The 131,997-nt window shown below is 30.2% G+C and overlaps 15 protein-coding genes and 1 long non-coding RNA gene across 19 annotated transcripts; 6 read left to right on the top strand and 10 right to left on the bottom strand.

The window, feature by feature from the left end:
• Window positions 1–7,427: 7,427 nt before the first annotated feature.
• Window positions 7,428–9,432, bottom strand: LOC128280551 (uncharacterized). The gene is made up of 2 exons (XR_008270645.1): window positions 9,345–9,432; window positions 7,428–7,722 (listed from the first exon to the last, which is right to left on the bottom strand). It is a non-coding gene; the product is annotated as an uncharacterized LOC128280551 (long non-coding RNA).
• Window positions 9,433–30,337: 20,905 nt separating this feature from the next.
• Window positions 30,338–32,155, bottom strand: LOC108456260 (1-aminocyclopropane-1-carboxylate oxidase homolog 1-like). 2 transcript variants are annotated; one of them, XM_017754857.2, is made up of 3 exons: window positions 31,509–32,155; window positions 30,881–31,192; window positions 30,338–30,766 (listed from the first exon to the last, which is right to left on the bottom strand). In XM_017754857.2, exons 1-3 carry the CDS (start codon window positions 32,027–32,029, stop codon window positions 30,505–30,507), a joined length of 1,095 nt encoding a protein of 364 aa, XP_017610346.1. In that variant the 5' UTR covers window positions 32,030–32,155; the 3' UTR covers window positions 30,338–30,504. The 2 variants fall into 2 exon arrangements, with proteins under 2 accessions (XP_017610346.1, XP_052875305.1); XM_053019345.1 differs by having other exon boundaries at window positions 30,338–30,756.
• Window positions 32,096–33,703, bottom strand: LOC108455276 (1-aminocyclopropane-1-carboxylate oxidase homolog 3-like). The gene is made up of 3 exons (XM_017753857.2): window positions 32,963–33,703; window positions 32,565–32,886; window positions 32,096–32,471 (listed from the first exon to the last, which is right to left on the bottom strand). Exons 1-3 carry the CDS (start codon window positions 33,493–33,495, stop codon window positions 32,196–32,198), a joined length of 1,131 nt encoding a protein of 376 aa, XP_017609346.1. The 5' UTR covers window positions 33,496–33,703; the 3' UTR covers window positions 32,096–32,195.
• Window positions 33,704–34,526: 823 nt separating this feature from the next.
• Window positions 34,527–40,080, top strand: LOC108457391 (actin-related protein 9). Of its 2 annotated transcripts, XR_001867090.2 has the most exons (21): window positions 34,527–34,682; window positions 34,787–34,859; window positions 34,948–35,057; window positions 35,173–35,232; window positions 35,341–35,406; window positions 35,505–35,607; window positions 35,794–36,002; window positions 36,233–36,353; window positions 36,528–36,592; window positions 36,849–36,938; window positions 37,143–37,193; window positions 37,323–37,454; window positions 37,545–37,634; window positions 37,707–37,777; window positions 37,856–38,055; window positions 38,142–38,185; window positions 38,270–38,319; window positions 38,712–38,757; window positions 39,173–39,223; window positions 39,523–39,723; window positions 39,827–40,080. XR_001867090.2 is itself a non-coding variant. In XM_017756424.2 (20 exons), exons 1-20 carry the CDS (start codon window positions 34,680–34,682, stop codon window positions 39,664–39,666), a joined length of 1,779 nt encoding a protein of 592 aa, XP_017611913.1. In that variant the 5' UTR covers window positions 34,527–34,679; the 3' UTR covers window positions 39,667–40,080. The 2 variants fall into 2 exon arrangements, 1 of the variants encoding a protein (XP_017611913.1); XM_017756424.2 differs by having other exon boundaries at window positions 39,523–40,080.
• Window positions 40,081–42,054: 1,974 nt separating this feature from the next.
• LOC108455275 (uncharacterized) lies at window positions 42,055–44,028 on the bottom strand. Its single transcript, XM_017753855.1, has one exon. The coding sequence runs from the start codon at window positions 44,026–44,028 to the stop codon at window positions 42,055–42,057; it is 1,974 nt and encodes a 657-aa protein (XP_017609344.1).
• An 802-nt stretch (window positions 44,029–44,830) lies between these two features.
• LOC108455931 (DNA repair protein RAD5B) lies at window positions 44,831–50,246 on the top strand. Its single transcript, XM_017754509.2, has 17 exons — window positions 44,831–45,775; window positions 45,871–46,004; window positions 46,100–46,235; window positions 46,328–46,384; window positions 46,723–46,863; window positions 46,948–47,099; window positions 47,192–47,276; window positions 47,387–47,608; window positions 47,702–47,845; window positions 47,978–48,130; window positions 48,215–48,282; window positions 48,367–48,589; window positions 48,680–48,792; window positions 48,876–49,452; window positions 49,519–49,590; window positions 49,664–49,762; window positions 49,967–50,246. Exons 1-17 carry the CDS (start codon window positions 44,936–44,938, stop codon window positions 50,087–50,089), a joined length of 3,339 nt encoding a protein of 1,112 aa, XP_017609998.1. The 5' UTR covers window positions 44,831–44,935; the 3' UTR covers window positions 50,090–50,246.
• Window positions 50,247–51,887: 1,641 nt separating this feature from the next.
• LOC108455912 (uncharacterized protein At4g14450, chloroplastic-like) lies at window positions 51,888–52,461 on the top strand. The gene has a single exon (XM_017754489.2). The coding sequence runs from the start codon at window positions 51,962–51,964 to the stop codon at window positions 52,295–52,297; it is 336 nt and encodes a 111-aa protein (XP_017609978.1). The 5' UTR covers window positions 51,888–51,961; the 3' UTR covers window positions 52,298–52,461.
• Window positions 52,462–63,179: 10,718 nt separating this feature from the next.
• On the top strand, window positions 63,180–65,677 carry LOC108454798 (uncharacterized). The gene has a single exon (XM_017753375.2). It carries the CDS (start codon window positions 63,459–63,461, stop codon window positions 65,238–65,240), a length of 1,782 nt encoding a protein of 593 aa, XP_017608864.1. The 5' UTR covers window positions 63,180–63,458; the 3' UTR covers window positions 65,241–65,677.
• A 792-nt stretch (window positions 65,678–66,469) lies between these two features.
• On the bottom strand, window positions 66,470–67,099 carry LOC108455274 (uncharacterized). Its single transcript, XM_017753854.1, has one exon. The coding sequence runs from the start codon at window positions 67,097–67,099 to the stop codon at window positions 66,470–66,472; it is 630 nt and encodes a 209-aa protein (XP_017609343.1).
• Window positions 67,100–67,502: 403 nt separating this feature from the next.
• LOC108455273 (uncharacterized) lies at window positions 67,503–68,054 on the bottom strand. Its single transcript, XM_017753853.1, has one exon. The coding sequence runs from the start codon at window positions 68,052–68,054 to the stop codon at window positions 67,503–67,505; it is 552 nt and encodes a 183-aa protein (XP_017609342.1).
• A 3,327-nt stretch (window positions 68,055–71,381) lies between these two features.
• Window positions 71,382–72,002, bottom strand: LOC108455271 (uncharacterized). The gene has a single exon (XM_017753852.1). It carries the CDS (start codon window positions 72,000–72,002, stop codon window positions 71,382–71,384), a length of 621 nt encoding a protein of 206 aa, XP_017609341.1.
• Window positions 72,003–72,823: 821 nt separating this feature from the next.
• On the top strand, window positions 72,824–75,751 carry LOC108455893 (bet1-like SNARE 1-2). The gene is made up of 6 exons (XM_017754467.2): window positions 72,824–72,959; window positions 73,871–74,027; window positions 74,467–74,523; window positions 74,614–74,673; window positions 74,773–74,858; window positions 75,307–75,751. The coding sequence occupies exons 1-6, from the start codon at window positions 72,946–72,948 to the stop codon at window positions 75,329–75,331; spliced, it is 399 nt and encodes a 132-aa protein (XP_017609956.1). The 5' UTR covers window positions 72,824–72,945; the 3' UTR covers window positions 75,332–75,751.
• Window positions 75,752–78,711: 2,960 nt separating this feature from the next.
• LOC108455980 (AT-hook motif nuclear-localized protein 20-like) lies at window positions 78,712–80,162 on the top strand. The gene has a single exon (XM_017754565.2). The coding sequence runs from the start codon at window positions 79,079–79,081 to the stop codon at window positions 79,910–79,912; it is 834 nt and encodes a 277-aa protein (XP_017610054.1). The 5' UTR covers window positions 78,712–79,078; the 3' UTR covers window positions 79,913–80,162.
• A 22,211-nt stretch (window positions 80,163–102,373) lies between these two features.
• LOC108457272 (ethylene receptor 2-like) lies at window positions 102,374–106,221 on the bottom strand. Of its 2 annotated transcripts, XM_017756245.2 has the most exons (3): window positions 105,670–106,221; window positions 103,395–105,287; window positions 102,374–103,195 (listed from the first exon to the last, which is right to left on the bottom strand). In XM_017756245.2, exons 2-3 carry the CDS (start codon window positions 105,147–105,149, stop codon window positions 102,656–102,658), a joined length of 2,295 nt encoding a protein of 764 aa, XP_017611734.1. In that variant the 5' UTR covers window positions 105,150–105,287; window positions 105,670–106,221; the 3' UTR covers window positions 102,374–102,655.
• Window positions 106,222–125,124: 18,903 nt separating this feature from the next.
• On the bottom strand, window positions 125,125–125,700 carry LOC108455270 (transcriptional regulator SUPERMAN-like). The gene has a single exon (XM_017753851.1). The coding sequence runs from the start codon at window positions 125,698–125,700 to the stop codon at window positions 125,125–125,127; it is 576 nt and encodes a 191-aa protein (XP_017609340.1).
• Window positions 125,701–129,878: 4,178 nt separating this feature from the next.
• On the bottom strand, window positions 129,879–131,727 carry LOC108456348 (serine/threonine-protein kinase BLUS1). The gene has a single exon (XM_017754944.2). The coding sequence runs from the start codon at window positions 131,634–131,636 to the stop codon at window positions 130,071–130,073; it is 1,566 nt and encodes a 521-aa protein (XP_017610433.1). The 5' UTR covers window positions 131,637–131,727; the 3' UTR covers window positions 129,879–130,070.
• Window positions 131,728–131,997: the final 270 nt, after the last annotated feature.

The following is a 131,997-nucleotide window of genomic DNA, read 5'->3' as shown; positions in this document are numbered from 1 at the left end:
GATCTTGAACTAGTTCAGCTTGATGTGAAGACCGCGTTTTTACACGGTGATTTGGAAGAGGAAATCTATATGACTCAGCCAGATGGATTCAAGGTTGCTGGAAAAGAAAATTGGGTTTGCAAACTGACAAAGTCGCTTTATGGATTGAAGCAATCTCCGAGGCAGTGGTACAAGCGATTTGATCAGTTCATGAAAGGGCAAAGGTACACAAGAAGTAAATTTGATCATTGCGTGTATTTTCAGAAGCTACAGGAAGGAACTTTCATATACTTGCTCTTATATGTTGATGATATGCTAATAGCATCTAAGAGCAAAGTTGAGATTGAAAGATTGAAGACTCAACTCAATCTCGAGTTTGAGATGAAAGATCTAGGAGAAGCTAAAAAGATTCTCGGCATGGAAATATGGAGAGATAGAGCTCATAATAGAGTTAGCTTGTCTCAGAAGCAGTATTTGAAAAAGGTACTACAGCAGTTTGGCATGAACGAACAGACAAAACCTGTAAGTACCCCGTTGGCTTCTCATTTCAAGCTTTCTGCACAACTATCTCCTTCGACGAATACGGAACGAGAATACATGTTGCAAGTTCCGTATTCTAATGCAGTGGGTAGCTTGATGTATGCAATGGTGTGTACAATACCCGACATTTCACAGGCAGTTAGTATAGTGAACAGTATATGCATAATCACGAAAAGGACATTGGCAAGTGTGAAATGGATTCTACAGTATATTCGAAGACCGTGGATGTTGGATTACTATTCAAGCGAGGATAATACACTTGGTAAAGGTGTTATTGGATACGTTGATTTCGATTATGCGGTGATTTGGACAAGCGAAGATCAACCACGGTTATGTGTTTACACTTTCGGAGGACCAATAAGTTGGAAGTCTACATTACGATCTCTGATTGCGTTGTTAACCACAGAAGCCGAGTACATGGCTGTAACAGAGGCTGTAAAGGAGGCTATTTGGTTACAAGGTATGGCTAAAACCTTGGGGTTGGTTCAGGAGCATATTAACGTGTATTGTGATAGTCAAAGTGCTATTCATTTAGCAAAGAATCAAGTCTATTATGCACGTACAAAGCATATCGACGTACGATTCCATTTTGTGCGGGAAATTATTGAAGAGGGAAAAATTTGTCTTCAGAAGATCAAGACTGCAGATAATCCCGCAGATATGATGACGAAGGTGGTAACAGCAACCAAGTTCGAACATTGTTTGAACTTGATCAATATCCTGCAAGTTTAACAGTTGAAGAAGGCACTATCAAGTATTATTGTCAAAGGCAGAAAGAATTGTGTGAAGATAATATTATCCTAATCAAATCTTCAAGGTGGAGATTATTAGAATATACCGCATACCTTGCCCATACCTTTCCCATACCTACCCATACCTTGGAAAGGTCAAAGTTATGGGCACCAAATATTTATTTAGTGTTGGGCATGGGATAATAGCAATTTTTGGTCCCTAAGTGAATAGGGACTTTGCAAGGTGGCCCTTTAACCTCAACTATAAATAGGCCAACCATTGCTCATTCTCATCATCCCACATTTGCCATTCTCTACTTAAGGCATTGTTCTCTCTCCCTATTTGTAAAGTTTCACTTGTATTTTAGAGTGAAATATATTTGGTAATGCCCGAGGACGTAGGCAAGATTTGCCGAACCTTGTTAAAATTCTGGTGTTCTTTACTATTTATTGTTCATATTTTGTGAGTGTGATTGTAGTGATTTATTGTGCTATTAAATTACGATAAAGGGATATTCTGGCTAGGAAAGACTTGGTACTTAAGTGATCCTCTTGATCCACCTCTCTTTCCTGGGAATTGAACTTAGTGTGATTTTTTAGTACAATAATTTTACTCTTTCACACGCTTCCGCACAACACTTTAATTATTAAATAAAGTATGGGTCAAATATGTGTAAATGCTCTAGTAATTAAGTTCTAATCAAATTCTAATTAGCGCTAGAATTTGATTAGAACTAATATGCTAATGTTATAAATATTAGGGTTATGGTCTCTAAATTACGGACAAGATGTCTTTTCTAATATCTCATCATTAGGAAAGAGAGAGCAGATATTCTATGAATTTCTTGTGTGCTAATTTGGAAGATCAAATCTCCAAGATCGGGTAAAACTTCAAGACATTCATGGATTCAGGTACGCTTCCGCATCTAGTTTTGTTCTTGATTTATTCTTGATGATTAGACATGATAGTTCCTGGTTTACAGTTCCTATTTTATATTAGATATTATTTAAAATTCTAACAAGTGACATCCGAGCTTTGTCATGTTGAATCATTGAGAATGAATTGATTCTTTATTAATTTTGGATTGATTCGTTTTTCTTTTTTAATTTTATGGATTTGATATTTTAATTATATATTATGTTGAATCTTTGAGATTCTTGATAAATTTTGGGTTTTGATTCTTTAAATAAAGCTTTAAGGTTTTATAAATATAATCTAGTCTAATATTTGCATATGTTATTCGAAAGATGAAGGTTTATTTATTTATTTATAATCAATTGATAAAAATTGATTTGTGAGATTTCTTTCTCTTCTCTTCACACAATTATTTTATAAATTTTGGTTAAAGTCATTATTAAATTAAAATTACAGACTTACAACTTTTTACAATTGAAGAATTCCAATTGGGTTGTATAATTGTTTTTGAAAGATAGTTCACTTGATAATCGAATAAATGAATGTTGGTAGGATATATTTTTTCGCACTATTTGTTTTAAATTTTTGTTTGTAGTTGAATATATATAGAATCATCATCCTTTATCTTTATTTATAATGAATTATATTCACCATTGAATTCAATTTATATATATGAATGATTACTTTTGGTTTCTTTTATAATTATTTTATGTAAGTTTTAGTCTTTATGGAATCGACTAAAATTAAAATATTTGGTATTATTTTTTTAAATATGGTGGCTATGAATTTTCATAGTTATAAAGAGTTTTATATAATTTGGGATTCTTTTTATATTTTGTGGTTATGGATTTTTTTCTAGTATTTGTGCGTATAAAGAAGTTTTATGATAATGTCTTTAGTCATGAATATAAATTTGAGTTTACATGAAATATGTAAGGCAAGCCATATTAGTTTTATATTTGTGTACGTGTATATATATTATATGCATATCAATGATTTTGAGGATTAATGCATAATTATAGTTTGTGTGAACATGTGTTTATAACCATTATTCAATAAGATATCTTTTATAGTTTAATTGGTGAAATTAAGTTTTGATGTATATCATTGAAGTTAATTTTTTTTGTTATGGTTATATATTCAATTTTATGGGTGCTTTGGTGCAAATTCATGTCAACTATATACAAATTTTAATATTTTGGTTTTAAATTTGGTTATATAATCGTAGGTTTTGGCATCTTATGGTTCCAAATATTTGGCTAAATTATGATGATATGGTTTATTGTATGAATTATGGGATATGCCAACTATTATGATTTTGTTTTTTGAGATTTATTGGCTTGAAAATATTTTTCAAGTATTTATGTGAATATCTGTTTAATCATAAATACAACTTTGGATTTACATGGTAAATTCAGAGTAAGTTTTTCTATTTGATTATGAATACATGTATATGCGTGAATTGCTTTGGTGTTTTTATCCATGCCAAAATTATGAATACATGTGCTTGTTAATTATTTGGCTTTGAACCATTACATTATTTCTGTTTGGTTTTGATATATATGATTTTAGAACAAAAAGAAGAAGAAATAGTCCAAAAATTAAGGTTTCAGCTTTTTATTGCATTGTTAAGACAACCTTATTTTGGGTTATTTTTGAGTCTATAAAGTAATAAAAAATAGTTTTGACATTTGACTATTAGGAAATTTAAATTTGAATATTGGTATGTTTATATATATTTTAAAATAATTTAATTGAAGTAAAAAGTCACCAAAGTGATTTCTTTGTATAAATTATTTTGTTTTAAAATATAAAAGTTTGTGTGCATGTAACTTAAGTTATGTTGATATTGATCGGCCCAAATGAAGGTTAATAATATTACATGTATAACTATGGTGATAAACATGTGACGATTATTCGATTTTACATGTGAATAATAAATTGGCCCAAAGGAAGATTTATTGTTCAACATGTTTTTATTGTCAATGTTTGATTACTACAACAAGATATCACTTATATGTTAATATTTTTTCCAAAGATGAAATATTAATGAAGTGTCTGATATCTTAAGATGAGGTTTACCTTTATTCAAATTATTTTGGTTTAAATTTAAAGTCTTATGTGAGGTTGTTTATGGTTTAAGATTTATTCAACTATTATTATATTTGCCAACATCATTGTATGTTGTTTTGGGATAAATATATATACATATATATACTATTATCTTTTAATTTGATTGAAAGATGAACTTAAAAGAAATATTTTGAAACAAATAAATTCAGATTTTGACTTTAGGTTTTAATTAAGGATGTCTAATATTTTTAAATAAATTAGTTGAAACAAAATGCCGCCAAAGTGACCTCTTTTGTGTAGATTAGTTTATTTAAAATATCAAGATGGTTATATGTTTTTTGTGATTCATGCGTTTATTAATTGACCCAAAGGTAAGTTAATATTTGACAGAATTACAACGACATCTGTGATGATAAATGTGTGGCAATTATAAGGTATTTTATGTGAGCAATAAGTTAGTCCAAAGATTAATTAATTGTTTGACATAGTTTATTGTCAATGTTTGATTGCTACAACAAGAGTACTGCTTACTGTTAATATTACTGTCCAAAGACTTGATATTAATGTAGTGTTTGGTATATTGAGATGAGATTAGCTATTATCTTGAATTTATTGTTTACTTATGAATATTGATGTGAGCTTATGTTTTGTTCTATATTCAACTAATTCATCTTCTATTGCCACAATATCTACTAATATAAATTCTATACACATGCTTAATAGGACTAATTTCAATGAATGGAAAATGCACTTATTTATAGTGTTTGGCTGTATGAACATAGACCTTACACTAAGGGAAGAACTACTCATACCTCTCATTGCGGAAAGCACCCTATGTTAAAAGGGATTTTGAGAGGTGAGATCGTTAAAATTGCATGAGTCTAATGATCATGAAGTACAACATTTTAGAAGCCTTTAGGGGCAAAGAATCTAAAAAGATTACTCAGGCCAAAGTTTCCTTGACGAAATTGAGAAACATGTTGCTAAAAACGATAATGTTGAAATGACATCACTTCTGACTTCTTTGATGTCTATAAAGTATAAGGGTCAAGGAAATTTTGAGCGATCTAAGGGCTATGAGTTTTATGATTCTACAATTAAGAATATTTTTAGAAGAGAATTGCAACATTCTTTGAGGATGTTGAGTTTTGGGGGGAGAAATAAGGTTAGAGACATTACTTTTGAGGAGGAATTAGATTCTAACTCAGTTCTTATTATCACTTTTGATGATGTTAGATTCTCATGTCTATTATTGATTAAGAAGTGAATCTAGAATCTCAATAAGACAATGTTGAACAACTCCTTATTCAAGATGAGGTAATTGTTCCAGAAGAACAAACTCAACAACCTCAAGAATGAATGTCATTAAAAAGGTCCACTAGAGAAATGGTTATAATGGCTTTAGTGGAATATTTTGACATAAAGCTACATCAGATGAATATTAAGTTAATGGTTTCTCAATGGTAACATTGATCATACATTTATATGGTGCAATTAGAAAGCTTTGTGTCTAATGATGCAAAGTTAATGATTTGTAAAGAACTTCATCTATGTGCTTAAGCAAACTTCTCGTCAATAATATTACAAATTTTACCAAATGATTATCTTATTCGGTTTAGAGATGAATTTTATTGATAATCATATATGCCATAAGTTTAGTAGGAGTAAGGTTCTATATTTGGGTTTATATGTTAATGACATACTGCTTGTCAATAATAAGTATAGCCTCAATCAATGCCCTAAGAATGATTTTGAAATTACAAAAAAAAATGCATTAGATTTTTTACATTTTAGCAACAGAAAGTCTAATGTATGTTCATGTTTGTATACATTAGAATATTATGTACACTATTGGGATGTTAGGCAGATATTTTAAGCAACCCTGGTTTGGACCATTGAATAACATCCAAGAGGGTTATAAGGTATTTTCAGAGAACAAAAGATTACATGCTCACATATCGGAGATCTAATCAGTTAGAGATCATCAGGTATACAGACTCTTATTTTGATGGAATATGGATACAAGATTTTGTAACTAAGGTGCAAATTGTAAAAACAAATTGCATCTTTTATTCCAATAGCAACAGGAGCACATCAAAGTCAAAACACGTAGACTTTAAGTTCCTTGTTGTTAAAGTAAAAGTTCAGAGTGGTTAGGTGCCTATAAAGCATATTAGGACAAACTCCATAATTGCGGATCCGCTTACTAAGAAACTACACCTAAGGTTTTATAAGAGCACACTACTCATATGGGTGTAATGTCATTTAAAGGATATTTGGTTTTAGTGTGAGTTTGTATTTTTTAAATGCTTTTATGTTATAGACACATTTTCAGTTCAAAGATATTAAGTTTATTTTCTGCAGAAATAAAGTTTATTTGGTTTATTCACATTCTGATTTTGGTAAAGTTTGATCTCACTAAGGAGGACCAGTTGGAAATAGACATGTTTAGATCATATTGTATGTAATTTCCATGATACACATCTATACTTGATCTATGTCATTTGGTTGTGTTAATATACGTAATCATGGATGGATTTAGTTACGATATATGTAATGAAAGTCGCCTTGGTTCTATGTTAACATAATTAATGGAAGAGATTGTTCGGAATACTTTTTGGATATGACAGTAAAATTTTGAGCTCATAAGGTTATATAATGACATGTAATTATAGAGTAATTAGTATATATATGTGGTCCAAGTGGGAGATTGTTGGAAAATATGGACATCACATATATAATAAGTGTAACACCCCTCGCCCGCATCCGACGTTAGGATGGGGTTCGAGGTGCTACCTGACTTTTACTAACACTTCCATACTAAACAGGGCCATGAAATCTCAAATAATTAAAAACTTTTATTTTCATATACAATCTGTCCCATATACGGGCTTACGAGGCCCAAAACATACATCCGGAGTGGTTCGGGACCTAACTGAGAACTCATGAAAAACTTAGAAAATCTCTTGCATCAAGGCTTTATACGCCCGTGTGGGTATAGAGCACACGCCCGTGTGCTAGGGACACGCCCATGTCCCAAACCCGTGTCCAAAAACCTGGACAAATACAAGGCTATTTTCCAAGCCATTTTGTCACACTGACAATAGGTACACGCATACTTATACAATAACATACAACATGGCAAAATTAGGTACTTAAACATTCCTAACATGTCATGATTATGGCAATTTCACATGCAATAGATATCATAGATTTTACTCACATCTTTACCACGTTCATACTATAATCATTATAAACTCATCACATAATACCATAGCACATGCATGCATAATTAAAATAGATTTACAACCTCATAATCAAAATAGGCCAACACATATGGTTAAAGCCATATCACATACTCTAATATTTAAACTCCTATACATGCCATAGGCTCAAAGTACTTGAAATCACTACACCAATAGAGTTAGCTTGACAGTGTGATAATATCTCTGACGGCCTCCAACCCGAGCTAACCTGGAAACTCTAGAAAACATGGAAAAGAAGTGGGAGGTAAGCTTTCGCTTAGTAAGTTCATATGAAAATAATAAGCAACTCATTAACTTGTTTTATCAATGTTTACAACATATTCTCAAGTTCACTACAAGCTGTCTTTCTGAGCAATGGTCACTAAATTATTTATATTTGGAGCTATAAAACTCCGAATTAAGTTCCGTTAATTTTCCCTGAAACTAGACTTATTTTCCTTTCTTCCATAAAATTTCCAGAATTTTGGTTAAGCCAAATAGTACAGTTTATTCCTCAAAGTTACCCTTTATTCACTGTCTGACAGTTCCGACCCTTTTGTACTAAAGTTCGATTATCTCATAGTATAAGACTCAAATAATGTTCTTGTCTATTTCTCTTAAAACTAGACTCATATGTCTACTTACTAATTTTTTTCTAGAATTTTTGGTTGGGCCAATTAGTACAGTTTATTAGTTAAAATCTCCCCTATTTCAGGGTATGACCACTCTAACCCCTGTGCACTACAAACCGAATTTCTCCATGTACAAAATTCCAAAGACTATTCCGTTATTTCCCCTAAAAATAGACTCAATAAGGAATCCATGCATGTAAGGTATGACTCTTAATAATTTTTGTACAATTTTTGGTGAATTTCTAAAGTCAGAACAGGGGATCTCGAATTCATTCAGACCCTGTTTCACAAGAATTCAAATATCACACAATATGGAATTCTTTTTCTTCCCTTGTTTCTTTCATGTGAAAATAGACTCATTAAGCTTTAATCCCATATTTTATTCTGCCTCTAACTCATTTTCCACTATTTTTAGTGTATTTTCAAAGTTACACTATTGCAGTAACTTAAATCTGTCAAGGCTAAATTACTCATTCATGATCATTGTTCACAAAATTAATACAGCATCGTTTGTATAATCATCACCGAGACATTCATATCACATTTTCATTTACCATCTTACCATATTGTTGTTATGTCGAGTTTTCAACCCGAGGGTTACGTACATACCTGTTCAAAGTATCCATTTTATAACATTTACCAATACGTCCCTTTCATCTCGAGTATTCCTCCATTTGAGTGGAATTTTACCCGTTGAACACATCGGAATATAATTCGGATACATGGAAAGTTTGCGCATAAGTGCCACATATGTAGCCAAGCTACCATGTAACCCGCCCATAAGTGAACTCGGATTCAACTCAACGAGCTCGGGCGTTCGCATCCATAAGTGAACTCAGACTCAACTCAACGAGCTCGGATGCCTAGTTACATCTCACGAACTCAGACTCAACTCAACGAGTTCGAACATTCGCATCCATAAGTGAACTCGGACTCAACTCAACGAGTTCGGATGCTCAACCATCCTAGTGACTTGGCACTTGTATCCTAATCTATTCCTAAGGTTCAAACGGGATTTTCCTCGAACACATATCCTTTCCATCTTCCGTAAAATACCGAAACCAATACTCGGTAGCACTTTATATTCAACAGATAATACACATAACTTGCATTTTATTCGAAAATAACCACAAAACATATATTTCATGATAAAAATCAGCATATCATATATTTAACATCAATAACTTAAAAATAAAAATTATGCTACATTATTTACACATGAACTTACCTCGATACCACAAAGGTGAAAAAAAAAGACGTAATTATCCCTTAATCGATTTCTTTCCGTTCTAGGTCCAAATGTCGATTTTCATCATCTAAAATATCACATTCAACTTATTAAAACAATGTACTGATCAAATTAGTCCATTAACACACTTGGGCAATTTTTACAATTTTGCCCCTATATTTTGCCAAAATTACCAAATTACCCCTAGGCTCGTAAAATAATTTTTATCACTTTTCTTTACTCCTTGAGTCTAGATGAACCATTTTCATAACTATAGCAATTCATAATTTCAACTATTTCACACATTTACAACTCATTTTACAACTTAGCAATCTAGCCATTTTTAAGGTGTTTTCATGCAATTTCTTTCACAAAAGTTGTTTATTAGACAACTAGGACTCATAATCTTCCATAAAAACACAGAAAACAACACATTTAATCTCATGGCAAAACCCTGGACTCTTCATCATTTTGCAAAATAGTCCCCTCTTATGAAAGCTCATGCTTTAGGGATTCCAAAAATGTAAAAATCATCAAGCAAAGACATTAAAATCACTTACAAGCAAGGGAAATATGTTGCTGAAATTTTCCAGCTTCAAATCCCTTTCTTTGCTGCATATTTCGGTGAAGGAGTAGAGAAAAATGATAGCTTTTTCTTTTTGACTTGTTAATAATAAAACTAGTCAAAATTGGTGACCAAATTTCACATAATTTTGACTTTTCAACAATTTTGTCTCCCATGGCCGGCCATCACACTTTCAATGGCCTAATTTCACTTTAAATACCCTAAATTTAAGATACAAGGCAATTTAAATACCCCCAATTTAAGATACAAGGCAATTTAACACCTTTAGGTATTAAAACACAACTTTTACCTTTTACGCGATTTAGTCCTTTTTCGAAATTGGACTAGAAATTGCTAAAATTAACTTACCAAAATTTACATGCACTTATAAAATTATATTATAACACATAAAATAATACTAAAATAATTTTCTCTGGCCTCGGAATAATGGTCTCGAAACTACTGTTCCGACTAGGCCCAAAATCGGGTTGTTACAATAAGGGTAATTACATGTTATTATTTACTATCATGATAGGCTAGCCCCAATTAAAAGTGATCTAATTTGGTTAAAATTTTATTGGGCTTTAATTATTAAATAAAGTATGGGTCAAATATGTGTAGATACTCTAGTAATTAAGTTCTAATCAAATTCTAATTAATGATGGGCTAATTAGAATTTGATTAGAACTAATATGCCAATGTTATAAATATTAGGGTTATGGTCCTCAAATTAAAGACAATATATCTTTTCTAATATCCCATCATTAGGAAAGAAAGAGCTGATATTCTCTGAATTTCTTATGTGCTAATTTGGAAGATCAAATCCTCAAGATCGTGTAAAACTTCAAGAAATTCATGGATTCAGGTATGCTTCCGCATCTAGTTTTGTTCTTGATTTATTCTTGATGATTAGACATGATAGATCCTAGTTTACAGTTCTAATTTTATATTAGATATTATTTAAAATTCTAACACACAAGGTACAATAAAGATCGGTTCATCTAAAGGGATTGAGAGCCGAAATATGAATAAGAGGACAAGTTGATCAAGAAGACAATTGCCTGGAGTTACTTTAGAGTGCTAAAAGATCAACCATTTCTTCATCGTTTATTATGGTATTTATAAGAGATGTCCTATTGTCTGTTAGTATGACATGACACGATATTCATTCAACGCCTCCTAAATGTGTAAAGAATAATCATGTCCTTATATCATGAGACTTTATCAGTACGAGGAAGTTATGCCTAAATGGATTCATTATTGTCTTGTAAGTGTATTCACACAATGCTTCAAAGGGAGCCAACACATAAATCAACAATGTGTTTAGTGCTGACACGTGTCTAAGTGATAGAATAATATAACAATATGTTATATGATAAATACTAAAATATTTAGATGAGGTATTCCTAGATTATTGCTTTATTCTATATATTAATTGCACATTGAAATTAAATAAATGAATAATAATATCCAATGGGATGGAGTTTGATATATGGATGCATCAAACATTTATAAAAATCCACAGTTTTATTCAAATTTTAACATTCACAACAAAGTGAGGTAAAGATCACGACAGAGCATATCAATAATGTTGATGGAGAAATGATAAATTTGATAATATTTACCTTCGCTCAATTCCATTGCATTCCTAAGTTAACTAGATGAGAACATATAGATATCATTTAAGTTTTAACATCCATCCTTAATTTTAATTTTTAAAATTTTATAAATTTTAAAATTATACTTAAATTTTATTTAATATATAAAATAATAATTAAAAAATGTTGGTAGGAAGAAAATATTTAAGAAAAAGTTTCACATCAAAGAAAAATAAAATCCATAAACAAAGTATTTCCAAGTATACGTACGGTTGGCGAAATTTTCAAAGGCTGGAGCTTTCTTTGTGGTTGTTTTTGGTATAATTAAATTGGAATTTTGGTAAGTAAAGTTGTGTCATTTGGGAAAAAAAAATGTCAACTTGGAATTTTGTACTTGATTTTTCGTGTAAAAACAAAATTGAAAAGAGATTACTTTATCTATGAAGTGAAATTATTAGAATTCGTGGTACACATTTCTTAGAACATAAACAAACAAATTAATTAAATTAATGAGATTCGTGACAATACGTAACCCAACATTCTAGATTTAAAAATAATAGTATTGGTGATGGGTAAACCGTGAATGAGCTGGTAATTTTGTTTAAGTTTGTTTAAAATTATACAATTATCTCTTGATTGTTTTTTGAATTTAAACACATTTTATTATTAATTTTAATTTTATCATTATAATAATCAATCTCATTATTATTATTATTTTTAATCTCACTAAAATTAATTTTATCATCCATCTAAAATAAACCTCACTTATAATGTATCGAATTACAAAATATTTGAAAGAGACAAAAGAAATTAAATCATTTGTCTACCTCCTTAAATTCGCTTTTAAAGCATTTGAAACAAAATGTTAGTAAATGCGAAGGGTCTAACCTCAACTACTTCCATCATCACGTGTTTTTCTTGTTGAATAAAACTGAAACTTCATGAATGGATCAAAACAAAAAAGCTAATTACAAAAACATAACCCGACCACGTGTCTATCAATCACGTTTAACATTAAAGATATGTTGACAAGTCACCTAATTTTGGTATGTGATTCTGACAAGTTCTGCGTCCTTAATGAATTCACCAATTTGGTACAAATAAGAGAACAAATTTACGGACTAAAAATAAATACCATTTATCATTATGGGACAAAAGTTACTGTCTCCCTGTCGCCACGTAACTCCAGTCTTAAAAGGAATTAAAAAAAAAAGAAGAAGCATATACTTTGAAATTTTAATTTTAGATTTTATTTCTTACATTAATAAAAATTGCATATATTATTAAAAATAAAAATTATGATGTCGTTGAAAATAAAATAGAAGCTTATGGTTGTGAATTTTTTAAAATAGACTGCAGATTTTGATTTTTATCAAGAGATAAAGAAAATGTCCAGAATATTAATAAAGACTTAAAACGTAAAAATATACGATGGTTAATTTACTAGTTTTATCTTCTAAATAAATGCATTAAAACATAAATAAATTGGTGTTAAAAACTAGTAAAATTTTAAGTTCTAATCTCCCAAATCCTCTCTTTAAGATTATAAATTAATTTAATGAATTTTAAAAGGCACCATCACTCCTTGGATTGATTATTTATTTATATAAAATAATAGAGTAATTTTTAAAAATTATAATATACTCTAAGTAAGATTTTTAGAACTGAACCAATAGTTAAACTGATTAAGTCATTTGTTCGTATGGTTCGATTGAATAAATCATTAATAAATAAATAAAATTGATTTAATCAGTTTTTAGCTTGGTTCGACTAGTTTACAGATCAACTAGACTGATGCATCTCTTCAAACTGATACTCCGATTGATTTAAACAACTATGATTTTATGTCTCTACACTTAGTATATTTGGAATTTAGCCCTCATACTTTTATTTTTAAAAATTTAATCATTTTACTTTTTAGATTTATAAATTTACCTTCAAATTATATATAACTATGAAACATTTTAATTAAAAATTAAGTATACTAACTATTTAAACTAATTAGTAATATTATAAAAATATAAAGAACCAATTATATTAAAAATTAAAATATAATGAAAAATCTCAAATTTAAAATAAAAATAATAACTTTTATAAAATATAAAAGAAAAAGAAAAGAAAAGAAGGATGGTGGAGGTGTGTTATGAGTCAGCATAGAGAAGGTCTTTTGAAGTTTACTTTAATATATATTTAATATACAGGTGTAGAATTTATTTCAATAATTTAATACCAAAGTAACATGAATAACTTGTTAGAAGAGACTCTAACCAACGTGAAAACATAAATAATCAATTAAAAATAACTTGCAATTCTATTTTATTCATTATTCAATTAAACTAATACTTAATTAATTTGTGACACTAATTTAATTATTGATTTGTCATAGTATTATTTTACTAAAAATATTATCGTATTAATATTTATTATTTTATAAAATAAAAATATTTTAATAATATTACTATTGAATTGATATTCGATTAACTCCCAACTTCATCTTAATTAGAGTTTTAATATAAATATCGGTATACTTTAATATGTAATTATTCATTACTTGCTTGTATTGAACTGAATTTTATTTATCATTTTCACTACTCCCATTTTAATTTGTTTATACTTTTATTGAATCTAAACGTTAAGGAATAAATCTCAAATTTATAAATGAACTTTAATTTGATGTACAATTTGTTACATGAATTTTGATTTACGCAATTATACACATGAAACTTTAATTGATTTAATCATACACATTTAAAGAAATAAATATATCAATTTATTTTTGTATTGGATAGATATAATTATGTGTATGTAATATATAAATATAAAATGATGTTATATAAATAATTGTGTTAATAATTAGTGAGAATTAGATCAAATTAAAATTTCATATATAAAATTGCACAAAATCAAATTTCATGTATAAAATTACACATTAAATCAATTTTGTCCCATGAAAATAAAAATCTTAAAAATTTATTTGGCCCTTGAATTGATTTTTTTTTTTTCAAATCACCTCAAAATGGATGAAAAAGTTAACATTTTTTTACTTTGCTAATGTGGCATGCACATTGATTATCACATGGATAACATGTCATCATTTAATTAATTTTTTAATTCTAATAGTTTGATCAAGATAAAATGGATGTCCATCATGATCTAAGATAAAGTTTTGGCATATTTTAAATTCTAATAGTTATTAAATTCTAATAAGATGTTAATCCACTATGATCATGTCCATATTATTAAGTGGACGTCCATCATGATCAAGATAAAGTTTTGGTGTACTTTAAATTCTAACTATACTTCTTATGCCTATAAGTAGAAACTATGAATTGTAATTACCCATTTTGATCAATAAATTACATTCTCTGTTGCTTTTATATTTTCTTTGTTCTTTATTATCTCCATCTCTATTTATTTTGTATTACGTTATCAGCACAATGATTCTCTATTTTTTTTCAAAATCTTTCAAAGTCGTCTCACAAATCAAATTCATTTTCACATTAAACTTCCACCCTTACAACTTCATCTTAGGATGTTGAAAGATTAAATCTCAGAATGGATGCTCGTGATAATAGTCAAGGTGATGATGATGATGATGATGTTAAAGATCTTCAGGTATATTTTACTATATTTTATTTATTATATCATGTTTATTATAATTGAAGACTAATCATGACAACATTAATTAGATAGATTTTGATTTGAAATCCAAGCATGTTTTGCAATGGTGATTATGAAATAAAGAATCAATGGAGGCGTTTAGAAGTCTATCTTACTAAATTTATTGCATTCCCGAAGTGAATGTAAACATAAAGAAAATAAAAGATATAATTATGGACCACTAAAAGTGGGAAAATAGTAATAAATAAGGGAACAATATGAGAGTTCTCAAGATAACTCTTCAAAGGGTAAAGATAACTTATGTTATCAATGTGATATGAACGATTATTGGCCACATGTGGCATATGCCCAAATATTTTGTTTCTGTTAATATTCTTTGAGGAAGAATATGAGAATGTAGTAATAAATTCTATTATTATAGATAGAAAGTATTTATCTAATTTTATACTAAAACAAACAAATATTATTTCAATATTTGATAGTACAAAATTAGTCGAAAAGCTCTAAAAGAGCTAATATATTAATATTTTGTGATGGTTAATCTATTGGTTTTAAAATATATTTATAATGGATCTCATATTAAGATTGTGAATGAGGAATATATTATATTTCATGTGAATAAATAAAGGGATTGAGTTACTAATTTATAATCTTTGTGATATTCTTTTGTCATCATCTCTATTAAAGGATTGAAAGCAAAATATTTGATTGTGGAAGATCTACTCATGAGCAATAGAATACAATAATTCTGTCTACAGCTTATTATGGTTTGATGCACCTAAAGTTGTAAGTTTTTTTTAAAAAACTGTAAGTATAACTCTACAATATTTAGAATAAGTTCTCAACTAAAATTACATGGTAAAATATTGCTGATGAAAATTTGCAAGAGAGAAAACTTATGTATAAAAAGTTATTGGTTATGTACCTGTAGTACACTTGGAAAATAAGATCCACTCTCAAAGTTTTCTATTAATAGATTTTTGGACATTTGAAGATTTTTGCATATTCCTTGAAGCGAATATTGCATATAATTATTTGGAAATTATATTTATTAACTTGGTGGCATTATAGATTTCACATTGATTTGACATTTTCAGTAATAATGTAACAGCCTAATTTTCAGTGGTGTCGGAATAGTGATTCGAGATCACTAAATCCGACAAATGAGTAGGAAATATTATTAATTTAGTGAGTATAAGTTAAATGTGAAGTTAGGAAAAATTTTGAAATAGTGAAATGTATTAAAAAATATATATATTAAAATAATTAGAATTGAAAACGAGGTATCGAGACCTCAGAAATTTTAAATCGAGCCATAAATATTTTTATAAATATTTATGGAGTGTTAATAAGTTAGTATTAAAGTTTCGTCAAGAAATTTTAAAGTACTGATAGCTAATTGAACAAAAAGGACTAAATTGTATCAAATGCAAAATTGTGGGAAATGATTAAATAGCTTAAATGATAAAAGAAAGAGGGTTTAAAAGGAAAATAGACCCAAGGTCTATTTGGGCTGGACGGCAAGAGCATGAAATCACCAAGAAAATAAGGGGAATTAAGGGAAAAATTGGAAAATTGCAAAATTTACTTAATAAAGCTAGGACTAAAGTGGAATTATTTAGATTTCTCTTTATTTTTCTGCATTCTCATCAGAAAAAACACCATGGAAGAGTTCCCTTAAGCTGGTTTTTCATATTTTTACTGCAAGTAAGTTCAATTCTTGATTATTTCTTGAAATTTTTGTGTTTTTGTGACTTTTACAGCTAGGTCCATTTGTTGAATTCGTTAGTTCTTGATTCTATGAAAGAAATTGAAAGTCTCTATGAATATTTGCTGGAAGTATATGATGATTTGATATAGAATTAGAGCTTTAAATTGTTTATATGCTGATTTTATTGAAATAATTGAATAGAAAGTGAATGTTTGGGACCTAAATTGTAAAAGAGTTTGAATTTAGAGTTTTATGTGAAAATTCTGAATTTCAATAGTTATGAAATAACTTATAATGTCTAGGAAAAGTATTAATTGAGAAAATTAGTTTAATTGAGGGGTTAATTAAGTAAGGACTGAATTGTATGAACTGTGAAATTTGGGGCAAAATGAAAATCAACATTTTGCACTAAAACAGTTTTGGACAGCAGCAATAGTCTAACTTTGAAAAATCTCCAAAAATTTTATAAATCTAATTAGAGGATGAATAAAATATGAAATTAAATCTTATTGAGTCTAGTTTCTTATAGAAGAAACGGTGTAAGCAATGAAATTGTAAATCATGAGATATAATAAGTTTTGTGAGACAATGTCAGAATGATTTCCGGTTCCCTTGTTTTGACTTTGAAAAATCATCAAAAATTGGAGAAAAAAAATTAAGGAATTAAATTTATATGTTTAAAATCCTTAAAGAGTCTATTTTCAATAGGAATAAGCAGGAACATCATCCGAATCTCGTACAATGAGATAATTAATTCTTAGTGAAGAAGGGTCAGAACTGTCAGATAGCAGAACAGGGGCAACTTTAAATAATAAACTGTGTTTATTGGCTGGACCAAAAATTCTGAAAATTTTATGATAATAAGATAAGTAAGTCTAGTTTTAGGGAAAATTAGCGGATCTTAATTTCGAGTTCTGTAGCTTAAGATATAAATAATTTAGTGACTATGACGCAAATGGACAGTTTTGAATATACATAAGTAAATAGTGAAATTATTGATAATGTTACTTGTTGCATGTTATATAAATTAAGGATGTGGAATGGAGAGGAGGAGGAGGAAAATATGTATGAATATTCAGCTAGCATGGCTAATTTGTATGTTTTAGGCTCATGGACTAAATTGAATAAAAGTAAAATTTTATGGGCAATTTTGTAAAAAAATGTTAAAAATGACCAATTTGCATGAAATGGATTATTTTATTATTTAAATTACAAAATTGAATGAAATTATTAATTTAGCTCAAGATTAGGGAAAAACATGTTTTAAGGATTAAATTGAAAAGTGTTGAAATTATGAAAAATTCTGACATTTTATAGAATTCATAGGTTGTTATCAATTTGTGTGAGAATAACGGCTGGAAATAAGTATTAAATTGCAATAATTTTATTCTATTTTAACCTAAGGATGAAATCGTCATTAATTAAAAGTTTAGGGGTAAAATGATAATTTTGTTTAGAGCATTAGTTGAATGTATTATAACATGAAATAAATGAAAACGACGATCAAATTTCTTTATAAAGATCCGGATGACTTGAATACGAGACTTGAACGTGGAAAAGAAAAGATATCGGATTAATGAAATATCTGATAAATGAATCGGTAACTCCGGTAATGCTCTGTAACTCTATTCCGGTGACGGATTCAGGTTAGGGGCGTTACATTTATTGGTATCAGAGCTAAGGTTTAGTCGGTTCTCGGACCGAACGTAGCATATGTGAAGTCTAGAAATACATGCCATTATATAACTTGTGATAAGATAATTTAATATCTTCCAACTCTGATGAGATTTATTTTAATTAAAGATAGAGATACTTTCCCAACCGAGCTAATTACGATAATGTTGAAAGCGATACTCAAATATATAAGCAAAAGTAGATTATGATGAGTCGGAACTCATAAAGGTATGAATAAATGTTATATCTAAATTTATGTGTATAGTAAGTAAAATTTTAAGGTAAGTATCAATATTGAATTAAATTTGTATGGATATATATGATTGATGTGGAAATAGAATTTTGGATATATGTTATATTTGAAAATTTTATTGATTGGGAATGTGATGAAATTGATATGAATATGTGATTAATTGAAATGTGTATTGATTGGAAACTAGAAAGTGAATTGAATACCCTATTAACTGTACCGGACTGAGTCGGATATAATTGGCATGCCATAGGATTTTGAGAAGGGATTTGGAGTTGAGATTTGGATATGCTGATGTTTATATCCTTCGGATTTATCCGAAGAGGCACTTTGTGCTATTCTGGTGTGTTTTGGATGGATTATATTATTCTGGTGTGTTTGGGAGGATTATATGATACTGGTGTGTTTTGGAGGATTATACTGGTGTATTTTGGTTGAACATTTTGGTGTGTTTGGATGGAATCCGTGTATCCGCCAAAGTCCGAGTCTTGTTAATAGGGGTAAATATGAATATTAAGTGAAATTGAAATGAGAATTGAATTCCGTATTAACTTGTCGGACTAGTCGGATATAATTGGCATGCCATAAGAACTAGAAGTGTACGGGATTTGTAAACTTCTTGATCGGGCACTTTATGTGTCGTATTTCAGCACCTTGTGTGTCGCAGCAGCACCTCGTGTGTCGCTTCGTGCACTTATGTGTCGATTCGATCGTGTACTATGTACCGTTTTAGGCACAATGTGCCTTCTTGGTGTGTTTGGTTGGATCCGTATCCGCTCGAGTCCGAGTTATGTTAATAGGGTTGAGTAAATGAAATGAGAAAATCGAATGAATTTGATCGATTAAACTATTGAAAGTGTGAAAAGTGGAATTATGAAAAGAAATGTGAATTGTGAATTGAAATAGAGATATGAGATTGAAAGCTTGAACCAAAGGTTCATGAATTGATTAAAGATAACATAGATGATATATGGTGCCATTTGATGAAAGACTATTGCGAGATATGAAATTAAAGCATAATTAACACATATGACTTATATTGTTACATGTTTGATGTCTATTATTTATTATAGTATTTATAATTTGAATTATGGTAATACCACTGAGTACAAACATACTCAACGTACGGTTGTATTACTATAATTCAAATTATTTATTATTAAATGTTAAATTTAAATTATGTATATGGTAAGAGAAGTATGAGTTAGTGATATTGAGATATTTGAAATGTGTTTATGATGAGAAGGAACTTAGAAATGTAAGAATAGAAGTTCATGATATGTATGTGACAATGTACGAAATGAGATAATCAAAAGTTGAGAAATGATGAAACGTGAATGAAATGAAAGTTTATATTGTGATAAACTTATCTATGTTTGTGTGGCATTCATATGATATTATGTGTCTGACTTGTTTGGTTAAGTAAATGCTATGAGTAAATTTACTCAAAATTCATGGAATGTATGTTTAAGTACACTAGTTTGAAATGGATAATTGAAAAGTTCGTGTAACATAATCATGTATGTTAATTTGTTTGAAGTGAATTATGTAATTGTGATGATATGATGTTGATGATAAACGCTAAGTTATATGTGTGTATTTATGAGAACTCAGTTAGGGGCTTTACGACCTCACCCTCTTACCAATGTAGTATTTTATAATGAAAATTTACAAAAAAAAAATGTTGAATAAGTTCACAAATGTGAAACTAATGAGTACAGTAATGGAATAATTAATAATGCAGACGGAGTTGAAAATAGTTTGACAAGTGAATACAGTTTAAAAAAAAAAAGATATCAGATTATTCTAAAGATCATTCAGATTACGTAATGTCACGGTTAAAGAAAAAGTTAACATCGGCTAGTCGACTTATTCAGATACGATGTCTGAAGTATGTGTTTGCTGAAATTTTTTCCCAATTGGTTTTCGTTAGTGAATGGAATGATGTGGGGTTCAATATGACAGAATTAGTAAAAAAAAAATGATAATTGAGTAGTAAAGATGTCTGTGTGTGATAGTTACAGTTGAAACGAATATGATCATCTTTTCTGGGTATTCTATATATTCTTTTAACCTCAGAGATATGTGTGTGGTTGTTCAGTCTCTGGTAGAGTTTTAATGTTTTGAGAATGCTAGTGAATTATGATGTTAGACGAAAGCCCTATTGGTCTGGTCGGTTTATGATCGTCATTTCTTCATCTTCTTGGAATTCTATTTTAATATGTTGGAAATGAAGTTAATGGTAAAAATTTATGTGAGACTATTCTTATGTTTCTACTGATTATGATTTTGTTTTATACATACGGGATGGAAGTCCAGAGTCGGTAAGCAGTGTTTTTCTTCTGGCTTTCTTTGAGAAATTATCAAGATCTTTATTATCTTCTTGTGAGTTAGATGTACTAGTGATTGCACGAGCGTTACATAATATCTTTGAGTTCATGTTCAGATGTCTATTTGTTAGCAAGTAAGCCAAACATTAAGAACATTTAGGATTATTGCAGTAATGATAATACTAGTGTGTTATGAGATAGAATGACTATAGATTTCGAATTGGGATTGTCATTAACATCGGAAAGGAAAATGTTATTTAGTTTATGGTTGTTCATTTGACAAAGAAAGATCTGTAGGATCATTTCAGTAGGTACAGAGTTTTCATTTGACAGATCAGCTGAGTATATGTATCCCTAAGAGGGTAATTTAGAATTTTGATAGTATGTTCCAACATTGTGTTCTAGAGTTCAAAGGTGAATGGAAAAAGATATTCGAGGTTAAATCAAATTGTGATTCTGAGAAGTTAGTAAAGGTGTTTTATGAGTGTTGAAAGCAACTTCTTCCGATAAGATTTTGGGACGAAAATCCCTAAAGGGGGAGAGTTGTAATGACCTAATTTTCAAGTGGTGTCGAACGTTGATTCGAGATCACTAAATCCGACAAATGAGTAGGAAATATTATTAATTTAGTGAGTATAAGTTAAATGTGAAGTTAGGAAAAATTTTGAAATAGTGAAATGTACTAAAATATATATATATATTAAAATAATTAGAATTGAAAACGAGGTATCGAGACCTCAGAAATTTTAAATCGAGCCATAAATATTTTTATAAATATTTATGGAGTGTTAATAAGTTAGTATTAAAGTTTCGTCAAGAAATTTTAAAGTACTGATAGCTAATTGAACAAAAAAGGACTAAATTGTATCAAATGCAAAATTGTGGAAAATGATTAAATAGCTTAAATGATAAAAGAAAGAGGGTTTAAAAGGAAAATAGACCCAAGGTCTATTTGGGCTGGACGGCAAGAGCATGAAATCACCAAAAAAATAAGGGGAATTAAGGGCAAAATTAGAAAATTGAAAAATTTACTTAATAAAGCTAGGACTAAAGTGAAATTATCTAGATTTCTCTTTATTTTTCTGCATTCTCATCAGCAAAAACACCATGGAAGAGTTCCCTTAAGCTGGTTTTTCATATTTTTACTGCAAGTAAGTTCAATTCTTGATTATTTCTTGAAATTTTTGTGTTTTTGTGACTTTTACAACTAGGTCCATTTGTTGAATTCGTTAGTTTTTAATTCTATGAAAGAAATTGAAAGTTTATATGAATATGTGCTGGAAGTATACGATGATTTGATATAGAATTAGAGCTTTAAATTGTTTATATGCTGATTTTATTGAAAGAATTGAATAGAAAGTGAATGTTTGGGACCTAAATTGTAAAAGAGTTTGAAGTTAGAGTTTTATGTGGAAATTCTGAATTTCAATAGTTATGAAATAACTTATAATGTCTAGGAAAAATATTACTTGAGAAAATTAGTTTAATTGAGGGGTTAATTAAGTAAGGACTGAATTGTATGAACTGTGAAATTTGGGGCAAAATGAAAATCAACATTTTGCACTAAAACAGTTTTGGACAGCAGCAATAGTCTAAATTTGAAAAATCTCCAAAAATTATATAAATCTAATTATAGGATGAATAAAATATGAAATTAAAGCTTATTGAGTCTAGTTTCTTATAGAAGAAACGGTGTAAGCAATGAAATTGTAAATCATGAGATATTATAAGTTTTGTGAGACAATGTCAGAATGATTTCGGGTTCCCCTATTTTGACTTTGGAAAATCATAAAAAATTGGAGAAAAATAATTAATGGATTAAATTTATATTTTTAAAATCCTTAAAGAGTCTATTTTCAATAGAAATAAGCGGGAACATCATCCGAATCTCGTACGATGAGATAATTAATTCTTAGTGAAGAAGGGTCGGAACTGTCAGACAGCAGAACAAGGGCAACTTTAAAGAATAAACTGTACTTATTGGCTAAACCAAAAATTCTGAAAATTTTATGGTAATGAGATAAGTAAGTCTAGTTTCAGGGAAAATTAGCGAATCTTAATTTCGAGTTCTGTAGCTTAAGATATAAATAATTTAGTGACTATGACGTAAATGGACAGTTTTGAATATACATAAGTAAATAGTGAAATTATTGATAATGTTACTTGTTGCATGTTATATAAATTAAGGATGTGGAATGGAAAGGAGGAGGAGGAAAATATGTATGAATATTCAGCTAGCATGGCTAATTTGTATGTTTTAGGCTCATGGACTAAATTGAATAAAAGTAAAATTTTATGGGCAATTTTGTAAAAAAATGTTAAAAATGACCAATTTGCATGAAATGGATTATTTTATTATTTAAATTACAAAATTGAATGAAATTATTAATTTAGCTCAAGATCAGGGAAAAACATGTTTTAAGGATTAAATTGAAAAGTGTTGAAATTATGAAAAATTCTGACATTTTATAGAATTCATAGGTTGTTATCAATTTATGTGAGAATAACGGCTGGAAATAAGTATTAAATTGCAATAATTTTATTTTATTTTAACCTAAGGATGAAATCGTCATTAATTAAAAGTTTAGGGGTAAAATGATAATTTTGTTTAGAGCATTAGTTGAATGTATTATAACATGAAATAAACGAAAACGACGATCAAATTTCTTTATAAAGATCCGGATGACTTGAATACGAGACTTGAACGTGGAAAAGAAAAGATATCGGATTAATGAAATATCTGATAAATGAATCGGTAACTCCGGTAATGCTCCGTAACTCTATTCCGGTGACGGATTCGGGTTAGGGGCGTTACAAATAAATGTCACAATAGTACTTATATGTGGATACAACTTAAAAGGAATGATAATAAAATTATCAGTTTGTTACAATTTAGTACAATTGAAACACATGTTAAAGTAAACTAGAAGTTTACTAATACTAATATGTTCACTCCTTGGCGTGACTAGTTAGACCATCCTGAATCATATATGATGCAAAAATTAATTGAGAATTCATATGGACATCCATTAAAGAACCAGAAGATTCTTTAATTTAAATAATTTTCATTTGTTGCTTGTTCTTAATAAAATTTGGTTATTAGAAACTCACTAGCTAAAGTTGAGACTTAATGTCTTGCATTTCTGAAATGAATATGGGCTCATTCATCCACCATGGGGATGGTTTTATATGATTTTGGTAGATGCATCAACAAAATAATCACGTATGTATTATCAACTTGCAACTTGTCGTTTGCAAGATTACTTATTTAAATAATTAATTTCAAATCATGCAATAAATACAATTCATCTTGCTAATACTGATGAGTTTATATCTCAATCTTTTATTGATTGAGTTTGAAAAACTTTTGTAAAAGTTTGCGCATAATGGTTTGGAGAAATTATTGATTGAACACCTCTGATTAATGTCAAAATCATTACTTAAGAGAATTAAACTTCCTATTTCAACATGAGATTATGTTGATTTACGTTTTGTATGCATCAAGTCAATAAGTTATAAAACTCCCCATTATAATTAGTTTTTTATTAAGAGCTAAATATTTCTCATCTTTGAATTTTTGTATGTACGTATATGTTCCAATTGCTCCACCACAAAGCACAAAAATGAGTGAATCCTCAAAGAAAGTTGGGAATATATATATTAATTACAAGTTTCTTTATATTATTAGATGTTTGGAACATATTCGAGATTCAATTATGATATGGATTACAATTTTGATTCGATAGTTTTCCTGACATTAGGAGGAGAGAAATAATAAATTGTAATAAGTTAGGGGGAGAGTAATTTGAACCAGAAGTTCAATAAAGATAAATCATTACAAGTTAATTGTTAGATGTATTTACAAAGTTAATTGTTAGATGTATTTACAAACTTAATAAGAATAGCCAAGTGTTATATATCATCTAGTATTTTTATTTGAATCAAAGTCCTAATAGGACAATCAATTGGAATAAAATAATAGATTGATCAGTTCCAAATATGAAAATTCTTCTAGATGGTCAAATTGTGGAGGTGGGTGCTCCAGAAGAAACCCAAGACATAACTAATAAGCAAAACTTCAAAAGAGATTCAGGTACCTAAAACTAAATTTTAAAATAATGAAAATAAAAGATCTCGATAAGTTATTTCAATTCAAAAAAATGTGGAACCGAATAATTAAAGTGGTCGACAATGATTTTACATGCAATATTATTATTGAAATAATGAAATAAAAGGAAGATCTTGAAAAAATCTATTGAGAAATATAGATACGAAATAAATTGATAAAAATACAAAGACGCAACTCAAGTACAACTAAATTCTTAGAATTTCTAGACCAATAGTCCAAATATCTAAATGTATAAAACTAGTGAGGATGCAAATGAAGTAGTTTTGCAAAAACGAAATAAAAATATGAAATTTTTCGCTAAGTATTGGTATTGATTATGAAAAGATATAATATTCTTTTGTGATGGATACAATAACCTTTAAATATTCTTTTGTGATGGATGCAATAACCTTTAGACATATTATTTTGACAATTTATAAAAGATTTAACTTGCGTCTAATGGTGGTTGTTACAACATTTATAAATCATTATATAGCAAAGTTTATATTTGAATCCTTGAAAGATTTAGAATGCTAGAAGCATATTGAAATTCTCGGGAAATTATTTATTTATATGAATTGAAATAATTGAACATATGTGGTAAATTTGACTTAGTCAATAGTAGTTGAAAGATGATTATAAAATGATCCAAAATACCTATTTGTATTTTTATAGAGGGATCATGATTAAAGTTTGCTATGATTATTGTTGAAACTCCTGAAGAGATCAAAATATGTTTCCCCAAAATTTTCTCTCTCATGATTTCCAAAAAAATGGTTATATAAATGTTTAGCAATACATTCAAATAGTCATTTGAAAAAATTAGTATTTAAAATTGAATACGTAGAATATGAAAAAGTATGTTGTTTTTATAGGGTTTTTCCTAATAAGGTTTTAACGAGGCACATTATCTAACAATGGACATCAATAGGGGAATGTTATGAATATCTTATTAAATGGATGTCCATAATGATCAAGATAAAGTTTTGGTGTACTTTAAATTCTAATAGTTATTAGAATTAGATATCTACTTCTTCTTTACTTTTTATGCCTATAAAAGAAAATATGATGAAGCATTGTAATCATCTCTTTTGATCAATAAATTACATTCTCTATTACTTTCATATTTTCTTTATTATTTATTCTCTCTAACTCTCTTTTTTTGTAACAATTTAAAATTATTTTAAAAGTATAAAAATATTAAAAATATTTTTAAAATTTTTAAAACTAATTAAATGTTGACATGTTATTTGTCGTAACCATTTTTTTGTAAAACGGGAATTGACTTAGATTTTTGAAAATGAAAAATGAATAGAGGAGTCGCCACCAATCTTTTTTGATGAGGTGTGATCGGATCACCTTAAATTAATCATTTTAATAAAAGTGAAGATTTACTAAAACGATAATTTTTGGTCTACGAAAATCAGAAAATGAGTTCGGGAGTCGGTTATGCACGAGGAAGGATTAGCACCCTCGATACGCCCAAAATTGGTACCTAGTTGATTAATTAGTGTCTTAGTGTCGAGAATTTGAATACCTGAAAGAATTTAAAATACAATCTCTCTTTGTATTAATGCTTAAAAATGATTGAATAAATTAAAATGGATATCGAAAACTTGCTTATCCCGAGGTAATAAAAAACCATGCCCAGTAAGTTAGGGCACGACATCTCATACTTTTAGATCGAGCTTGCCTTATATTTTAACTTCTTCAAAAAGGATATTCGGTTAGTTAGGGTGAACGAGGAAAATCGAAACCCAGTAAGTTAGGGCACGCTTCCTTGTATTTCCGAACACCGAACATTGCCTTTATTTGCAAAAGATCTTATTTCGGGGTATCAATGATGTCATACCCGGTAAGTTAGGGCATCACACCTCGTATCTCCGAAAATAAGCATTTTTAAGACTCAGACAGATTAAAAGAGTATTTCAGATTTAGGTTAAATGAGAAAATCGGAACCCAAGAAGTTAGGCACGATTGTCTCAATTACAAAATACGGAATATCACTTTATGAAAGGATTATTTTAAAGTATCGAAAAAACATTATGTGATTTATAGTAAAATACGGAAGCAAATTATGATGCTTATACGTAATAATAACGAAATTATGAGTGAATAAGAAACGTAAATAACTAAGTAATAAGAAAATAAGTAAAAGGTAATAATAATACAACGATAGTAAGAAAGAAAAAAAGTGATAACAATAATACGTCAAATAATAAAAATTAATAATAATAATAAAAGTAATGATAATAATGAGAATATATAATATATAGTATTAAAGGTAAATACATAATACGTATATTAGAAATAATCATAATGTTGAAAACAACTATTAACAACTATATAAGTAGATATATAATTGTAGTATATACATGGTATAGTTTAGAAATGATGCATGAAATTGTATATATGTACAGGTATAAATAAATAACATATGATGTGAGTGAGGAAAGAATAAAATAAGTATATTTAAAGGTGATAGGTGAAAATGTAGGAATAATAATGATATAAATAATAATATTTGAATAAAATAATAAGTAAATGAAAATATTATGTACCATAATATATGATATATATATAAAATAATATTACTATATAAAGGGTATATATACATGTATAAAATATAATAGGGTGAAGATAGATATAACAATAATATGATATAAAAGCATATATATATTTATATTATGATATTAAAAGACGATATGTATATTAGGAATAATAATAATAATAATAATACTATATAGATATGGTAATGTATAATACGCTTATTAAAAATATATACGTAACATATAGAAGAACACAATATTAAAAGGATATGTATATGTTACACATATTAAATGATAATAATGTTAGAAAACAATTATTAAAGGTATTATCTAAAATACATACGAACATATATGTTAGAAATAAATATATGGTGATATTAACAGTATGTGCAGAATATATATTTGGATATTATACGTAATATATAAAAGAATATATATATAGTATTAAAAGGAGAAATATACATAATATATATGTACAGATGTATAAAAATATAGACATAGTATAATATTAACACATATATACATAACATGGAGCATAACACATATATATTAAAAGAATACCTAGGTGACATACAAATATATTAATAAGAATTATAGTATTAAAACTATTAATAATACTTTTATAACATATATTTATAAGTATTAAATAAAACGATAATAGTGAGCCATTAATAAAGATACAACCATAATAAAATACAATAAATAATATTACAATTAAATTAGCATAGTGAGGAAAAATAAAAGAAAGGACGAAATCAAATTAAAAAATGGAATCTTGACGCGAATTTAAAATAAATGAAGGAAAAGGGGATCAATTTGGACACGCGAGCAAACAGGAGGGACCAAAGGGGAAAATATCCCCTCCCCCCAAAACACAACGTTTTATATAGGACTAAAATGAAATAGAAGTAAAGTTATAGGGGTAAAATTAAAGAAAAAGGAAACAGCGCGAGACCCTATTGAACTAAGCCTCAAAAGCGGAAGGACTGAGGGCGCAAATAATCCCTCAGTCCAAAACACGCGGACCACAGGCATAGGCGGTCGGGTGCTCGGTCATTGTCGAAACGACGCTGCTTTTGGCGCTTGAAATCAAGGCCCAAAACGACGTCGTATGGTCCCTTTATAAATACCAAAATCTTAGCAAAAAAAAATCATTCTTTCAGCCTCTTTAAAAAAAAAATCTCTTCTCTCCTTCTGGGCTAAACCCAGAAACCGGCAAGAGGGCCATCGACGGTCGACCGTCAAGCCACCGTGGCTCTGCCGCGCCGGCCACCGTACACGTTGGCCGAAAATCGCCTTTGGGGTAATTTTTCTCCTCTTTTTTTTTTATTTTTTTATGTTTTTTATTTATATGTATAAATGAGGGAATGGGTCTAAAAACAAAACGAAATTGAAGTTAAATCACCTTAGATTCGCTACTCTCGTTCTCCGATCTCTGATATTGGGCTCTTTTCCTGCTTTTGATATTGCTAGAGTCTATGCTTGTATGTTTGAAATCTAATATTGTTTTTATTTCACAAGTGCCAATGCTTACAATGGTTTTTGGATTTGGCTTTTAAATAGCCATTACATTTCCCTTTTTTTTTTAATATCTGTCTTTTCTTTATTAATTTTTGCAGGTGTTTGTGGTGTGGATTCGATCTGTCGATAGGAGCAGAGGCGGTGGTGGATGGGACAGGGGCAAGTGGCTGAACGGCTAGGGTTTTAGGTTTTCCTTTATTTTTCTTTAATGTATTGGGCTAGGGTTTCCTTTGAAATTGGGTTTTGGGTAGGTTATTTGGGTTTTAGGCTTAGTGGGTTCAGTGGGTTTTGGGTCTAAAATTGGGCTTGTACATTATCTATGTGGCAATTTACGTATATACCACGTTAGCAAAGTAAAAAATAAATAATTTTTTATCTATTTTGGGATGATTTGACAAAAAATACAAGTTCAATAATTAAAAAGATGAAAAATTAAATAGAAAGCTAAAATAAATATTTTTTTGCAAAGTTAGGGAGAAAAATCATTATATCTTAATATTTTAATAATTTCATTATTATATTTCATGTGTTATTTACTTAAATTATATTGAGATTTAAGGTGAGTTTGAATAGGCAGTGCGTTTACCTGCAGTTAGTGTAAAAACAGTGGTGGCAGTGAGATTAAATACTGTAGCGATACTGTAGTGTGAGACAAAAAGTAAGCTAAACGCACCGCACCGTACCGCAATCCCAAACCCACCCTTAAGTGGATATAAAATGTTTATTTATTTGTTGGATATAAAAGGTTTTAAACCATTGATCATGTACGGATAAACTCCATATTATTAACGATATTATAATTTAAATATCGATTGATTTGAAACTTTGAAGCACAACTAATTTAATCATATAATTAAATTATTAAAAAAATTTATAATTACATATTAAATTAAATTTTTATTTTAGCTACTACTAATTAAGTTTTAAAGATAACACAATTTAATTAATTTAATAGTTATTATTTAGTTAAAACTAAAATTTTAAAAATATAAAGGCTAAAATAATCAAATTTAAACACAAATATTAAATCTACAAAATACATAAAGTATGAGATTTAATAGCAAAATTTAACCATCGTAACATATCATGTTATTATTCACCAATAAGAAATCATAAACAACTATAGCTTTAGCACCCAAAGAACACTGGAAACAACACACATGGTATCGATAATGCTTATGCTATATAAAGGGTTCATAAGTTCTGTAAGTAATGGAAACTCCATGGCCATGTTTAGAGCTTGAAATGCAGCATGGCAGAGGTACCATGAAGGTCTTTTGCATTGTAATAACCAGCATATTCCCTCATGGTGACTTCCCTGTATTTTGGAGGATTTTCCTCTGATATTAACTCCTTAATAGGTCCATAAGTTCTTAAATCTGGCAAAAAAAAAGTACTGAAAAAGCAGGCCACTGATACTCTTGGTCCTACACAATTTGCCACTACCCTATGCTCCACACTTCTAAAACCATCATTTGATATTAGCTGCAAAAAAAGAAAAAAAAGAAAAAGAAAAAGAAAAAACATCATTAGAATGTCGAATTAGTTGCAAAACCGAAGTTTATCCTAATTGGTTCATGCAGTTATTCTTAAAAGATAAAAGCTTTGCCTGTAAATGTTAACGACTAGTGCACCGGGAGTTGGGGGTACGTCAACCCATTGGTTTTGGTGAAGGACTTGGAGTCCACCAATATGGTCTTGTAGGAGCACGGTGAGGAAGTCGTTGTCGGAGTGCTTGGTTGTACCGAGAGTGAGTTCTGGTTGTGGACAAGCAGGGAAATAATGCGATAGCATGCCGAGACCTTGAGTGCAACCCATGTCTTTTAGGTGATCAGGCTGCAATCCCAGAGCTTCTGAGAGTAACTCAAATAGCAAGCAGCCCAATTGCATTACTTGCTTTGAGTACTCTATCATTATATCCCTACATATGTACATATACACACTTGAATATACATACATACATACATACATACATACATACATACATACATACACCACTAGATATTATGAGGTTTCCAACTTGGGCACGTAAATAAGTATGGCTCTAATTTATCACTTGATTGTGGATAAAAAACCAATTGAATAAAAGTCTAGGTAGGACCACTGTGATGTGGACTCTTTTGTATGGACTCTTCTGTATCATGTTCCGGTTATTCGATTCGGAAGGGTGGTAACCGGAGTTCTGTAACTTTGTCATCATAAACACGACAAAACACTTCACATATGTAATAAGATACCTGGACACCTCCGGCAACTCATGTGGCACGGGAGGTTTAAGAGCCATAAGGCAGAACAGTGTCTCTCTCCAGTTAGCTGCTGGTGAACTATAAAGATCGAAATTGCTGTTGTAGGCCACGTTTTTTGTACTATAATCCCGAGTGAAGAACTTCTTTTTCGCCTCCAAATCTTGCTCGAAAAACTGGACAACACCATCCTTCATATCTTGCAGGACACTCAATGGAATCCCATGGTTCTCAACTTGGAAGAAGCCCCATGATTTTGACGCATTTCGAACTTTGTCGATGATGTTCCGAAGAGTCCCTGGATCTTCCTTCACTCCTGCGAGGTCAATAACCGGAATACTAACATGGATACCATTAGAAACAGATGAGTTCTTGTCTAACTTATCTGGTCTGTAATGGAACATCCGAGGAACATTTTTAATTCCAGAATCAAAAAGTCCTTTAACACCAGCTTTTGTTTCATCAAAAGCTTTCAGTTCACTAATTCGGTCATATTCGGGCTTTGGTTTTGCCATTAGAACGCTCTTCCTCAGACCAATTATCAGCAAATGGAAAAAGTCAAAAAATAAAGCATTCAGTGATTGATGAAAATTCAACTTTATAGTAAACCCATCATTTCAACATTCACATAAATTATTGCACACATAGCTTAGGTTTATAAAATAAGATTACAATTAAACATCATTTATCTCCATGGCTAGGTTTAGAGAGCTTGAAATGTGGTAATGGTGAAGTACCACTAAGACCTTTTGAGTTGAAGTATGTAATAAAGTCTTTAACAGTAGTTTCCTTGTATTTTGGAGGGTTGTTTTGTGATAGCAGCTCCTTAATAGGTCCATATAATCTTGTATCTGGTACAAGAGCAGTAGTGAAAAAGCTTGCCACTGATACTCTTGGACTTACTGAATTTGTTACTACTCTATGGTCCACACTTGTAAATCTGTCATTTGATATAAGCTGAAGGACAAAAAGAGGGGACGGGATGGCGTCACGGTGTTGAATGTGAACACGTTTTAAGAAAAATGAAGAGTCAGAACGAGATTGACTTGCCTGTAAAAGATCTCCAATGTTAATGACTAGTGCCCCAGGAGTTGGGGGTACATTAATCCATTGATTTTGATGAAGTACTTGGAGACCGCCAACGTTGTCTTGTAGGAGAATAGTGAGGAAGCCATTGTCTGCATGCTTGCTTGAACCGAGAGTCAGTTCTGGTTGCGGACAGATCGGATAGTAATGGGATAACATGACCAGTCCCTTAGCACAATCTATGTCTTTTAGGTAATTAGGGTTCAGACCAAGAGCTTCAGACAGTAATTCAAAGAGAAAATACCCCAAATTCATTACTTGTTTCGAGTATTCAAGCATTATATCGCTGCAAATTGAATACAATCATGTTATGTCATGTCCGTTTAAGAAAAATGACGAGTCATAGTAACATTTCCATGTACCTGAAAACTGCAGGCAATTCTTCTGGTTTGGGAGGATCCGGAGCCATGGAACACACAACTGTATCTCTCCATTTAGCTGCCGGTGCGCTATAAAGATCAAAATTCGAATTGTAAACCACTCGTTTCGTGTAATCCCGAGAGAAGAACCGGCTTTTAGACTCGACGTCTTGCTCGAAGAACCTACGTGCACCGTCCTTCATTTCCTCCATGACATTCATTGGTATCCCATGGTTAAGTACCTGAAAGAATCCCCATGTCTTGGACGCGTTTCGAACTTTCCCGACGATCTCCTCACGAGTAGTTCGATTTTGCTTCACTTTTTCGAGGTCTATAATGGGAATACTAACCTGTATGCCACATGAAACCGGGTTATTCTCGAATTGATGATGAAACATCCTTGGAACATGTTTGATTCCAGAATCAACAAGTCCTTTTACACCAGCTCTTGTTTCATCGAAAGCTTTCAATTTGCTTAGTCGATCGTATTCGGGTTTTCGAGTGGTGGGATCTTCTTCATCGGTACACTTGGACATGGTTATCAGTGAGTAATCCGTGTAGACAACTCAAATCTTATGCTCACAAGCTCATCTTAATATGAATATATAATGGTAAACCATCACAGTTATGATATTTTTCTATAGCCAATGGGAAATTGATACAAATTTCATGAAGTAGATGATTAGGTAGCTTGAAAAATCAAAGTTTTTAATGGTGTAGCAAATACACAAATAATGGACCATTAACCCCAAGGCATGGGACACATAAATAGTCACTAATCATTATAGTGGGAAATATGATTTCGCTTTCCATCTTTTTCCACATAAACCTCTTATCATGCAAGGTGATAATGTTTAAAATATGTGTTGTTGGCAAATTTCAATTTAGTTTTGTAAATTTAATTTTAGCAAATTTAATTTTTTACTTTTAAAATTTAAAATTTAGGTTTAACTATTAGCATTGTTTAAATTATTTTGTTAATTTCATATTTATTATAATATCTTTTTTTAATTACATGATTATTAGGTGAATTTTATTTATTTATTTATTTTATAATATCACATTGACAAATTTAATAAAAAATTTAACTTTCTTAAAAAATAATATAAAGATTAAATTTTAAATTTATAAAATGCATAAATTTATAATATATTTTAACTGGATCCCACATGTTTAATGGTAGGAATTGTTTTTGAGCCTCTAGACCATTTAGATATTGGAGATGCAATTTGAAGGGGAAAAACTAAATTTTGAAATAATCGAATTGGATTAGATTAAATAAATAATTAGAAATTTATAAAAATAAATATGATGTAATCATTGAATTTAATTAATTTGTATCAATTTAATACTTTTTTAAAATTCGATTTAATAGTCTGATTTAATTCATATTTTCGAGTTTTATAAAATATAATTTTTTTAAATTAGAAAAATAGTGGATTATTATTAAAATAAATTTTTTAAAAAACTACATTTCAAATGTATAAAAATTAAAATTTGGTATATTTTAAAATTATATGTTTTAATATCAAATGAAAGAAAGAACATTCACAACGTAAAACGTCATCGTTTCCAGGTCCTTTACACTTCGAAATAAAACACTGGGAAAATCGCAGTGGGTTTCAAGGTGAAACAGAAAACAAAGTGAATGAAGAAATAATATTAAGCTGAAAACTTCTTCAAATTCAAGAGAAGGAAAGCTCATTCTTTCAATTTTGTCATGGTACTTGAAACCAAGAAACCCTAATCATATTCCCAAAAAGAAATTTCATAATTTTTTCGAAAATTTCCATCTTTTGTGACACTAATCGTTTTGGGTTTTTGCAGGATTATTTGAAAACAGTGGTTCCTTCTCAACTCCTCGCTGAACGTGGCTCTAATCTCGTCGTCATCAACCCAGGTAACTCCCTTTTTTTAACGATTTTCCTCCAAATTTGGAAATTACAGAACTCGGGTAATGGATTAATTTGCTTATTAATTTTGCTTAGGTTCTGCAAATATTAGAGTAGGGTTAGCTAAGCAAGACTCTCCTTTTAGCATTCCTCATTGCATTGCTCGTCGCAGCAACCAGTTACCCAAGTTAAATGTTCAAGATCAGGTTCCCCCCTCTTTTTCAACTATATCTCACCCCTTTTTTTTTTCACTTGTTTTTCATTTGGGATTTGTTTGGATGAAATTTTGGATTCTTCTTCTTCTTTTTTTTTTTCTTTCAGTTGCTTAATTCTCAAGTTACCACAGCGCAGCATATGGAGCGCGAAAAGGCATATGATGTGGTGAGTCATGAGTGTGTTCATGTTGGCTTTCATTTTTTTTTTTTAATGTTAACTTGTTTTATATAGTAATCCAAGTTGGAATTCAATGTTTGTTTGTTTGTTTGAAAGATTGCGTCGTTGTTGAAGATACCTTTCCTTGATGAAGAGGTTGCCAATAATTCTATTCCCCGAAAGGTAAGGATTTTAAGCTGAAGTTAAGTATGGCCACGAATGGTAGTTATCTATTGACTTATTGGAGCTTGTAGTGCTAAATCTCTTAAGCTAATAAGCAGATGGGACGTGTTGATGGGTATAATCCTCAGAATCCAAGGAAGGATGGAGCCTTCACTTGGACTGATACACATGCGAAGGACCTAGATTCATCAGTGCCACAAGGTGATTGGAAATTCCAATTTTTTTGCCTTGTGCCTAATTATCAAGTTTTACTTGTGTTTGAGTGGATCTATGAAGTATTGTGTTGCACCTTTATTGCTTCTTATTCTAGGCAGATTCTTTGGATATATGAGTTCAATTTCTCTAGTTTCACTTTGAGCTTCTTATACATGGATATTGGTTGTGCAGAAAGTTCATCGGATAAAAGTGTCATAGCTGAGTCCTTGGCTCAAAATGAAGGTACTGAATCGAAGGAACCTACTTTGGCTGAACGCAAGTTCAGGGAGGTCATATTTGGTGAGGAAGCACTAAGGATATCTCCCACTGAGCCATACTCCTTAAGGCGTCTTATTCGTAGAGGTCATCTAAATATTTCGCAACATTACCCCATGCAGCAGGTCCTGTCAATATTTTTGTCAACATTTGTATATTGAAGCAATATGCTTGTTATTTCTCCTTTTAGGGTCTAACAAATCACATCACTGTGATTAAATATTGAATTATCTTGATCCTGCTCAGTATGTTGTTTACACTGAGATAATACAACTTAAATATTGAGATAGTTGCATTGTTATTTAAAAACAGGACAATTAATCTACTCTCTTAAACTTACTTTATCATTTTGCAGGTCCTTGAAGATCTGCATGCTCTATGGGACTGGATTTTGTTAGAGAAATTGCATATCCCTCACCAAGAAAGGAGCTTATATTCTGCTATTCTTGTTGTTCCGGAGACATTTGATAATCGTGGTATGTAAAAATTGATTATTGTTTTCTAATTGTAGCAAGTCTCGTCCCTTTGATTCTGTACTATGTATTTGTGGTAAAAGTTCTAGATCCAGTTTATATGTGTGTAAGATCATTCCTCACTCTTACTATATGGAATGTTTTGTAACAATCAAATTTTATGGGTTTTGCAAGCAGAGATAAAGGAAATCTTATCTATTTTACTGCGAGATTTGCGCTTTAGCTCAGCAGTGGTACACCAGGTGAGAAGTTCATCTCATATTTTTTAGATGCAAATGTGGATCAAGTTACGATACCAGCATTACTTTTGTGTCTATGTCATATAATACTCAAATTTATAAGCAAAAAAACCTTCTTGATGACAGGTATCCTGTCTTGATATTGTATTTTTTCCGTCTTTCTGATTATCTCATTAGATCCTTTTTCCAGCTTTACCAGTAGAAACTAAGTAGAAAATCACTCATTCTGTAATATTTGCTTCAAATATGATTATCTCAGGAAGGCCTGGCAGCAGTTTTTGGGAATGGATTATCAACGGCGTGTGTTGTAAATTTGGGTGCTCAAGTATCATCAGTTATTTGCATTGAGGTAACTGATTCAAAATTCAAATAGATCTCTATTATAATTTGTGTACATTCATTCTTTTTCTTCTGTTGAAGGAAATACTCTACTCGCAAATTAGTCTTTTTCTATTTATTTCATGCTTGGTTCTATTATTTGTGGCATAACTGGGAAATGACTAATTTGAGTGTGTTGTGGTCTTACTCTATTAAGAACTCTTATTATGTGCAGGATGGAGTGGCTCTACCTAATACAGAGAAGACTTTACCATTTGGTGGAGAGGTTTGAATTCTCATCATTCTTTCTGCATCTCAGCTTTCTTCATGCAGAGGAAGAAGCTTCATTATTGAATGTTTGTCAATGAACGTTTCTTTTTGTTGGCTATTTTATCATTTGTATTTACTCTTCCAGGATATATCAAGATGTCTACTTTGGACCCAGAGGCACCATCAGACATGGCCACAAATTCGTACTGATATTTTGACAAAGCCTATAGATCTATTGATGCTGAACAGGTTAAAAGAGTCCTACTGTGAAATCAAGGTGAATCATTTGGCTCCTGGACCTGGTATTCTTAGGTTTATTTGCTGTGGAAATAATCTTATTGTACTTTCTCAATGCACTGTTGCACAGGAGGGTGAACTTGATGCTATTGCTGTAGTTCATTCTTATGAGGATGCCATGCCTGCAGGATCTCATAAGACGAGGCTAACTGCTCTGAATGTATGTTTTAACTTAGATATCATTTCCTTTCTTCTCTTGAAGGATTTACTATTGATGGTTCATTTTAAATAGGTTCCTCCTATGGGTTTGTTCTACCCAACGCTTTTGATTCCTGATTTATATCCTCCACCACCCCGTTCTTGGTTAGTAATACTTGTTCAAGTTTGGGAGTAGTTTTAAATTATTTCCTGTAGGGTTATTTTGATGGTGTGCTTCACCAGGTTTCATGACTATGAAGATATGCTGGAGGAAACATGGCATATTGAATTCCCAAGAAGGTCTGACATGCCAGACGGTCTTTATCCTGGCAATAATGTTGGTTTACAAATGTGGGATAACTATCCATTTGTCTCAATGAAACCTAAGAAAGAAGAGAAGGTTGGCCTAGCAGAAGCCATAACCAGCAGTATTCTTTCAACTGGTACGTTTGCACACTGCTAATTTTGCACATTCCAATAAGCTATAGTACCATTCAAATCTAACTTATTAGCTTTGTTCAATTGACAGGTCGCATAGACTTGCAAAGAAAATTGTTTTGTAGCATACAATTGGTGAGATTCTTAAGAAGGGTAGATCACAACATTATACTTTCATTTATTAAAAACTGTAACTTTTAACATTGTTTTGTGCTTCAGATTGGTGGAGTGGCTTTAACTGGTGGGCTAATTCCTGCCGTGGAAGAGAGGTTGGTATCTCTCCTTTCCCCCTTTGTTGTCCTCCTACTTTATGCAAATAGTAGTTAATATATGCATTAATTGCTAATCCAGCATTATAGCTAACTACGAGGATCATTGCCTGCAAAAGTTGTTGTATAAGGCTTCAATAGCACTTACATGGGTTAGGGCAAAGACCCTAGTTCTCTATAGGCAGTGTTGACTAAGAATGCATTAAGTGCATTCATTGACTGTCAAGAAATTGGTAATAATTCTTCTAGATTAGTGGGTAACTTGCAAGTTAATATTGAGATCCAATTTTTTCTGGTCTCCATAATGGTGAACATTTTCTTAGTGTTTTTTAAAGTGCTGTGCAATCATTTCACCAGACCATCGTTGTTTCTTCTTTTTTATATGTTTGCAGAGTCTTACATACCATTCCTTCAAATGAAGCAATTCATACTGTTGAGGTAAGTCTTGCCTAATTTTAATATTCGTTAAAATTTTGCTACATCTGTCTTCTGCACTAGATTGTGGCCACTTTAATATGGTTAGAATTCGAGTATATTTTCTAATCTTGATGTTTAGATGAACTTAATTTTAATATTCCTGTTCAGTGAGTTATGTTGCTCCGGACATATCAATTGGTGCAAAAGGAATATGTGGGGTCGAAAGACATTTAGATTTAACTCTTTGTATTGTAACTCAAAGAAAAAAAAAATTATTCTTTTATGTCTAACGTATCTCATGATCAGTTGAAGTTAGCTTTATACTTGAATTAGGTTCAAGGTTGTTGCGGCTTCCTTTCGCTTACGTATGGTTAGTTTTTTTTTTTTCAATTACGGATGATGGTTTTGGTATTCTTGTATCTCACCTGTGAAATAGGTTTTGCAATCAAGAACGAATCCAACATTTGTGTCCTGGAAAGGTGGAGCTGTAAGTCATCTTCCATCCTTTTTCTTCTTTAATGTTCGGGTTTCTTTTGTTTTTGGTACAATGCAAATGCATTTGTTCACTGAATTTGCTTATGCAATATCTTCATAAGGGTGAGGTTTTTTAATATTTACATCGATAAGTACAGGACCAGAATTACTGTATTTATATGTAACTAGCATAGAGATTAGATTAGCTGTTGTGTTAGCTTTATATGCTAGTTCCTTGTGTTGTGTTAGCTAGTCTAGACTCTAGATTAAGATTACTTGAAATGTTTGCTTATACCATGATGATTATTACAGATCCTTGGAGTCCTAGATTTTGGGCGGGATGCATGGGTACATCGAGAGGACTGGATCCGGAATGGGATTCATATCGGGAGTGGCAGGAAATACAAGGATTCTTATTTTCTTCAGGCACAGGCAATGTGTTACATAAATTCGTAGAAGCTGGTGGATAGGTGAAAACTTCTCTAAAACCAGTGGTCATCTACAAGGTTGAAGGTGATATTTCTCTTGGAAAGTAAACAAGGCATTAAGTTCCTAATCCACACACTGTAGCTGTCTAGAAACTACTGAGACATGCCAATGGTTCTTCATTTTGTAGTTTTCAGGAGCAAGTGACTAGTTGACTGCAGTTTGGGATTAGCAAAGCACTTGTCTATTAGAACACATACTGCTGCTCCATGGCGGGGTTCGTTTTTGTGTTAAGAAACTTGTATATTCATGGTAGTTTGCAGTCCAGAATCTTCAGCATAATCAATACAAACTAGAATGCGATGCATCATCAACTTTTTATAGCATGTATCACTAATTTTTATTGTTAATGGGGATAACTTTTGTTGTCCTGTTCCCCCAAAACCCCTTTCTTTCTCTTCATAGTTTTCAGCTGCCATGGCTGTTAATGAGATGGTAATATGAGTGACATAGCTTCATAATGCGAAAGCTCCCAGGTGGAGTAAAGAGCCCAATAGTAGAAAAGGGTCGGTCGGCTAAATATGCCACGACCACCCTCGTTTGGGTGCAATATTAAAATAGTTTATAAAAAAATATTAAAGGCAATAGTTTATAAAAAAATATTAAAGGCAACGCAAACTAGAGATCAACATCAATATTACATATTAAACAAATACAACACTTGTCACATTTAAGGGATGTGACTTATTATTTTGAAAATGAAACAACCCATACATTTTGTTTATTTGTTTCACAAATATGGTAACAAACCGGCAATCCTCAAACATAAATTGCAACCCCAATCATGTCCTTGCAGTCCAATCATCCATTTTGTTCCATTCTCATTGAACCTTGCGAACAATGTAATAGAAAAAAAAAAGTGCATCTATAAGATCATGAATATCGAAGCTAATGGGCATTGAAATCTCCCGTGGCAGCATTGGTTTTAAATATCATTGATGAACCATGATTCAAGCTGCTGCTCAATCCATACTAAAAAATAACATATAGGTTTTATATGGATAGAATCATTTTGTGATGGGCAATTTGGACTCGAAAAAAATCAAAGCTAAATCATGAAAATAGAAGTAACATATATATATATTGAAATAGAGAATTAGTGAAGCAACACATCATACCTTGCTTTTGATATTGATTGAAACGTTTGTTGTTCAACAGTCATGAGTGATAGCATCTGCTTGAGTCTTATAAAGTTCAACCGGTCTCGTAAAACCGAAGCTAGGAGGTCTCACACATTTCCAGTGGACAATATAATTACATGTAGGCTCTGCACATTCAAGAACCAAATCTTTACAGGGTTTACTGCATTTACAGCATACAATGTAACGATAAGGCTTCCATACGAAAGTGAGAGGATGTGGGTGGCCTTTTCCTTTGTCCATGCTTCTAGGCTTGATGAACATGTACGATACGAGTAACTCAGCCCAATTCAAAGGCCATAATAGAGATGAGTTTAGTTTCCCTCAAGGTCCAATTACGAGATCCAAATCCAAACAGATAAAGTCAAAACTCAACTTAGTGGTTCAAGACTTTATCACGAAAAAAATTCGAGAAGAAGAGTTGAAGTTTTAAGACAATAAATTCTGGAGTAATGATGAATTAGAAGAGATTAATTATGTTCGTGGGTCTAAACTCTCAATCTATGACGACAAACCCATGTGGAAAATGCTAACAAGCTTAAGCATTTCACTTCAATAACCCCAATTGATCTTACAAGCTTAGACGTTTCATATTGGGTTTAAGTTTTAGGCTTAATTTTTATTATATATGAGCACAATATTTTATTTATTAGCTCTTATATGTTAGCAAGAAAGTTTAGTTTAAAACTACTTTTTGTTTAGATTAGAATTCTAGTATACTTAGGAGTTTTATTTAGATTTATTTATCTAGCCTATATATAGGCCTTTGCATTGTACACAAGGAGACACTTCATTATTATTCTATTTCTCTTTTGAGTTAATAAATTCTCTCTGAGTTTTTCTTTTCAAGAATTTCTCTTGAGTTTCTTTTAGAAGAGTTTTAACAATCTTTTTAGATTGTGGTGATTATCTTCAAACTTTTTCTTACCAAGGTTTTTATATTGGAGGGGAAATTAGAGCCACTTGAAGGAGGTTGTGGATTCTTCGTGTTTCCAAGGCTTCTTAGGACTTCTACACGCCACGTTCTATCTTTCCATTTATCTTCTTTATTCACTTTCTTAATCTTTAATTTATTATTTGTTTAATTATTTTATCTAACTTGAATTTAATTTCGTTTCAGGTTGTGTCAAAAATCCAAGTTTCTTTCCGAACGTCTAGAGCTTTAAGTCAAATCCGCGACTTCGACAAACTTTACAATCCGCTTTCGCGTTCATCCTTCTCACCCTTTATCAATGTAGATTGCAAGAACACAGTTGGGATGAGCAGAAAACTCGCAAATTGCACAATGATAAAACCAGAGATTTGGATCTCTTTCTTTCTCACAGAGGTCACAGTAATGATATTTTGGATAATCATTACCTTCATGATAAGCGAGTGCTAGTGGATGTTCATGGCGCTTGTGTCGAGTTGTAAGTGGTAGCCTTGAGCAATCAAAATCCAAATTAAAATCGCAATGCTTACAACTAAATTGACTTCTCCAAGTTTCACCACAACCATTACACCTTCCATGCTGATTACGATTATAAAGGATAGGGTGCTGGTGTCCTGGATGTTTGGTCCTATAATCAATAACCGAGCATTGAAGACAAATATGAACATTAAATTTATTACATTTATAGGAAAACCCGCCACAATCATATTCGCAAATACTACATTTGAATAGGTAGCCGACGACAAGGATGTGGAGTTCTTGACAGCCATGAAACCACAGGTGTTTCTTCCTCGGTGATTTAGCACAAACTTTGTGAAGAAAGAAATTACACTGTAATGTACAACAGTAAAATGAATCCAAAATTAGCAACATGCAACCATCACAAGTTATATCATTCTCCACGACATTGTCACTTAATATTAGGTCATGTGCATGACTGAAGTGTTTTATTCTTGTCATTTCTCCACTTTCATTTTGTTCGATGACACAAGTGATGGGATTAACACCCAAATCATCATCATGATTCCCAGCTATGTCCTTTGCTTCAATTATATAGTAACGATCTCTGTATTTTGTTGCACATTTCACATGGGCAATGAAATTGCAGCGTAAGCAATAGTAACTCCCATAATCTATGTTCACTTCAACATCACAAAAGCTACAATCCCGAATTTTTGACTCGTTTTCTGAAATGAAATAGTTGTGGTATATAGGATGGTAATGTCGTCTGACTCCGATGATAAGTGGTATTGAAATACATTTTGTATGGATCATAAGGTTGCATGTAGAACATATGTAGGCAATATAATTTCCCTCGAGACCACATGCATTACAAACGAACGAAGGTTGTCCCTGAAACAAAGTGAATGGGTGTTGGTGATTTTTATCTTTCACAATAGGTGGTAGGAATGCACACTCAGTATGAAGAGAAAAGTTGCAAGTTGAACAACAATAGACAAACTTTTCATGTTGGGTTTCTTGACATGTCTTGCTAAGAAGATTTCCACTGTTCAATTGTAGAACAAGAGGATGTCTACGATGGGAGAGATGATTGATTTTAGTAGGTTGCTGGGCACATTTAATGTGAAGGGCAAACGAGCAAGCTGAACAACAATAAAGAAATCCCCTAGGCCGAGTTTCTCCACATATTTTGCAAGAGAAACGTTTAATGTTGAACTGCAGAACAAGAGGATGTTCTTTGTGAAATGGATGGTTGATTTCATGAGGTAGTTCAGCACATTTAATGTGCAGGTTGAACCCACAAGCAACAGAAAAGTATCTAGACTCTCCTAACGGTAACCAACACCCAAAACACTTAGCATTTTCAAGTTCTTTGTTACCTTCTTCTAGGAAGACGGATGGATCTTTCGTGGCTATGTGGTTAAGCTCTTGAAGCTTTTGTTCAGCAATGCTGAGGGTAAATAAAGCACATTTGATATGGAAGTCTAATCCACAAGAACAGTGATAAACAAAGAAGTCACATTTTTTATAGCAGAAATCACAATAACAGCTTCCAACGTATGGTGATTCTGGTAAAAGAACAAGAGGGTGATGGTGATGATAAGGATGATCAATCTTTGAAGGTGCCTCGGCGCATTTCTTGTGGAGAGAAAATTCACACTCCCCACAACTGAAACTTGGATCGGACACCACCTCTCCACACCTTGAGCATTTAGCTTTTTTCGTTTCATTGCTCTGCTCTTCATTGAACACCAATGGATGTATGTGCTCCAAGTTTTGAGACTCCATCTCCATATCCATGTTCTTCTTTTTCTCTTTGTTTCGACTCTCAGAAGTGATAACGTGCCAAAGATTAGCAGAAAATGATTTTGAAATTCAACACCAATGGCTTAAACTCATATAATAATAATCCAAATTTAAACTAATTTGCAAGTTTAGTATCAATTCTTACGATTATCAAACAAACAAACAAAATGAATAATCCAAATTTAAACTAATTTGCAAGTTTAGTATCTAAATGTTTGTGAAAAGGTAAAGCAACCAATATAATATTAAACTTTTGGAAAATGAATAATCTTAAAGCAAATGTGTTTGATTGAATTTTTAAAAATAATTTTAGAAAACAAAAACAAAAATATGTGATAATTAGAAAATAAAATATATATTTTTTACATTGTTATTACTAAAATTGTTTAGTAAAACTAAAATGATGAAAGTAAGGATTCAAACCCATGTAACTATATAAATATATATATTTTCAACAATTTTTAGATATTTAATTTGATACCCTAATTTAAATTCGTATAAATGTAGTTTTTTATTCGATTTCTTATGTTGATATTATAAAAAGGTAACACTATATTATAAAAAAATACCTTTTCATTTTTAAAATTTTACCAAAAAAAAAGTTACTTTCTATATAAATCCGTCTTAGTCGACGCTATCAGGTAAAGTTAAGCTCCATTTGGCAAGAGCATAAAGTAAAATTTTCTTGCCCTTTTTAACCCACCCTTTTGGCGCCTAAAACTTCCTAAAAAAAATTAACCGCGAATATCCCAACGCGGTAAAAAAGTTTCGCGCCAAACTTATTTTCAATACATACCAAAACCCTCCCAAATCCCCCCCTCCATTTTTTCATTTCCATTTCTCAGTTATTTCTTCTTCTTCTTCTTCTTCTTCTTCTTCTTCTGTGTTAAGTTAATCAGATATGAAAGCCATGGATATAGACACAGTAGAAGATAAGAAGATTCAAGAAATCCAATCATCCATGGATAGCAACGTTGTTTCCGTCGTTAAGTTGCTCCCTAAAGATCCTGATTCAAACCTTCATGCAAATACCGCTGGTCGAATTGTAACTGCGACCGGGTTTCGTGTTTCTACCCTGATAGGCTCAGGTGATCAGTTTGGAGAATCTGAACCAGTTCAGGCCATAGTAAAGGAGGAGCCTCTTTTGAGAGTGAAGGAAGAGCCTGATTTGGGGTTTGACAATGACGCTTCCATGAAAGAAGATAAGGTGATTAAAGTGAAAGAGGAGCCTCGTTTGGGGTTTGGGAATGGAGTTCGAGTGAAGGAAGAAATGGGTTTTAATCAGACAGAGGAAGCAGTAGCCCAGAAGGAAGCTTCATGGCCAATGGATACTTTTGAAGAGTTTCTCCTGTTACAAAACTCAAAGGTTCAATCTCTTAATGAGTCTCACAATACCCAGATAAAAAAAAAGGCCAGTGAAACTGCTGAGTTAAAATCTAACAATCAAAACCCTCCATGCGTGAAAAAGGAACCTGATTTTGAGTGTTCACAAAAACGGGTCGATGTAAAGAAAGAGGTTTCTCAAGAGAGGAAAGTGAATGGTGCTTTAGTAGAAGATGAGGATTTTCCTGAAGACCCAGATTGGTATTTAGTTGGAAGAACAATAGTTAATGCTGTTTCAACAACTAAAGGGAAGAACAAATTGTTGGACAATGAGATTGTTTACTTCACTTTCCCTTCTCCAGTAGCCAGTTACAAGCTTCAATCCATTGTTCGATTCTCCACTAAACGTTGTGGAGAGGTTAGTTTATTCAAGTTGAACTTAATTTGTACCTTATTCGATTAAAAAGAACGATGTTTATTTAGTCTTTTTTTTTTTTTGTTATTGAATAATAGATTGGTCGGCTTCCAATGGATTGGGCAAAATGGGTGAATCCTCTTGTATATTCTAACAAGGTTAAAGTTCTTGGTCGGTGTATAGCTGCTCCTACAACACTTAGTATCATGCAAGAAGTCATGTTATTTGTAAGGTAAAGCTTTGGTTTTTCTTTTGCTTATTGATTGCAAGATGTTGCTTTAAATAAAGGGGGATGATTAAATTTTCTTGTTTTGTTATGTTTGTCAGCTTTTACATTCACAGTTCAGTATTTACAATGGGTGATAAATCTTCCTTGATGTTTGATGCACCTTGGAACATGGAGTCTATGCTTAGTCCTTTGCTTAATCTATTTAGATACCTTAAAATAAAACCATATCAGAAGGTATCCCTCTATGATGATACTTTATAGTTCTTGCTATAATGTTGTTTTGTGGTTCTTATTTCATTTCTGTTGTTTTTGTTGCTCCATATCAGGCCGACTTCACTCCGGAAGAACTTAATTCTGGGAAACGTGTTCTCCATATCCAAGAAGTATGTGTAATTTCTCTGTAACTTTGAATGTTAGTTGTTAAAGCTTTAACTTCATAATGCAGTAGGTTTTGCTTGGATGTTCATGGATAATTAGTTGTCCTCTAGTGAGTTTTATGTATTGTTCATACTTCAAGTTATGCTGCAAATGGCATCCTTCACCATTGATTCAAGTTTCATTGCTCAACCAATGTACTGTGAGCCTTTAAGGTTGAGTAGTTATTATGTTGTTTTAGATACCAATGCATACCGATTAACCATAGTTGCACATTGGCTTTGTTCACTGGTGTTTGAGCTTGACAAACATGTAAAAAGTTGACAACTTTTGTTGATTATAGCAGGATGGTTACAGTGAAGTTACAGCGGCTTTGCCTGCAGCAAAACGAAGAAGGGGTTGTCAGGAGCAGAATAAAGATGAACAAGATATTTCAGAGGCATCTTTGAATAAGATTGTTGGCGCTGCAGACACATACGATTTGGAGGTAAGGGATTTCTTTAAGCATCTAGTTTGAGAATTTATTAACAAAGTCTTCTCTATGTTTCCTCATTCTTTTGCATACTTTTAGGAAATGGAGCCCCCACATACACTCATGTGCAAGTTGAGGCCGTATCAGAAGCAAGCTCTTTACTGGATGTCCGGGTGGGAGAAAGGAATTGATGCTGAGAAAGCTGCACAAACTCTTCATCCATGCTGGTCTGCATATCGCATATGCGATGAGTATGTATATTTGTTATAATAGTGAAATTTGATCAAGCATTTAGCCAATTAGTGAAGTAGTTTGGAACTTGACCACACATTCTTTCTAGCAGAAGGGCTTCCACAATCTATGTAAATGTCTTCTCTGGAGAAGCTACAATTCAATTTCCAAGTGCTAGGCAAATGGCAAGAGGAGGAGTCAGTATTTGTTCTCAGATTATATATATTTTCAAATTCTTTTTGATTGGGATGGTCTTGGCTATGATAGTATTTAAAAAAAAAATCTAAGTAGACAAGTATATTTGCAGATTCTAGCTGATGCAATGGGTCTCGGAAAGACTGTGATGACAATAGCTCTAATCCTTTCAAGACTTGGTAGAGGAAATCCTGATAATGAAAAGCCTGATTCAAGAAAAGCCAATGGTAGCATAACCACAAACAAGAAAAGAGACACTTACGGAAATGCCCCACGCAGAGCAAAGGGAGGCACTCTTATTATTTGTCCCATGGCATTGTTAAGCCAGTGGAAGGTGATTTCTCATTCCATTTTGCACTGAGAGATAAAGAGATGATAGGTTGACCTCTTTTATGTGGAATGTAATGAGTTCTAGTGAAATTCCCAGGATGAGCTTGAGACTCACTCAAGGCCTGAAACGATATCAATTTTTGTTCACTATGGTGGTGATAGAACCAATGATCCCAGGGTGATCTCAGAGCATGATGTGGTCTTAACAACATACGGGGTCTTAACTGCTGCTTATAAAAGTGTAAGAGAAAACTTAATTCTGTTTAGCTACTTTCCATGCTGAGCTGAGTTTTTGCTCCAAAATGTTTTGATGCATGTCTGAAATTCTAAGTTATCCTTCTTTGGACTGAATTATGTGGACATTCTGATATAGGATGCCGGGAACAGCATTTATCACAGCGTTGACTGGTATAGGGTGGTTTTAGATGAAGCCCATACGATTAAATCCTCAAAAACACTAGGAGCTCAAGCTTGCTTTGCATTGTCTGCGCATTGCCGTTGGTGTCTCACTGGAACCCCGCTTCAGGTTTGCCTTATTTATCATTGTCCATTTTCTTTCCCCTTCATGATAGCTATGTGCTTAATTTCCCTTACTCATTGTTTCCTGCAGAATAATTTGGAAGACCTCTACAGCCTTTTGTGCTTCTTGCACGTGGAACCATGGTGCAACTGGGCATGGTATAAACAAGTTCAAATAATTGTGTATCATCTAGTAAGTCCTATGTATTTCTCTGTTCATGATGTCATTTGTGATATATATAGGTGGAAGACAAAGATTCAAGGGCCTTATGAGAATGGTAATCCAACAGGACTGAAATGGATCAAAGCAATATTAAGGCTACTGATGTTGAGAAGAACAAAGGAAACAAAGGATAAAGAGGGAAGGCCTATTCTTGTTCTTCCTCCAACTGATATTCAAGTCATTGAGTGCGAGCAGTCAGAAGCTGAACGTGATTTCTATGATGCTTTATTCAAAAGATCTAAAGTATGTGTGCCTTATCATATATACAAGAGTTGCTTTTTGAGTTGAGTAAGTTGAGAAGAAAGCTAAAATATCTCTATTTGATTTAAACAGGTTCAGTTTGATCAATTTGTTGCACAAGGCAGGGTTCTTCACAATTATGCATCGATTCTCGAGTTATTACTACGACTAAGGCAGTGTTGCAACCATCCTTTTCTTGTAATGAGGTCAGAAATGCATTTCATGAACTTATTACTGGTGCAGAAACTTTAGTTTCTTTCCCTTCTAACCTTTCTTTAAATGTGCACAGTCGAGCTGATTCGCAGCAGTATTCGGACTTGAACAAACTAGCGAGAAGGTTCCTTGAAGCTCACCCTGGTTCGGTCACTTTGAATCAAAATGCCCCAACCAAGGCCTACATTGAAGAAGTTGTAGATGGTATCCGGAGGGGTGAAAACACAGAGTGTCCAATATGCATGGAATCTGCAGATGACCCTGTCCTCACACCATGCGCACATAGGATGTGCAGGGAATGTCTCCTTTCGAGTTGGCGAATACCAACACTTGGATCATGTCCAATCTGCAGAACACTACTGAAGAAAACTGATCTCATAACATGTCCAACTGAAAACAAGTTCCGAGTTGACATAGACAAAAACTGGAAGGAGTCATCAAAAGTTTCAAAGCTATTAGACTGCTTAGAACGAAGTCGCCGGTCAGGTTCTGGTGAAAAGAGCATTGTGTTCAGTCAATGGACTTCATTTTTAGATCTCTTAGAAATCCCATTAAAGAGGAAAGGAATTGGATTCTTACGGTTTGATGGGAAACTGGCTCAAAAACAAAGGGAAAGGGTTCTAAAAGAGTTCAATGACACAAGAGAGAAACTGGTAAGCCCTGCATTACAAGTTATATATATCATCGAATCCATTCTTTAATCTATTTCATGTTTGTAGGTATTGTTGATGTCTTTGAAAGCTGGTGGAGTTGGCCTGAATTTAACAGCAGCCTCTAATGTCTTCTTAATGGTATATATACATAACAAAAAGAGTCAAATTCTTATCGTTTTGGTCTTAATTTATGACAAAATCATCCTTGTAGGATCCTTGGTGGAACCCTGCAGTTGAAGAACAAGCAATCATGCGAATTCATCGAATTGGACAAAAGAGAACAGTTACTGTTAGAAGATTCATAGTTAAGGTGAGTTTCATTGTTTATGAAAATGACAAAGTTGACAACCATGATGGGATTTTTTCAAATCCCATAATTCAACAGTTTGTGTTGAAATTTACTAGTTTGATTAGGTCAATCTGCCGGATTCTTTTTCTCGAGTTACATTAGGAAACTTTGATATGTTCTTTTCTGGGTTATTATTTTTCATTAATGAACAATGATAAAATCCAGGAAACAGTGGAGGAAAGGATGCAACAAGTTCAAGCAAGGAAGGAGAAGATGATTGCAGGTGCTTTAACTGATGAAGAAGTTAGGTCAGCTAGGATTGAAGAGCTGAAAATGCTTTTCAGATGATTTTATAAATTAATCATTTTAATTTTTGTGAATGGTGTATGTAATTCAGATAGAAACTAAAATGGTAAAATTCCTTAAGGGGGCTTCTCCATAGTCCTTTGGAAGCCCTTTTTTGTAAATTTTGGTTATTATCAATGGCAATGATTCTCTCTTTTTATATTATTAGCATGCTTTTCTCAATCCATTTAAAAAAAAAAAAAAGAAGAAGAGAGAATCTTAATAAATTCTTTTGACTATTCAAAATCAAACATTCAACAGTGTCCCTTTGACAGTACTGAATTTTTCCAATCAAAGTATCAAATTAATTTTCTTAATACAAAAAAAGAGAGAGAGAGAGAAAAGAAAAGAAGAAAATAAAGAAAGAAAGCTACAGAAAATCTTATTATAAATAAATGTTCTTTGAATATTCTGAAATAGCGGTCATACCCTTGACTAAATTTAGATTACAAATTTTTATATATTTAGATTTTGATTTATTTTAATTAAATAAAATATATAAAATTGTTGAGGGTGATTCATTAAAAGAAATCTTTGAAGAGTCATTAGACTCCTAATAACCCTAATAATATTAATATATTGTAGGTGTGGAAGATTAATAGTTAAATTAATCAGGTAATTTAATAAAATAATTTAATCAAGTAATTGATCTTATGTATAGGAAAAATTCAAATCATCAATCTAAAACATAAAACTAAAATATTTTTATCGAAAGAATTAACTCTCTAACGAAAACTATTTTTATTAATGAAGTAATAATATAAATTTAACATTTTAACAATATCATATTTTATCAAACCTATAAAAATAAAAAATCGATTTATGAATTAACTCAATCCATTCACCCAAGAAATATGACTGTAATTAGTTGTAATACGTGGAATAAAACAAAACCTACAATGACACGTTGAGAAAAAAACAACAAATGTGGGCCATACACGTGTCAGATCAGGTAAGGTTTGGAATTGACCACGTAACTGATGTCCTAGCCGTTGGATTGACTACAAAAATTATAAAATCATGATTGTGAAATTATTTTTGGTTGTAACGTTTATTTGAAGCATTATTGGTATATGGCCACTTGGGCGTTAGCAATGGCGCTTGGGGTGGTCCAAATCAAGTGGCGCGTGGAGAACACTAACCTTAACCTCCCACGGTTTTTAGTTGCGAGGTGTGGGGTCGGCTTAATCTGAAGTCGACAAGCCGTTTTTTTTTGTTATTTGGAATGGAAATTTTTGACCGTGATTATGACTGATGAATGATGATTATCTGTTGCCCTTTCGGTTTGGGAAGTGACTGGCTGGCTGGCTAGCTAGCTAGCTGGCTGGCTTCATATTATTTTCTTGTGTCTCAGCTGAGTCTAGCTTGCCGGTTAAAATATAAGATTAATGGATTTGTATTTTCTATACCATGGTATATTTATTTTTATTCATTTTGATATTTAAATTTCGTAATATGTTTATTTTAATCTTTCAATTTGGAATAACGTAATATTTGAATGTTGTATCACATCATTTCATAAAATTTAAAATAATATTTTTATTTTATGTTTAAGTGATAATATTGTATAATTAAATTTTGATTAAATTTCTGAAAGAAAAAGAATTGGTAAAAAAAAAAAAAAGAGATGAAAAAAACAGCTTTACTTTCCAAATTCAATCGAGCCAAAAAAAAGCTCAGTCAAAGTCAAAGAAAGATGAGCCAAGCCCAAAGCCATTTGTAAAGTGTAAATTGCCAGCTAAGCTTATCCTTTTCACGTGCGTTCCACTTGACCACCCCTCCTTCCTATATAAATACCCTTAAAGCAAACGCAGCATATGAAATCTCTCAAATTTTCTCTCATTTTATAAAGAAAAAACCCTAATCTCATCATCAATGTCAACTACGCCGAACAAAATCACCTCCACCAACGGTGGCGATAGGCGGCAGCCTAGTCGACTTCAACGTCGTGCTCCTGCTTCCTTACAGATCAGTCCGGTTTCTAGCTGGAACATTGCAATACCTCTCTTGTCACCGCTCGCTTGTTCGCCTCCTTCGATTGATCGGAGGACCACCGAGAGAACAGAAGAGCCACCGCCTCGTCAAGAACAACAGCAGAGGCAAAGCCAGAAAACTGAGCCTGAGAAGCTTGTGTTCAAGATGTGGCAGCATCCAGCGGCACCGTTTTGTTATGAACCGGCATCGTTAGTACCGTCGTTCGTGCCGGTTTAGATATATATGAAGATGAAAAAAAAAAAGTAGTTAGATCTAACGGCGTGGTACTGTTGAGAACCTTTTTCTTCATCGTGCTCGTCACCATTTTTGTATAAAATTACTGAAATATCTAATCTGTTCATATTATCATACTTTTTTTAAACAAAGGATTCGATTTGAAACAGTGTTCTTACATTTCCTTTTAATTTTATTTAATTATTTTAAATCCTGTTTGGGGAGTGAGAAAATGAGGGAAAATGAAGGAAAGCGAAAGATAACAAACGAGTAAGGGACTATTCGTTTTAAATCAAAGGAGAGAGGGTCAAATAGCCATGGATTAGGTGCCGACTTGTTTTGTTTTTTTCCTTTTTCCTTTTGAGGTTTATTATTAGATCTGGTTTGAATGGTCGTCAGCATAGAAGAAAGACATGGGCAACATTGATATAAACAATCATATAGATTCGGAAAATGATATTTTAAGAATCAATATTTCAATTATTAATATTTTTGACTTGATTTTGGAACTTGTAATCATTTATTTATTAATTTGTTTGTATCAATGTATGGTTTCACTCTGCATCAGTAATTTATTGGATAGTTCTTCTTCATGATTAATTTTTTTCCCTGATGTACAAAACATCAGTTCAAAATATCTTATTTTAAAAAAATTAAATTGTGTGTAATATGTTAATAATCTTAATTAGAAAAATAAATATTATATATTTTTATTTAATTATTTTAATATTTTATATTTGTTGAGATTTTCTCTCATATATTCGTTGTCATCATTATCAGTTAATATTTAATCGAGTATAAATATTATGTAATTTTGTTAAAATTAATATAAATAATTTATAATAAATATTAAGTTTTGATTAAATATTTTTATAAAAAAGAGAGAAAAATAATTATATTTTCTAAAATTAAAATGATATTATTATTGCATAAAATAATTTTAAAATTGAAATGAAGAGGAATCCCGGATTCATTGAAAATATATAAAGTTTAGGTAAGGCCTACAAAGACCACAGCACATGGGGTTTGGGGGTATTTTGGGAAAATCCAGCTTGCAGCATTGATTTGTCAGAATCATAACTAAAATCTCTTCCACAGATCACAACCAAAATGGACCCCTATTTCAGCGCTTTGATTATAACCCTTCACCACCTAATCTCTCACCCACAGATAATGGGATACTTTACAGCCCTGAATCTCAATTTTAGGCACTTCAAATCACATTGTTATTAACAGTTTCATGGTCTAGAAGTAACTCGGCTCAACAACTATTGCAATGTGATTATAAGAAGTGATAGCATGTGTGCAATTTAGTGGATACCCATCCATGACTCTTGTTCGAAAGATAAAAGGAGTATGCAGGCAAATTCCAGAAGAAAATATGATAGCTAATTGGTTAGTTCGATCTTGTTCTAGTGTTGATGATGAACTGATTTTCTACTATTTCATGTTAAGAGACTACTAGAAGATAAATTAGAAAATAATGTTGAAATATACCTTGTTCAATAGTTGTATCCATTGCATTCACTCAAATTATCCTGCTTTGTCAATTCAGCTGCTGAAATCAATTTCAGGATCCTTTCTTAGTTTAAAATGTGTTTGAAACACCCTAATTTCAATAGATGTTTAACATAGATATTAAAATTGTATCAAATATGTTTATGATATCAATATAAATTTAAAATTTTGTTAAAATTGATTGTATTTGTAAATGATTAGTCTTTTATATATTTTATATAATTTTTCTTTTATTAAAATTTCAAGTTTAGATAATATAATATGTTTTTTTAATATTTACATATTATTGTATTATTATATGTTTAGTTTTATATTATATAAATTACGTCATATATAAAAATAAAATAAATTACAAAAGGAATAAATAGATTGCACCAACCTTGAGCTATTAAATTTAAGTCAGCCTCATATTTTAAATGATATTTTTTCTTAAGCTCATTTTTAATTATCATACTTTTATTCATACCTTCTCTCATACTTCGGATAGATAATTTAACCATGAATTGACTCACTGGATACTAAATGAAAGATGAAGGGCAGGGACAACAAGAAATTACACAAAAGCAGAAATAAGAGCATGAGAATTTACACAAACCATTTCATGAGCTTGCAGTCTAAATGTTTGTCTTAGTTCTACCAAACCTGACAAAACAAGGGAATCATATATATATATATATACTAATTTTTGAAAATTTCCATGTAAATTTGAGTTCAAACATTGAATCAAATGAAATCTCAGGATACCAAAAATTACCAGCATTGTTCTGATAATCCAATGGCTTTTGTTTCAACCAAGGTTGATGCAGTCCTTGCTTCTGAAAATAACACAAATAGCATAGTCAGGGGCACAGAAAAAAAGGAATACCTATGTTACTCGGGCTTGGGTATCAACGTCGAAAACGTGTATTTAAAGGGTCGTATCCCTATTTTCATAATTAAATATATATTAGATATACGTGTTAAATATAGTTAAAAAGAAGTAAAGAATGGACCTTTGCAGGATTTTGTAGCTTATTTTTTTTTGGTATTGTTCCTTCAAAACCTTCAAATGAAAACATGAATATGTATATATAAAAAATTAACAATTAATTCTCAAAAAAAAAAAAACAAATTTGGCTCATTGATTGAGTACCATACCAGCATTTCCAAGCCATGGTCTACTTGGTCGTTGCTCCTACATAAAGCAAAATACCACAATCAAGCTCATACATACATACATACGTACATATATTACATTAAATTACCTTGGAAGAGCCTAGTTTTCTAAGCTTCCTATATGCAGCTGATTTAGACATTCTTCCATTGCCATCTTGATAGCCTGGGAGGCAATGGAACTGCATAGGTTGTAAGGGAATTGATGTAGTTGTCTGCAAACTTGCCTGAAAACCCAACTCCATCAATCAACGCATCGAAATTAAACAATGCGAAGGAAAATGATTCAAAAAATCAACATAAGAAAAACATGAATGATTTCAGCAACTGTATGCATATAAAATGATTTACATGCATACCAGCTGAGGGTTCTTTTCGTACGGTAGTTTACGATCACTTAGAGGTGCTTCGATGCTTGCTGGAGGTAACTTTCCGGCCAGACAACCTAGTTTAACCTTTTTATTCTTCATTTTCAACTTCCATAGCTGGTATGTAAGAGATTGAAACATCAAGCGACAGATCATATACACTGAAATTTTGGCAACAAATTAGAGTTACCTGTAGGAATTGAAGATGAACTGAATCATCACCATAATGTTCAAGGAAAGCTTGGCGAGTTTTGTTTGCCACTTCCTCCATTACATCCTGGTACAATGTTCTGTCTCCATTGTCATATTTCTTCTTTTTCTGAACAATAAAAGTAAACCAATGCATGTTTAAAAGTGTTTATGTTTTTATTACTAGGTTTAAATGAAAACAAGCAATACCATTGCAGGGGACTGTAGCCTATGTTTTTGCTTTGCTTCTTCATTACCTGAGAAACAAACAACTGTCGCAAGGGTCATTTTTTTATAATTGATCACAATTGAGTCATGTTCGAGACTGTAATTTAAATCGCCGATCTCAATTTACCGGAATTTGATTGATCGTTCGAAGGTTTTTGGTTCAGCCATGGTCGACGTTCTTGTTGCTGCAAAAATAAAATAAAATGTTGCAGTAAATAATGTCACTATTAATTTTAAAAAAAAAAATAAAAGGGATAACAAAGTAAGCTACAATTTTTCTGGGTTTAAGTTTTTTAGTTGATTTATGATTTGTTCCATTTTCATCATTCAAGCATTGAGCTCCTATGGGTTCTTCTGGCATAAAAATGGATGAACTTGCCTGCATTTATCAATGCATGAAATTTTCATATAAAAATCAACATAAATATGAAATAATAATTGTTAAAAAATTCAAGCTATGGGGAATGTAAGTACCGATGGGAAATCTGTATGAAATAAATCATCACAAAATAAATTATTAATAAGAGCTTCATAGGTGGTGGTGTTGGTTACTTCCTCCATTAGCAAATTTTCAGCTGTTTCATTTATGATATTCACAAAAATAATTGAAGCTAAATTTGATTATTTAATTTGGAGATTTTGGGATTTTTTTTTTAATTTTATTTTATGTTTGCCATTGGAGGAATATAGTACCACTTTCATTGTTGATACATGTCCAGCTGTGGGTGAAATATTTTTGGTCACAACTATTGTGCCTTGGTACTATCATCAACGGAAAAATTAGATAAAAAAGTTTTATTTTCATTTTTTTTATAAATTAAAGATGAAGAATATTTATTTGTTGGGAAATGGAAAAGTTTGATTACTTTAGAAACTTTGACATATATTATATGGGTTTAATTGTTTGATGAAAAATAATTTTGGAAAATAAAATTATATTTTGATGCTTGATCATTGCCCAATATATAATTGGGCTGGGAGTATGGGACTTGGGTTTGTTTTTCCTTTTGGGCTTTATGTACTTTTCTAGTCATATCAATGTTGCTTCATATATATATTTATATAAATTTACATTAAATAGATCATAAAATATAATGATTTTATTGTTAATATATTAATTATGTAAATAATTACATAAGTGTGTAAATTTATTTTAATTTATACATTATTTAAATGGATCTTTCATATTTATATTAATTAAGTAGTTAATTGAATTGCCGATTTAAATAAAAGATTAAATCAATCTATCAATTGATTTTAATGGTTAATATGATTAAAAAGAAAATTATTAATGAAAGAGCTTAATTAATTTTTTTCATAAAGATAAGTACTCAATGGTTTAATTATTTTTTATAAATTGTATGTATCAAATATAAGTTAATGAAATAATGTTATTAAAAAGCTAATTTTTATTTTATTTTAAATGCATAATTTTCTCTCTTCTTTACGTGGAATATAGTAAAAGTATAATTTCAAATGTAAAAGTTTACATGTATTTATAATGTCAAACTATTGTTTCTTTGATTTGGGATTGGACACTTCTACTCTGTAAGTATTTCAAAAAGAGATTTCTTCAATCAAATGTATCAATGGCAGAAGCCTCAACCATTAACTTTAAAATTTACCATCAAATAATCCCTATTTGACTATAAATTATTTGGTTTAAAACTAGTAATTCAATGCACCACTGCAGTTAAGCCTCCATCATCATTTTAACGTATGTCCAAACCAAAGAACAAAAATGATAAATTGAAAATAGACATTAACTTTCAAAAATTCTTGTCACAGCAGTAGAATTGATTATGAACAAATTGAATCAATTTATAAGTGACAATAAGATTGATTTATCATATCATAAGACGAGATCAAAAAAAAAAAAAAAGTTGACAGTGCACAAATCTGCAATAAAGTCCTTACAGACTAATTCCATAAGAAATTGTGTTACTTTTTAAGGTATAATTGTTTCCAAGAAATCCTTGGATCATGATATTATAACAGCAGCTATCAAGCAAACAATCATTATCTCCCATTATCTTAAACAACTTGTATGCTTCAGATAATCCCTCTTTGCATAATCTACTAATCATTGTGTGGTATGTGTAAACGTCGAGTTTTAGACCACTGAGTGAGAGTTGACAAAACAATTCTTTTGCACCTTTGATATAGCCAGCTTTGCACCAGCCATCTATTAGAATTGTATAAGAGATGATATTGAGTTGCAACCCACTCTCGCATTTCTTGAAAAACTTTCATTGCGACTTTGATTTCACCATTTTTGCATAAATTATCCAACAAAATCGATTTCCCCTTACAGACATTGAATCCTCACTTAAAGCTTCTATTTGGGTAGAAATGGAATTAAAATAACGAGTAAAAGATAAGTGGAAACTAGAAAGATTCCTTCCACCATTAACAACCGGAGCAAGAAGTAATGAACGATATAGCTTAGCCATATCTTGCAATTAAGGGAAAAGAAGAGCTGAGCTTTGAAAAAAAACCCCACAAATGGCGGTGGTGGCGGAACTAGCAGAAGAATACTATACTCCGTTTAAAAGCTAAACCCTTAATTTGTGAGAGACCAAAATTTGAGCGAGAGTAGTGTGGGTATTACATTTAAGTAATCTCATCATTATCCGTGGGGTTTTGTTTGTTTCTTCTGCTAAATTTGCTTATTTAGCGAAATCAAGACACTGATCTATTTTATCGTCGAAATTAAATATTTATATTTGGATTTTAAGATATTATCCAGATTTTTTTTTTTTAATTTGAGGTGGAAGTGAAGGCAGCCATGGTAATGACGGCAGAAGAAGCGGAAGTATTATTTCTAAATTTTATAAGTTAATTTTTTTAAATTATGATTAAATTAATATAATATGTAAAGATTAAAGGCTAAATTTATTATTGTATTCATCTAAGGGTGAACATTCGATTGAATCGAATGAAAAAATTTTGAGTTGACGAGTCCTATTTTATCATACTAACTTGATTTGAAATTTTTTCAAACCGAATTGAGTGAAATTGTTTGAATTAACTTAAAAAATTAAACATATCAAATTAAAATATTGTTACAAAGATGACTAATCATATGTTAGAGCACATAACTTTGAAGCAAAATGTTGTATATTTGAAAAGTTCTTTAAAGCAAAATAATAAAAAATAAGATACTTTAGTATGATAAACTTAAATTATTAACTAACTTATTTAACTGTTAAAATTATTATTTTAGAAAATATAAATTTTAACTTTCTTCATATATTCTTTAGACTTTTTTGAAATTTTTATTTTTTAAAAATATAAATTTTGAAATTTTATAAATTTTAAAATTTTTAAATATCTGAAAATTATTTTAAATTAATTTTGTAATTTTGTTGAGAGATAGATCAATTTATGATTTTCAAAATTGATAAGGACTAAAGGAGTACTTACACCAATGTTATTTGAATTGTAATTTTTTTTTAATTTTTTAATTGAATCGAGTTTTGCTCACTCGTAGTAGACATGACACATCACGTGTCAAAATTTGGTAGTTTCGTCTATCACTCCAGCTTTTAGCAATAAAAAATAATGAAAATTTTAACTATAATGACCAATTTACTCTTTAATCTAACATGTAAGGACTAATTTATCTAATTTTTAATAAAAAGAACTAAATATAATTTAGCTTCTAATAAAAGAACTTCATGGTAGTTTTAGGGATAGAAAATTTATTCATCAACGAAAATTAAATACCATTGAATTTTGATTGATTGCTAAAATGGGGTCTACAAATTGATGAGTTTTGATTATTGTGGGACTCCAAATTCTTCAACGAATTCAATTTCGTTCAAAATAGTTCACTCAAAAACGACACCCTAATGCAACGACCCTCAAATAATAATTTAAGCAATTAATTTAGTCAAAAAAGACTAACTTAATAGATAATCCAATCTTTCAAAAGAAGAAGAAATAATAAAAAGAAGGACTAAAAAGCAAAACCATCTCCATCCATGAAAGTGACACTCACCGTATTAATTTTTTGTACCTAAATGAAAAGTTTTTAAATATTCCTTACATATAAGAAAAGAGAGTCCTAATCCAAATACAAACTTACAGGTGAAAAGAGAGAGTAGACGTAATGTATCTTCTCCACTAAATTTTGTTCTTTTCTTTGCTTTTGGTTAAAGAAAGGTCCCCCATTTTATTGCATTTTTGGTACAAGTGAAAGATTCACCTTTCAATTTCGTACATCTTAATTCAAGAGTACGTTAAGAGTTCGTAAATGTCACCTATTAAAGATGATCATATGAATAAATTGAATGAAAGTTATGACACGATTGAATTTAATTTCGAATTTTAAATTTCAATACTTTAAAGTTATCATACAATCCAAATTAATTTCGGGTTTTTCATGCAAATTTAATTGAACAGTAAATTTAATGATTCGAATTTGCAATTTTATGAAAGAAGAAAGAGTATAAGGACCACAAGTGTTACCAAGTTGAAATAATAGATAAAAGGCTATAAAGGTAAGGGACACAATGAAGAATAAAATAAAATTAGGTCTGAAAATATAAAAATTTATGTAATATGATGAACTATATATGATGGCTTGATGGTTAAGAATGTTTATAGCTCCAGATAGAATTTGGATTCGAATCGCATTTGTTGTTTAAATTTTGTCATGTTATTGTAATTCACTATATTACCAAAAAAAATTTATAAAAATATATAACACGATTGTAATACTAAAATATGATACAAATACATGAATTATCGAATTTATAATTAAAGTGAAGGAAAGGGGTCCTATTTCTTCAAATTAATGTTCTTGTTGGGGACCCCTAGTAACAATTCCCAACAAAGTACATACAGAAGCAGCTAGCTGTACATTCTTTTATTTTTTTTTTCAAAAGGATAAAGTAATATTTAGTCCTTTAATTTAATAATTTTATCAATTTTAATCCCTAAATTTTTTTTATCTATGTTAGTCATGGAATTTGATAGTTTTTTTTTTAATTTGGTCCATAAATTTGGATTTCCTTAAGGTATGACAAGGTGGCATTCTAAGATCATGTCACGTCATCACTTATATTTTTACTTTTTTTTTTTAGATTTTATATAAATTTTTGGGTAAACTACATTAGTAATCACCCAATTATGATTTTTTTTCCTTTTTAGTCACCCAAATATGAAAAGTTTCAAAATGGTCAACTTAACTATTCAATTTTGTCTTTTTTGTTCACTCAACTATCATGGATTTTAGGGTTCTATTTTTACATTAGCCAACTAGTGACAAAAAAGACATAATTTGAATAGTTAGATGACTATTTTGTAGATTTTCATAATTGAGTGACCAAAAAATAAATTTACTAATAATTAGCTAGTCATTTCGTAACTTTTTATAGTTAGACGACAAAAAAAAGAAAAACAACTTACCCTAAATTTTTATATTTTGTGCCACGTTATTACACCTTAATTAAACTCAAATTCAAAAATCAAAATGAAAAAGGTTATCAAATTTCAAGACTAATACAGACTAAAAAACTTCAGGTACCAAATTAAAAAATAATTATCAAATTTAATGTTGCTTCATCCTTTTTCAAAAGGAAAAAGAAAATGATTCAGCTGCAAAAAAGCAGCATGATTCTGAAGTTTAAGGTCATCCCACTTTCATAAATCACTAGTCTAACTAGCTATGCCTATAATAGTGGAAGAAACATGGCAAGTCTTTCTTTATTATTTTGCTTAATTTATGTCCCCAACATCAAAAATTCTGTCAGCCTGTCCCTCTGTAAATGGAGAATATAAAAAATGGAAGGACTCAAATTTAAAATATAAATTATTATGTTATATTGTAATAATTACATATATATTTTTAATATTTATTAAACATGAAGTGATAATATTTTATTAGGTTGGCTAACCCATGTGGCTAGTTTTTGTTGTCCAAAGTATACAAATAAGCTAACAACTCCCACTATTGGTTAGCTTTTGACAATTTCCCCCTCATGATAATTCTTTTTCATTTTTTTAGATTATACCCAAAATTCTAATCATTGTCCTTTACTAGGAGCTATAATTTGAAAAAGTGTCCTTCATTTAAGTGCTTTTTTTAAAAAAATTATGAATTAACAAGGACATAAATTAAGGTCATTTCATTAAACAATTACTTTAATTTTTATATTCAATATATATTTATTTTTTCTTTTCCATTTGCATGGGATTATAATATGATAACAAAGAAAAAGATAAGATGGGAAAAGTAGGGTTCTCTTTTGTGTTTTTATCAAAAGTTGGCTTGAATATTAAAAGAAGAGATTACTTTTAAATTCTATCAATTTTTTAAACTAATCATTAATTTACTGATAAAATTGATGTTTATATCATTAAATATATATTGATAAAAGATAATATCCATACTATTTACTAATCGAGTTAAAACTCAATCGATATACCGATAAAAATATAATATAAAAATTTTATGATAAGAGGAGTAGATAAACACCTAAATCTTCCAACAAATGGACAGATTCGTAGTTTTCTTTAACCTATTAATCAAAACATATACCTTTGACATGAAATTCATGATTTTGTAAGTAAATTTGAGTTTTGAGATTTTAAATTTTTGTTTATTGAAGAATGTTTTAGATGAACAAATAAATTATTTTTAGGGTTCATATTATTTTAAAACCCTAACTAACCTTGAATGACATATCTAATGCACTTCCCTTTTTATATGTGGCTACATCCATGCATTTATGCTCTTGGCTCTATGCATGAAATTGAGTTAAATAATTCTTCTTTTGTTAAACTTATGGCCAACTACTTTTTAGATGTGTTGGTTTGGGTGTACTTTGCTTCACTTTCTTTTACCCCACCCATTTTTTTTTAAAAAAAATTCAATTTAATTTATTTGTTTACTTTAAAATATATATATAAATTCAATTTTGGGATATTAAAAAATATGGTTAAATCTTCTTCATATGAAACAGTCATTAATTCCTTAACTTTTAGGTGGGTATTATCAACCAAAATATACAAAAGTGAAGCTTCAATTCAATGAATGATAATCTTAAAGTATGAATATCATTTTCTTTGTCTCATTTATTAGGAAGAAAATGAAAATTATAGAAAAGAGTTAAGACAATGATTAAATTAACTTTATTATATGATATTTTATATATATATATCTCTATAGCTCAATACCTCGTTTTACTATTTGGAAAAAACACATTTAACTATAAGTATTTATTATTAATTAATAGTTTGGTTCACATTTGTCTTAAAACTCAACTCATGTGATTCAAACTGAATAATTCTAATTATAAAATGAACACGAAAAATTAATTACTTAAATTGATTAAAATAAAGAAGAAATAATATAATTAAAATTAAAACTTATGACATAATGAACTTACTAAACCCATTTATAAATTTGAAAAAGAGGGGAAAAAAATTCTTTTCAAATTTACTAAACCCATTTATTAATTACTTAAATTTACTGCAACCATAAGTAATACTTCCAAAACTCACAGAGCGCATTCAAATACAACCCACCATCTTGTCTTTTCAAATGAACTGAAAGAAATGTCTTAAATTCTTTTGCTTCAGTTCTTGTTGCTTAGGGAAATATAAATATCCCATTTTGATTTCTTAATGAAATTCGTTCCTTTAAGCTGTTGAAAACCCCAAAGGCAGAAGCTTTATTGCAGCAGCTTCAACTTCCAGCAATGGTAGCAGAAACTTGGATACTTAAAATGGGAAACCAGGTAAGTTCCAATCTCAAACACGCCCTTCTACTCGAACCTTCTTCTAAAAAAAAGAAAAACACCCAAAACAACCCAACATCCAAAAAACCTCAAACTGTTGGAATCTTGTCTTTTGAAGTAGCCAATGTCATGTCCAAAACTGTTCACTTCCATAAATCCTTGTCTGAACCCGAGATCTCGAAGCTCAAATCCGAGATCTTAAAATCCCAAGGCATTTCAAAGTTAGTTTCAGCCGATGAAAGTTATCTTCTTTCACTTGCTTTAGCTGAAAAGCTAGATGAATTAACCAAGGTTGCCAATGTTGTGTCTAGACTAGGCAAGAAATGTAATGAACCAGCTTTGCAAGGTTTCGAACATGTTTTTGGGGATATCTTGAATGGGGTTATTGATGTTAGGGAATTAGGACTTTTAGTTAAAGATATGGAAGGGATGGTTAGGAAATTGGAAAGGTATGTTAATTTGACTGCTAAGTTGTATAATGAAATGGAGGTTTTAAATGAATTAGAACATGGTACTAGGAAGTTTCAAGCTAACCCACATGAGGAAAGTAAGAGAGCTTTTGAACAAAAAATGATTTGGCAAAGACAAGATGTTAGGCATCTTAAGGATGTTTCACTTTGGAACCAAACATTTGATAAGGTTGTTGAATTGTTGGCTAGGACTGTTTGTACTATTTTTGCTAGGATTCTTGTTGTGTTTGGGGAATCTGCTTTGGGAAAAGATGGGGCTCCCGGGAGGGTTAATGGGCGGTTTCCCAATCGAGTCGAAGTTGTTTCTAGGCAGTTGAAAGGGGTTCTTAGTAAGTGTAGTAGTGTTGGGAGTAGTCAACTTGGGAATGTAGAGAGAAGTGTGGCGGAGAAAAGGGGAGTGAGTTTGAAGCATGGAGGGATCGATTCACGGAAGGGTGAAATCGGGTTGTTTCAGATGGAGGATTCCGGTTTTCCTTGTGGGACTAGTCCCGGGAGACTTTTGACCAATTGTCTTAGTTTGGGTAGTTCAGCTTCGAGGTACGATGATGGTGATGATCGGAGTGTTGATCATGATGATCGAAGTAGTCAGATTTCGGGTTGTTGTAGTGTTGCGAATGATGGGGCGAAGAGAGAGCGGCCGAATCGTCCTCGACTAAATGATCGTTTGAATGATGATCACAGGCAATCAAGTTGTGGAGTGTTGAGTAATGCACAATTTGGTCCTAAAAGTAGGTTAGCTCTATATGCTTCACCCTCCACCGTGGGAGGTTCAGCTCTTGCCTTGCATTATGCTAATGTAATAATTGTGATCGAGAAATTACTGCGCTACCCTCATTTGGTCGGCGAAGAAGCTCGAGACGATTTGTATCAAATGTTGCCAACAAGTTTGAGACTGTCTCTAAGGACTAATCTCAAGTCCTATGTCAAGAATTTGGCAATTTATGATGCTCCATTGGCTCATGATTGGAAAGACACTCTTGACAGGATATTAAGTTGGCTTGCCCCACTGGCACATAACATGATCCGGTGGCAAAGCGAGCGGAATTTCGAGCAGCAGCAAATTGTTGCTCGGACTAACGTTCTTCTTCTCCAGACATTGTATTTTGCTGATAGGGAAAAGACCGAAGCAGCCATCTGTGAGCTTCTTGTTGGGTTGAATTACATATGTCGATATGAGCATCAACAAAACGCGTTGTTGGATTGTGCAAGCAGTTTCGATTTCGAGGACTGCATGGAGTGGCAACTGCAATGTGAAAATTCTTATCTTAATTAGTTTATATTGTTCAAATTATCAATACATGTAGAGGCATGTAGGGTACTTTTTTGTGATCCTCATAGTCATGGGAAAAGACGGATGAAGGTTCAACAAGATACTTACACATCAAAAAGGCGCTCGTAACCGAAGCCTGAAGTTGATTAATGCATTTACTGTCGAAGGTACGGGATGTCTTTTCTTTCCAAATTACGAAAATTTCGATTAATTTAGAAAGAAAAGAAGTATTTCCCTCCTCTGTGAGTTGTGTACATGTTTTTCCTGTTCATTTTTACTAGTTTCTTAAGGCTACCTGTGCCTTTGTTATATTGTAGGTCGATAATGCAGTGATTTACAATTCTTTTCGATTGTACTTGGGTATATTGATGCATTCCCCATTGTGAGGACTAATGGTGTATTTCTAATGTTTTTAGTCGATATTAGATATTTCCTCTGTATTCGTGGTTGCTAGACTTAAGATTTGCACTCGAATCAGCATTCGAGTCAATGGCACAAAAGGCTTTTACATCAACTATAAAATGGTGGTTTCTGAAAAGAAACATCACGTTAGCATGCTGTTCCCTTAAAGTAAGGAAGGAAGCATGAAAGTGTCTGCAGCATGCATAAAGAATAGCATCATTGGTTTTAAGCACTCCTTGACATTATTATGCTTTATTTATACGTACACATATACATATATGATATTTTCATGGCTTTCTTCTACTTGATGCCTTAAAATTTCATGAAGGCTGTGCAATGCATATTAACTCAATTATATAAAAAGTTGGCATTTCTCATTTCAAGTGTCTTCTTTTTTGCTCTTTTTTGAGGGCATTCACCTATTAGTTATCTTGGGGTTGGGGCCTTGAAAGCAACATTTAGTCCCTCAACTGTTGATTTTTTCCAACTTGGTCTCGAACTTTTTTTTGTTCCACGTCAATTTGAAACTAGATAACTGTTCTCACTTTTGATCCATTTGATAACGTGGTTCTCTGAGATTGTGCCATGCCATCACCTTACATGGCATAATGTCAAGAGTGTCACGCCATCCAATTTACCAAGAGTGGGAAAACTCGTTCAAGGACCAATTTGAAAAAAAAATACTAAGTTTACAAAAATAGATCAAGCTGATGGCACAATAGAAGGAAAAATAGATGAAACAAAATGTAAAGGGGATTCAAATTAAAATAATTTTTTTTTACAAAATATAAATAATTATAGAATTCATGTCATTTATAGATTATTTAAAATTAATTCTTGTTCTCAAAATCAACCATATCAACACCAATGTTTATACTGTTGAAAATCATCTTGCCAAGTAACGAATGCAGTTCTGGTATTGGGGAGTTAATTTTGGCTTCTTCGAACGCATCTTCGCACTGGCTTATATGATCCACATTAGAGCTTAAGTCCATGTTTAGCTCATCAGCGTCATGTTTGGAGATAGCATCAAGGATTGCTTGTTTGTTTTTGAGAATGGCTTTGTAACCATCAATGCAAACATTTAGGGGAACACTGACGGTTTTTGAGGTAGAGGGATCCGCTGCGAGCTTTGTAGCCTTTGCGAAGGCTTCCTTAGCCTTGCTATCAATTGCTTCAATCTCAGCTTGAAGAACAGTCACGGGAGTTATATCAGCATTTTCACGTAGGAATGGACCAGCTGTTGTAATACATTCGGTGGGGTGATTAACTTCTTGACAGATTTTTTTAAGCTTAGAGTTGGCGTTGGAAGGTATTTTAGAAACTGTTTGGGGTGGCTGGTCTTCAGAAGAGCTGGGGGACTGACTCTCGGAAGGAGATGAAGCTAAAGCTACTAATGGGGAAGCGGTATATGCAGAGAAGGAGAAGAGGATGAGGAGGGTTAAAAGCTTCATCTCCATCGTCTTGCTCTTTTAGAAGCGATCGAGTTCTGTCAAAGAAGGAGAAACAATGATAAATTTAAACTAGTTGAAGGCATTAGATTGTGGACAGAAATAACATCATGGTTCAAGTTTTACCCAACAATCTAATTTTAGCATTAACTTCTTTCCGTTTTATACAACGGCTCAAATTCATTTACTTTGTTAGAGAAATATCCGAGAGTATGTAACCAGATTTAACCCTAAAAATAGGTAATGAAATTTTAACATGAAAATTTCTCCTTCACCAAATTATATACATAATATAGGGTCATACTAGTAATTGCAAACAATTAAAAATGATGCTTCAATCCAATATTAATAATATGCAATAATTTTTAGGCTTAATGCATTTTGTTTGTGGGCTTTTTTATTAGTTATTCCTTTAAAAGTTGATCATGCCAACACTGATGGTTATACTGTTGGTAATTATCTTGACAAGTAATGAATTCAATTCTGTTATTGGCGATTCAATTTCAGCTTCTTTGAACGTATCCTCACAAGCAAAAACATTCTCCATATTGAAACTTAGCTCCATGCTCACTTGGTCAGCATCACCCAAAGAGATAGCATTAAGGATTTTTTGTTTGCTTTCTAGAATGGAATTGTAATTATCGATACAAGTTTCAAGACATGAAAGGAGAAGTCTTGAAGGAGGGGGATTCACCGAAAGCTCAAAAGCTTTGTCTAACGCTTCTTTAGTCTTGCTATCAATTGCATCAATCTCAACTTTGAGAATAGATATGGGGTTTATGGCAACATTTTCATCTAAGAATGGAATAGTTGACGTTAAACATTCGATTGGGTAGTCAGTTTCTCCACAAAGTTTTTGAAGTTTAGGGTCAACATCTGTAGATAATATAGTAAATGTCTGATCCTTTTGGAGTTGAGAAAAATTGAAAAATTGAGCCTCAAATGAAGATGGAACTAAAGCCATTGATGCGGAAGTAGTAGACATAAAAAAGATGACCAGAATGGAGATTAAATGTTTCATATCTATTTTCTTTTTTCTTAAAAAATTGGAGATTAAGAAATGAGAAGATCGAGTTCTATCAAACAAAAAGAAGTAATGGTGAATTTAAACTAGTTTAAACACAAATAACATGTATCTAATTTTAGTCCAACGGGTTCTTGTTTTATTACAATGTCTTACAATCAAATACTTTGTTAAAGAAGTATTGGAGGTGGTGGAAATTTTATGGTCATCATTACATCATAGATTTTTTTTATAAACAAATCACATAGTTAAATTTATGATTTAATTCATGAAAATATTACATATAGATAGAAGGTATAGGAATATTATTTCTTTTCGATATGTTAATATCATAATTTTATGTTGAATTTTAAAATTTTCATTTTCATTTGATTCTTTTAAGGATGAAAATACTAAAATTCAATATGAAATTACTGATGTGGCATTAAATTATTGAAAAAGGATATTTCATTCAATCATTCTCTAACAAATGTATATAATAATTTTGATGACATTTCTTAGTCACATTTGGATTGAGTTATATTACGTTACTATTATCAAAAATTAAATTACATAATCTTTTTAATATTTATGTATGGTTTAATTAAGAAATTCTTATATTTTAGTTTTTAAAATTGTCAAGTTTCATATATGTATATATATTATTGAAAGCATGTACATGATAGGGCTAAAAATAGAGTTCATAAAATAGATTCGAGTTTAAAAGTTTGTATGTGCCGATTTAAGTTCATAATAATTTGACTCTAAAATTTCATTAAATTTAAGAAAATTTAAACTTGAAATAATCTAAATCTAACGCTAAACAATAGAAAATGAGGTATATAGTATGAACACAATTTTATAATAATCTTTAAATCATATTTAATATTTAATATTTTTTATATTTTTAGTAAAAATATAATAAAAAATTAGTATTCAAAATTATCCAAATGTCGATTTTGTAATATAATAAATAATATAGATTGTTTTTGTCAATATATAAGTTTTTCTAAATTAGTGTTTTATATATTCCAGTTAATAATTCAAATAAACAAAATTCATATAATAATTATATAATATTATTAATTATGTTTATAAAATTCATATATATATATATATTATAATAATCGTAAAATTACATATAATAAGCAATTTTTAGTTATGTTATATACAATATTCCTATTAATCTAAAATATCTATATAAAGTTTCTAATTTATTTGAAGCTTATTTGTATTGTGTTATTATTATATAAAAGCAAATTAATTATTACATTCAAAGAAAAAATTATACAACATCAACATTATTTGAATTTGTCTAAACCTACTCGACTTGAATAGGTACAAATAAAAAAAGACCCGAGTTCAAGAAAATCTAAGCCTGAATTAATTTGACTCCAAAAACAACCCGATACAAGCCTACCCAAACATGATAAAATTTATCTCAAAATAACATCAGAAAAGAATCCAAAAAGATAAAAAGTGTATACCAAAATAGCATATACCCTTGCAAAATATGTTAAACAAAAACAAATTAAGGTTAATTTCACTAAACATTTTGAAATCATCACTTAAATTTTAAATTGATTATTTAAAGTATTAATGAGACTTTAGCTTAATGGTAAAGTTGAACCTTTAGAAACTTTGAAATATTATATTTGAGTTTCATCGTGTATAAATATTACGTATGCGATTATTAATTTAAATTTTATTCTAATCTAAGCTCTATATATCCGAATTTATTCTGATTTAATTCCAAATATTATTTTGATTTATGCCCCGCTTGTAAATTCTATCCAAATTTATATATTATTGTTATTTTGATGATAATTAATTGGATAGGATTGAAATTTATTTTTAATTAAGAGTATGGGCTTCGATGTTTCACTACGTTTATAGTTTGGGCCATTTTAATGAAAAAAGTTAATGGAAATCGCCACCCTACTTAACAATATTGTTTGCACTCAGTGAAGTGTAGAAATTTCATTAATAACAATGAGTTAATAGATAAAAATGTATGGGATGTGTATAGGTCAAATTCTTAAAATTATGGGTTCCTAAAAAATTAAATAGGTAAAAATCTTTTTCACATAAAATAAATATTAAATAAAATTTAGGGTTATTATAATCCTTTGCTTACCTTCAATAATACATCATCTTATTGAGTAAAGATTCGAGGGTTACAAATAAAAAATCAATAATTTTTAGGCTTCGCTTAATTTGTTTGTAGGCTTTTTCTTTAGTTGTTTCTCTAAAAGCAGATTATGTGAATGGTCAAATTGTTGGTAATTACTTTAATAAATAATTAATTTAATTCTATTATTAGCGACTCAATTTTACTTTTTTTGAACGCATCCTCATAGCAAATATATTCTCTACATTGTAGCTTAGCTCCATGCTCAATTGGTTAGTATCACCCGATGAAATGGCATCAATGATTCTTTGTTTGCTTTCTAGAATGGCATTGTAGTTATTAATACAAGTTTTAAGACATAAAGGGGGGAGGAGTCTTGAGGTAACCGGATTCATTGAAAGCTCGGAAGCTTTGTCTAAAGCTTCCTTAGTCTTTCTATTAATTACATCAATCTCAAATTTGAAATCAAACACAAGATTTATGGCAACATTTTCATCTAGGAATGAAATAGTTGATATTAAACATTCAATTGGGTGGTTAATTTTTTCACAAAATTTTTTGAAGCTCAGGGTTGACGTCAATAGGTAATATAGAAAATGTTTGGTCCCCTAAGAGTTTTAAAAATTTGAAAAATTAGGCGTCGAATAAAGATGGGATTAAAGCTATTGATACCAAAGTAGTAGACATAGAAAAGAAGAAGATGATGACAATCGAGATTAAATGCTTTTCTCTTAAACTTTGGAGATTGATATTTTTCCCACTAAGTGAAAGTCTTGAAAATTTGTTGAAAGAAATGAGTTATAGAAGATAAGACTCATGCATATTTTATTCTATTTGTTTTCCGCTAATTGAATATTAGAAACGATGTTTCAATTTTGATGTCCCTCCTAAGGAAGCATTAGAATTTCCTGAAGCAGATAAGGATAGGGATGTTTTTATCTATCAATCCCAATGTAATTCAGTATTACAGATTTTTATTCACACACAAAAAAAAACAATGTTTCAATTGATTGTTAATCCATATGGTATGTTCACATAAAATAAATAGATAAAATTATTGTTCACATAAAATAAATATTAAATAAATTTTAGGGTTACAAATAAAAAATACAATAATTTTTAGGCTTAATGTATTTTGTTTGTCATTAGTTGTTCCTCTAAAATTTGATCATATCAACACAGATTGTTAAACTGTTGGTAATTATCTTGACAAGCAATGAATTTAATTCTGCTATTGGCGACTTAATTTTGGCTTCCTTGAACTCGTCCTCACATGCAAATACATGCTCCATGTTGTGGCTTAACTCCATACTCAGCTCGTTAGCATCACCAATAGAGATTGCATCAACGATTCTTTGTTTGCTTTCTACAATAGCATTGTAGTTATTAATACAAGTTTTAAGACATAGAGGGAGGAGTCTTGAGGTAGAGGGATTCATTGAAAACTCATAAGCCTTGTCTATCGCTTCTTTAGTCTTGTTATGAATTGCATCAATCTCAACTTTGAGAATAGACACCGGGATTATGGCAACATTTTCATCCAGGAATGGAACAGTTGTTGTTAAACATTCGATGGGGTAGTCGGTTTCTCCACAAATTTTTTGAAGCTTAGGATCAACATCGGTAGGTAATATAGAAAATGTTTGGTCCCCTTCAAGTTTAGAAAAGCTGAAAGATTGGGTGTCGGATGATGATGGGGCTAATGCTACTGATGCAGAAGTAGTAGACATAAAAAAGAAGAAGATGACAAAAATAGGGATTAAGTGCTTCATATCCATTGTCTTTCTCGTAAACATTGGAGATTGAGAAATGAGAAGGTTGAGTCCTGTCAAATAACAAGGAAGAATGTTGAATTTAAACTAGCTAAACCGAAAATAACATGTTGGTTAAGGTTGTTTTTCAGGTGTTTGATTTAATTATGCTTGGTAGGTAGTTAATGGGTTTTTATCATATTATTTTATTATTTAGGTTTTTTTTTTTTTTTGTTGGTTTTCATTTCTATCGGAGTTGTTTATGGTTATATTTTGTTTGAATTACAGTTGTATAACTTTTGATTTTGCTATTAATGAATTTCTTCTTTATTGAGAAAAATATATATTTATTTGAATTGTGCCGAATAATCTAATTTTAATGTAATTTATTTTATTTTCTTATTATTACTTACATTCAAATACTTTTTAGGAAATTGAACTTTTTATTAACTATAAATTATTAATTTTATGTGATCACGATTACACCTTAATTAAATTTATGATTTAATTTAGGAAAATGTTACATATAGATATAGATAACAATTTTGATAACATTTCTTAGTCCGGATGGGTTTAGATAAGTAGTGAAGTGCGGTGCGGAGCATTTAGCTTACTTTTTACCTCATGTTACAATACCGATAAAGTATTCAATTTCATTGCCACTACTATTTTACACTAACCGCAGATAAACGGTACACTCATCCAAACTCACCCTAATAACTTATATTAGGTTACTATTATCAAAAATTAAATTACATAATCTTTTTAATATTTATGTTTGATTTAATGGAGAAATGCTTATATTAAAATTAAGAGTATGGGCTTCATCACCTTTATATTTTGGGCCTTTTTAAGGAAATAATAATAATGGAAACAGCCTCCCACTTAACATTTTTTCCTTTCAAACCCAGTGGAAGTCGTGAAAATTTATTAACTGCAGATTCGGATAGAGGAAGTGGAATTTGAAGCAATGAGTTATAGAAGGTAAGATTATGCATATTTTATTCGATTTGATTGCCGCTAATTGTGCATTTCATATTGAATTTTTTCCCTAATTTCTTGGTGTTTTTTGAACATTAAATTGATGAATTGTTCGAGAATGTTGCATCTTTTTTCGAAATTAGTAATAGAATTATTATTATTTTGATGGATTTTCAGATTTCCGCTTTAATTTTGATTGTGACTTAGTTTGATCCCATAGGTTTCAGGGCTTTTGATTTTTTATTTAGATTTAATTCTATTGAATTTGTTAACTTATTGTAGTTTCTTAAATTAGAACTAAGTTGATGAATTATTCAAAAATGTCGTAACTTGATGAAGTTAGCAACAGAAATGATCCTTTGTTTTTGTTTTCCCTGAAGGATTTTCATATATTTCAGCTTTGCGTTTAGCTTTTAGCTTGGTTTGATCCCTTAGGTTTCTGGGTTTTTGACATGGCCTCGAAGAATAGTCCTCTTACAATCCTTTCAAAAATCAATTAATTATGTTGATTCGTTAAATTCCTTGCCTATGATAAGAATTGTGGTGATGGAGTCGATTCTCTGCTTGAATTTTTGCAACTAAGAAAACTCATATTGGATTTGATCTCAGTAGCTGACCTTTTTTATGTTTTTCTTTGAATGCTCCTCCCAGTCAATCTTTCATCAGTGAGAAGTTAAATCTTTGCAATGTTGTATTTCAATAATTTGATTGTAATGATATCAAGATTCTCATATTGCTTTTACTCTGTTGTTTGCTTTTCGGGATGGACCTGATAATCGCTAACATGTTTTTTATTTTCTTATGTGGTAACATCGATTTTTTTCTTTTCCACCTTATATTTTTGCGACTATGTTGAGAGCTTCATTATTTCCATTTATGTTTTCTAAATTATGGCATGACCCCTTATTTTAAAGGGATCACCGCTCTTCAAAATCAGCTCTATTTGATGGCCTTGATAATCTTGAAGAAGGTGGTCTAAGGGCTTCTTCATCTTTCTCTCACGATGTTAAGGAGCATGACAATGGCAAAGCTATAGAGAGCTTGCATGACAGAGTTGCTTTTCTGAAAAGAGTAAGTTCTGTCAAAGAGGATTTACATTTCTGTTTTATTGACAATTTGCAACTTGTTAAATATTAAATATATATATATAAACATTTGCTTTTTTTTCGAGTCTCGGTGAATGGCCTTGTTAACAAAGTTAGATGCTTGAATTTTATAGGTTTTTGCCTTTAGGACATGTAATGAGCTCCTCACTGTCAATATGCATTGGGTATTCTACCTTTTACTTCTCACACTAGTTTCATAACACTGCATATTCTAGCATGAAGTCTTCTATTCATTCGTTTGTATTTATGGGCTTATGTCAGTTTGTGCAAAGTCTTGTGCTCCTTTACTTGATCGATAAAATTGTTCTATGGGAATTTTATTAATCATTCTTCACTGAAGATGTCCTAAATTTTATGGTTTGTACTCATTTGGCCAACTATTGATATGTTTAAATTGTTTGTAGTTAACAGGTGATATACATGATGAAGTGGAGAGTCATAATCGTATGCTTGACCGGATGGTGTGTAATTGCAGCTGTTAAACCCAAAACTTCAACTTTCATGAAAAATTCTGGTTTTCTTGTTATTTAACTGATTTTGTTGTAAATCAGGGCAATGGCATGGATGCTACAAGGGGCATAATGTCTGGCACCATGGATCGGTTCAAGAAGGTATCTAAACAAGTTTTGCGCTACTATTTTAACTTCATGTTTGTTTAATTCAGTTTCTGATAAAAATTGGCTGAATATTATGAGGCTACTGCTCTATAGGTGTTTGAGAAGAAGTCCAACAGGAAAATGTGTACACTGGTGATGGCCTTCGTGGTTTCCTTCTTAATAATATACTATCTCTTTAGGTAAATGGCATATTTAGTTCATTACCGTCGATTGTGAATTCTCATGCTTTGTGCTTTAACAGAGGCGCTGTCATCTCTTTTGCTTTATCTGCTTGAAAGTTGTTTATATTAACAACGAGTTAAGGTACTAAAGTTGATTGCATGATTGGTAGAACCTACTTGTCAGTAGTTGGAACCTTTTCGTTTTTCAAGTGATCAATGGCATTCTTTGAATGTTGTAAGATCTTATCAACTCCAAAAAATTATTGCCGCATCCTTTTGCTTAATTGATTATGAACACATATGTACCAAAACAAGATTCATCACTTGTATACAAGGGGAAGAGCGTGTTAATCGATAGACTTCATTAGGGAAATGCTTAAGAATAAACAAAACATACAAGGCATGACATTATTGAGTATTTTCTTGAATGAATCTTTGCTGTTGCTGATAGTTTCCTTGTATGCAGGATGCTTCGATATGTCCGTGGTTGAAGAAACCACAACATTCTTGGAAGTTTGGTCCATATATGAGAACCGAATGTCAGTCAAAGGCACCAAAAAAAATCCCATTTCTTTTCTTGAGAATACGGTTGCTCGCCGTTTGCTAGCACGGTAGTTCATTATAAGAAGAAATTCTAATCGCAGTTCAACTGGTTTAAGGCAGGCAGTCCCCCACCCCACCCCCCCCCCCAAAAAAAAAATAAAAAATAAAAAACATTTGAATGTTGTAATGTTGATTTCTGCAGACAATTTTTTTTTTTACCAAAGCAGTAAAAAAAGAAAAAAAATGAGAATTGAAATTTAGATATATAGCATATATATAGCTCCAATTGTAGTAACATGTTAACTATGTTAGACTAAAGTTCATTAAATTTCATGCAATGCAACGTCCATGACTGATAAAGATTAAAATTACTTTTATTTTTTAAAAATAAAAACTAAAAAGAATCTATAACTTTAACTAAAGCCAGATTAGAATTACTGGCCGGTCGAGATTGTTACAGTATATTGGATGAATCTCTTTATTTTCACTGTCAATATCACTTTTGATAATGACTGGACCAAGTTATAGAGTTGTCTTTAATGAATTATATACTATAGTTTTTCTTGTCTTTTCTTTTATTTTGTATTAATTATTTACCCAGTAAACCTGAAGGTGGATTTTATAGTTTTATATTTTTTAAATAAGTTATATAGTATTATTGTTTTTATTTTTAAATAAAACAGTTGCAAATGTTAAGATTTGAACCCATTTCACAAACATTTATAAAAATAATTTCACTATTTTAACTAAAGTTTTATTTTTATATTTTTATACATTTTAGTTATTACAAAAACTGTTTCACCTACATTGATAATGTTGTTGATTGAATTATGGTATCACAAGTTGATGCGATATTAACTCAAGAAAAATGACAATATCATGATAAACAATTAGAATGCATTTAATATTCTTAATACGATCTATTTAGCTATTTAAATTTCCTTTTACTCTCAATTAAAACTATTTTTTATTTCGTACATATTGCATATTTGTTAAATCTTACCTTTCATAATTTTTTTATGTTATACACACATGTTTTCTATTTACATGGTTCCACACATAAACATGTAATAAGAGTTTTTAGTATTATATAATGTAATTTATACCATGTTAAAATTAAATCTATAATGTAAGCATTTAAAATATCAAATATTAAATTAAAAAGAACATAATTTTTTTAATATTGACATGCTTAAAATAGACTTGAAGTAGATATTTATAAACATGAGTGAATTTAAACAAATTTTGAGACCAATATTTCAAATTAAGTTGAGTTTAAAGTATATATTATTTAAATACTATACAGTAATCTGATTTTGATCCAACCCCAATCTAATCTTACTCATTAACGCTTTTACCGCACTCAATCAAATATTTAAATATATATATAATCATAATATTTGATTAAAACACCGTACCTAGTTTCAAGAATGTGTTTGTACATCCATTTAACCATAGACATGCACTTTGCTAGCTAGCCATTGGTACCCAATTATCAAACAAACCATGATCATATGAACTTTAACCCTTTTTTTGTGTCAACTCAAAACAAAGTAGATCCACACCACCATTAAAACACCTTGCAATTTAGGACCCCAAGTAGCCAATTTCACTTAAGTGGGTATTATTTTATGTAAGGAAAATGACTTACATGAAAGAAGAAAATAACTTGAAGAAAATCATAGATTGAAAAGATTATGTGCAAACTACAAATAAACAAAGGGGGAAAAAATAAAAGGCCATGATTCAAATTTTTGTAATTTTATTTAGGTTAAAACATGTTATAAAGTCTTTATACTCTTTACAAATTTAGAATTTAGTCTCTATACTTTTATTTTAAGAATTTAGTTTCTCTACTTTTCAGATTTCAAAATTTAGATCTAATTGTTAATAATATTAACTTTTTGGGGTTAAATTTGTTGGTATAATATTTTGAAATAAAAAAAACTTGCTTAGTATCAATTCATTTAAAATTAATTTTGTAATGAACATGAATTTAACAAAATAATTTTAATAATATTAGTAATAAAAATTTAAATTTTTAAAAATAAAAATATAAAAATTAAATACTAAATTTATAAAATGTAGAAAATTGTAATGCATATTTCAACCTTTTATTTATTATTTTACAAAAGCTTTCTCTCTCATTTGCTTCCTCAGCTATGTTGGGGCACGAGAAAACGACGTGCTCTCCACCTGCCCACGCGCACGCCACCCCACGAAACCCTAATTTCCATGCTCACCTCATTTTTTGCCATTTTATTAGCAAAGACCGATAAAATTCTCCAAAAATTTGAGTTTTATGTTGGAATTTTATTACACATAAAATATTATTTATGGGCTTTTAATTTAAAATTTATTCTGAGTTAATGTCTTATCATATGTGAAGTTTTGCTTAAATTTATTTTGATTTAGATTAAATTATATTATATATATTTTTATACAAGTATCATTCGATTCAGGTTATTAATTAAGATATTACATTGGTTATCAATTTAGCCTTGTTTTGTTTAATGTTTAATTCTTATCAAATTTATTCGAATGTATTTTATTTGTACTGATTTTATTCAAAGTTTTAAAAACTGGACTAATGATCGACTCAATAAAATATCAATTTTGATTTAATCAATTTAATCTTTAATCCAACAATAATTAAATAAATAATTAAAAATAATAAAATTATTTAAAATTTTAAAATATACATTAAAATGTATAAAATCAGTTCAATCGCTAATATTTCGTCCTAATTTTTTATATTTTACCTGCTCCAAACAATCACTTAGAGATTGATTAAATATTCTTATCGGCATGATAAATCGATCAATTCTTGACTAAGCTAATCGATCCAATTCTAATAACATTAATTTTACCTAGAAAAACATATAATATAATATATGAAATTTAAAATAGCACAAGTATTATATGAATAAATAAATTTATAATTTATATAATATGAATTTTTGAATAATTATGATATAAATTATTAATGTATACATGACTGATGACAATTACTCGAAAATTCTTATAAATCTTGAATTAAAATTGTTTTTATTATCATTTTAGTACATTAGTTATACAATATATTGTATAATAATTTAATGGTGTAGAAAAGGAAAAGTTAATAATATATTAATTTGATAATTAATATAATAATACACTCACTGTATAAAAAATTATTGTAATACACACAGGCAGCTAATAACTCCCAAAATAAAAAACACAACACAGTTTTCAAACAAGAAAAGAACATTTGATCCAATCTTGTCTTAAGTTTTTTGTATACTCTTTTTTTTTTTTTCCTTTTCTTTTCTGAGTTCTTTTAAATACTGCATAATTTTATATCTCTCATTGCTTTTGTTTATATATATTTTTCCCCTTTCCTTTTCTCTCTCTCTCTTCTTCTCTCTCTGTGTTTGATGCTATCAAGGGTTTTTTTATTGTTCTTCCATCAAATAAATTCTTGGTTATCGTTTGATCTTGTTCATCCATCTTCATCACAGATTAAATTTGATTCCCCAGTTATGGTGTAAAGTTAACACTGTTGAAGCAGCTATTTATAAACCCTAATTTTTTTTTCTTGTTGAATTTAGCTCTTTGATCTTAAAACCTTCGACCCGGTTCTTGTTTTTGTGTGTTGGATTTAGCTTGAAACGCTGGCGAACCCTTGGTGGGCTAATCAGGTGAGCCTACCGGGTATGGACCCGGCAGGCACTTCACCAGCTTTAAACAAACGTGACCTTGAAATTTCTATGAACGATGCTAACAAAAGTAGAAGCAACGGAAGAGGGGATGATGATGATGAAGATAGAGACACCGGCGATGAGCCTAAAGAAGGAGCGGTCGAGGTCGGTAACCGAAGACCCCGAGGTCGTCCACCGGGATCCAAAAACAAGCCTAAACCACCCATTTTTGTGACAAGGGATAGCCCTAACGCGCTCCGTAGTCATGTTATGGAAGTCGCAAGTGGAACCGATGTAGCCGAGAGTATAGCCCAATTCGCTCGGAGAAGACAACGTGGAGTTTGCGTGCTTAGCGGCAGCGGCTCGGTCGCCAACGTTACTCTAAGACAACCGGCAGCACCCGGCGCGGTGGTTGCCCTTCATGGAAGGTTTGAAATTTTGTCTTTGACCGGGGCTTTTCTCCCCGGACCGGCTCCACCGGGATCGACAGGGCTCACCGTGTACTTAGCTGGTGGTCAAGGACAAGTTGTTGGAGGAAGTGTTGTCGGTTCACTTATAGCAGCAGGGCCTGTTATGGTCATTGCAGCAACTTTTTCCAACGCAACTTATGAAAGACTGCCTTTAGAAGATGAAGAAGAAGTTGTAAGCGCCGGTCACGGTGGACCGATGCAAGGCGGAGCAAACGATTCACCGCCGGCAATTGGGAGTAGCGGAGGCGGCGGTTCACACACAGGTCTGCCTGATCCATCTTCACTTCCAATATACAATTTGCCTCCTAATTTACTCTCAAATGGAGGGCAACTAGGGCATGAACCCTATGGTTGGACACATGGGAGACCACCCTATTAATAAAATGGAGAGACTATCTTTCATATATAATTAGAGAGTGCGACAACTTAATTTAGGTCTTACAAAAGTTGTTTGTGTAATCTGTATTGAAAAATAGAGAGATTGGGAGACAATTTAGCAAAAAAAAGACAAGTGAAACAAGATAAACAATCTTGGGTGATTTTAATGTATATTAAACTCTCTTTCCCTTTGCTTTTTTTTTTTAATGTTTGCAATAATAAAAGATGATTTTAGAGGCTACTTTTTGAAATTGTTAATTTCCATTATTGATATGAAATTTTCATATGAGATAGGATTTTTTTTAATTATGCACCATGGGTTAGACATGTAAAAGAAATATGTGCACGGTGCATTTCTTTTTTCTGCAGGGAAGAAGGTATGTTGATGTTATAAAGATTATTGGGTTTTTAAAATATAAATGGTTTCAATGCTTTGGTTAATTCCACTTATTGCCCAGATGATGAACTTCCTTTGAATACTGCCCTAAATTTCATACATTTAAAATTTAAATTTGTAGTATTTCCTTTAAAACTAATGTTACTTTATTCTATGAATAGACTGCAAAGGATATCAACAACATCAAAATATACGTTCTGCAGGAAACGAAAAACATAATATATATATATATATATATACACTTTTTATCCTTTTTCTGGGAAATTTGAATTATTTTTTAATTTTAAAGAGAAACATATAACGTATATGTATTTGTGTATAAATATATATATATCAAATAACCCTAAAAATAAGAGAATAAAACACAAATTTCCTAAGACAAACCATTTGATCTTTCCTTGTAATTCAATGGAACATTTAAGCTAAAACAAAAGAAAAAGGGTTTTACCTGAGACACTCTTATCATTTTATTTATTATTTATTAGCGTGCAAGGGAGCAATAGCAAAGCCCTCCTGCATATCAATGAGCTTTGGAATTTGCCTTTAATTACTCCACGTATCAGACCTAACCAAAGCACCCTCTTCCATTTGCAGTATGCCTCTTCTGTCTGCCATTATTTATTAGCAATTTTTTTCCGCCTATCCATTAAATTCATACAAATTTGATAAATACTAAAACATAGATTACACTCTCAAAAATAGATAAATTAATCATTATATATTAAATTAAAAAAAATTAATTTTTTCTGTTAAAATTTCATCCATCTTTATTATTAAAAATCGGTGATTGACAGAATAATTAAACACGCATATGTAAGGACTAATTTTTAATAGTAGAAATTGATGAAATTATTAATACGATGACCTTTTTTTTTATCTAACATATAAAGACTAATTTATCTATTTTTAAGTAAAGAAAAAAATATATTCTACCTTCTAATACAAAAAACCTTCATAATACTCTTTATCATACAATAAAGTAAAACTATTGTAATTTTATATGTATATTTTACTAGCACACTATCAAGATATAATTTTTTAATTACTTAAAGCTTTTGTCTAAAAATAAATGATTATGTCACATATATGCCAAAAATTTCCACAATTTTGATTGATGGTCTGTTCAATAAAATATTATCTAAAATTGAATGAACAAACAAAGCATTTGTATAAAATAAGTGTTTGGCTATAATATTCAACAAATTTCATAGAATATGTATATTTATACAAGAAAATTTGTTCTTTCCCAACTTCAAGCTACCTTAATAATTGTCCAAGTCTTATTTTAATAACCCTGAGCAGATCAGCTTATTTTATATCTGGAATCTTGGACAATAGATAATGTGAGGAAATTTATATGTTATGGATCCCATTTCCTACCTTGCAATAATTTTGATGTCTTTAAAATGAGAATTTATTTTAAGGAAAAAATGTATACTTTTCCTTGAATTTAGTAAAGGTAATTTGTTGTCGATTGAGTCTTAATTCGATTGGTATCGGTATTGTTACTAATGCAAGAGTACGTGATACACTGAAGTACATTATCCTCTTATATAATGGTTGAGGAAGAGTTATGAATAATTCTAAGTATTAAATCAAAAAGAATACATAAAAATTTATAATAAGATTAATGTTAGAAAAGAAAAAAAAATAAAAAGTAACTTATTAAATTAATTTAAGATTATGTAAAACAATAAATAAATAATCTTTCCTAGAAAGGTGATTAAATGTTTGGGACTTGAAGTTATTTAATTACTGCAATAAATGATTCATTGTACCATGTTTTAGACCAAATGAAAGGAAAAAGGTTAGTCAGAATTTGATCGTGTAATGTAGTCAAAGGCAATTTAATTGAGAAGGATGTAGATGGCTCTAAAATAGTAGCCAAGGAGTTTTTGGCAATTTAATTTTTGGGTTAATTTCTCGATTGGTCATTTAATTTTAGTTCACTTTTTACTATGATAATTTAAAAATAATTTTCAAGTAAAATGAGATGAAATTTATAGTTTAGACAAATTTTAACATTTTGGCCCCCAAAGTCTTAGTTTTTTTCTGGCTAAAATGTAAAATTCATCCTCAAAACTATACTAGTTTTCCCATTTAGATACCTAAAGCAATGGTATATAAGCTATTGATTCCGTCTCATTTTACATCAAAACATGATACCAACTAATACGAACATGACATGAGACACATTCTTATTAAACATTATTTTTTTAAAAATAAAATGAGACAAAAGTGATAATTTAAATACTACTTTTGACAAAGAAAATTTTATATACTTAAATGGAAATGATATAATTTGGAGACCGATTTTATATTTGACTCTCACTCTAAAAATTTTCAATTCATGTTTTATACTAAATCCTGCCATTTATAAATAAGCATTATCTAAATTTATTCTAATTTAAATTTAAAAATATCCTAATTATCCAAAACAACATGATAGTTGATTTGGGTAGTAATTAAAAATTAATGAAACTTGACACTTGTGAGCAATTATGAATGTAATTAATATGTGTGTGGATAATGCAATTTTTATTCTCACCTCTCTTTGTTTGTCTATTGATATGCCATAATCATTTGAAATACCACGTGACCTGTTCATCATGTGGCTTTTAAAATTTTTTGAAAGGATGGAATTGGGATTTTAGAAAACAGTGGTTTAATTATTTCTGTTTTTGTACTTCAAATAATTTTAGCAAAATACATTATTTGATTTTTAAATGCGATTTTTTATGTGTTATTTATTTTTATTTAATATGATATTTTTATTTCGTAAAAGTTATATATTGTGGGACTTAAAATGATAATATTAATTTTTTTATAATTTTGTAATTAATTTGTTAAATAGAGATCTATGCATGTGATTTTTTTTCAAAATTTAAAATTTATTTGATGAAAGTTAATTGTTAATATTGTTAGTTCATTATAAATTTTCAAGCACCAAAATGTATAATTTTTACTAAATAAAAATATCACAAACAAATGTATTTACATTAAACATAATGTGCAGGCCCTAATCCTAATTAACAAATAAATCAAATAACTTGAAAGGAAAAGGGTGTAATCTTTTTGTACTTTCCATTAATTAAAGCCCTAATCCTAACTAACAATAAAAAAACTATGGAAAGAAGATCATATTATAATTTGATTTTGTAGATAACGGTGCATTATCACGTGTTTTCATCAGCAATCAATTTCTTAATTAAAGAGTGCTTGAAAAGATGCAAAACTTTATTTACTTAAGGATAAATCAGTTAAGCAGAAAGAAAAACACACATATAAATATATAATATAATCTTGTTGACGGGATGAAACGGGAAGGAGTGTAGGATGGTGATGACCGCGGTTCATCTTGGTAGGGCGGAGAGCCATTTCTCTAGTGATGGAAGAAAGGTGGAGAAAGTGACTAAAAGATAACGAGGAGTGAAAGGTGTTTAAAGTGCCTGTTGGTGTGTTTCTTGACCATTTTAATGTGGTGAGTAGGCATATATATGTGAGATAGAAAGTGTCACATGTTGGGATCGATCTCATTAGCATCTTAGGACAGTCGAGTAATCAATTAGCGTAATGTTTCATGTGCTCCAAGTAGAGATGACATGTTCTAGGTAAGATGACATGTTCTAGGCAGGAGTAGCCTACTGTGGAGTTATTTGGTGTTAGAGGTCCGCCTAGTGCGAGGTTCGCTTTGTGGGGACATATGTGAGGCTCGCAGAGGTAGTATAACAAATCTTATACCATTAGAAATTAAAAAAAAAAAAAAAAGAAAAAAAAAACTTTGCAGATAACATAATATAAGTAACATTTTTCTCTTCCAAGTTAGTTTAAATTTTTTATTTTGGAAGGTTTTAAATTTTAAATTAGGTTCTTAATGTATTATTATATCAATCAAGTTGTCTCATCAATCTCATTAATAGTTTGGGCGTTAAATGTTGACTCAAATATGATATGGAGTATATTTAAAATATATAGGTCAAATTGGAAATACATGTGTATCTCCCACATGAAAGGCTTATATTTGTCTTATTTAAAAAATACTCCTAAATTTTAATGATAATATATGGTTTTTTAACATGCCAAATCCAAAATGTCCATACCATAGGTACACATGTGTTTAAAATTTGATTCATATGTTTTAAAAATGCTTCATGTCATATTTGAACTAGACATGTTCTATATTAGGTCGAGGCTACGTATGATATTAGCACACTTAATGCTTACTCAAGCCCAACCCAACCCTAAATACGGGCCTCAAATTTGTCCAAGCCCACCTATATTTGTCAATAACTAACTCAAGCCCGTTTTAAACTCGTCCATATTATTATTACTATTTAATTTTTTTATTTTGTATTTACTAATTTTATATGATTTTTCCTTTTATGAAAATTTTAAGCACAAACAACTTAAGAATTTTTTTATAAAATAAAATATATATTACAAAGTAGAAAATAGGTTGAGTCTGAGCTTGAGCCTTGAATATTGGAACTCAAGTCTAGCTCATATTTTAAATGAGCTTTTTTCTTTTTCTTCTTCTTCTTTGCATAAATCTCTTTTTTAGACCTTATACTTTTGTCTTAATCCTCTCATATTTTGGGCAAACCTTCGAGTTTAAACGGGTAGCCAAATCTTTAAACAAATCTAATTTGAATTGAAAAGTAAGGTGATGAAGAGATCTAATTAATATAATGTTGATAGCTTGAAGACTTTATTATTTTGTTTGTATTCATGCAATAGATTTAACAATGAAAGGGCAACTCACTTTCAATTCATATATACCATAACAAGCAACAATTCTATTGTAATGACCTGAACTTTACGGTTATCAGAAAAGTGTATTTTCGGGTCTTTATTTCTGAAAAATGGATTTGTGAATATTTATTATAAATATTTACGAAGTTAAGTGAGTGGTTAATTAAAGTTTAATTAAGTGAATTTAACTTAATTAAGGATAATTAGATAAAAGGATTAAATTAAATAAAGGGTAAATGTTTAATTATAGATTAATAAAAAGAAAGAGGGGACCAAAATGGCAAATATATCATTTGATATAGTTGGGAAATGCATAAAATCTTTGATTTTATGCATAAATATGTATATTATTATTATTCTTATTATTATTATTTATTATGGTTTTATATTTGATATTTATTAATGTTATTTCTATTAAATTGATATTATGAAATAAATTAAAGTAAAGACAAATGTATGGAAATAAAAATATACATGTGTAATAATTATATTGGTACAATTGTGATATATTTATTTAATTACTTTTTATTTAAGTAAATAGATTTTATTATAATAAAATATTAAATAAATAGAATAAATAAAAGTATGACAAATGTATGGTGATCTATGGATACATTTGTAATAATAATATACACATGTATAAATAATAAATAAGTACTATTTATTATTTAAGCATAAATAATATAATGTTATTATATTATATATATATATATATATATATATATATATAAAACAAGTAAATAAAACAAAGAAAGAAACAGAATAAGGAACGAAACAGAGAAGGAAGGAAGGAAAGAAAGGAAATAAAAGAAAAAGGAAAAAATTGAGGGTTTGAAGCTTGAAGTTTAAATAGGTAAGTCAATTTAGCCTTTTTTACATAATTTTGATGTTTTGAAAGTCATGGATCAAGGTTTTGATGAAATTAAATTCATATATTGAAAGTTATTAGATTTTTAAATATTGTTTATGTTGAATAAAATGATGAATTAGGGATTAAATTGGTAGAAATTCAAGTTAGAAGTGAGATAAGGATTGAATTGTAAAGTAATTCATAAGTTTTGAATAGTAGGGACTAAGTTGAAAGAATTTTGAAATTATGGTTTTATGCTGAAATTAGAGAGCTGAAATTAGTTTAAAGTGAAAATTGAATGAAAATATTAAGTTAAATGTGAAGAATAAAAGTTACTCTCGGTTTGGGACTAAATTGGAATTTAGACAAAAGTTGAATAAAAATTGAAACATTCAATTTGAAAATTGTACTGTATTAATGATTATAAATTATATTAATTTCGTAGCTAAGGGGTGCCGGAAAATCCTCAGTTAGAAAGGAAAAGACGAAGTCAACGAGCGCTAGCTCGGAAATCACGGTTTATGTTTCTATAATCCGAACTTAATATTTAATTGTTGAATTTATTAATTAATATGTAGTGTGATGCATTGAAAAGTGAAATTTAATTGTTAATTAACATATTTTGATTGAATGTTATGGTAAGTGTAACGCCCCAACTTTCGGGAATTCTGTGAATGTTGGCATAGGTTTAATTATGTTAGTGGACCTCTAGAAGGCCCAAGCTTAAGATAGAACCCGACAATTTTAGTTAATTTTTGTTCCATAACAAAAAGGGGGTTAAATTATGAAATAGGACCTATGTGAAAAATGTTTGAAAATGCTATAGGCTAAATTGAAGTGGTCAAATAAATAGGAGTGCAAAATAGGAGGATTTGCATGACAAACCTCCCATTTTACATGAAGTGGCCAGCCATCATGTTGTTGTAGACAAAATGTGCACTTGATATCCATAATTTATGGTACAAATTGATACAAATTGATAATGGGTTAGGTAAATGTTCCATGATAATGGATTAGGTAAATATTCCATGATAATGGGTTATGTAAATGTTCCATGATAATGGGTTAGGTAAATGTTCCATGATGGGCATTTCATGTCTTTTGTATTAAAGAATTAAATGGATGAAATATGAAATTTTATTAAAAGAAAAAGGGGTGAAAAGAACAAAGTTTTGTCCATCTTTGTTCATCATAGCCTAAAGTTAGAGAAGAGAAAGGAGAGGAGAAAGCTCTTGAATGTTCGGTCACTTGGGGAAGAAAATTGAAGGTAAGTTCATGGTAGTTTGCTTCTATCTTGATGTTCATGAGTTCTTCTTGATTCTACCTTAACTCTTGAAGCATATTTTGGTTTTTAGTTGTGTTGTGAGCATTTAGTCATGAATTAAAATGAAGGAAATGGTTGTTATTTCATGTTCTTTTGATGAAAAATGGAAGATAGGTGAAGTTGAGCCAAACAAATGAGCATGCATGTGCCTTAGATGCTAAGGGGAAAAATCGGCTAACATGTTGTGCTTTAGAATGATGAAATGGAGATTATACTTAAGTAAAATCATAGATATGTGATGATTGATTGGTGATATACATGTTTAAATAACAAGCATGCAAGTTAGGTGTGAAAGAGTGATTTGGTAATAAATCTGCTTAGGACAGCAGCAGTAACGTGACTTTGGAAAATCACCATAAATTGTGGGAGATGAGTTAGAAGCTGCATAAATTATGTAATTAAAGCTTAATGAGTCTAGTTTCAAATGGAATAAACGAGAACATATTTTGAATTCTGTACAATGATAAATTTGATTCGTAATGAAGAGTGGTCAGATTAGTCAAATAGTGAAACATGGGAAACTTTAAGAAAAATCTGGTATTGATTAGCCATACCAAAAATTCTGAAAATTTTATGGATAGAAGATATATGAGTCTATTTTCAGGGAAAATTAACGGAACTTGATTTGGAGTTTCTTAGCTCCAGTTATAAATAATTTAGTGACTGTTGCTTAGGAAGACAGCTTGCAGTGAAATTATGATTATGTGGTAAACATTGACAAAAATTTGTTAATGAGTTGCTTATTGTTTTCTTATAAGCTTACTATGATCTGTAGGTGTGGTTGGCCGAATATTGTAAGGGGTTAATACGTAGTTCGTATTTGAATAGTTAGATTAATGTGTTAGTAATCCAATTGTAGACAGTTCGTGTGTGGATCTCGTCAGCATATCGTCGCAAACAGGTGTGTAACTAACACCCTCTTTCTTAGTCTGGATCGGCAAAAGTCGAAAAGCCAAAATGCCGAAAACCGGTATTTTGTAGATTTGCAAGAGTGCGAATGCTCGTAAGGTAAATCAATTAATGTTTTTGGTAAGCTGCAAAATTTGGACTGCAAAGTGCATGATTTCTGTGCCCTTGGTATTTTTGGGCTTAATGGGCCAAAATTAGAATGATGGGCCAACGGGCCCAATTCGGTAAGAACCCTCGGTACGTGATTCTGTTAGTACGTGAAAAGTAGGAATATGCATGAAAAACCCTAAAATAGATAAATTACTGAAATACCTTTAAAAGTGAAAAATTTACAATTTTACCCCTGGTAGATAAATTACCGAAATACCCTTAGGGTTAAATTAACCTAAATGCATGTTTCACTGTTGTTATTTACTGCATGCCATATTGTTATTATCTGATGCATGGGATTGGGATATTGACGGAGGAAGTACTGAAAGTGGCTTGTCCACGTCTTGGAGGCTTTGCCTCAATTTATCGATAATCGAGCAAAGCAAGGCCGCAAATGTGGAGTGTCAATTTGGGTGGGTTGAGCTATTCCCACATGGAGTGTAGGGCTGGTACGGTGGAGTGTAGTGGTTGGTGGGTTGAGTAGTCTCCCAAATGGGCTTGCATATGTTATTGATGTTGCATGTATTTGAAATGGGCCTATGGGCCATCATTATCTGAATAAGGGCTAAGGCCCGGTTTATTGTAATCAAAAGGGCTCTAGTCCAAGACCATTGTTACTGAATGGGCTTAGGCCCAATAGGCTTGAGCTGACTTGGGCTTTGAATGGGTTTTCTTACACATCGAGTTTCCCCAAACTCACTCCTTTTATTTTCATCCACGCAGAAATCCCCAACCATAGTGGGCTTGGAGTCGTGAGGGAATTGAGTGGCCACTGCTCAAAGTTTGGTTTTCTTCCGTGAATGGACATCCTATTATTTACGTTGAGGTTTGGGTTTTAAATGTAATAAGGTCGCTTAATTATTTTTGATGGTTTTAATATGTATTACTAAGATAGGTATTACTTATTTCAACTGTTGAAATTGGATAGCTTTAGGGCGCGTTTTCAAAAAAAAAAAAAGACAATTGATTTCAAAATAACACGACAACAAGCAAAGCTTCCGCAATGAAGATATTTTTCAAAATTAATCACTTTTCCTAAAAAGGACTTAATCAAATCGGTTTCCTAAAAATATACATGACGTTAAGGTATGGCAATGGCAGTTTGCATGTCTAGGATTGGATCCGAAGGGAGTTTGGTACTTAAGCAGTCCGATGGACTCACCTCCTCTTCTCCGGTTTCCTACCTGGTGCACAACTGCCATTCACTTTAACCTATAATGAAATTATCTTTTAAAACACTAAGTAAGTTTTTCTGGATCAACAATATAAAATGTTTTGAACGCTTCGATGTGGCATGTCGGATCCGGTCATATCGTCTGGGCCGGGTTTGGGGTGTTACAGTAAGTAATTAAGGTAAGCATTATTGTGTTTTATGATTATTGAAATGAATCAAAATGTATATTGTATTGTAATCAAAATGCATGTGGATTGATATGGAAAAATGTATTAAATTGAATTGAAACTAAATTACAAATGAAATTGAAAATTTGAAAGTTCACTGAATACCCTATTAACTATATCGGGCTAGTCGGATATAGTTAGCATGCCATAAGATTGGAAGTGTTCAGGGATATTCCGACTGTGTGTCGATGAGACACTATATGTGTCGACTCATCGTGATCGTCCGGATTCGTTCAAGAGGTACTCAGACCGATCGTTATCTTTATCTTTATCACTATTACGGTGTATTCTGCTTTACCGATGAAACACTGTATACTATCCCCGAAGTGTGGGTTGGATCCGTGTATCCATCCAAGTCGGAGTCATGTTAATAAGGGCAAATAAAGGTTCTAAAAAATTTACTGCTACCGAATATTTGACTGTTACTGAATAAATGAATGACTGATACTGAATAATAATGATTAAATGATTGTTATTGAAAAATACTGACTGTCATCGAAAAATTGATTGCTACTGAGTAAAGGACCGCCACTGAACGAATAATCGTTACTGGATAATTAATTGTTATCGAATGACTAAATGTTACTGAAAGAAACTGATAAATTAATCGATACTGAAATATGCTTACTGATATTGAATAGTGAACAGAAACACAAGTAAGACATATGAATAGAGAATATTATTGTTGTGAATTAAATGGAAAAGCTAATCAAGTTATTAGATGATGAAATTTGAATGAGTTGTAAAGAAATTATCTATGAAATGAATAAATGAATATTTATGATTATTATAGGACAATAAGTGTATGTTATGTTTTAAATATTCGGATTATAGAAATATCATTAAGTTCATACTCAGCGTACAGTTTGTTTCCGTGCGCAAGTTAAGTTAAAGCTAGAATGTTAAATCAGCATCCCAGGCTGATCCTGAACTCAATAAGGTAACACATGTTAATTGATAATGGCATGTACCTAGGTCATTAAGTTAATGTTTGTAAATGGAAATGAAAGATACAAAGATGTTGAACTATGTATGAAACATGTAAATTTTGGTGACTAAACCTAAGAAAATTAATTAGGTTAGTATGATAATGTTTAATTGATATAAATTGTGGTACCACTGAGGGTACATTGGATGTATGTTTTATTACTAAAATTGGATAGCATATAAAATGTGTTTGGTTTGGTTTAGCTTTGGTATTTGTATTGGTTGTGGATTGAAATTTGCAGGGTTGGCTAGTAAAGTGTGAAAGGCTAATTATTGAGTCAACAAGGGCTGGCACACGGGCGTGTGACCAGACCGTGTGAGACACACGGCTTGCACATGGGCATGTTGATAGGCCTTGTGTCTCCTACACTTAAATTTTGTAAAACAGTATACCACACGGGCTGAGCATACGGGCGTGTGATTTGGCCGTGTGAAACTAGTTTATTCATGAGTAATGAGTTAGTGTTGTACATGGGTAAAAGACACGGATGTGTCCAAGCCGTGTGAGTCACACAGGGTAAGAATGCAGTCGTGTCACATAAGCCACACGGGCATGTGGTACTGTTCATAAAAGGGAAATTTTAAGAATTTTATTAAAAATTTTATAAGTTTCCGATTGAGTCCTGATTTGGTTCTAACATTCATTTTAAGTCTTGAGGGCCCATTAAAGGAACATTAAGATATATTTTATGAATTGAATTGTATTTTTCTTTCTTTATTAATCGTAATCAAACTGTAGTGACCGGTAATACTCCATAATCCTGTTCCGACTACGGAATAGGGTTAAGGGGTGTTACATCTATAATATAATCCTAAGTAATTTTTAAAAGGTGAACAAATATCTATCAAATTTTGATAATATTTTTAAGATCCATCAAATGAAAAAATTGTTGTAGATTTTAAGATAGAAATTAAAAGGAAAAAGTAATATATATATATAAATCCAAGGATCATTCAAAAATTTTATATTCCCACCTAAGATATTATATACTATGATAATAAAAAATTTAAATTTTACTATTTGTCTTCATACTTTATAAAAGTTTTAGATTTAATCTCTATACTTTAATTTAGGTATTTTTAATCCTTGTATTTTTAAAATTTATAATTTTAGTCATTGCCAAACAATAATTGTTAAATTTATTAAGTTAAGTTCTGCTATTTCCAAAGTTTGATCCGACAAATATATTATCATGTGTGTAGTGTCATATCATCTTGTTATTTTTACATATTACTTACTAAAAATCTAATTAATGGATAACAACTATCAATTGCATCAAGATTAAAATTTCAAAATTCAAAAGTATAGGGACCTAGAAAAATCCAATTAGAAAATATGGACTAAATCTACAATTGTACATATGGTACAATACTAGTAATTGAATTTAATTAAAAGAATTTAATTACTATTATTTGAGTTAGGACTAAAATTATAATTTTTTAAAAATATAATGACTAAATTTAACCAATTCAAAAAATACAGAAATTAAAATATATGAATTAAATTAATAACTTCCGTAAATTAAAGTATAAGAAGAAGAAGTCAAGAGAACATGAAGGTCCCTCTTCACATGAATTCACATGTCATAGCTAATAATTCCCAATAAAAAATTACCCAAATTTTAACAACTTGGGTACAACATTCCAATACTAAAGTCACAACATAAAATGGACCCCATTTTTTGTTCAATAATTACATTTAAACAAAACAAAAAGTGAATTAAAAATTAATTAATCATAATGAAGAAACATATATATATATATATATATATATATTCTCCTTTCTGTTCCATCTGCCTTTACAAATGTTGGCACCCTACACCTCTTGTTGTTTTGCGCGCGCACACACAAAGAGAGAGAGAGCTTCTGCCTTAGACAATGTGAGATGGTGAAAAGAGCCGAATTTGCTTACGCTAATTTGAAAGGGAATCCACTAATCAAAGTCTATGCATTAATGAAATGTAGACCACTCAATACATAATTAATATTTTAATTGAATGATTAATTCTAATTTAATATTTACTCGTGGGCAGCACCAAACATCATTCAATTCAAGTTCTCCTGTTTGCATATTTAGAATTATTATTTTCTTAATTTCATATTTTAAGTGTCATTAAATTTTTATATTAAATTCGTAACTATAATATTTTGAAATATCTAAATATCTAAATTTAATAATAATAAAATTAACGTTCTTAACCATTAAACTTATTTTTAAAATTTGAATTGTAATGAAATTAAAATTTAAATATATAAAGAATATATTTTAAAATTTTAAATTATTTTATTTTATTATTTATTATTTGCTCTTCTTTCAAACTTTGATGCTGAAATTCAATGGCACCCTTCCCTTTGTGTCGTGGAGTACACGTCATTTTTTTTGAGCCAATGAATCAAAGAGTTCTATAACCTAATTTAATTTCAAAGAAATAATTAGCTCTCTAATTATTAGACCAAATAGAAATGCATAATGTTGAGTGGCAAAAAGTTGATCAACGTCAAACAAAGCCCCAGAATGTGGCTTCATGTTTATCTAATACCTACTCTCTTCTTTTCTTTTCTTTTTTTTTTTTCGTTTTAATTTTTTGGGTTCATAATTAGATCGGAAAGATTGCTTTAGTTTTAATGATTGTTTAATTTCTTTAATTACTGTAATATCATGTCTTAATCAGAGGATACAAGTAATTTTGAACTTTTGCATGGGTTTTACCAATATATGAAAATTTCCCATTAAAATAAGATATTTAAAATATACATAAATACAAATTTAGCTTTTAATATTTATATTTTTTAAGTTAAATTTGATTATTATTAATCTTTCAAAAACTGATAAATTGCTTTTATTTAACGGAAATACTAATTAAAACATTATTTTTTCAATGAAGTTGGTGTGGCAACTCTTGTGAAAGTCCATGTGCAATTCATGTTGACATGTTATTATATGTCTTATATGTTATGTCAATAAATAATTTAAAATTTATAAAAGTATAAAATAAATCAGAATTTAAAAAGAACTATACAAAAATCATAAAATTCAAAAAATAGTATCAAGTATACATAGATTGTAATGCAGACTATTATGTTTAAAATTTTAGCATTTAATTAGTATTTCTATTAAAAAATCAATTTAACTCTTTTCTAAAAGATTGATAGTTAAATTTAATTCTTTTTTTAAATATTAATAATCAAATTTAACTTAAAAATTAAATTTACAAAAATGTAAACATAAATAATTAAATTCAACAATATACATTTAAAATACAGAAGAAATGAGCATTTTATGTAACAAGCAAGACTCACCCTTTTTCGACAAACAAAATCTACTTTTAACGCTATAACAATTGTCTACTAAAGATATGAAAGATGTATATTGATAATTAATAGACTAGAAACAAAATAGCAAAAAAAAAAAAATCCGGACACTTTGTCAATTTCAAATAAATTTTGGTACTTCTTTCCTACACCTAAATTAGCCTTTTAACTTTCACTCGTAACCTTTTAACTTATTATATAAAATAATATCCTAACATATAATTTATGTTTTTTATTATTCGGAAGTGTTTACAATCACGATTAAAAGTATAAATTACAAAAAAAGAAAAGAAAATGTCCAATCTTAAAATTAAAAATAACTCAATACAAAAGACAATAAATTAAAATCAAAAATCAAAAATATTTTTGGATCTAAATAATAATAAATCTGAAACAAAATCACATCTAATAATATTTAAACGTCATATTTACGTATGGTGAAATTCAAACATAAATACTGAATCTGTGTCAATACTACCAAAACAGCAATAACAACATTTAATTATAAGGATAAGATTTTATATAAAATAATAAGAGGTGATATGCATAAAGTGGTAATTGAAGTTTACGAAATCTTGTAATATTTTAGTCAAACAAAAAGTAAATATTCTAATAATATTTTTAAGAGTAGATCATGTTGTCTCAAACTAGCTTGGTCTAGAACTTGATTTGCCACACTCTTTCTCCAATGTTTTTCACGTCCTTCACTTACGTTTGGCACGATGTTTATTTCTTAATAATTTTAAAACAATAAAATACTAAAAACACTTTTATATTTATATTAATATTTTTTATAATTAAAAATAGTATTAAACTATAACTTAATAGTCAATTCAATTTTTCTATTTTAAGAATATTTATCCAAAGCCCAAAAATACAAATGCAATATGATAGGAAGTAGGATTTGGACATATATATATATACCAATTATTAATCTGGCAATAAATATATGCAAAAACATGGAATCCATGAGCCAAATTTAACAATTAAATCAAACAAATTAAATCAAACGGAGCTGAAAAGTTTTCTATGATAAATTACTAATTAATGAGCTCTACACATACATTTGTTTATTGTTTAGATCTGATAAATTAATTAATCTATTATTTTATTAAAGCATTTATTTTTAATTAAAAATGATGAAATGGATGATACTTTTGCAGTGCATAAAGTAATAATTTTAAAAATGTAAAAAGTTGTTCAAAAATAATTAAACTACATCAGTAACATAATCCAAAAGACTGCACAGCATGTAAGAATAAATATTTATCAAATACAGTCAAACATTAATTAATTAATAGTTCTGCAAACATGAATTATTAATTTTATTATTACATATAAGTTTCGTAAAAGATGAGCTATCCCATTTTTAATTAAACATTTTATATAATATATATTAGACTTTTATATACTATTAATATTGATATTTTGATAAATTGAATGTTAACAAAGTTATTATTAGATAATCAACTCGTGTTAGACATAACGGTAATACACATTACATTCTCAATAAAAGAATTTTAGTTCAAACTTTAGAGATGATAATTTTTAAAGGGATGATTATAAACTACAAAAAATTATAAACTATAAAACGGACATAAAAGATACATCCATCATAAAAGAAAATATTATAAAAATAAAATAAGTTGATATATTTCATGAAATTAGACTAGAAATACCAAAGTAACTATCAACTTATCACATTTAAATGAACTAAATTATTTGGGAAGTACATGTATTATATGGATTAGATTAATAAAGCTAATATTTACTAAATTAAAAATATCTTAAAATTATATTTTCAATTGCAATTAAATTACAAAAAAATAATTTACAAAACAATATCCAAATTAAATATTTTTAAAATGAACCGACATATAGAAAACAAACGCAAGAGTTGGATAATGATAATCTGAAAAATAAAATTAGAAAAAGTGTCAAATGTTTCACTTTCTTAATTTAATTATTATTTAATTTTTTAACATACCACATTTAAAAGAAACTTGATTTTGTATTGATAAAATAAAGATTATCATAAATCAAATGAAGTATATATTGTTTTATGCTAAATTATAATGATACTTCTTTTATATTTAAATTTAAAATTTAGTATATATTTTATTTTATATAATTTAATTACTCTACTTTTATATCATCAATTAATTCGGATCAAAATTACATTAATTCTTAATTAAAATTAACTGAAAAATCCAGAAAAATAAGTTGAATTTCTAATCTTTTTAGCTATGTAATGGGACACGCTCAGATACGCCGATGTTGACTGGTCAACTCCTCGCGTGTTTCCACGTGTCGATCTTTCCCTACAAATCCGGCCATTGCTTCCCTCCCGTCAAATGCGGGGAGGAAACAATTATTTATTTATTTATTCAAAAAAAAATTATTTCCAACAAAAATAATCATTGAAAAGGAATCGAATAAAAAGCATGAACCACCCCTCGAATCGAACCCCGCTTACCCTACCACTAAAACTACCACTTCATTTTTATTTAAGGTTAATTGCAAAAAAACCCACCCAAATTTTCTTTTTAAACTTCAAAATGTTGTAATAGGATAAAAGTGTTTAGCATTTGATTCATATATTTTAAATATATTTAACTTTAGATTCAAGCTATTCAACCTTTAATTTGATGTTTAAGTTACTAAAAGGCTTAATTGATAAAAGATTGATACCTCGATGACTTAATTAAAAATTTTAAACTTAAGAATTAATTTATAATTTGGAGATGTTTGATGGAATTAACCCTTTTATTCAAACTTAAATTTATTTCCTAATTACCCCGTTTATATTATATACAGCTATAAAGAACCATTTATGGCTTATTTAAGCATTTATATATATTAGTCATAAGTTTTACAACTTTTCTTAATTAAAATAATTATTTAATGAAATTTTATCAAACATATATTTAAAGCTAATTCATCAAAAGTTTAAAAAAAAACTGTTTATATATAACTAATATATTTTTTCACCGTTTAGAAACATGTCAATACTGACACATTGTAAATTTATAAATTGACTTTATTTGAAGCTTCCATTCAACCTAAAGAGACGCATCCGTCCGTATTTAAGTGCGAACATTTTTTTAGTGTGAATGCACTTCCCAATATATATATATATATTTTAAAAATGTTAGAATAGAATAGATTCTCAATATACAAAAAAAACCAACATAAAATAAATAGATAAAATTAAATTAAATATAAAATGACACAAAAATAAAAGCCTTATAATATCATATAAATGACATCAACATAATACATATATAACAAACTTGGTAATGTCTTAATCTTACACATTTGACCTTTGATCATTGTCAAATAATTAAATTCCACATTTTCCTCATGTCAAATAATTTCTCCCTTTAATAATGCTAAAGATAATGATTAATTAATCCAAAGGACAACTCATCATCTTTAATTTGAAATTTTCAGCAAATACAGACATAATGTGGAGCTTAATGCCGGCTTTACAAATTAAAATTTTATTATTATAATTAGGAAGACTTAGAACGTTGGCTTGGAGTTTTGTGAGTCAACAATACTACTTTTCTTAAAATTAATTCATAATTTAATTGTTTTCTTTTCTTTAATCACTAGTTGCCATTTTAAAATCAGGGTTTTTTTTTTGCTGTTTTCATTTGTAATTACATTGACTAAGAAAAATAAATTAGTGTTCAAGAAATATATATCAATATTAATATTTGTAGAAATTTTTAACTCGACAAATAAATTGAAAAGTTTCTACTTACTCATTTTTCAAAAAAACTTCATGCTTACTCATAAAAATGTTATATATATTTAAATGGGTAAAAGTATTAGTAGGTTTCCTATTTTTGGGATTGGGTTAAATTAACTAATCTATCATTAGATTGATCAATTAATCTTTATATAATTAAAAAATTAATATCGTCAATTTTTAATAGAGTTAATATTTTTAAAGTTTTATAGTTTTATAAATAAACTCTTTTGTTTGAAATAGAATTACAATTGAAAAATAATGATAATTTTCATTTTATTTTTAAATAATAAGCGTTAACTTTTTTAAAATTTGACTTTATTTTATTCTTTTTAATTATACATTGATTAAAGTGATCTATTTAATTATAAATGTACTTTGACAAGGGCAAATTTAGGGCAGGAAGGGGCCTCAAAATGAAAACAAAAATGTTAAGTCTCCTATAAAATAATAAAATTATAAATTAATATACAATAAAATTACACTTAACCGTTTCAATAATGGAAAAATTCTTTGTAATCCCGTAAAAGGAAAAAATTATAAATTATAAATGATAAAATTATGTTTTGACCTCAAAAGAGTATTATTAAATTTCAACTCTTCTAAAAAAACATTTCTTGATTTACTCGTGTACCCCCAAAAAAAAAAGTTTTAATAAAAAACATCTGAAGATTTATTTATTATTTTTAAAATTTAAAATCTCAAAATTACTTAGTGAATGAATGTGTTGATTTCTTGATGGGTTAAGAGAAAGCCCAGCAACCACAAAGTTCAAAGCCCATATTGAAGTAGGATGCTAACATTGCTCCTTTGGTCCAATTAAGCAATGAAAGATAACTAAAGATTGGCATATTTGGGCCACAGTTTATTTTAAATACAAGAAAAAAACCAATTATTATAATATGCACAATTAAATCGATAATTAAAATATATATGAATTTAGATTAAAATAAATTTGGATATGACATATGTGACTTAAATCACAATCAATTTAGATGAAACCATAAATTATTAGAGTTTCATCATATACAAATTCTCAACCTTACTAATATATTAACGCATTATTTACATTAAGGGTGAGCAATGGTTGATTTTCGATCCATACCAAAAACTTACATAACCTGATTTCATTTACATACTTTCAAACTGGAACTGCATCAATTTTTACATAAAATCTATTATATCAAACTGAATTTTCAGTTGATTGATTGATTTATTCGAGAATTTCATGTAAAAATATAATTTTTGAAAAATTATACAAAATTAAACCAATTTGTAATAATGAAGAACCATAAATCGCATCATGAACTTATTCTTTAATTTGTTTAAATATTTTTTTGAATTAAGTTTTATTCTTTAAATTCTTTAAATTTAATTCTTAAATTATTATTATTTTAAATCGGGTTTGGGTTTAGTTTATTGTGTATTGGGCATTGGGTTTAATCTGTTGGATTGAGCATCGGGATTAATTTTTATCTTAGATTTGGGTTTTTGACTGATGAGAAAAAGATTCACAAATCACAATTGTGTACAGTGACCTTATATTATGGTGAAACGAAAACCCACATATCTTAATTATGTTGAATTTGATCAAAAGTCTGTCCCATGACCCACAAGCCGAGACATCATTAGTTGGGTTTAAATATATATTGGAAACAAAGGCCCAAATGGGGGATTCCATTCAACTCATTTAAATAAATGTTAAGTTGGTGGGGTAATTCACATCAAATTGAACTTCATTAGCATAATCTAGTCGACAACTCTATTTGCTGATCTATAAGTAAAAACAAAGTCTAAAAATATCGAACGAGCCGCCGAAACAAAGATAAATCAAACATTACATGGTTAAATCCAGAGATTACAACATCACGATCAACCTCTATTATAATGTCCCTAAATCCCATGTCGCTGGTCAAAGTGAGGCCTAAAATCACTGTTCGGGTCTCCACCCAATACGAGCAGAAGCAATTCGATTAAAATATTCACTTTTACAAACATTTATAAATACCATTATAAAATCTTAAAATCTTAAAGACCTACAACATTCTTAATTCTAAAATGGGTAACTATTCGTTTAATATAAACTCTCGAACATAAACTATAAAACGGACAGAATGCAATCAATAAATATTCAGATTTAGTTCGATATAAATTTCAATAAATACATTCTATCCTCTCTTTCAATAATAGATTTTGTTTAGATTTTAATTTGACTTGAATTTTTAAAAATATTTTTTCAAAAACTTATCAAAAAGAAAAATATTAATTAATGAAACCAATCAATAAAAACTATGGGCAAATCCATGTAATTATTCTCATTTTCAAACTAAAACTTGTCAAATTGCATAGCTTAATCATAGTTAAAAGTAGTGAAATAATGTGGTTATAAAATGGCCCCTAGATCCTAGCCGTGATGTTGGGTAATTAATAATTAATTATGCCCACATGGAGACAGCAAACTCCAAATATCTTTTATATAATATATAAGTTTTGAAATCTAGTCCCATTGGAACAAGAGCTGCTTTTTCCATTCTAACCTCCCCTTATTATTATTAAATTCATTCTTTTCTTTATGTAATTTAGGCTCCTACTTTCTCCTTTTCTATTCTTAGATTAGGTCATGACATTAAATATTTTTAAAAAAATTCAGATCTAAGAGAAAAATTTATTAGTGTTAAAAAATTGAATCTAAATTTTAAAATTTAAAAAAAAGATTAAATTTTAAATATACGAAAATATAAGAATTAGAAACATATTTTAACCAAATTAAATTTGAAATCCTCCCATCTGACTCTTATCTAAAGAAAAACAATGACTTCAACTTGAGACATCCAATTTCTTATTACTCAAGTTCATAGAAAAATAAACAAATACATGTGCGGAAGATTTAAAATTTCCCAAATAGAAAGTGGTGGCAATCCTTTGAAGCAAGACCCAATGCAAAATTGAGGCTTAAATTAATTGAAAGTAGTACTTTTTTGCCTATCATATTGAGGTATGCCATTTCTCCTAGATTCAGTGCTCCATTCAAAAATCAAGCTTCCATTCCATGAAAAGAACAAAATGAAATGTATTTTATTTGGAAGGGTGGTGAAGGTTCAGAGCCCCTAGCACAGCACTTTTTTCCATTTAATTACTACCCAAAATTAATCATATTCCAACTTGATTCTTTTTTTAGCAATAGATATTAAAAAAAGAAAAAAGCAAGTTGTGCTAATTTTATCACACACTCAGATCCATCATATATTTCTTTTTATTTTGACCATGAAATCATTATTTATTTGTCTTTGGTATTTCATGGAGCAATACTAGCTATCAATTTCATTATATGGTTTGCCACCTTCCAAGAGACATCTTCCATATCCATTTATAAGTAGTTCACAAATCATAAAAGTTTTAAAAATGTAAAATTAAATTTTAATGAATGACTGATAAGAATTTCGATTAATTTACTCAATAACAAAATTGATAATCTTTTTATCAAAGTAAAGCTATTCATGCACCGAGTGTCAAATTGTGATTATCGATTCTAATACTCCAAAACCTAGTCCATCAAATTTAATTCAAATATTTTATTATAAGTTAGCATTAGTTCACAATTTTTTTTAAAAAAAAGATAAATGATAGATGGCATAGGCATAGGCAATATTAGGCCATAGGTACAATCAAGTAGATGCTGGAAAATGAAAGCAAACCCCAAATTTGTCGTTCACCCAATTAATGAACGATTCCAAGAAGTTGATTGGAGCAAAAGCGACGGCCAGCTATTGCGACCATTTTGTTTTTTTGTAGCTGAAAATGGTCAGTTTTAATCCATGGGTCAACTTCTTTCTAATTAAAATAATAATTTCCCTTGAGTTCGCAATTTTATGTTTATTTTTTTATTTTTTATTCATAGATCAATTTCTATTATTATAAAGTTTTAATTATTAATCCTATACTATATATATCCATTATATCACTTTGGTTTTGGAAATAACAAATATCAATTTGAGGATTAATATTTTAAATTAAAATGACCAGATTAAAATAAAAGTAGATAACTACGGATTAAAATTAAAAAGAAAGAAAGAAAAATATCTAATGGGAAGATAATTTTAATAATTCAGTCATAAATATCTGATTGACTAAAAGAACAAATAAAAGGCTAGGGTTTTATAGGGTAAGAAAGTGGTCCAAGTGGAAAAAAGAAATAAGGAAAAATAGTCCATATGATACGTACTGAACTGTAAGGTTCATGCATGAATTTGGTAACCAAACAAAACCAACACCAAAAGCCAGCGATAAATGTACCCATTTCTCTCGTTCCTCATTTTTCCCACTCTCTTTAATAAAAGAAAAACCACCATGAAAATTCTTATCTTGTGAATTAAGTTTTGTCTGCAATATGTTCTATTTTCATTTTCATTGGTGAATGCTTCATATAAAGAAAGGAAGATATCAAGTTGTTTTACATGCTAAATATATATAGTATATCAATGTTTCCCAAAATAACCATGTCCAATGTTATATCGAAACAAGACATGTTCAAACATGGGTATAGTACATTTTTTTGGATTAAAAATGGCAAATATATGTGTGTGTATATATATATATATATATTAGCTTGAGGGACACTTTAAATTGTTTGTGAACTAGTAAGGCAAACCAATCTGTTTTTAATATCTGCAATAACTTGATCTTAATCTAGTTTTTTGCACTGTGCATGTATATAAATCTATATTTCTTATTTTTAGACTGATGTTGTTGAAGAGAATTTCTAATAAAAGCTATTTGATTAGATCTGAAACTATCTAGGCAAATCCGACATGAAATCAAGCACATTAAGCCGGGGATGAAAGGTTAAAGGAGTGAACTTTGTGTACCATTTCGGTCGTCATTGCCTGTGCTCAGGATTGAAGAACCTTAAACTTTGTTGGCTTGCATCAGGACTTTCCGAAGCTCGATGGCGATTCCTTGTAATAGGACTGGCTTTCGAATGACTCCATTGATTCCAATCTGTGAACATCTTTCCCATGTATCATCATCGGCGCTGGCAGTCATGGCAACAATCAACGGCCAGTTACGACTTCGAAATTTCCGGATTCTCATTGCGACTTCGAATCCATCTAACTCGGGCATCTGAAGCTCCAAAATGACAATCTGGAAAGGCGATGAAGCTGGCCCTATAGAAGTGAGGCATTCGAATCCAGATGTTACGGCAGAAACACTGCATCCCAACTTCTCAAGAAGCTTTCGAGTCACGGCACGGTTCAGATCATCGTCATCAGCAAGTAAAACTTGCAAACCCTTGAAAAGGGAGTTGGAGCATGGCTGGTCTGATGATTCTCCCAACTCGTTGATTGTTATACTGACGGACGGTCGGAGTTGAAACCGAATAACAAGCGCCATGCTTTGAGCTGAACCCTGAGGATTTTGTACTACCCAGATGTTCCCATGCATTAACTACACATTTGTTTGAAATCATGAAAAACAAATTAATCGAAAAAGCATAACACGACAAAACAATAAGTTAACGGTAGAAAAACGGATGAATGACGTGTAACCGGATATTCATCAGACGACAAAAATTCTTTATCCTACTTAATATCCCACAATGTCGCGGATTTACGCAAGCAGACAATTTAGTGCTTTTGTTTGTTACCTGCACTAGCTTTTGGCAAATGCTGAAGCTCAAGCGTTCCTCGGTGCTATTGCTGTTATATTTTCTGCCACTGACCTGTAACTCCGACATTGAGCCACTGCTCTCTGGCTGAGAATTGCTATTCTCGATCCTAATTTCGAACCTGATATGTACATCTCCATCCAAGGAGCTGTGCCTCCAGGCTGCCCGTCTTTGATCATTCCGTTCCTGACTACCATTCTCGGAGAACACCCGGAGTACAACAGTTCCACCTCCACTATTGCCATCCAATAGGCTCCCGACCATATGAAGTATCACTTGAAAAACTCTCCTTTCATCACCGAAAACAAGATCAGGCAAGGATTTCTCAACTTCAATTGAAAAACCGAAACCACTATAAACAGACAAGCATTTGGCAAGACAAGCAGCTTCCTTTATCATGGAATGCAAGTGAAGAGATCGCTTCTCCAACGGGGATCTTCCGCTATCCATTGTTGAAATATCCATCACATCGTTTATCAATGTCGATAGCACGTTACTGGTCTTCATCATCGAATCAACAATAATCCGTTGATCATTATTCAGATTTCCATCCTGCATCATCGAAAGCAATCCTAAAATCGAGTGCATAGGTCTCCTCATTCCATCACTCATTACCTTCTGAAATGCATTTCTAACTTGGCTTGCTCTCATGGCATTTTGTCGTGCCAGTTGCAATGCTCGATTTTGCTCGACCAATTGGTCCCTCATGAGTTGAGACTCTTCGAGAACCGCAGCATGAGAGAGTGCAACAGCCACCTGATCCGCAACGACCTTAACTATCTCTAGTTCTTGGTTGCTCCAAGACCTATTTTGTTCACTCGGAAGAACACAAACTAATATCGCATAACATGTCTGAACTAGCTCGGGAGTTCCCCCTTTAAAATTGGATACTCGAAGCATTGGCATCCGAATTGCAGCCACAGGTCCTGGCTCACCATACTCCCCATTGCTTGCAGTGGCAAGCGAAGAGTCAGGTTCGAGGATGTTCACTCCATCACTTCCTTTAATCCTCAAAATATCCGGATCCGTAATCGGAATGGTAAAATTATACGAAAAGTTCCTTCCTTTGAGTTCATGGGTCAAATTCATCTTGTTCTTGATCTCATTAGGCATCCATACAGCACAATTTTGCAAACCTAATGTCTTAGACAACTCCACCATCGTTGTGTACAAAATAGTATGCCTATCCAATGATTTACGGATTTCCTGCGTTAGCATACGGACGTGCGCACCGGTCTCCTTCTGTTTCATTATAATCCCAACTTCCCGCCCGAGGTCCCAAGCCTTTTTCTTCAACATAAACTCCCTCACCTTAACCTTAAGAAGCAACGGAATAAGTGTAATAAGCGTAATAGCCGTCGCACAAGAGACCAACGCGGTGAGAATCTTGAACACGGTGAGAGCCAACATAAGCTGAAACGGATGCGGACCGTAAGTCCATCCGTTAAGCAAATGAGTCAATCCGCAAAGCACGATAAACGCGATGAACTGAAACAAGACCCATTTGAAAGGCACATTGGAGCAACTAACAAAGTAAAGCAATTCTATAGGAATCGAAAAATAGGCGACCGCAATCAAGAAATCGCTCACTCGTTGCGTCTCTAAGATACTTTCAATGCTCCAAAAACTCCCTTCATCGTCGCAATTACACCTCGGAAAACCGGTATCAGCCGCCGTGGAGGCCGAGATCAGAAGCGAAGAAATCAACAACCCAGGAGCTAATGCTTTTAACATTGCATCCAAAATGAACTGTTACACTTTGTGATTCAATCCATTTATAGAAATACAAATTTTTGAACACTACACTCCATCATCTAAAACATAGCTCACTTGAGCCATAACATTGTAATCCCAATCTTTAATTCTCATTGCCTGTAATAGAAACAAAAAAATGAAATTTTATAACATTGAATTAAGATCTAACAAAGTTTATATCCCCAAAATTAGCATATTAAGAAGAAAAAAAAAGGTCAAAATGATTTAATCCAAAACAAATTTCATTTTTTATATTATCAATTAGTACAGTAATAAAAGAACACGACATTTTCTTCATTCAAACAAAATACTCTTTTATAATTTAAATTTTAAAAACAAAATCAGCTTTCTCAGAGAAGCAGCCCCCACAAGAACAATTTTTTTTAAAAAAAAAAAAAACCCAGAAACCAGGAAAAAGAACAAAAAGCAAACGATTTTTTTTCTGATAAAAATACCAGAAATGCAGGCTGAAAATTAAACCCCAAAAAAAAAAACTTACCAGAAACCACCTTCAGATCTTTTGATTTTCCATAACATGCAAAGCTAACCACAACATATTTTGATGACTGCTCCCTTCAAAGCTCAAGTCTTTATTTTTGTTGACGTTCCAATTTTTCATTCACTAGCCATCTATATTGACATCTTTCAAAAACAAAAACCCAGAAAAAAAATGTGTTTACATACATATAATTACAAAACCAAAACCACCACCACCACCAACAGCAACAAAAAAAAATAAAAAGACAAAATCAAGAAAAGAACGCTGTTTTTAGAGCTCTGTGTGTGTGTGTGTGTGTATGTCTGGTTTTTTAAACCGGGTTGGGTCTTGAGGGGTCCTCTTTCAAAACAATTTTTTCTCAAAAACAATTAGCCCCCCTTTGGTTTTATAAGAGAGCTGATAAAAAATTTTCAAAAAAACAAAAGGAGAGAGAGAAAACAGGTAGAAGAGGAAGGAGAGAGAGAGAGAGAAACAGTTGGGACCCACTTCTTACATGAAGAGAACTTAGACGCCCTTTTGAACCAAAACGTCTTTCTCATACCCAAATAGAGATTTGTTTTATTTTTTCCCTCTCTTTCCTTTTCTTTTTTTTTTTTTTATTATAATTTTTCCTGTAAACCAATCTAATCTCTGCAGTATTTTTTTGGGTGAATATTTATATATTTAATATATTTGCAGTGTAGTTTTTATTTCTAAAGCAGTTTTAAAAATTAATATTTTAAAATATTTTATTATACTTAATTTTTAATATTGTTTATAAAGTTATGTTAAATATTTAAGCAATGCGTGGTCATTTTTAGTGAAATTGTGTATTAAATATGATTAATATGTGATGTGTGTTTAAGAGTTCATATGTAATGAATCGTATCAAGACTGGATTATTAATAATTTAGTGAATTGTTTTAGATTCTATTAAAATAAATTATTGCTTGGATTAAAATTAGGATACTAAAATTCATGAATTTCGATACTAATTTTAAAACAACCATAATTATGATAATTGTTTATTTCGCTCTCTCAAAATATAATAACATACTAATAAAAATAATATGTTTCAATATTTATTTAATTTTTAAAAATTTGAAGACATTAAAGATAAATAGTGAAAATTGAATTGAAGCGAATTGGGGTGGGGTGAGGTGGGGTGGGGTGTGATGAATGCATCCAACATCCATGGATATGATACTAATTTTCAATATTGAATAGATGTAGGCAATGAAGCAAAGCGTGCCAACTGTGGAATGCTGTTAGATTTAGCAACACCCGCTATCCCTAATCAAAATACACTTTTTATTAAATACCATTTCGGGTTTAATGTAAAATACACTTACTTTCGTAGTTTCGAAAACATCAACTTCCCCCAACTAAGTTTGAAGGAATCATATAAGTCACTACAGATCTAATGAACAATTTTAAATTAAAAAGATGACGAGACCCTTGTGATTATTTATCTATATATCTTCTATTTAGTTTGTTCATTTCTTTATTTTTAATTGTAAAATAATAAAAATTAAATACATGTGAAAAATGTTTTACTCTATGAACTTGTCGACTCTTTAAATACTTGAGCTCTCATTTGAGTCAAGATATAAATCTTCACCAAAAACAATAACATTATGTAGAGAAATTTGTCAACTTTCAACAACAGATAACACTTCATAAACATCTATTGATAAAGTTGAACTCCCAAAATAAAACTTTTAACTTATTGTCAAAGTTTATTTATTTTGGTATAAGTTTAGATATATTATAATAAGCAATCTAAGTGCATTTTATAATAATTAATTGTGGGTATAATTATTTGAATGTATTTTTATAATTTCAAAAATAATTAAAACATTTACATAATTAATAAAAATAAAATTATCTTTTATTTAAATTTCATTTTTTTTATTTAGTTGGATTTTTGTTGCCACGAAGCCTTCGTTTCATTTTGATTATTAGGCGCGTGCGGTAGCTGTCGGCTTTTTACGTATTGCCAACATGTTTAAATTACTTTATCCCTTGGCATGTATCAATATGATTTTTCAATTTTAATTTAATGTTTTATTTTTATATTTTAATCATAATATACTATTTTATATTTTAATTATGTAAACGACACATTTCATGTTTTTGAAATACTATTTGTTTGATTTGAAAAATTTTAACCTTTAAATATATATATATATAAATAATAATTTTCTCAATTGCCCGATTAATTAAAATAAAAAAGTAAAGAATTACAAAACTGTGTGAAACTAATTATATTTTAAATTAATATAAATTAATCTATTTAATCAACAAGTAATTACACGTAATAGTAAGGTACATTATACTCCCAAAAAAATATGTAAGTTCGAACCTTGAAAATTACATTATTAAAAAGATAACCTTAAACTCCAAACATAAATTGTAAAAATATTCTAAAACTTAAAAGCAGCCTCTATTTCACCTAATGTTTAGTATATTTAGTTTTTATTTTATTTTAAAATTTAAATTTTAATATTCTATTAATAAACAACTTAATGCATAAATATATTTTAGATAATTACTTAATTAATTGATAGGAAATTTTTTTCAACTCCGAAATAGACTTTAGAAAACTATTAAGTGTTCTGAAAATATTTTTACTTAACACTTTTTAACATTGTATATGGAGTTAAAAATAAACAAGCGAATTGAAGCTTAAACCGTATCCGAAATTTAAGATCAACCTTTATTGAAATTGACTTTAAGCTTGAGTTAAATTTAAATTAATACTAAATAAGTTTGTATGTAGGTTTGATGAAGCTTGTTTATTTAGTAAAAAAATCAATTTAATTTTTATGTTTGAGTTAAAACACGATTATTTATGCATGAATTTGATTTTGATTCTCAATTGAAATTTATCAATTTTAAATATAAATAAAATTTTAAGCTCACAACCTAATAGAGGCAAGTGTTCCAACTCTCTCTATAATTAAAGTTACTGGAGCTGAATTAACAATAGTCAAATTAAATTAATTTCCTTATAAGATAACTTATAAATTAATAGGTGGAGCTATGAAACCGAATTGGATTCAAGTTAAATAAATTAGGAGAATAAGGCTCAGATTATACCCTAATTGTTAGTAAACATTGGAATAACATGGAGAGTGCTGTATACGCGCACTTAAAGGAGTTGTGATTTGGCATTTGCATTAAGCATTTATCGTTTCTGAATTTGCTAATTGACTAAGAAAAAAATCTGATGCCGTTTTCACGACTAAATGAAAGCGAAATGGATAATTTGCAATATGTGAAGAAATTTATCTGGAATTAGAATATGTCCTTTGGAAAATTAGATTATAAATTAGAATCGGTGTCACCTTTCAATTAAAGTTAGAAATCAAACAATTTAATAAATCATGTAAGAAATAAAAAAATTAAAAATTATCAACATAAAAAATAATATGAATTTATTAATGTGTCGGAATATACATAAAACAAATCATTAACGTACAAAAAAAATTCTATAAATACAATCATATAAATTATATAATTTGAATCGCATAATTATGATCATCCATTATAAAGTATAGTTGGACAATAATCAAATATTTTTACCTAATGTCTATAAATTCCGTACAGAATTTTGAACTTAAATATCTAAAAAATTAAATTAAATTAATTAATTAGTCATTTGTGCTACTCTGAACAACTTGGTTTTAATAAACGTGGAACCAAGATAGTTTTCACAATCTGTTGTGTAGCAAAAAGGTCAATAATATAGTGCGTCTACAGGCTTCTGTTTTATTTTCATTTACAGAAAAAGGAAAATTCTCCTTACGAGATAATGAGAGTTGAGCAAAATTCATGTGACCAATGTTTACATGTTCAACCATAGACATAGCAAACTAATTTATATAATAGATACTGACCATGTATTTGCTTTAGTGCATGTATAATTAAATATTTGTTTTATAAAATAAATAAAAGATAAATTACCATCTTATTCGTTCATTGTGTATTTATTACATTTACTTTTATTTATGGACAAACTAATAGTGAAAAGGATGTCATTGTTATTAAATTTAATTTCCTCAAAAAGAAACCATGGTTTCTTATATCAATCTTATAAGTTATTCATTGCGTGCATAAACAAAATTAGCAACTTATGGGCAGATTCATTGCACACATTAGGTATTGACACCATATGCTTCAACTTGTAGAGTTTCTTTTTATGGATGAATTTAAGATAATATACTTAAAAACTTTATTTTTTTTCATAGTTTTTGAGTTTTTGGTGATTAAACTTTGTTTATCTACTATTAGATTTAATGGCTATTATTGCAATACAATGTAAAAATGCTTATATTTATAACTGTTTTTATTTTCTATTTTTGAAGTTGTTGAGGAGAGGTTGCTCTTTGGGCTTCTCTCATATCTTCATCGATTATATTTTTTCTAGGTTGTTTATGTTAGTTTATTTTTGGGGTTTTGTTTCTACTTATAGTTGTTTCTCAAATTGGTTTTACTGTTGCTAGTGGTGTTGTACAGGATGAAAATGGGTTTAAATTTTTGGGAATAACTGATATTTAGGGGAGTGTTCAATTTTTTACGTTGAATTATGGAGCATTTTGGATGACCTCAATCTCATCGAACGAAGAGAACATGACAATATGATAATCTAATCTGATAGTTTAGAGGTAGTTAGAGCGATTCAAGATAGTGTATCGATTATTTTAAACTATGCTCTAATTAGAAGGATTCAACGACTTTTGTCCCATAAAAGTTAATGTCTTTTAAGACATATAAAGAGACCACAACCATGTTGCTGATACTTTAGCCAAATTGACTTTTTAGGATAAATGAAGACTTGCAAATACTTAGTCTTCTTACTAGGAAGATTCAAGAAATCTTAGAAGCGGATAGAACTGGAGGTATTTTATTTTAAAATATATCCATGTAACTAGTTGTTTATCTTGTTTTATTTGTTAAAAAAAGTCGTAGTAAAAATATTTGCCAAAATTAAAAAATTAACACATTTTTTGATTTTTTTCAATCATCATTTGTATTAACTAAAAAAAAAAATTGACAAATATTTAAATCGGTATTAATTTACATTTATTCCTATTTAAAATTCCATACCTAATCGTACGGATACGAAGGAAGTGAAGGGCAATCTATTTTCCACGGCATTCAACGGTCGAGATTGGTGGGAAAATATCCTAACTCCCTTCCGAATAAGCAGCTAAAATCAACAGTAATGTAAAGCACGTGATTCACCGACCCAAAGAAGGAAGACGACGCGTTTTCTTTACGCGCGCGTGGGTTCAGTTTAATAAATAAATTAATTTATTACAATTTAGCATATGCTTTTCTTTTTTGGGGTAGTATTTTAACAACGGTGAGCCACACGGGATGGTGATGGTCCAGCAAGATCCGACCGTTCTATATAAGGAAAAACTCATGATCCAAAGAGATTTTGACCGCCCTTCTATTACCTGAAGTAGTAAACTATAAATTAGACTAAAAGGAAAACGAATTTTTCTTTTCGATGTGGTTTTTAATTTGCAGTAGATCTCGCGATTCGTGATTTTAAATCTTTTATTTTATTTTATAGATTTAATATTTTATGCATTCTTTTAATCTAATATTTTATATTAATTTTGTTACCATTACATGTTTTGTTACCTGATTTGGATGACAACAAGATTAGAGATGACCTGATCAGAGAAATTTAAATAACTTGCTTTCTCTCGCTTTCATGGCTTGCCATCCCTTCATCGGCATAATGTCCACAGCTCGTTTTCTCTCACGTCCATGGCTCCTCATCCCATTGTCTACTTGATGTTTACAACTCGTCATTTCTTTGAAAAAATTATATTTATAGAAATAAGAAAATAAATAAATTTAAATAGATTTTGGTAAACCTTTTACAAATATAAAATGAATTTAAACAAAATTTAACTATCATATCTCAAGCTAAATTGAATTAGTGTAACTAAGCATAGAATTAATACTTAAAATAATTTAACCCGATTTATAATATAGTAAATTACCATCGACAACCTTCCATTACATTCCTAGGATGGATTATTCGAATTGTTAGATTAAGTAAATACAATAAGTCAAAATATTAATAATTAGTACTCTTTTCTCAAAAATAAAAAATAAAATTGTAATTTGTCACATAATTCTAAATCCAATGAAGTAAAAACAGAGTCGAAATGATCAGATGTTGAAAGACAAAGGCAGCTTTGAATTTAATTGCAAGTCTTTTTCTTTTACGTCACGCCAAGCTCCGAATTATTGTAATTTTTGAAAAATGGTCCAATTGGATTCATTTTATCTATGCTTAAAAGTATAGTTAATAACTTCAGACTTGAAGTTAAAAATAAAAATAAAAGAGTTAAATTTTAAAAATAAAAATAAAAATAAAGAGATTAAATTTTAAATTAACGAAAAGTATAATGACTTATAGAATATTTTAATTATTAATATATCTATACTTATTATAAAAAATTTTGTTAGGTTGGTGTCATGGATTAACCGGATACTAACTCAATTGAAAAGAATTATTATTATTATTTTATAATGATAACTAATATTTATTGTTAATAATTTATTTCTCGAGTATACTGGTTCTCATTTTTGTATTTTTCATGTTCATTAAAATTATTTTGGAATTTGAAAGCCGAAAGTTTGATGTAATCTATTTTTAAATAAAGTTATCCAAACTTGTAGAATAAATTTAAGTGTTCTATACGATCTGATTAGTTTAATTTGGATTTAAAAAATTTATTATTTTCAAATTGGTTAGATTCAAATTTAAATATATGTTTAAAAAATATTTAAACTAATTATAAAAATATATTAATATAAATATAAATTTTATATAATTTAATATTTTAAACAATAAAATAAATATTTAGGTGAGCTAAATTGAACCAGACTTGAACCTGATTCTAAATTTTTTATAAAATTTAGTTGTGACTCAGTCGACCTATAAATACTTCTACTCTTAAATATTAAATTTCATATTCATTTTATATAATATCAAAAGAGAGAGATGAGAGTCACACAAATAAATTTATATCAAATAGGTGTCTAATAAAAATTTTAAAATCATTTCATACAAATCAAATTATTATATCTGTCTTTTTAAATGATGGAAAATGAATAATAATTATACTTTTTCTTTATTAGAAAGAAAGTCAAAGTAAGATAATTAAACGTTTGGGGGAACCCCAAAGTAAAGGAAGATAAAATACAATGAACCTAATAGCATTAGCATTGAATTTTTTTTTTTTTTTAAACCCTTAAAATGCTTTCCCTAATTTGAAATAGTAAAATCCAAAAATATAACATAAACAACAAATTGAATAGAGAGAGAAATTTGTTGGCACCATAAGGGGTAAAAGTTAAGGTTAGGTTACACCAAATTTCAAAGCATAAAATATAATTATGTCTCTTTACAACCTATAAAAACAAGGGATTTAAATCACTTTAATATATGCTTAAGAAAGACAACTCATGCACTTAATCACATTTTGTCTTAATATTCTTTTTCTTTCTTTTCTTGGAAATTACTCTGACCAATCAAACTTCAATGTGTTTTTCATTGAATTTATGTCTTCTCTGTGTTGTTGCTAGTCATCTCTGACACATCCACTAATTGGACATAGTTTTCATTGCCTCAATCTTCTTTTTAATAAAGATTTATATTTGACTTACTATTTTTACTATTGTTCTCTAAATTGTATTTAGATTCTTGATTAAGTTAAGATTAAGAATTTATTGGGTATAAATTTAATTAAAACAATTATATGATTATTTTTACAAAATACTAAACATAATTATGAAGATATTTTTTATAATTTAAACCCAAAATAAATTTTTAAAAATAATCATAATTTATATGACTTGAAAACCAATAACATATTTTTACTTTCTTTTTTTTTCACTAAAAAATTCATAATCTAGTTTAATAAATTTAGTGATAAAAAAGGTGTATTCTACACAACTCAGTGACTGTTGTTACTGGTTAATGGACTGTTAAAATGTGAAACTATCCAATCATTTTTATTGTTGATGGAAGTGATGGTGAAATTTCATTTTCAACTCCTACATGAGACACTGATATTTGGGGAAAAGAATAATAAAATAACAAAATAAAAGGAAGAAATGGAATTGATTTATGGTCCAAGATCGAACTTCTTGTCTTCTGTCTCACTCTACAAAAACAGGGGGAAACAATCCCTTGTTTTTTACTTCCAATTAGAGCTGATCATGGGCTGGGTGGTCCGGCCCGGCCCGAAGACCCGTTCAAAAATAGGAGGTTTGGGTAAAAATATAGGCCGAAAAATGAGCTTGGGAAAAAAACAAGGCCTGTTTAAAAACGGGCAGGCCTCAGTAAGAGTTTTTGGCCCGCCCACCAATTATATATTAATATATTTTATTTTATTTTATTTTTAATTATTTTAAATTTTTAATATAACTATTTTTATTATATTGTTAATTTGTGTATTGTTTTAAGAATTGTTTTAGTATTATTTTTATTTGTTTTAATATTTATTTTTATGTTTTTAAATATATTTGATTTATTATATTTTTAAATTTTTTATTTAATGAAATAAGAAAAAAATTAATATGGGCCGGGCCGGGCTCGGGCTTAGTAATTTTATTTTGGGCCGGGCTTGGGTAAAATTTTAGGTCCATATTTCGGGCCGGGCCGGGCCGGTCCCGAGCCTAGTAGACGGGCCTAAAAATTTATTTGAGCCCAGCCCAAACCCGGCCCGGACCGGCCCATGATCACCTCTACTTCCAATACCCGGCATCGCTTGGTTGCCTTTTATGCTGCAAATTTGACCAACATGAGACCTTTTCATTTATTTAATATTGTAAAATTTTAACATGGGTTAATATTCCATCTTTGTACCCAAGTTTAGCTTCAATTTTAATTTGATACTTGAATTTTTTTTGTCTTAATTTTGTATTTGAGTTTAAAGCTTGGTACTCAGATCAAATGATATCACATGACCTAATGAATATTTGACACGTGTATTCTAGTGAAAAAAAACATAGGTGTTTAATTGAAAAAAATATTAAGTACCAAATTAAACATTAAATCCGAATTTTGGTACTTAAATGGAACAAAAGAAACTCAAGTCTCAAATATAAAAAATAAAAAAAAAGTACCAAAGTGTTTAGAATTTAGGACCAAATGGTGAACACATGTATACACAACTAGATTTATTGCAATAAAAATAATAAACAATTTATTTAGAATTTAGGAGGACAATTTTTTTTTTCCCTTTCTACCTTGTTAGATCCAAACAACCTATGCAACATGTACATACATGTTTATAATCTAAGCGATGTGTTTTAAATATACACCACTGAGCTAATGGTTGGGCTCACCAAAGGATTTGATTGATACAAAATTGTTACTTATAAAATTTAATTAAAACGTTTTAAAATTTAGGGACCAGTTAAAAATTTGGACCATGGTTTGAGGATTTTGATACAATTAATCCATAAGTGAAATTATTTTACATGGATTATGCTTTCGCTTTTATATTTGAGTTGGGCTTTTTTGTCTTTTAAAGGGGAAGAAATTCACTATTTATTCTAAGATGATTTAAGAAAAGTAAAATCATCTTTTCAAAAACGAAAGTAGACTAAAATGATGTGAACAAAATTTGAGCTTAAGTTAGTAGTTTAAAGATTTAATCATTATATTTTAAAAATAAATTTACTTACTTTTATTTGAAAAATCAAGTCACATAATTAAAATAATTAGCATTTACTATTAAAATTACCATCATGACATTGATTAGGTTACTGTTATATAATGTAACATATAATTAACGAAAATAAATATGTTAAGTTGCCACTTTTAAAAGAAAATACCAATAATATTAATAATTTGGAAAAAAAAGGAGAGAAATATTTAAAGTATATTAATTAAATTTTCCACTTGGTAAAGTACATAAAAAATAATATATTTTAACATTGTAAAATTTATACTTATATAAATATTTTGATTGAATTTAGTGTCATTAAGTAATCGAATATCAATTGAATTAATGAAAATAAAATATATAATTATAATGTGATTATCTATTTTAATTATTTAAATGAAAGATTAAATTTAAATTAATAAAATAATCATCTAAAATTGAAAATTCCTCATTTGACTTGGTCTTTCAAATCATGGGTTTGTCATTTAATTCCTTCCTTTTCCCCGTTAGGCTTATAGCAGCCTCGTTTTTAATTTTCTATGCATCACTTTTCTACCACCCATTTGTTCAATTCTCTTTTGCTATAATAATTTAATCTTAAAATCAAAATTGGTTTTAATTATTATTTTCAAAAAATATTTGCGACTTTTCCTCAATCCAAATATCCAATCAAGCTCTATATATATGCTTCCTCGGTGGCTTCTTTTTATGATATATTATTTAAAATATTTAAAATAAATTCATAACATGATAAATAAATAAGGGTTGAATTGCTTTTTGAAAAGTTTAAGAATATTTTTATATATTTTAAAATTTTAAGTACTCAAAGTGAAAAATAAAGAGTAAAAGCTTAATTCTTTCTTTTGAAAACAAGTACCGAAGTGAAAGAAAAAAAAACAGAAGCTGAATTGTTTTTTTTTAAATAAAAACTTTAAGTGCTTTTACACTGTTAAACTAACAATAAACTAATTTTCTTAACTACTATTTTTGGCAGTAAATAGAAAATTCAATGTTATCTATCCCGTAAAATTAGAGTTAAATTAGATTTTGATAAATGGTGTGTTTGATAAAATGAAAAATTAAGTATTAAAATTATATTATAAAACTATTTGATGTATTAGTAAAAATTAATCTTATCAATATGATATCATTTATTTAATTTAAATAGTTTTGGATAAAATTTAAAGATAATAATTTGAATATTTTTAATTTTTAATGAAATAGAAAAATATTATTTAAAAAGTAACTATTTACTTACTTATTTTATTAAATATTTTTAGAAAAAGATATTAAATAAAAAGTTAATTTAATTATAAATATAATAAAAAATCAAATATTAAAATTTAAAATGAGAAATTTTAATGATTTATCGGAAGACACCAAAATAAAATAAACTTAAAAACGAGTTAATGATGGAAGGTTCATGAACATAAAAATCCTCAAAAGGAAATTAAATTGCTAAATATGCTGTCCCTCTTTTCTGTGGAAATGTTAAATCACTTTTTTTGATATTTGGCAATCAAATCACATTTTTGTTCAAAGCATCTCCCCGTTTCCCATAATTATCATTAACTAAAAAGAAATTGGTTTTTAAATAGAATATTGATATTTTTTTTATATATTTTATTATTTGAAGCATTCAACCAATATCTTATGAAAAATTTACTCTCTTTTCTTTTAAAAGTAATTCACAAATTCTAAATTCACAAATTTTAATAATTTTAATTATTAAATTAAGATTTTAAATAAAATAAAAATATTCAATTTTTAACTTTTAAAAACTAAAATATAAGGATGAATAACATATTTTAATATTAAAAAACAATTGATATTATTTAGAGCCACAGTAATTGGCATTTTATTGATAAAATTGAATTTTTGATTTTTAGTGTCTAAACTCAAACTTATATTGTGTAGAAAATACATAAGCTTTGCTCATATTTATTTTTGACTTTAAATAGTATGTTGTTCTTATTTGAAAATTTTCAAACAAAATAAAATTATATTTCTTCTTTAAAATTAGTGTTTGTAAATATTAAATATGATATATATATATATATATATATATTAAAATGTCAAAAATTATATAAATACATAAATTACAATTTTTTTTCTTAAAATAGATATGGCACTGGCACTCACTTTATGGGGAATTGTTGACTTTAATTCGTTACACGAAATTTGGTCTCTAAAAGAAAAAGGCTGGAATAAAACTACCCCATTTCATACATTGTATAAAGGGCTTTCAAATTTATGAGGGTATTATTTCAATTTTTTAAATTAAATAGGGTAAAATTAAGGGAAAATTGTCCATTTCAGATTATTTTTCTAAAATTATAGATTGATTTTGTGGGAAGTGAGTGTCACGTGGGTAAAAATGCGCCTAACTTAACACGCTTTTAATGAAAGATTATAGTTAAAAACTAATTAAATTGGGATTATATATACATAATGCTATTACCTTCCATGTGATGGTGTGAATGGTACATGTTCTTATTGAGCAAAAGTTAATGGTGGAGGGGTTCCCTGCACAATAGAACTTTGCCCAAACATAGCCCACATGCCTTATATATTACACACCCCATGTGTCTCAGACAAAAGGGGTCAAATCCTTGCCCTCCCACAACCCCTTTCCATACCTATACATCCCTAGTTGCAACATTTTTTTTTCTTTTTGAATATATATTTTTTTATTTTTGAAAATCTTTAAGTAGAAACTCGAAATTTACTTTGACCGGTTCTTATAATTATTCTTAAGAGATGCCATCAATTAAAGATTTGAATTTAAATGTGTGGAGTTATTACTCTTTATTCTAAACTAACAAAATTTTTGCTTTTTTAAGTATAACAATTGATGTTATCATCTATTTTACAATTTGAAATTAATTTTGTATGAGTCAGGGGCAAAGTCAAAAATTTATTTTAGGAGAGTCTAAAGATGCATCATAAATTAGGAGGGTTAAAGTACAAATTTATCATTATACTAATAAAATTTTAAAATTTGAAGGAGCTACAAGAAAATTTTACCATTTGGGAGGCGGCAAAGCTATCACCTACTATTACGCCCTTATATTCAAGTAAAGTCTTCTCAATAATGATGACTCTAAGCTTTAATATCAAATCACTAACGTATTATTTCGATACTTTATATTTTCAAATAATTTAATTGAGGTTAGTTCACATGAATACCTTAGAATTACACATTCATTTCAACCCTGTTAATTTGATGTAATCTTAAAGCATTGATAGCCATAAGTTCAACCACAAACAACATGATTTGAGAGGAAATTTTGGTCATTGTCCTTGTCTCCGTTACTTTTATTGCAAAATTATTTTAATGCACAGTACAAAAAATGATGCAATTCCGGCAAATACAATGAACAAAATGACTTTGTTTCTTACAATAAATTGAAATTAAGAGTGTGAAGGCAAGGACATATTATCCATGGAATTTTAAGGCCAAGAGCTTTGAATTAAAGGCTCTTTTCAGGGATGTGATTTATATAAAGCCAATTGTAGGGGGGAGGCATTCTTGTCTGCTAATAACTTTGTTTTGCTTTTTTGGTTGTAAAGCTAAGACATTTAGATGCCTTAATTTGATTAGCAAACAAAATCTTTAAGTTATGGTCCAAAAAATATGAGAGTTTTAAACTCTTCTTTTTTGAGAGAGAGAATTTGCTTGGCCATCTTCAATGCCGACAGGACATGTTTGATCCAAAATTTGTCAGAGAAAATTTTCGAATTTGGGAGTAGCAATGCATTTTTGGTTGTAGACAGTTTGTAGATTTTAATGTAGTGGGAGTGTTTCATTTATTTGTAATAAGTTTATATTTATCCGTTGATAAAATATAAAAGTGTACAGATAATAAAATGAGAACTGCCAGTCAAATTATTTTGTTTTTTATGGAAAAATTGACTGAATTATTAATATTTGAATAGTACTAATGAAGTCGCTCGCATCATAATTTATATCTATTTCATTGTTAACATTAATAGTTTGTTTTCAAAAAATCATTAATCATTTTTCAATTGTATTAAGTATATATAGACTAGTACATAAGTTTTCACATCAGTTCCATTAAATTTTATGGTCTTGTACTTTCCTACCTAAGAGAAAACAATAATGTATTTAAATATTTTTGAACTTGTTGATACCAAGAGTTTATCGATAAGCTCCAAACCTAAATATTACATCCAATTAATCTGAACTCAAGTTTGACTTATTTCAATTTAATTATAAAAAGTTAACATCTTGAATTCATCTAACTTGAACCCTAATTGGAAACAATCCAAACTCAACAACTCAAATTTAAAATGATCTAAACAAATAATTCGAAGTAATAAGAAACTTAAATGATCCGAACTAGTTTTGACTTGGCCTAAAAAAACCCAAACTATAAATTCAAATGAACCCAAAACGAAATCTAAAATGATACAAAAGCTAAACAAATCATACTATAAAAACTCAAATCAAAATGATTCAAATATTTTAAAATTACAAATTGAATTAAATTTACATCAACCTAACCAAAACTATATTTTTCTTAAAAATAAAGTACTAACCCTGACACTTAGATCAGAGGTTTGAAGTTTGAAATCAGATGCTTAAATTTCGTAAGAAAATAGACATGCAGTTATTGCATTGTTAAGGTATGGCTATGTTGAGGGTAGGCAGCTAATTAAATGGGCAACCCACCCATGAAGCTATCTTTGTTGCCATCAACCTAACAGCCACTTATTATTAATACCCACAGGGTTTTAAAAGATGTTGACAAAATTTTCCATAGTAAATAATAATAAAACCAAATCTTTTATAATTTAGCTTTACATAAGATGAAACCAAATAGAGGGACATAACTGGTTGGGTCACATTGGACCAACATTTGTTAATGTTGTAGGAAGTGAAATTTGATGGTCCATTTTCTCTAACAACCTAACATCTCGGCCCCCTTTAATTCTCTTCTGGCCCAAAATAAATAAAATGTCTATGGAAATATTTCTCAACATTTTCTTTTATATATAGAAAATTTCAAATTCTATATATAAAAGAAAGGAAAATACGTTTTATTTTTAATTTAATAATTCTTTCGAAATATTTTCGTGGCTAAAGGACTTTTCTTAGTAATGATACAAAACCTCTTTTAAGCATATCAATGTGAAAAAATTGATGAAGAAATAAAACGGTTTGATATGTATTTTATTAAAAAAATGTAATTGATGAATTTTTTTATAAGTTTTGGGGCCTAAAATTAATGTGAATTGTAGAATTGAACACAAATATTTGAACACGAAAATATGTTAAAAACAAATTAAATTTTGATCGAAATGATAAAATTAAAATTTTAGGGATCAAAGGTTTAAGTCCCATCATTTGTGAGATATTTTTAATTTATTTTAGATTTTTATAGATTTTATATAAAAATATAAAAAATCAAAACGTCATCATAGTAATATTTGTAACTTTGTAAGAAAGAAGAGGATATTTAATCATTTTCCAAATGAATTAGTGTTCGATTAACTTGCAATCTGAGTTATACTTAAATATAGTACTAGATTTTTGCACACCCATGATGATGTGGATGATTTTTTTTGTAAAATATATTTTATAAAGAATTTATATAAAAATAAATGAGCCTTTGGTTAAAATGATAAATATAAAAATTTAACGATTTTGGTGTTTTAAATTCAAATCTTATTATTGTAGATTTATTTTGGTTTTTGCAAATTTTCTATAAAATAAAAAATAAAAAAGCCCATCATCATATTTTTATTTTTAAATAAAATTCTCCTAATTAATGTAACACCCCTTACCCGTGTCCAACGCCGGGACAGGATACGAGGCATTATCGTACTTGAACATACACTACTATGTAAATTGGGGCCATAAAATTGCGTTCAAATTTAAAATTTATTCAAGAACAAACATGTCGTCCCTTATACGGGCCTACGAGGGACAAAACATACATCAGGGGCGGTTCAGGACTAAATCGTGAACTTTAGAAAAATTTTCATAAAACAGGATCACACGCCCGTGTGGACACAAGGACACGCCCATGTGCCCTTGACACGCCTGTGTCCCCAGGCCATGTAACTTTCTGTTTATGACGTTAGCATCAATTAAGAGTCATACGGCCAAGTCACACAACCGTGTACTAGGTTGTGTGGCGAATTTAATTTTCGCATTTAAGGTGCAGACTTCACACGACTGTGCACACGCCCATGTTCTAAGGCTGTGTCCTCTACATGGCTGATACACACGACCGTATCTTTGCCCATGTATTTACTACCATGTATACTGACTTGTGAAATTAGAGAGCAGGAGACACGCGGCCAGATTACACGCCCATGGGGCTGACCGTGTGTGAGACACAAGCCCATGTGTCTACCTGTGTGGACAAATTTGAGGCTAATTTCCAAACCCTCTTGTCACCCACAACAACACAAACACACTTGCATGCCAATGGTGGTAAAATTAGGCAATGGTTGGGTTACTTAGACCTCTAAACTTTACGTCAGGTATGACATTCACATATTAAAGTATACATGTTTAAAACTCCCCACTTGTCAAGTTCAACCATTTCATTTCTTTACCTTTATTCATGTTATGACTATGCTAATAAGTATCATTTATGCATCAAGCATGAATTCCACCTTTTATCATCCATTGTTAGTAACACAATTATCACACACCACACGAATAATGACACATCCCATGAATGTATCAATATTTAAGGATTTCAACCCAATAATCAAAATGAACCATGTTTCATGGCCATATACAAAATGAAATAATATACCAAAAGGAGCCATCACTTTGGCTAACAAATATGACACATATAACTAAATGCTAAGTGCTTTATACATGCCATACTTAAAAGCATTAAACCAAATATACCCCAAAAAATTTGCTGATAGTGTAACTCGAGCTCTGACTTCCACGATCCCCGAGCTAGCTTAACGACGCTAAGAGAAAAGGGAAAAGAGAGAAGGGTAAGCACAATGCTTAGTAAGTTGCATGTAAATAATAAACAACATAAGTCAAGATATTCATGAATTAAACATGTTAATAGTTATCACCACAATATCATATTACACACATGAACATAGTCAGAATTGACATTAAATGTCATTAAACATCATACTTAACTTACTCCTTTCTACTTATGCTAAATTTCCCATCATGAATCTAGTTTAATACTCATGGGATTTACGTACATACCTGTATTATACATTCTTACTCATATCACTCCACTTCTTAACCCAAAAATCTTGAATGGCTCGTTGAACCACCCGGAATACAAAGGACGCTTGGGATTGTCGTACACCAAATAAAGTATCAATGCCATTTCTTAGACATGGTTTTACATGAATCCAAATATCATCGCCAATGCCATGTCCCAAACATGGTCTTATAACGGCACATATATAATCACCGATTCCATGTCCCAGACATGGTCTTACACTGGCACATATATTATTGTTGATGCCATGTCCCAGACATGGTCTTACACAGGCACATATATCATCGCCGATGCCATGTCCCAGACATAGTCTTACACAGGCACATATATCATCGCCGATACTATATCCTAGACATGGTCTTTCACTGGCACACTTCTCGGATGCCGATGCCATGCCCCAGACATGGACTTACATTGAATCTCATTTAGCCCGATGTTACAACATCCAAGTCCTAAGTATTCCTATAGGTCACTCGGGACTTCCAAGATACAAGGCTTTCATCAAACTTCCATTAGATCATCACAAGTCAATTTCATTAGAGTATACATACATGTATCATAGAATGTCAAATATTAAATATGTAATATTGAAGTTGTTGAATTACTTACACACAACTTACTTCGGTACAAAATATGACTATTTGCGATTTAATCCACAACCTTGCCTTTTCCTCAGTCAAGGTCTATTCCTCGTCCCTCTTGATCTATAATGACACATTTAGTTCGTTTAATATACACATTATTTGATTCAATCCAAAAATCAAAATATGGCAAAATTACAAATTTGCCCCTAAAGTTTCACATAATTACAAAATTACCCTTAGGCTCGTAAAATGAAAAGTATCCCATTTTCTCATTACCCAAGCCTAGCCGAAGCATTTATTATTTTATACCATCCCAAAATTTTCATTCATTCACACATTTACGCATAGTTTTACAACTTTTACAATTAGGCCCTTTTTATCAATTTCAACAAAAACCACCTAATAAAAGTTGTTTATCACACATCAAACCTTCATCTTCTTCCATTAGACATCAAAAAACAAGCATGTCATTCATGGGTATATTTTTTGACATGAACCCTAGCTCAAATTAAGGGTATAAATAGCTAAATCGAGTTATGAGGATTTCAAAAATACAAAGAACATTAAAAACGGGGCTATGATGCACTTACTTTAAGCTTAAAAAATGAAAGAAACCCTAGCTGTGGCTCATTATGAAATTCAGTCAAGGATGGAGAAGATGGACTCAATTTTTGACTATTTTTCCCTTTTAATTCTTTTAAATACCAATGGACCAAAATGCCCCTCCATTAAAACTTTGATATATTATCCCTCCTATGTCCATTTTTGTCCATAATGACATATAATGGTCTATTTACTAAATAAGGACTTCAAATCTCAAATCCCATCACATTTAAGTCCCTAAATCAACTAGCACATATATTTTTCACTTATTGCAATTTAGTCCCAATGATGCAATTGGACACCTTATCGGTAAAATTTCTCATTGATATTTTCAAGCAGTTATTTAATCACACAATAGACCTTAAAAATTAATCGATATAAATATTTCTACCTCGAATTTGTGGTTTCGAAACCATTATTCCATTTTGACCCTAATTTGGGATGTTACAATTTTTATCCGAGTTTGAGTGTATTTGACAAACTGAATTTTTAGCAATGAATTTTATAAACATTGAATTTATACTATAAAATTGTTTGAAATATAAGTAGAAATTAAGCAGCGGATATAATTCTTTTATTTGATAATAGTAATTATTATTATTATTTCATAATTGTAATCTTATTAATAAGACATTTTTATTTTATTTATATATAATTTAAATATTTTATTTTTAATAAAATGAGGAAATAAGTTAATTTAAAAATAAGATTTTGAAAAATAAGATGAATTTAATATTTTCCACGTGATAAGTATCAATTTATTTATCAAATTCAAATTTTTTTGAAAATTTTATATTAAGTAAAAAGTTAATTTGGTTATCAAACACATTTAAAAATAAATATTAATTTTTATTTTAATAAAAAGAAAAATTTTAATAGTTTATCAAACACATTCTTAGCATCCGATTGACTCATATACACTTAAATATAGTATAGATAGATATAGATATAAATATCCAATGGATTATGACCAACCAATGTAAGTGAAAAAAATTAACAAATCTATAGAAAATTGATTTAAAAATTAAATTAAGTTTAGTTAAAATGATTAAGATGAAAGAATGAAGATTTTGAGATTTTGAGTTTAAATCCTATCACGTGATGTATTTTTCATATAAATTATAGGTAAAAAAAGAAAATACTCTTAAAATATTTTTTATTTTATCAAAATATTAAACTTTACAACTAAATTAAAATCCGATTAAATGTGATATAGCTCAATAAACAAAATAAACAAATAGCTAAATATATGGAATCAAAAGCATATACTTCATTCAATATAATTAAACATTTAACTAAATTTGTCATTATTACATATGATAATTAATAGCAAACCCGTTATCCCAATCGAAGTTCCAAATCCAAATCTTCCTTGGAATCACTAACCACATCAACCTCTAACTCCAACCTTACACTCTCATTAATCTTCTTCTTCTTCAACAAATTATTATTATTACATTCATAATCCTTGAATTCTTTGACTTGAAAAACTGATTTTGCACCCTTCCTTCGCCATTTCTTCATTTCATTAGAGAAACCAGAAGATGAAGAAGAAAGATGATGAGGTAATGTAGAACAAAATGGACGAGCAATCAAAGAAGAAGAAGAACGGAAATTAGGGTTAGGGTTAGGGTTAAGTTTAAGAAAAGATGGCTGACCGTTGTAGTCCCCTGGTGGAGTAGATGACTGTCTTAATAACCTAGCTCTCTCTCTCCTATGAACATTCATGTGACCACCCAAAGCTTGAGCCGACCTAAATTCCCTCTTGCAGAAGCTGCAAGTGTAAGATCTTGGCGGCCATGGAATCCCACCACACACATAATCTTCTTCTCCAAACTCTCTCCATGAGGAACCCTTAAGCTTGTTGTTGCCTATAATGGTGCTATGGTCGACTCTCAAGCTCTTCTTCTCCATATGGATATTCCTTTTGGTTTTTAGTCTCTAAGCTCTCACATTATGTCAACTTCATAAAGGCAATGAAATGGAGTTTGGTTTCTCGATTTCAGAGAAGAAATTTTAAGTGATTAAAGTTGCGAGAAAACAGGCCATGAAAATTCTAAGCCAGGAGCTGAAAAATCGCACTGCAAAACTATCCTTCTTTACGTTTGGTCACTATGCCTTTTTCACCATATGATAAAACACACTCTTCTACTACTATAAATTATTTTAAACTATGCTCGAACTTCGATGTGAATATTAGATACGAAAATAAAATTTTTTAAAAAATTCAATCAGTTGCCATTGGGCAAAAGGAAAAAGAAAATCTGTGCAAAGAATAAATGTATGGAGAAAGGGTACAAGTTATGATTTCTCATCCATATCTGGACCAATCGACAATAAGTACTGTAACTATACATTTAATGTTGAATGTCCAAAAACTATCACAATGCCAAATTAAATGAATTGATTAATGAATCCATGACCACATGCATGTACCAGTCATAGATTTTGCTCAAATCATCATCTTCATCACACATGTATATTGGCTTACTTTTTTTTATTGAAATTCATTTAGTAAAAATCATGTTTAAATGCAATAAGGAAGAAAAAAGCTGGTAATTTAAATGATTATTGTTTGGAGCCTCTTTGTATAAATAATAAATTTGTAGAGAATATATATATATCTTTTTTGAATTATAAGAGGCGGATAAAGCTCTATTAATAATGTGACTAGTGTGACTTAAACCCAAATCATATTTGGGGCAGTGAATACCCTAACCATCAGACTAACACACGATGTTCTTGAAGAATATTTTTAAGTGTAGACCTTAGCAAAAATCCATTATTTGTTAATAGCATGAACTGATATTCGATGATAAATTGTTGGTTTAGTGGTATAGGTTAACTTAATTCTTAAATACAATTACTAACAGGGGCGAAGCCAGAGCAATTTTTTAAGGGGGTTCGGATGAAATTTTAATTTTTTATAGTCTATATCTTTATAATTTGTAAAGGATTAAATCAAAATTTTATAATTTTAGGGGGCTAATGTGTAATTTTACCTTTATTAATTTAAAAATTTTAAAAAATTATAAGGGTCTAAATAGCAATTTTACAGTTTAGGGGAGGCCGAGGCCCTTGGCAGCCCCCTAGCTTCGCCCCTGATTACTATTATAATTAAGTAATTAACCTTACCCCCTGGCTTTCCCTTTTTTATCGTAGTTTAAAAGATACCATAGAATATTTGTTGAGTCTTAAAGCTCAATTGACATGGATATTGTTGTCAATGTAAGAGGATATGCGTTAGAGTGTACTGAAGTTCATTATCATTCTATTTATGGGTTGAGGAGGGATTATGAGTAGTTTTAAGAATTATCAGAATCTATAATGAGATTATTAAAAAATACCATAGAATTAATGTCTTCAAAAATTAGATTTAATTTTTTGAGTAAATGATTTAACATTTTTTTAAAGTTCATAATATTTAAGTTTTATATTTAGACGTACTCTATTTAGGTTATTTTTAATTTCTATACTTTTCAAATTTAGAGATTTCAGTCTTGATGCAAATGATAGAAGTTAAATCTGTTAAGTTAAAATTTGACGTTTTGTAAAATGTTAAAATATGCTTCAAGTCCGTTACTCTATATACATTTGGAATTTAATTCTTTTACTTTTACTTTTAGGAATTTAGTCTTTCAACTTTTTAAATTTAGGTTTAATTGTTAACATTTTTAAGATTCTTTTTTTTTTTTTTTAAATTTGCTGGCATAACATTTTGAAATAACAAAATACTCACTTGGTACGGTAGCCATATAGCAAGAAAAAGAGACATTGCAATGAACTTGAATTTAATAGAAGAATTTTGACAAAATGTTAGCAATTGTACTTGTATTTTGAAATGTGAAAAGTAGAGAAACTAAATTCCAAATATACGAAGAGTACAAGAACTTGGTACACATTTTAGCATTTCTAAAATATTATGTGACAAACATATTATTGCACATATAATATCATGCGGATTTGTTATTTTCAAACAATACTCACAAAAAGCCACTATCATTTTAATTAAAGGATTTAACAGCTACCAAACCGAAATTTCAAAATTAAAAAATATTAAAAACTACATATAACCAAATTAAAGAATAGGAACTAAATCCACCGATTATGCATAGTGCAATACCACTATTATATGTATTGAACTAAAATATTTAATTGCTACAGTATTGGTTAGGGGTTGGAATTTTAAAATTCAAAATATACAAGATTGAAAATGACTAACAAATACGACCAAATTTGCAAATTAAGCATATTGCAAGGGTTACTAGCAAAATTTGATCAATATTATCCATCATATAATTTCAAGCACAAGACACATGCAAAAGATTAATGGCATTTCATATCATTCAGAAAAAAGCTATGATTTATGTCAAAGGAAGGGAAATGCCAGTGCAGAGCACCCCTCGATTTCCTTTCCTTTTCCTTTGTCTATTGAGAGAAAAAAAGAGATGAAGTTTCATCAGAAAAGCGGTTTAAACAAAAGATACTGCCATATTTAGCTGATATTCATTGAAAGACTAGCAGCCAATTAGCTGTTCCCTTGCCTTGCTATTTATAGTTTCTACATTTTGTTAGGGTTCTAAACCCAAAATTGCAGTGTTTACCTGCAGTGTATTTAACAGGTTACCGTCTCTTCCACTCATATAATTTAAGATTTGAAGTCCCGAGAAACAATAATTATGTAGGTAGTCTGTAATGTTCTTGAATCTCGAGTTTTAATATCTATGTCAGATACATATTCAAATGTTAATGTGGAAATATAAAAATGATCTTAAAAAAATTGAATTAGCCTAACCAAAGATATATTCATATGATATTCACACTTAATTCCGAGTAACATGCGCAAAGACGACACCAAAGAAGCAGTGAGGGGTTTTGGCCATACTTAATTTGGTAAAATTAGCTCTTTAATCTTTAAATTTTGATAAATTTAATTAATAAAATAGTAAAATTTTCATTTTCACCCTCTAAATTTTTTTAGTTTTGCTTTGATTCTTCTACTATAAAACATGGAAATCTATTTAATTACTTACCTTGCATGTCTCATCAATATTGAAATTTGTGTTAATTTTTCTTCCTTTTCTTTTAGGTTGAATTTGGATATTAGTTCAGAGATATGAAAGTATAGAATCATGAACGACATTCATACCTTCAAGTAATATTGGGAATCTATTTAGTTAGATTATATATCTCATCAACGTTGAATTGATGTAAAAAGAAAAAGTACATGGAAAGTATTAAAGAGTAAAGTAGAGTGTGGAATGCATTGAAATTAAGGATTGAGTGAGACTTTGAGACATCAAAGGCTGACAGATGTGATGAGAATTGAGAGATGTGCGTGCGTGTTGGTTTTAAGTTTTAACTCTTTTTCTTTGTTGTTTTGTATTGTGAATCACGGTAAGCCTTGCTATTCGTTGGTCACAGCTCTTTGTTTCATGGGAGATTCCAATTTCCAACGGGGAAGGAAGATCGCAATCATGTTGTAAGTACAGTATCTGTTGTTGCTATTCTACATGGTTTATCTACAATGAAAGAATATGATAATACTGTGATAATCGAATGTGTCGTTCCTCCAATTTCAAACATATACTATAAAGTATGAAATATATACAAAAAATATTAAATATAAAGTTCAAATTTTAAACTCTTCATCATGATTGACTAAGAAACTATTGAGATACCTGTCCGAAAAGGGATTAAGTTGGTAGTTGAATTCGATAGAACCGAATTTTTATGTTTTTAAGCCAAAATTCTTGATCCAAATCTGGGAAAAATGCCCAACCCTAAACCAGTTACCAACCAGCCCAACTCCAACCTACATCAAATATTTTTTTTTTTTTTGAAAAACTATGAATAAAACCAACCCAATGGAACTATTAGTCTTGCCAGTGTTTTAACCCACGGAGCGGCCTATGGAACAATGACCACCTTTGAAGTTTTGGGTCGTTTGCAAATTAACCTAAAGGACTAATAATAGGCTTCTTTAGTCCAAAAAGTTTCTAAGGTGGATCAAGATCAACGTAGTTTTTTACCCACAATTTATACACTAGAAATGAAAATTTTGAGCCAATTTAAGTATCAAACAACAAATATTATGCATAAAAGAATGAGGGGAAAAAAAAAAAAACCTCATAATCTCTCCATTTCAATTTCATGCATGACAGTATGTGATATACGGTAGACCCAGGACCAAAGAACATGTTCCAATAAGCAACCAAAAACAACAACATAAAACGAGTTCGAATTTTCACAGCAAAATGTACTAATTTAGGGTGAAAAAAACGTCAATCATTTTCATCAGTGTTGGATGCACCAGAAATCTGGAATTTAAGAAACTCCAATTCCATCTCTAATTCAAAGTTCTTTTGCCTTTCAGTTTCCAATTCCATCCTCAGCTTCTCAATCAATTGCACCATTTGATCTTCTTTGTTCATCACTTCCCCTCCAAACAAGTTAATCAACTCACTCACTTTTTGCCTTTGATCATCCAAACTCTTCTTCAATGCCATCAACCCCCCCACCATTGTTTCTGCATTAAAAGTGTTCTCAGTTTGCTGTTCTTCACATGGTGGAGTTGTAGTACTACTAACCAAGCTTGACTCTGCTTCGGGAGAGTTCAAATTCAAGCTTGATTCGGAAGTTCCCTTTTCTAAAATGATGGTTTCACCACCGAAACGAACTTGTTTCACCACGGAATCGTCTCTTGCCTCGGTGGGGAAAACCGGGTCGAGTTCGAATCCGTCTTCGTTGAAATTCCATCCACTGATTCTTCTTTGTTTAACGAGCTCAGACCCTGATTCTCCCTCAACATCATCTTCGTCGTCGTCATCGACGTCGTTCTTTCTTAGAATCTTGCCTACTCTAAACCTTTCTTCGACACTAGGCAATCCATGCAACACATGTTTGACGAGGAAGTCAGAGCCTTTGCTGCTCTTGAAAAATGGATGCCTCAAAAGCTTATCCGTCGAAGGTCGCTTCGACGGATCTTGATCCAGGCACGAAGCGACCATATCTTTAAAAGCCTTTGAAAATTTCTTGCTCTTACCTTTGTTGATGCTGTCTTCGTAATCGGAAAACCGAAACCGCTTGGTTATCTTCATGATCAAAGACTTTGAAGGTGGTAAATGGGATAATGGTGGTCTTCCATGGGCTAATTCAAGCGCCGTTATACCAAAAGACCATATATCAGCCTTGAAACTGTATCCTGTATGTGAGTGTATCACCTCCGGGGCCATCCAATAGGGGGTTCCGGTCATGTCCGTGAGCATCATCGGCGACGAAGACGTTGATGAACCGGACCCGTAACCTGAACTCGACTCGTAAACCGAAGCCGAAACCCCGAAATCCGCGAGCTTAACAGACCCGTTTGAGTCCATCAAGATGTTCCCAGCCTTTATATCTCTATGCAAATGGCCTTGATTGTGGAGATACGATAATGCATTAAGGGTTTCTTTGAGGACAATTGCGATGCATTGCTCTGATAAACCGTCGGGAAAAGAAGACGAGATGATGGACTGTAAAGAACCACCAGACATAAAAGGCATAACCACCCAGAGACGACGGCCAACGGTGAAAGAACAATGAGCGTTAAGGATGTTGGGGTGAGAAAGGAGGGTCATTATCTTGGTTTCACGTCGGATGTTGTCGAAGTCAACCTTGAACTGATCAAGGTCGATGGATTTGATGGCGACGGTAGTTGAATTCAGGGGAATGCATTCGGCTTTGTAAACTATTGCACTAACACCAATACCAATTTCATCAACGATCTTGTAAGAATCCGAGTCTAATGGGAACTGAACCTTGGGGTGATGATGATGACCTTCTTGTTCATACGCCATTAATGGTTTCATAATCTTGTTTTTGGTTGTTTGAGATTGGGTTTTTTCCCGGAGGGTTCTTGAAGAACAAGGATGATGGAAAAGAGAGAAAAAGAATGGGGTTTTAAGCGGTTATCTTGTGAGGTTTTAAAAAGGAAGCCATTGTTGAATATTGATGTGAGAGGATGGATACATGTGAATTTGCAACTACTTTCATCTGTTTAAAGATAAAAAGTGTGTGTAAAACTCAGGTTTCAACTTCAAGCATTCAATAAAAAAAAGGAGCCAAAGGCCAAAAGCAAAACTAATGATTCTCAGCTTGTACAGTTTTTACGGTTATTGAATTGCTGGGTTAATTTTGGTTCAGACCCATTTTGGGTCCAATTATTTTCGG

The sequence above is a fragment of the Gossypium arboreum genome, chromosome 9 (genome assembly GCF_025698485.1).
Source record: "Gossypium arboreum isolate Shixiya-1 chromosome 9, ASM2569848v2, whole genome shotgun sequence".
NCBI lineage: Eukaryota > Viridiplantae > Streptophyta > Magnoliopsida > Malvales > Malvaceae > Gossypium > Gossypium arboreum.
This window is presented reverse-complemented; position numbering and strand designations above follow the sequence as displayed.

Coding starts and splice junctions, on each gene's coding strand:
- LOC108456260 (XM_017754857.2), bottom strand. CDS start 32,029: ATGGCAAAACCAAAGCCCGAATATGACCGAATTAGTGAACTGAAAGCT. Junction 31,193..31,508: donor GAGTTGCCGGAGGTGTCCAG/GTATCTTATTAC, acceptor GTACATATGTAG/GGATATAATGATAGAGTACT. Junction 30,767..30,880: donor CTAGTCGTTAACATTTACAG/GCAAAGCTTTTA, acceptor TCTTTTTTTTCT/TTTTTTGCAGCTAATATCAA.
- LOC108455274 (XM_017753854.1), bottom strand. CDS start 67,099: ATGGAGATGAAGCTTTTAACCCTCCTCATCCTCTTCTCCTTCTCTGCA.
- LOC108455980 (XM_017754565.2), top strand. CDS start 79,079: ATGGACCCGGCAGGCACTTCACCAGCTTTAAACAAACGTGACCTTGAA.
- LOC108455893 (XM_017754467.2), top strand. Junction 74,524..74,613: donor ATCGTATGCTTGACCGGATG/GTGTGTAATTGC, acceptor GTTGTAAATCAG/GGCAATGGCATGGATGCTAC. Junction 74,859..75,306: donor ATAATATACTATCTCTTTAG/GTAAATGGCATA, acceptor CCTTGTATGCAG/GATGCTTCGATATGTCCGTG.
- LOC108455273 (XM_017753853.1), bottom strand. CDS start 68,054: ATGGCTTTAGTTCCATCTTCATTTGAGGCTCAATTTTTCAATTTTTCT.
- LOC108455271 (XM_017753852.1), bottom strand. CDS start 72,002: ATGGATATGAAGCACTTAATCCCTATTTTTGTCATCTTCTTCTTTTTT.
- LOC108455270 (XM_017753851.1), bottom strand. CDS start 125,700: ATGGAGAAGAAGAGCTTGAGAGTCGACCATAGCACCATTATAGGCAAC.
- LOC108454798 (XM_017753375.2), top strand. CDS start 63,459: ATGGTAGCAGAAACTTGGATACTTAAAATGGGAAACCAGGTAAGTTCC.
- LOC108457272 (XM_017756245.2), bottom strand. CDS start 105,149: ATGTTAAAAGCATTAGCTCCTGGGTTGTTGATTTCTTCGCTTCTGATC. Junction 103,196..103,394: donor TTTGCCAAAAGCTAGTGCAG/GTAACAAACAAA, acceptor ACAAATGTGTAG/TTAATGCATGGGAACATCTG.
- LOC108455931 (XM_017754509.2), top strand. CDS start 44,936: ATGAAAGCCATGGATATAGACACAGTAGAAGATAAGAAGATTCAAGAA. Junction 46,005..46,099: donor GAAGTCATGTTATTTGTAAG/GTAAAGCTTTGG, acceptor TATGTTTGTCAG/CTTTTACATTCACAGTTCAG. Junction 47,277..47,386: donor GGCAAATGGCAAGAGGAGGA/GTCAGTATTTGT, acceptor GTATATTTGCAG/ATTCTAGCTGATGCAATGGG.
- LOC108455275 (XM_017753855.1), bottom strand. CDS start 44,028: ATGGATATGGAGATGGAGTCTCAAAACTTGGAGCACATACATCCATTG.
- LOC108455912 (XM_017754489.2), top strand. CDS start 51,962: ATGTCAACTACGCCGAACAAAATCACCTCCACCAACGGTGGCGATAGG.
- LOC108457391 (XM_017756424.2), top strand. Junction 35,058..35,172: donor AGTTAAATGTTCAAGATCAG/GTTCCCCCCTCT, acceptor TTTTTCTTTCAG/TTGCTTAATTCTCAAGTTAC. Junction 35,233..35,340: donor GCGAAAAGGCATATGATGTG/GTGAGTCATGAG, acceptor TTTGTTTGAAAG/ATTGCGTCGTTGTTGAAGAT.
- LOC108456348 (XM_017754944.2), bottom strand. CDS start 131,636: ATGAAACCATTAATGGCGTATGAACAAGAAGGTCATCATCATCACCCC.
- LOC108455276 (XM_017753857.2), bottom strand. CDS start 33,495: ATGTCCAAGTGTACCGATGAAGAAGATCCCACCACTCGAAAACCCGAA. Junction 32,887..32,962: donor GAATTGCCTGCAGTTTTCAG/GTACATGGAAAT, acceptor TTCAATTTGCAG/CGATATAATGCTTGAATACT. Junction 32,472..32,564: donor ACATTGGAGATCTTTTACAG/GCAAGTCAATCT, acceptor TTTGTCCTTCAG/CTTATATCAAATGACAGATT.